Source organism: Ranitomeya imitator, chromosome 1, assembly GCF_032444005.1.
Source record: "Ranitomeya imitator isolate aRanImi1 chromosome 1, aRanImi1.pri, whole genome shotgun sequence".
Taxonomy (NCBI): Eukaryota; Metazoa; Chordata; class Amphibia; order Anura; family Dendrobatidae; genus Ranitomeya; species Ranitomeya imitator.
Window position 1 is genome coordinate 831,119,270 of NC_091282.1, and position 144,179 is coordinate 831,263,448.

Consider the following 144,179-nt stretch of genomic DNA (forward strand, 5'->3'; position numbering starts at 1 on the left):
CAACCATTCCATTTTTGGGCAAGGGTGTCTACGATCCCCATAAATAATTTTTTTTAAAATGTACTCCCCATGGGAATCATTGTCAGCCTATGCACTTAGTGTATGGGCATTACGAGTCTAGGAGACCCGCTCCTTTACAATGGGAATTTTTTTTTATGAGGCCCTCCTCCATGATTCTTCCAAGGGGGGATTGTGTTGCGTGCAAATTTGAGTCAAGGTGGCCCTTGTATTCAATGGATAAGGAAACAGTATGGCAGAACAAACTGAAGAATGTGAGGCTTATTGGGGTGCATTTGACTTGGTAGCAGGGAAGGCCTTGCAGTTAATACATAAGAAACCAGTATGGGATTACAAAATGAATAATGTGAAGTGTATTTTCCTGTGTTCATCCAGTACCTGGGTTCAAAGGCTTATTGGGGTGCATATGACTTGGTAGCAGGGCAGGTATTGCATTCAATGCAACTTTTTGTCAGGAGGCGCTCCTGTACATTTCGTGAAAGGGGTATTGGGGTGTGTTGTAATCCTTGGCAGCCCAGCTACTCACTTCTTAGGCAATAACAGCATAGGAGACCCAATGTTTAATAATGTCCCTTTAAGAATATTACTGCCGCCTTATGCCCCTCAAAAAATAGGCTTTCAGAAATGAAACAAGATGTGTCTCCTTATGTGTCACACACCACATGGCCAGCTAGGGTTGTTAAACGTTACAATGACATTTCCCAGAGAATGCATTTGTATTGGTTGAAAGCAATGTGAACGTTGACAAAAGCATCAAAAACGCTGTGTGTAAACATGCCCCAAGTGGTGGAGGAACATTTCGGTCTGGGGTAAATTATTTTGCCTTATATACAAGTTATTACCCTGAAAAGGATGTACCTTAACATATTTCCCAACAAAATCCATTTTGGTTTGTTTTTCTGGCGCACATGTAAAAATGGCGTGAAACTCTGACATTGCTTACAGCTGTGACCCTGGAGTCAGAAATGCGTCCAGGGGCAATCCCCATGATGTTTCTGTGTTATTTCTGCAGTGTTTCCATCATTTTCAGATGTTTTAAGACCTTAAAAGGACCCCCCCCCCCCACGTAAAGGGTAAAAATACTCAGGTTTCCCATAGACTTACATTGGGCTCGTTGCTCGGGTTGAGTACCCGAGTATTCCAATTTTTTCGACTCGAGCAACCGAGCATTTTAGTGCTCGCTCATCACTAGTGGCTAGCAATAATTTTTTTTTTGCACCTTAACCCCTTTACCCCCAAGGATGGTTTGCACGTTAATGACCGGGCCAATGTTTACAATTCTGACCACTGTCCCTTTATGAGGTTATAACTCTGGAACGCTTCAACGAATCATGATGATTCTGACAGTTTTCTCGTGACATATTGTACTTCATGATAGTGGTAAAATTTCTTCTATAAGACTTGCGTTTATTTGTGAAAAAAATGGGAGTTTGGCGAAAATTTCGCAATTTTCCAACTTTGAATTTTTATGCCCTTAAATTACAGAGATGTCACACAAAATACTTAAGTAACATTTCTTACATGTCTACATTACATCAGCACAATTTTGAAGCCAAATTTTTTTTTGTTAGGGAGTTAAGGGTTAAAAGCTGACCAGCAATTTCTCATTTTTACAACACCATTTTGTTTTTTAGGGACCACATCTCATTTGAAGTCATTTTGAGGGGTTTATATGATAGAAAATAACTAAGTGTGACACAACTCTAAAAACTGCACCCCTCAAGGTGCTCAAAACCACATTCAAGAAGTTTATTAACCCTTCCGGTGTTTCACATGAATTTTTGGAATGTTTAAATAAAAATGAACATTTAACTTGTTTTCACACAAAATTTACTTCAGCTCCAATTTGTTTTATTTTACCAAGGGTAACAGGAGAAAATGGACCCCAAAAGTTGTTGTACAATTTGTTCTGAGTACACCGCTACCCCATATGTGGGGGTAAACCACTGTTTGGGCGCATGGTTGAGTTCGGAAGCAAAGGAGCGCCATTTGACTTTTCAATGCAAAATTGACTGGAATTGAAATGGGACACCATGTTGTGTTTGGAGAGCCCCTGATGTGCCTAAACATTGAAACCCCCCACAAGTGATACCATTTTGGAAAGTAGACCCCCTCAGGAACTTATCTAGATGTGTGGTGAGCACTTTGACCCATTAAATGATTCACATAAGTTTATAATGCAGAGCCGTAAAAATAAAAAATCATTTTTTTCACAAAAATGATCTTTTCGCCCCCAATTTTTTATTTTCCCAAGGATAAAAGAAATTGGACCCCAAAAGTTGTTGTACAATTTGTCCTGAGTAGGTGTCTTACCCTAGTTCAACAGACTACTTTAGGGTCAAAATACAGGCCACATATTGAACAGTCTGGTGTTTGGTATCTCCGTCAGAAGCCTGATCTATCTGTGTCCTACAAATTGTGGCATTTCAGGGCTACATTCCACTGTATTTGCTGTCTGTTACCTTATTTCTATATACTATTTTGGATTAAAAAAAAAAAAACACAGGCCACATTGAACAGTCTGGTATCTCCGTCAGACACCTGATCTATCTGTGGGCTACAAATTGTGGCATTTCAGGCCTACATTGGCCCTTGCTTTGCTGTGTCTTACCCTAGTTCAATAGAATACTTTGGGGTAAAAAGTTTAAAAATACAGTCCACATAATGAACAGTCTGGTATCTCCGTCAAACATCTCCCCTCTATGTGGGCTAAAAATTGTGGCATTTGAGGGCTCCTTTGAACTGGTTTTCCTGTGTCTTGCCCTAGTTATTACCAACATTTAAAAAAAATTTTTTACCTACACTCCAGAGAATTAAAGGGAACCTGTGACCCCCAAAATCGAAGATGAGCTAAGCCCACCAGCATCAGGGGCTTATCTACAGCATTCTAGAATGCTGTAGATAAGCCCGGATGCATCCTGAAAGATGAGAAAAAGAAGTTAGATTATACTCACCCAGAGGCTTAAATACTACAGCGCGCAGGCGCTGGGAAAGGTCAGAGAGGCCTGGCACCAGCGCACTGCAGTACTTTGCTCTGCCCTCAACAGGGTAGACAAAGTACGCCTGCTCAGGAGCCGCGGCGTGAATGCAAGAAGAGGACGTCATCATAAGAAGATGGGAGGCCCTGGACTGGAACCCCGACACCCATCGGACCCGTACCGCAGTGGGACCGACCCTGGTTGAGTATAATCTAACCTCTTTTTCTCATCTTTCAGGATACATCAGGGGCTTATCTACAGCATTCCATAATGCTGTAGATAAGCCCCTGATGCCGGTGGGCTTAGCTCACCTTCGATTTTGGGGGTGACAGGTTCCCTTTAAAACAGTTTTTTATGCACACTGATCACATAAGTTTGCGCCAAATTCAGCCATTTGTAGTGAACGGGAAAAATATTTTAGTAGTCCATTTAAAATGGGCAAGGTGCGTGGCAAGGGATGGGGAAGTGGGCGTGTTGCTGATGGTGCATGCAGAGGCCAAGGCCGTGGGCAAGCTGAAAAAGGGCCACAACAAACACCAACATCTCGCTCGATCTTCCTTTCCCAATTACTAGGGGACCGCAGCACACCACTATTGAACCAAGAGGAGTGTCAAAAGGGAATAGCAGGGAAGACAGTTTCAACGATGCCGAAGTCGTTCCCCTGATCGTTGGTCACTGGAGAGAGCTGTCTGTGTGACAGCTCCCCAGCGACCACACAACGACTTACCAACGATCAAGGTCGTATCGCTGGTCGTGATCGTTGGTAAGTCGTTTAGTGTGACTACAGCTTTACACGTCCCAAGGAAGTACCTATTAACACCTAGGTGCGACTTGCCTTCAGGACAGATGCTACATTATCACTAGTCACACATATAACCCTAGACAGATGTCCCTACACACATATATACACATTTCACCACAATCCTGTATTAGGGCAATACTATCTATAAACAAAATAACTATTTTCCTAGTGCCTATACATTATATTAGCTTTTGTTGCCTTTTTTTCAGCACATATACAACATATGATTGGATGTAGTATAATTATATTGATATATGAACATAAGTATATCTCATGAGCTCCCATTTGATAGCTATGCAATAGCTGCCTGTGGTTTCTCTGATATCATGCCGAATAATACTATTATAATCCATGATTTTGTATTGTACTGTTAACTGTCAATATTTATAAAATTGTTAATTTTATCAAAATTATGATCCTTGCTTTTTTTTTTGCATTTTTGTAATGGCCTCCATAGCTGCCTCACCCGGTGGTGAGGCGCGCGCACGTCCCGACTGGATTACCTAGTCATGCACTGTGATGGCGCCATGTCCTAGGGGCAAGCCACTCGCACGCCCTGACCGGATTACCCAGTCATGCACCGCCAGAATTTGCGTCATAGGGGCGCACCCATGCCGCGCCCACTCCCGGAAATTTCGGGCGCGTGTCCGCCGGTCCCAGCCCCTCGTCAGGTGCTTGTACCCGGCCTGAAGATTCCAGGAGAGGCAGCATGCAGCAATCCTCTTCTCTCCCCACACACCAATACTAGCACAAAAAGAGGATTCGGAGATCCTCCAAAAATTCTGAAAAATAACAAAAAGGCATAGATGCTTACCTGCCTAGGCCTCCAAACAAATGGACTGTCTGGATGCAGTGGACCCATGTGGTTAAGATGGTGGCAACACAGGTGCAGAAATACCGATGAGGCAGCCACTCACAGCCTACCAAACTAATGGAGGGAGTGGTTGCCTGGCATATGACTGCACATAAGAGACTTGTATGTGGTGCTGTTCACACAATGGGAATGCACAGCATCCAGGTTAACAGACTAGTAGTGACACCCTTCTATTAGCTCAGGCGGGCTGCCCAGCACTATTAAAATGCATCCCATGTGAACAGACACCACAGTTTACAAGACAGAATGGGCCCAACTGCACCCCACACACCCTAAAGGCCCACTGACCTCAGCGGTGGCACCTCAGGATACTGCACCAGACGAGGCAGGGAACCCCCGCTGCCTGGCCGGGCATCCCACGACGATCCTCTGGTATGTTCTTTGTACGCCGGCTGTGGGTTCCCCGTCAGGGACGGGAAACCAACTGATGTGGGAGAGAGGTACCGCCCTTTTTACCTGTAGGTTTCCTGTCCGTGATGGGCAGATCCCCTCTCTCTCTCCGTGGTGCCATCATGGGCGAAGGAGAAAAACCCTATGTATATTCCGACCCCTGTCCACTGAAATCTAATTAGCAGAAAGCAAATTTCGACATCAAATGTATCAATGTAATCAGTACTACAGCCCAATTTCAGTTATGCATTTACTGTGCATTACAAAAACAGGTTCTCTGTAAGTTGTGATCTGAATGACCATGAAGTGATACTCAACATTCATATGTATTTTCTTCTGAACTCACAAATCTAGCGTATAGATCAGACCTGGGCAAGATGCGGCCCGCCAACTAGCTGTCACTTCTGACAGCCGCCCCCGGCACCGCTCGGCCAGCCGCTTCTGAGGAGGACCGCTGGCAGCTGGAGTGAAAGCCAGTTTGATTACCTGTTTATCGGTGGCGGCGGCCATCTTCCCGAGGCCGCGCGTGCGCAGATGGAGTACTCTGCTTCACCGGGCTTCAGGAAAATGGCCGTGGGAGGCCGCACGTATGCAGATGGAGATAGCGATGACCTTATGGTCCGGTGCGTCTTATAGTCCGAAAAATACGGTAATTATATTAGTTCGGCCCTCTAAAACCATCCCACTTTCTCATGCAGCCCCATGGCAAAATTAAATGCCCACCCCTGATATAGACTGATTTTCCATTGACCAGATATTGGAGCTCTTACTCAACACTCAAAAGCTGTTACATCCTGGATGTTAGAAAAATGTGCAAAAAAAGAAATTACCAGTAAAGAGACAAATTTAGAACACCAATTCATAACCATTTCCATATTTTATTGTGGATCATCTTGACACAATTACAGCAGCGTTTCTGGTACCTTTTCTCTGCCCTCTTTAAGGGAATGTGAATAGCAAATTTAACACATACAGATTGAAAACTTCAAGAATCACCAAACATGAATCTGGACAGAAGATGTTCTACATGCGGATATATTAGAGGGCAAGGTTGGAGGTCAAAAAAACCAAGAAAGTTATATTTGCCAAAATTTATTTAATGTATATCTGAGACCAGGAAATACGGTGGGGAAGACCCAGAGATACAACACACCATATGCAGTGCAAAGGGGCAGGTGACAAGTACCGGGGAGAATTTCACAAATGTATGTTATGTGGGCACATAGAAAACCTACACACAAACTGTAGGCATCAAACAGCTACTATGTTGTACAACAGATGACTAATAACGTATCTGGTGTATCCACTCTAGGAAGCCGAATTGCTATGCTCTTCCTTATGACCTGGGAAATATTTTACAGACACGTTCAGAGATTGATCCTTGAAGACCTGAGTATACAATGCTAAACATTGGTTAAAAGTATAACGGAGAAAGTGGCTTCCATGTTCCCACCTTATCACGCTTGGTACAGAGGGTAGGTTTAGTGTTTGTAATGGTGAAATGGCAAGTTGGATTCCTCTTCAGATGCAAAGACTTACATCAGGAGGAAATGCACCACTTAGAGGTTACACCATATTTCCAGGTTGCTAAGGCCAAAAAGTCTCACAGGACCAAACTTACATTTCAAGCTGTAAGCACAGCAATAAGGAGAATTTCTTCATTTTCTATTTGTATCATAAATAAACTTTATACATGAATAAGTGGTACAGTATCTTAATAATGTTGCAGTCCTTTCCAGTAGAAGAATCATCTTCTCTGACAGTTATACATATTTTTTACGCATTTGCCTACGTCAGGAAGTTATATTAAGGCACCACCAGTTATTTTCCAAGGTTCTCACGTGATTTGTGAGTAATAACACCTTTTAATCTTTAGGAGTATGTATAATAGAAGTATGATATATAGATTGTTAAGGTAAAAACAGTTATTGAATTTCCATGTAATCAGACGGGCTGTACAGCACACATTTTGGACCCCGTGTCAGGAGAACTACTGTAGAGTCATAACCAAAATGAGTAAGAACACACAATAGGGCAAAAAGGAAACAAAAGGACACACAAGACACACTAGATAAACAAAATATGGAATTTCCAGTTTCTTTTTATAGTTTCTGCTCAGGAATGTCTTGCTGGCCCCTCAAAAAAATTATATATCTAGATAGATATCTATGTTTGAAAACATGATTCTATGTCAGACAGATATTGAGCTAAATCAAGAGACCAAGACTGACTTATTTTGCTATTCTGAACGACAGTTCATGCATATCTGCAAACAAGGCATAAGATTTAGTTTTATTACCCATATGCTAATGCTGGACAGCCATTGTAAGCAACTCAATACTGTTACAATGGCTAGCCCCATAATCTCCTATATAGATACAGTGCAAGCCGAAGCAATAGTTCCAAATAGGTTTCTTCATAATGTAACATTGGTGGAGTCAGAGGTAAAATAAACCAAGTGGCAGAAAAATCCAACTAGATTCATTATCAGCTTACTACCCACCATCTTGGCAGTATAAATTAATTTGTGATGTCAACTGCTGCACTGATATTGCAAAATAATATTTAGAAAAAAAAATGAGGCCAGAATTTACTAATAAAATTAAGCATAATAAAAAATGTACACTTTCAGAGGACAGTAAAATTGGGCCTCCTGCGACCATGACGGACTTGGACATGCGGTTGTGTACCAGTTTTCACTTTCAGTTCTGAGTGCACCTTGAAGGAGGAGCAGAGAGGAGGTGGGGTAAAAAGGAGAGGTAAGGTTTCCCTCTTCTTGTTCAAGATTCTGACAGTGTTGCTTTGATCTCACTGAGAAGGCTGCTGAGAAGAGCTGCTTCATTGCATTTTCCATCAATAGATATAGACTTGTCACCCTTTGTAATGAAAAAACATTTAAACATTTAATATGTCGGAAACAATGAACATCACATCACGCACGATAACTTAGTATGTTGTCTTCTGCATAAAGACAATACAGATTCAGATAAAAGTTACAATTTGCAGTAGTTCCTGCTGAAATACGTTTGAATGGTTTTCTCCTAATTTGTAGGTTTTGGGGAGTATAGTGCTTACCATTTTCACCAGTAGACAAGTGTGGTGTCCCTGGATGGATCGGCTGTACATGGATGCACATGAATCAACTCGCTCAACCACTGGGAAAGAAAGGGATGGGAAGTGAGATTCTGCTCCAACTGGCAAAATTATTTTGTACACTTTACACTACTACGTTTGTGATCACCCACCTGTAAAATGGTGATAAAAGCAAATTTTTGCTAACAGATGATGAAAAGACAGACTTGTATTTTCCACTTTCAAGGAACTCATTTTAAGGTCTCCTGATTCCAACAGTTTAGCGAAAGCATCACTGAAGGATAGAGACAAATATTAGCACATGCAGTCTGATAAAAACACAGCTTCATTTCTTAGGACCCATGCAAACGTCCATGAATCTTGGTCCAATCTCAATTCCCAACAGGAGCATGACAGATTCATTTATTTCTATGAGGCTGCAACTTGGGTCGGGAGATTCGCGGCAACTCAGTGAATTGCGGGCTGTGATCGGACAGAGATCCACAGACGTCTGCATGAGCCCTTACAATAAAATGTACACAATGCTGTGAGCACAATAGACATAAGTGTGATACTGACACAGGCAGTGTGGAGGAAGGGCAGTACAGCAGAGGTGGCAGTGCTATGAGGCTAGGAGAGCTAACAGAAGGGTTTGTAATGTGACAGCTAAATTCAGCTATGCTGCCCTTCCACCCACTTTAGCTGAAAGGTGTTAAGTCATCTGTGCTTTATGCCCAGGATTTCTCTACTCATGCAGGAGATCATGGTTGTATCCTTACATCTCACACACTGAGAAACCTGCTCTTCCTACTGAATGTTGCTGCCTGCTTCTGATTGGCCGGCATCATACACGGAGAAAAAGTTAAAGCCCTCAGTGAAAACTTTCTAATAACACCCACTTGGACATAAAGGCTAACACATTATGTACCAAATACTTTGATTGCTAATAACTCTGCAATGGAGAAGAGAAATAAAGTTTTACTCTGCAGTTACTATTATATTGTTTGTCCATTTCAACATCAAAAATTTGTGAAGGACCCTCAATAAGGGAAGGTATTCAAAAAGTTAAACATTATAAAACATCATACCTGTAGCATGGGGTCATAATTAAATAAGAGGAACAACTGAAATTGATTTTGAAATCTAACTTTTCATGAGACGATCCTTCATCATCCTGAGATAGAAGCAAAAATAAAATAAAAATTTAAATAGTCAAAAGCAATGCTTTAGAGAAAAGTAGTTATAAAAATTAATAAGAAATATATTATACATATATTATCTCCGGAAATGGACCAGGGTGCACTGAAATCTACTTAGTCTGAATTATGGGACTTGAAGTACTGATACAGCTCAATCAAATCACTGCAACACTAAGGCCCTGATTAATCTAGACCGCTATTGTTCACGCTGGTCTTGAGGGGGTACACTGGGAGTCATAGGAATTTGTTTCATTAATACAGTGAGTCTGCACAGCGGCATGCGCCTTGCCTCAAGTCTTACTCAGTACGTGACCAAAGTAAGAGTTGTGGTGTAGGGTATGCCACATTTTGTCCTTCATTAGTCGAGCGGTCATTGCCATGCCCTGTCCCATATCTGCCCAATTAGACAGAGCTGGGACAGGGCGTAAAAACGCTCAAGCTTTTTCTGCAACTAGTAAGTTCATAATTTCTGGCATAAACACTTCGATGAATCGGGCCCTAAATTCTAGCTAGATATACCAAGTGACAGATTCATGAAGGCATTTACATTCGTTTCGCTGGTGTAAAACACCTTCATTAGTTGTAACATTTTTGAGTAATTCTTAAAAGAAATTAAAAAAAAATTGCCAAACAGCTTTGCCAAAATGAACACACAGCATGGGCAGGCAGGGCATCACTAAGGCCACCTGTCCCAAATATTGCCAAGTAAGCTACTCCAGTTACTGACTGAAGTACATTTCTGATGGGAACGTACATCAGTTAAGAAATGTGCCCAGTTCACTAAAGGGAACCCGTCACCAGGTTTTCCCCATATAAAGTACGGCCAGCAACTTTCAGGCATTTTACTGCATTCCAGAATGCTGTATATACGTCCCCATATGTGTTAAGCAACTACTGAACTAAAAGGAAAGGCCAAAACGCTCCCTAATGTCAATAGGAGGACTACTATTACAGCTTACACTCCATTATAACTTCTCAGGCAAATCCTAATGCATTTTTTTTCCCTCCAAGAGTTGTTACCTCAGGCCCAAAATGAGTAGGAAGGTTTGAAGTCTACAAACCTTTTGCTTCAAAAGTTGCTAGGCAAGTCATTAGAAATGAACTCCAGAATGATCAGGGCTGGGCTACAGTGTCCCTTGTGTGCACCAAAATCACAAATGAGGATAGTCAGTGGGGTCACACACAAATCCATTAGGGACAGATCTCCGTCAGGTCACTATCTCTTGCAGTTGGTCTGTGATCCTATTCAGTCATCATGTCACCCAGCAAAAAGTCACCACATAATTAGCTTTTTGAAAACTGAATAACCCTTCAACAAGCAAATGAGTTAAGCAGCAGTTCGTACACAAGAGTGATTGCAGTTATCGACAAAGTGCAGGCAGACACGGAAAATTACCCAACTGCTTAACTTAGTGAAGGAAAATGATAATTTAAAAAAAAAAAAAAAAACTTTTCACCAGTTCTCAGAAACTGATTAGTTATAACAGGCTAGCATGTATGGTATGCAAAGTTGAGACCCATCTCCAATTGTAGGTTGAATGTCATCTATGTGGCGATAAATACTTTTTTTAGGCCATCTAAAAAGTTTCATTGTCAAAACGGTTGTTCAGAGAAATCGTTTCTCCTCAAAATATTTATCTGTGGTGTTGTCTTAAGTCGTAAAACATAGCAAATGTTATTGAAAAATCACGTAGAGCTCACCTTTACTATGAATGCCAGCGTTCCTTTCAGTTTCTGGGGCATTACAATACTTTGGACAGTGAACACAAACTGAGCTTCATTAGAAATGCCTGGATAAAACATGGAAATGGATATTTGTACTGTGTTAGCCTGTAGATAGAAACTTTGCGAAAACTGAGAATCCTCAATGGTATCATCCACTGAGGTCTCTCTTAATTTTGGATAAAGCGCCACCTCTTTAGCAGAGGACCAAGGCCCCTTTTCACCTTTGGGATTGGTGATGGTGGATCCCGACAGACCACAGAAGGGAAACAACTCTAAGACACTCATTGTGAAAAACAACAAGCAGTTGGTGTCTAAAGGATTACAAGACGCAAACTCACCTGGAGGTAACTGGAATGGAATCGGTATTCCATCATGTACAGAAGATCCTTCAGGCCTCTGCATTTTGGTATTTAAGGAGTCTAAAACATTCAGCTCCATATTTTTAAGAAAGCTTTGACTCTGGTTTTCTAAGATGATAGAGACCGTGACCTGACTCTCCTTCTGCAAATCTCCTTGAATGTCATACATCTGTTATAAAGAAAAAGTTAAAAATGTGAAGAAAAAACACCAGTGAACCCTTTGTCCCGAATAATGAGAATGTACAAGTATAACTTTACAGTATTCCATAAATGTAAATATTAGTGACAGCATGTACGGGAATGACAAGTGTTCATTGCTCGGATTTGATGTCTCTGACAATAAATGTAAGTACACTTTCAGTACTAAATATAAGACACTGCTATAATATACATTGGGGCACACTGCTGTGCCATACTAGCTTTGGCTCTTTGTTAATGGCGACAGGTCATACTCGCATAGATACTTTTGTTTGATACATGGAAGGTAACATACAAAAATCATTCAATAAGTTAACTACAAATTCCATGACTATTTACTCACCATCTTGATAAATTTGTTTTCAGCCAAAAGCTGGTAACTGGACATTGGCTATGAAAAAAAGTAAAAATAAAAATTAAAAAATACACTACCAAAAGCGTTGTAACCCCTGCAACATTGTAAAAGCAACAGCTATATTTTAAGGGTCCGTGCACACAAAGTTAACAAGTTTTCTGGTGGAATCTGCTTCAGAAAAGTCATTTGTGGAGTTTTTACAGAATTCGTATGTTTCCAGGCGTGTTCTTTGCAGCCTTCTGATTGATTTCGCTCTGAAATAGGCTCTATCCAATCAGGAGACAACTCAAATAAGTGACATACCTTTTGAAAAACATCTGGTTGAAAAAAGTGTGAAGCGGAAAAAGAAAAAAAAAATGAACATGTAGCAAAGTGGTTTTGTAATAAAAATGAGTTTCAAAAGCAAATTTTCAAGTCGAAAATTCTGTGTGCCCATTCCCTAATAAGTAGAATGCCATTTTAAGTTACTCTATTTGTCCTTATTTTCTTACTGGAAGAGGCTCTTCTTCATCTAATGTCCCATTATGAACAGATTCAGAATGATCGTCCACATGAGATTCATTGTGATGATGATGACGGTGATGTTTCTTCTTCCGAGATTTCTTATCCTCCTTCGGATCATCTTTTTCCTTCTTGTGTTTTTTCTTGTGTCGATGAGATTTCTGCCAAAACAGGAAAACTTGAGTACAGCAATTTGATCGCACCACACTATACTCAACATCAGCAATGGATTTTTACAATATGGGACAGTCTGGGTTTGTTAAATAGGTCAGTGAATAAGGGTGAGTTCACAAGTAGTGGATCTGTAGTGCAGATTTAGGAGTGCAAAATGACAGCACAATGTAGGATGGGGTTTGACATCCACAGCAGCCCATTCTGTTGTCAGATTTTTTGGGTAACTCTCCTGCTTTCCCCAAGTAACATGGAATTGTCAGGACTTTTCCTTTTCCCAGTAACTTAGTAGTTCAATTAAATAACTGCTTTTATTTTATTGAGGTCAGTAAAAGTTGAATTGCATGTGCCCATAAATATAGATCTATCGTTAGGGGGAAAGTTTAGGATACTTCAACCAAACTTACAGGATTTGACATCTAGAGTGTCAATTTACGCTGCAGATATTAAAGCAGGAGTCCTCTTTGGTATTCTGTAACACTTTCTGCAGTATGTAACGTAGTGCAGATGCATTCAAGTACTTAAGAGTTCACAGTCTTCCTCGGCTTCCAGCACTCTCCAGCTCAGTTTCTGAATCTTGCGACTAATTCCAACTCTCCAGATCACACTCAAGTTAGCTTGGGTAGCAGAAGTCGCTTTTACATTGTAATATAATGTCAGACTATGGGGCTTCATTCTAATGCCCCATAGCATTATACTGTAAAAGAATCATCCAGCTCAAAGCCTTGTGTGATTCGGAGAGTCAGAATTGAAGTAACGCGAGTCAGAAGTGGACAATTGTGGCGCTGGAGACTGGAGAACATGGTAATCGGTAAGCATTTTAATGCACCAGCACTATGTTACATATACACTTAGAGGGAATTATGAAATAACAATCTTGCTATGCTTCTTCTAAGTCGCAACAGCAGAAGCCATCGCCAAATGCAGCAAGGTCCAAACAAATAGCGCGGATTTTGCCACCTTGAAAATGCTGCAAAATTCTGCAGCCTATCCAACACGTATGCACATATCAATACAGTGATCTAAATGTTTTTCCTTAACTCACAGGAAATCTTAGTCAAAACAGAGTAATAAAAAACAGAATGTGACAATAATGACCTTCTCTGGTTCTTCCTCAATTCTCTCCTCTGGTCCTTCAGCTTTCCTAAGCTCTTCTGGTTCTTCCACAGGTGTAATTACTTCTGGTAGGCTCTGTGTGGAACGGTTCTGTTAGAATAAAAGGTTGCTCATAAAAAATGGTGCAGGAATAGAAATCAGAAAAAAAAGTACACCAAAAGGAAAATGGTACTCACTGCATGCTTTTATTTCAAAGCCTCTAAAAGGAAGTTCAGGTTTGAATAGTTAAAAGGGTATTCTCCTCTCAGACATGTCTGGCATAGCCATAGGACGAGGCACACATATATAGTAGATGTAGCAGATGCAACTTCCGCCAAGGCCAGCATCTATCTTGCATATGAGGCCCAGATTCTCTCTGCTGTCAGTGCAGCGGTGGTACGGATCCCTTTCATTTGTACAGAAGTTACAACCACTCAACATTACTCGACGCGGACCCACTTCTGCTATACTTATGGTATAATCTGTGGTTATGTCAAATGTACAAGATGGAAAGAAAGACCCCTTTAACGCTAATATATCCAATCTGTCATGTCACATATATAAAAAGAACAGAAAGACTTCCATTCATTAAAGAGCAGCCTGCAATTACCATTCTGCTGCCTCACCACCACCCGAGCTGCCGCACCCCCAACCTTCTGTCTCTTCCCCATTATCCCATAGAATGTAAGTCCGCAAGGACAGGGTCCTCTCTCCTCTGTACCAGTCTGTCGTTGTAAATTTGGTTACTGTAAATGATATCTATAACTCTGTACGTAACCCCTTTCTCATGGAATTAATGGTGCTATATAAATAAATAATAATAATAATAATAATGGGCACTATAGAATTTTTAAGACTCCAAGATGCACTGTTCATCCATTTTATTTATTTTTTTTGATGAAAGACCCTGCATATCTTAATGATGGGCAGAGAACTTAAAAAGTGATCTGCCTGATCATTGACAGGACTGGGTGGTAGTTCATAGCTGCAGTTTTCTCAACCTGTCATGTACTAATAAGTTTGATAAGTCCAGGACAGCGAGAGAGCCTAACATATAAATGCTTACACCAGCGTACAGAAATGGTGAAAACAGCTTCATTTATAATTTCTTCAGATTAAAAGCATACCACAAGCAACTCAGCAAACTAACACGTTTCAGGTCATTGTGGCTCTTCGTCATGGCCATAAAGGCTCATTTGCTTCTAATTGGAATAAAAATTTGTTAACCATATCCTGAACGCTGGCTTCTATAGACCTTTATGTGCAACTACAACAACATTATGCGCCACAGTTAACGATATAAATTTAAAAAAATAAAAAAGTTACTGCCTTCACTGTATACACACCTGTTCCTGTGGTGGCATCTGAGATCCAGCGAGCCAGAAGTCCATGTCCTAAAAATAAAAAAAAATTTAAAAGAAAAGACTAAAAAGAGTAGTGTAACCAGTAAGTGCATGAATGGATAAGATCTATCTAAAGAGGGCAGCAAACAAAATCAAGCAATTACTGATGTGACATCATCTGGCTACAAATGGAGAGACTGATTCACGTCACTCACATCTGCTGGTGTCTTTTCTTGTGACTTTTCCCCTTCATCCTTCACTTCCGCATCATCTTCCCTGACTTCCTTGGTTGTTGACTTCTTGCGTTTTGTCTTCTCTTCTTTGCTTTTCTGTCACAAGAATGAAAAACAACACACACCAAGAGAATGAAAACTGAAACCTCTGCTTCGATCTCCCCCATGGAACAAACCCTGAGTGATGTTGAGGACCACCCTTTCATTAAATACCAAGGTACGGCTCACAGATTAGAATAGCTAAGCACCTTTTTTTCTTTCTTCTTCACTCGCTCAGACTCTGGTTGCTTTTTCTCCTTCTTGCTGGGCTTTTTAACTTTTGGATCCAACGTGGAGGCCTCATTCTCAGGAGATTTTAGATTGTCTGCATTTCGGTGCCTTTGGACGGGAAGTTTCTCTGTGTCGGCCAAAGGTCTGGAAAACAAAGACTGTTTCTGGGACGTGTAATTGTTTTAGTATTGAACTGGTCACAATCTTTAGCAAACTGATTCAACATGCATTTGTTACATTTGTTAGATCCACAGAGTACAAATACGTTTCAGTTTTCAGTTTCTTACTGAAGAATCCAGAAGAAATATTCAAAGCTTACAATGGAAACGCTGTCACCAATATTAGTTCTACTGTCAGTCAATGCACGGATTTTACAAGCAGAAGTTTAGCTGAAGCACCAAATGTTTTCTGGGAAATTTGCTGATGCATTTAAAATAGGGATTTTTGTGTGTACTCACCGTAAAATCCTTTTCTCCGAGCCACTCATTGGGGGACACAGGACACAGGACCATGGGTTATGCTGCTGTCACTAGGAGGCTGACACTAAGCTGAGACAAAAAAGGGTTAGCTCCTCCCCTGCAGTATACACCCTCATGCTGGCATGCAGAGACCCAGTTAAGTGCAAAAGCAGTAGGATAATGAGAACAATATATCAAAAAACATTGGAACATAACATGTCAAACAACAGTCAAAGACTAAAAAAGATAACTAGCCGTAAGGCTACCAGGGTGGGTGCTGTGTCCCCCAATGAGTGGCTCGGAGAAAAGGATTTTACGGTGAGTACACACAAAAATCCCTATTTCTCCTTCGCCTCATTGGGGGACACAGGACCATGGGACGTCCCAAAGCAGTCCCTGGGAGGGAAACAATACAACCACGTAACTTCATGTACCATCTGACTACCAATGCGCAACGGCCGCCTGCAGGATACGCCTGCCAAGGGCCGCGTCCGCAGAGGATTGGATATGCACATTGTAATGCTTTGTGAAGGTATGCAGGCTGGACCACGTTGCGGCCTTGCAAACCTGCTCCGCTGATGCCTGGTGCCGGATGGCCCAGGAAGCACCCATCGACCGAGTGGAGTGAGCTCTAATCCCCGCCGGGATAGGACTGCCCCTGACCCGATAGGATTCCTGGATAGCAGATCGGATCCATCTAGCTATCGTGGATTTAGACGCCGCCAAACCCTTTCTGTGACCCTCCGGGAGCACGAAAAGGGCGTCCGATTTTCTGAAGTGTGCCGTTCTGGAAATGTACCTCCTGAGAGCCCGTACCACGTCCAGAGTATGGAGAGCCTTCTCGACCCTATGTTTAGGCTGCGGACAAAAGGAGGGAAGGATGATGTCCTCGTTAAGGTGGAAAGATGAGACCACCTTTGGAAGAAACGCGGGAGAAGGACGTAGGACTACCTTGTCCTGATGAAAGGCAAGGAAAGGTGCCCGACAGGATAGAGCGGCGAGCTCTGAAACCCTTCTGATGGACGTCACCGCTACCAGGAAGGCAACCTTCCAAGAGAGAACAGAGAGCGGAACGTCTTGAAGGGGTTCGAACGGCGGTTCCTGGAGAGCCCCCAGGACCAAATTGAGATCCCAGGTCTCCAAAGGCATCCTGTAAGGAGGAACAACATGGGAGACTCCCTGAATGAAAGTCTTGACCTGAAGGTTGGTGGCGATCCTACGCTGGAACAGCACGGATAAGGCGGAGATCTGACCTTTAAGAGAGCTCAGGGCCAAACCGGAATCCAGACCGGACTGAAGGAAATTCAGGATACAAGGGATGGAGAAGCTGAGCGGAGGGAGCCCTCGGAGCCTGCACCAAGAAAAGAAGGTCTTCCAGACGCGGTGGTAGATAGAGGCAGAGGACGCCTTGCGAGCACTTAGCATGGTAGGAATGACCTGCTGAGAGAAACCAGCACGAGCTAGAATCCAGGTTTCAACAGCCACGCCGTCAAACGTAGGGCCCCTGAGCTCTGATGGTAGATCGGTCCTTGGCGAAGTAGGTCTGGGCGGTCTGGCAACCGCAAGGGGACGTCGGCTACGAGCTGAACGAGCTCCGCGTACCAAGCGCGACGAGGCCAGTCTGGGGCGACCAGAATGACCGGTCCTCCCTCCGTCCTGATCTTTCGGATGACCTTCGGCAGTAAGGGAAGAGGAGGAAACACGTATGGGAGTTGAAAATGATGCCACGGAGAAATTAGCGCGTCCACTCCAATGGCCTGGGGATCCCGAGATCGAGCGATGAAGTTGTGGACCTTGGCGTTCCATCTGGATGCCATCAGATCCACGTCCGGGGTCCCCCAGCGAAGACAGATCTGGTGAAAAACTTCTGGGTGAAGTTCCCATTCCCCCGAGGCAAGGCCCTGGCGGCTCAGGAAGTCCGCTGCCCAGTTCTCGACTCCCGGAATGTGCACCGCCGAGATGATGGAGTGGTTGGTCTCGGCCCAACGAAGGATGAGAGAGACTTCCCTCATCGCCGCCCTGCTGCGGGTACCCCCCTGGTGGTTGATGTAAGCCACCGCCGTGACGTTGTCCGATTGGACTCTTATTGGGTGACCCGCAAGCAGAGCGTGGAAGTGAATCAGAGCAAGTCTGATAGCACGAATCTCCAGAATGTTGATGGGGAGGCTGGATTCCCGAGCAGTCCAACGACCCTGGGCCGAGTGGTGAAGAAACACCGCCCCCCAGCCAAGAAGACTGGCGTCGGTGGTTACCACTAACCAGCGGAACGGGAGGAAGGACTTCCCCTGGAGAAGAGATGGTCCCAGGGTCCACCAAATGAGAGAATGTCTGACCCGAGGAGACAGGGGACAAGGGAGGTCGAGAGAAAAGAGACTCCTGTCCCAGTTGTCCAGCAGAGCCTGTTGTAAGGGGCGGAGATGGAGTTGAGCGAAGGGAACAGCTTCGATTGCCGCAACCATCTTTCCCAGGATCTTCATGGCGAACCGAATGGTTCGCGGGCGAGGATGGCAGAGTGTACGGACTCCCTGCTGGAGCGCTTGGACCTTGGACCGAGGAAGCAAAACCAGCCCCCTTGAAGTGTCCAGGATCATTCCCAGAAAGGAGATCCGACGGGAAGGAATGGGAGATGACTTGTCTAAGTTGATCAGCCAGCCCAGGCGAGAAAGTGAATCCAGGGTAATGTGGACGCTTGACTCGCAGGCCTGAAACGACGGGCCCTTTATGAGGAGATCGTCTAAGTAAGGTAATACGACGACTCCTCGAGAGTGAAGAATGGCCATGACAGCCGCCATGATCTTGGTGAACACCCTGGGCGCCGTGGCGAGACCGAAGGGCAAGGCTGTGAACTGAAAATGGTCCTCTCGAATGGCAAAGCGAAGGAACCTCTGATGAGGCGGGAAGATCGGGATGTGAAGATAGGCATCCTTGATGTCTATCGAGGCCAAAAATTCCCCTCTTTCCATGGAGGAGATGACTGATCTGAGCGATTCCATCCTGAAGTGCCGGACTCTCACGCACCTGTTCAGAAGCTTCAGATCCAAAATGGGACGAACGGTCCCGTCCTTCTTTGGCACGACGAAGAGGTTTGAGTAGAAGCCTCTGAACCTCTCGTGTTCCGGGACCGGCACGATGACCCCGCTCTGGCGGAGGGAGTGGATGGCGCAAAGAAGGGCGCGAGACTGAGCTCCCGAACTGGGAAGACGAGAGGGGAAGAACCGAGTGGGAGGGGGAGAGGAGAACTCTATCTTGTAGCCAGACGATACCAGATCTCTGACCCATTCGTCGTGAACGACGGAGAGCCAGGCTTGTTGAAAAAGGAGTAGACGACCGCCTACTCTTCTGGGATCGACTGGCGCTGTTCACGAGTCATTGAGAAGGGAATCTGGGAGGTCTGGAACCTCTGGTTCGGGGCTGCCTCGGTTTCCCGCGCCAGGAGGGATTAGGTCTGAAGGATGGACGAGCGTCTCTGTCTGCGCGGGCGGAGCGGTCCGATCTGGGAAGGCCAGAGGGATTGGACCAGGCAGAGTTGGTACGAAAAGGCCGAAAACGAAAGTAAGGCTGGCGCTGGAAAGCCGCCTTGGGCCTCTGTTGGGGAAGAAACTTGCTCTTTCCCCCTGTGGCGTCGGAAATAAGCTGGTCAAGCTTTTCGCCGAAAAGACGCCCGCTTTGAAAAGGGAGAGAAATCAGGGATTTTTTAGAGGAAGAGTCTGCGCGCCAATCTCTGAGCCAAAGGGCCCTTCTAATAGCGATGGCGTTGGAAGCCGCCGAAGCAGCGCAATTTGCCGCGTCGAGAGATGCGAACATAACATAATCGCTGGCCATGGCTAGCTGCTTAGCCAGGTCCGCCATCTCCGAGGGGAGGTCCTGCTCATTAATGGATTTCGCTAGGGCATCCGCCCAGGAAACCATAGCCTTGGACACCCAGGCCGCGGCGAAGGAGGGAGACAGGGACGAGCCAGAGGCTTCGTACACCGAGCGAGCTAGAGAGTCTATCTGGCGTTCGGTGGGACTCTTAATTGAAGCGCCCTCCGGGACTGAGAGAAGAGTCTTAGAAGCCAGGCGCGAGACCGGCGGATCTACCGTGGGGGGATCCGTCCAGTCTTTCACGAGATCAGCTGAGAAGGGATACTTGGAAACCAAGACCTTCTTACCCGTGAAGCGCTTGTCTGGGTGTTCCCTGTGACGCCTGACTATGTCCAGGAAGGCTGGATGAGAGGCAAAAGCTTTGTGAGAACGCTTGGTTCTGGAAAAGGAGACCGCATGTTCCGGAGCGGAATTAGAATCGTCATCCACCTTTAGTGCGTGATTGACTGCTACGATGAGGGAGTCAACCGTGGCTCTGAACTCCGGAGCCTCCGGATCCAAAGAAATTTCAGACTCATGTTCAGAGTCCTGAACGCTTCGAGCCCCCAAAGAGGGTGAGCGAGAGGTGGAGCTGCCAGAGTCTGAGTGACGAGGAGAACGCTCCGGAGAGGTAGTACGGGTCCGTTTTCTGGACGACCGTGCCTCTTTAAGAGGCGAGCGGCCCCTGCTGGCCGACGATTCCCCTGCTATGGAGGGATCCCTTAGCACCTGTAGCGGATTGCCCCGTTCCCCGGGAGGATTTTGAATGGACTTGATGGCGTTAACTAAAAAATCCACGGACTGAGAAAGCGAGGCGACCCACGGGGGGGGGGCTAGGTACTCCAGGGTCGGCGGCGGTGGAGGGCTCCTGGGCACACGGGGCATCGCAGGCAGAGCAGAGGGGAGAGCTTTGAGGCCTGGGAAGAGGGGCCTGGCAGGTGGTACACGCAGAAAAGAAGGTTGTATGCACCTTAGAAGATTTTTTAGACCTTGACTGCGACATGATGCTAATGCAGACAAAATTACAGGGTCTATATAGAGGTGACCAGTGACTGAGAGGGCGCTGCAGAGGGGAGCTAACGATGTCTCCTTACCCCGGTCCTGTGTCCCGCTATCCAGGAGAGACGAACTGCTGGGGTGTTCACTCTGAGAGGAGGAAGCCGGCTGCACGTGGGCCACTGACGCGCCAGAGATGCGACAGGCAGGAGCTGCGGCGCTGAGGAGAGGGACCAAGATGGCCGCCGAGATCAGGAAGAGAAATCTCGGCGGCTGAGAGAAGCGCCAGGAGCGGGGGGCGGCGCCACAGACACTGGCTGGAGTGGGCGGAGCTTAGCGGCGGCGACCAGCGGCTAGGCCGAAGCCGGGGACTAAATTTGCGGCCTCGGCCCGGCGCGCGGTCGCGAGCGCCGGAAAGGGACAGGGACCGCCCAAAAAGCCTGCAGATGGAGCCCAGGGATGAGGAGCCCTCCTGACCGCCGGCGACACCCCCCCCCAGTCCCCCCACCGGGCACTTACCCTGAAGATGGAGGTGAGAGGGAACCATGGTGCCATATATAGGAACGGTGCAGGGGTTGGGAAGCCTTCTATCCACCTACCCCACATGGGGGGTGGAGAGGAACCGTCCACCACCTGAGTCACAAGTCACATTGGTGATGCAGTGTGGTCTGCACGGACGCCACTGGGATAAAGCCACTGTACAGCCGAGGGTAGAACCTGGTGGACAGGGCAGATGTCCGGCAATAAAAAGGCCTGGCTGCAGAGGAGGATACTGGAGGTAGGAACACCAGTGCTCGTCTGTATAAGGGGAGATCGGGGCCCATTAGGGGAGAAACCGTCGCCCAAAAAAAGGACAGCTCAGGCAGTGGCTCCCACGTCGCAGGAGAGGATACGGTGAGGTGAAACTCCCGTGCTCGCCTGTTGTTGGTTCGGGGGAGATCGGACCTTAGAAGAATCCGTCGCCCCCTTCGTCCGGAATAGATGAAAAAAGAGAGAAAAAATCAGTGTGCCTCCTACGGACACTAAGCTTAAACTGGGTCTCTGCATGCCAGCATGAGGGTGTATACTGCAGGGGAGGAGCTAACCCTTTTTTGTCTCAGCTTAGTGTCAGCCTCCTAGTGACAGCAGCATAACCCATGGTCCTGTGTCCTGTGTCCCCCAATGAGGCGAAGGAGAAAGGGATAGTTGAAACCCCACTTATATGCATGTAGATTGTCATCAGGTCTGAAAAGTATTTAACGAAATACTACCTGTGTGAGCGGACCATTAAATCTTCAAAGTAAATGTATGTACATGTACCACAGCCACATAGCCAAAATTTACCGTGCACAATATGTAATATAGCCGACATCTACCGTGCACTATATCTATCTATATAATCGTCTAAGGGGTACTTCCGTCTGTTTGTCTGTCACGGAAATCCCACGTCGCTGGACAATCAGCGACAGGCTTAGTCCGGCCGCGAATTGGCCCCTCCCTACTCTCAAGTCAGTGCCCCCTCCCTACTCCCCTCCAGTCAGCGCCAGTGTGTCGCCCCATCCCGGACCAACATTTTACTATTGATGCTGCCTATATATAGAGATATAATGTTAAAAATAATAAAAAAAAAAAATGAAAAATTGTGCTATTCTCACCTTTCGATGTCCACAGCATCGCGCGCATCGGGAGAGCTTCGTTGGATGCCAGAGGGTGAGTATATAACTTTTTTTAATTTTTTTTTTTTAACAGTGATATGGTGCCTACACTGCTATATACTACGTGGCCAGTGCTCTATACCGCGTGGCCAGTGCTCTATACCGCGTGGCCAGTGCTCTATACCGCGTGGCCAGTGCTCTATACCGCGTGGCCAGTGCTCTATACCGCGTGGCCAGTGCTCTATACCGCGTGGCCAGTGCTCTATACCGCGTGGCCAGTGCTCTATACCGCGTGGCCAGTGCTCTATACCGCGTGGCCAGTGCTCTATACCGCGTGGCCAGTGCTCTATACCGCGTGGCCAGTGCTCTATACCGCGTGGCCAGTGCTCTATACCGCGTGGCCAGTGCTCTATACCGCGTGGCCTGTGCTCTATACCGCGTGGCCTGTGCTCTATACCGCGTGGCTGTGCTAAGCGCGACGTACATACATACATACATACATATTCTAGAATACCCGATGCGTTAGAATCGGGCCACCATCTAGTGTAATATAACCGACATCTAACGTGTACTATACACAATATAGCTGACATCTACCACGTGTGGTGTGAGCTCAGGTACGGAGCCTCCTCTACGCAGGCTGACCCAAGTGCTGACGTACATACAAGTCATTTAATGGAAAAGGCTTAAGGGTCCATTCGCACGTGTAGGCCTTCACACTATTTCCACTGATTAAATCTGTGTCTAAGAACAGTAACTGGATCTGAGCTCCGATCTTTGCCATCAAACATTTATTTGGAGTGGTTGCCAATGCATGTGTGCCAATGTGCCTTTTAGATTCCCCATGGCAAAATCCACGGTACAGATGTGAATCCATGGTTGAGGGAGGCCTGCTGCCATCTTGGTACTCCTTGTGAAGCTCAGCCACAGAATATAAGCCATAGTTTTTCTGATGCCCAGTCTTGGAAGAACATCAAGGACACTGCATACTTTAGCATGGTGATATATAGTATTAATGATCAAACAACTACAGGTTCAAAACAACTGAGGGAACTAAAACAATGCAAAGAAAAAGAAATTGTGGTTTTTGGTCACCAAATCTCCTTAATAAAATCTGGAATAAAAAATAAATAAATGAAAAATAAAATAAAAAATGTACGTGTATATTAATATCACTAGAACCATCAGCTTGCCAAATAAGTTCTCGTACAGCTTTAGTGACAGAAAACTAAAATTTCGGATCTCCGAAAGTGGCGACAATCAAATTTTTTTTTTTAAATAAACTTTTGAATTATTTTTTAAAATGTAAAAAAATAAATAAAAAATAAAAGGTTTCGTATCGCAGTAATCGAACGGACCTGGAGAATTTTGATGCCAGGTTATTTTTACCGCACAATGAGCACAGTAAAAATAAGCTCACAAAAAAATAAATAAATAAAAACAATTACATTTTATTTAAAATAACATAGTCATGGCTCTATTAAGAATAGACAAACAAAAATTGGCTGAAAATACAATGGGTTAATTATAGACTTTCTGAAGTTAATAACGAGTGGAAAAAAACAAAAAATAAACATTGACAAATCTTAAAATCATAATATTTTGTCATATGATTACATACTTATCTAAATCAATATCCAGTGCTCTATATGGATCATTTGGGTCCTTGTCATCATCATCACTAGGAAGAGCATTCTAAACATAAAACAAATTTACAAGCATTGAGTGCATTGTCTTACAAAAGTTGCTACATGATATTTAAAAAAAAAAAAATAACTAGATGTTTTGTAACTTAATGGTATATTGTTGAAGTTTCAATAAAACAAGTGTCTTATAAGAAGATAACTTGAGGACTAGTTTTCTTATGCCATGTACTCCTCCTGCTCTGTGTAACCCTTGCCCCACCATCGATTAGCAGTTTTCTGCCTATGAACAGTGTACACAAGGCTGCCAATCAGTGATGTGGGCAGGGCTATACAGGGCTCAGCATTCAGGGAACTGACAGACTAAACAGTAGAGAAAACAGATCAAAATGACAGCAAGCAGACTCGCAAGTGATACACCACTGGAATTAGGCTTTATGACCCTACAGCATGCTGCTCTCAGATGGGGTAGCAAGAACCTGGTGACCCATTCCCTTTAAATCACAGGTTCAGTCTTGCTGACATATGCTGCATGTTGTTGAAAACTCAGTCATGCTGTTGCTTTTGCAATAGGGATGGGCAACGCAGTCGGAGATCCCCCTCATAAAGATGGGGATTCCTGCTGTAATTTGTTGCTAAGGTGGCAAGGAAAGGTAACCACCAAAGCTGCTCAGGAAACCTCTAAACTTCCGCTCTCCATGTTCTCCAGCATTATTTTCTAACAACTATATCCACATTGTAACATACTATGGTGATCTAACCTGTTTAATATCAGATTGTACAGGATTATAGCGGTGATATGTCACTCGGGTCCTATTGTAAAGGCTAGGACAGGTGCACAATGACTGCAGGCCAGGCAAACATGCCTGGAGGCATCAATCGGCTCCCACTCACCTCTCGAAAAGGAACTAAGTGGAATCGGAAAAACACCTTCATTATAAATACGCTTTACGGCAGTCTCATGGGCCATAAAAGGCAGCAGTCCATAGAGCAAACATTGGCGACAATGGGAGAGCCGCAGAAAAGTCTAAAACTGATGGAATCATTTCTGCTAACACATTCCATTTAAGGGTAGTTTCCTTGTTAATGACACGTATACAGGATCTATTAATATACTATTAAAGACAAAGCTATCCTGATTAATAGCTAAGCCAACCCCCTTCTGTCCATGACAGAAAACATGGCCACACACACACACACGACGTGCCACACAGGAGACTCTTTCCTGTGTCAAGCACACACCGGAAGTATAGCTGACGGAACTCAGGTCAATAGCTGAAGATAAGGACACTGTTTTATCCTAAATTTTTAGCAAGTTCTACATTTTCAAATTATATACAAATCAAAAGATTTTTTTTTTTTTTAACTTGACCCATTATATATATATATATATATATATATATATATATATATATATATATATATATATATATATATATATATATATATATATATATATATATATATATATATACATACACGCATATGCCATGGTCACACGTTCAGTATTTTACCTTAGAAATTGTAAGCAAAAACCAGGAGTGGGATGAGGCAAAGCTAATAGAAACACGTCAACACTTCAGTATTTGTTACCCACTCATGGTTTTGGCTTACACATACTAATGGAAAATACTGGCCAAATACTGAATGTGTGAACGATGCCGAACCTTGATTAAAAAAAAAACCCTCATCTGTGTACAACACCTAAAAGTGTTGTTTTGTGTATGTCCTCTATATCGCATAGGCTCCTAATACTGGCTGTCGGTTAATAAATTAGCCAACCTCTGGCATCTCTTCAGTAACGATGTCCACGTGGTGAGCGGGGGCAATGTCCTCATCACTCTCAGTGTGAACAGACTTGTGTCGCCGGGTCTTGCCACTTTTCTTGTCTTTTTCCTTCTTTCTTTTCTTATCCTTCTCCTGACGCTGTTTGGTTCTTCGCTCCTCCTCCAGCTTCACGTATTGGTCTGAATTGGGTAGACCTAATAAAGTTGTACAAATCTCTACTTTTCAGTACAGACTTAACCTCACAAAACATGGGAAAAGGTATATGGGAAAAAATAAATAAAAATAAGATATTACATTGCTCCAAATAAAAAATTAAAAAGAGGTTGCTCACTACTTTATCACTGATGACCTATCCTTAGGATAGGTCATCAACACTTGATTGGTGAGGGGCCGACACCCGGCACCCTGCCGATCAGCTGTTCAGTGTCGGCAGCACCAATGCTGAATTGAGAAACTGCTGTCTTCTGATAGTGGCCACAACCAGGTCCTGCACATCCGCCTCCTATTCAAATCAATAAAGGGAGGATGTGCAGTAGCCGGCCATGCCACTATCAGAAGATGGAGCAGCTCCTCAATTCAGCAGTTCTGGCCACCACTGACCATGGCTGAACGGCAGGGGTGCCAAGTGTCAAGACTCTGACCGATCAAATATTGATTACCGATCCTAAGAACTTCTTTCTAATTCCATTAGGCCATAAAAGCCCCAACATGTACATTTGTATTACACAGGTAGAAGGACATATTATGTGAAGAAAAAGAAGAGAAGTGGGTGGGTTTCATACCTGGAACTTTCAGAGGAACAGAAAGATCAATCTGCACTACAGGTATATGGTCGACCCCAGGTGAGTCCTGGTACAGCTGTGGAGAGAAACACATGCTCACAAAGGCCGCCCTGAAGCACAAACATGTTCCTCATCATAGAGACAGACCGTCTGTGATTTGGGATGGGACTGCTGGCAGAGTTTTATCTTAATGCTCTAAGCCAGAGAAACCAAGCTAAGACCTGCCTACAGTCCCACCCCAAATCACAAACATATCATTAACTTAAAACACTGATTACAAAAAAAACACCACCGATTTCTTCACCCCAGGTATCACTTTATTCAGTGTAACAGCGCCAGCATGACAATGCCTGTAGTTTACTTAGCAAAATCCTGCTGACATGTTCACTAAATTTTAGTGGCGCTAGCATTTTCATTGATACCATTCTGGGGTACATGCTACACCAGTTACCATACGGATTGAATAATTTTAGAATGGTATAGATTGGACTTTTAAGGACTCGGCAATACCAACTAAGTACATTTTTAAACTTTCTTATTTGTCTTTAATCTTCAATTGGGGAAAAGAGGTAATTCACATTTTTATGTGTTATTATGATTTTAAAGGGAACCTTTTCACCTGATTCATGCTGCCTAAATGCTCTAGCATTTCAGAGAAATGGGGTACTCTGAAGCTCCGGGGGAAGAATGAGACTTGTTCAGTGTCACCACTACTGCAGTATATAGTAAAAAAAAAAGCACTGCCTGTGGCTGGACTTCAAACAAGAACGGAGATGGCAACAATGGGGTATTTTGAAGACCCCTAGATGCCAACTGTAACCTATCCACACCCTGTGATAATGTCACATGAGAGGCCAATAGGCACCGGGTGAACACTTGTGCTGGATCGCAGCTCTTAAATGCTACAGTCCGTGATTGACAGTTGCATTTAATGGGGCTGTCTGGTGAAAACAAGTTACCACCAACTAAAGTATAGATAATAACTTGCTGATCTTTGGGGGTACCAACTAAACAGAAAAAACCCCCTTAAAAATTAACTTAATAGATCTCTCTAAAAAGATAGGTAAGTGAACAGCTCTGTAAGGGCCTAACAGGGTCCGCTAGCTTGTCTACATATATTCTACTCTGATACTACTAATCAAACCTATATCACTCCCCTTTCTAAAGTGCACGTACACTTTTTAGAGATATCAGTTAGAAGTTAATTTTTAAGGGGTTTTCCCTGTTTAGTTTATTTCTTATTATACTTGACCACATTTACTTTATCAATTGATACAGTTTTTTCTTGATCTTTAGGGTTCCAACCACAGATCTTGGATTTTTCCAGCAACCCCAGAGAAAATGAATGGGAAAGCAAATGGACAGGCGCCTGGGGAATAAAAATGCCCTTTCAGGAAAAAAAAAAAAAATACAAAACACAAAAACATCTCATTCTGCTGATCAATGCCAAGTCCTATGTGACGGACGCCCACCAATACTGTGGAAAGGTGATAAACGGCTTTCAATACACGACTCCTTTAAAGAGTTAACAGCAGAGATCATCTTCATCACTGCCTTGGATGGAGTGGGCTTCGCTCCTGAGGCAAATCCACACACACTGACTCACCCCATGAAGGATCTCTCTGTCACGGAGCACTACACGGTCAAAGACTTAATTTACTTTTGCCTTCATTTTCTATATTTGCTTAACTAAAAAGTCGTCCAATCTTTAAGAATGACTAAATGTAATCTGAGAAGAAGTCACATACTTCTGAAACAAGCAGTTAAGGCAAAGACATAGTAGATACCTTCTGTGGTGATGGAGAACTTTTAATGTAGAATGGGTTATTGGCCTGTTCTTCTTTCCGTGCTGCCAGTCTCTGCAGAATAGAAGCAGCCAGGTAAGTAGAGTCTCTACCTAACTATCATCATCATCAATACATGGTGGAGCGTGTCACTGGGCCTCTAGGGCTCAATTACTAACCCTGGCCAGCTCCTCTTCACCTATCTCTGGACGGGACGACTTCCCATGTGTCTGTTTTTCCTCATGAAAGATAGGTTTAGGCTTTTCATCTTCAGACTCACTATCTGATGGCGGCTCATTGATCCAGGAATCCAGGTCTAAGCTGAAAAGAAATATTAGTAACCGCTAAGATGTCAGACACCAGGTTGGGAAAAATCAAACCGTGTTTGTGAAAGGTGGTCACTATGTGTGGATGTCACTGGGAGGATTCAGAGCAAACTATCCAAATGTGATCCATTACAGCACTAGAAAGAGCAGGGAGGCAGCCTTAACATTACTAATATAAAGGCTATTCTGTGCACATTTACACAACATACCCTTCTGGAATAGGGACTTTCTTCTGAGCCTTTGGAGCAACGGGGTTCAGTTCTCCAGCAAATAAGGCCATAACTTCCTCAGCTACGGGGACATCCTTGGCTTGAAGCTTCTGTATATATTTTATAAGTTGCAATATACAAGAAGCCTGCAACAACACAAACAATGGAATATAAAAAAAGGTACAAACTCCCACCAAAATATACTCAAACTCACTGAAAGATTCTTACATAACTATATTATGCGGTCAGTAAAAGAAAGCCTCAATATTGCCCTATAAGAAACAAAAATCTAAACTTAATAAAAACATTCCAAAACTGGATTTTTATTTTGATTTTTAACCAAATATAAAGTAAAGTAATGAAAGTGAAAGATTGTGAACTTGGATGGATGCGGTCTATATGCTTTAAAGGGAATCTGTCAGTAGGATGAACCCTCCTAAGTGGTCAATATGGGCATGTAGGTCATAGGAAGCTGAATACAATACCTCAATATCTGCGACCAGATATCTTATTCCAGAGAAATCCACATTCTTCTTATATGTAAATGAGCTGTTCAGGACTATGGGCCGGGCCGGACACTGATCTGCATGGGAGTCTGTCTCCAGGGATTATTATATATGAAGGGGGAGTTATCCGTGTGAGACATGTAATGACCGACAGTCTGCTCTCCTGATCTCACTGCAAAGCTGTGTGTGATTGTAACTGACATCTGCACGTTCCTCTCAGCTTCCATCTCACAGGCAGACGGGGCTGTAATATATTTACACTACAGCAGAGCTCAAGACAGATGCAGCTGACTTGTTTGTTATCATTTTCTAATTTTCACAACTCAGAAACGCAAGGTAGATGATAAGGCAAGACTAATTAGCCAATATAATTCGCAGTGGCAATTAATGCGTGATATTTCTAAACATTGGCCTATTCTTACTAATGACCCAATCCTGAAACAATACATTCCTGCACACCCAATTATTACCGCTCATCGTGCACGAAACTTGCAAGATCATTTGATACAGAGCCTTCATCCAGTAAACAACCAGTCTACCTTATTTCCTACTCTTGTCCCCAAACCCGTCCAACAATGGGATTGCTCTCCCTGTGGCAAATGTGTTGCCTGTCGAAATGTGAAACAAGCCATCAAAATCAGATAAATTATTCAAAATTACCCAATTACATGTACTATAAAGGCAGTGATATATCATGCCACCTGCCCTTGTTCAAAAATTTATATTGGACTTACAAGACCTTTTAAATTACGGGTCCGTGAGCATGTAAGGGACATTATTGACGCAGAGAAAGAAGAGAATACAGAACATCTTAAGCCTATCCCAAGACCTTTCAAAAGGTTCCATAATTGTGATCCACCTGGCTTAAAACTTACTGGGATTGATCGTATTGTTATAGATTTACGTGGTGGCAATGTAAGCCGGCTCCTTGCTCAAAACAAGAAGCCAGATGGATTTGGGCTTTGCGCACTCTGCAACCTCTGGTGCTCAAAGAAACACTCAATCACGCATCATCGTCTTATGTTTTGTTTTTGTTTGTTTTTTCACTTTCTTGGATTTCTATATGTCATTAATTTTATTTTCATTTTCCTTAGTATCTCAGGACCAATCATGTATTGCCTTTGTCTAAACTTTATGTGACTTGTCTGCTCCTATCATCTGGATGGATTTATTACTCCCCTCTATGGACACACATTATTTGGTCCTTTTTGATTTTTTCACTTTTTTGTCTCATTTTCTTGTTTAATCTTGAGTTTATTATGATGTAATTCTATTTAATTCAGGATTTATGATCCTTTATTCACATTTTTGTAAAGTAATGTTTTGATTCATTTTTGTTAACTTTGCATTTATTTATGATTCTTTCATCACACACCTTTTTTTACTCTTTAAATAATGTTGCTCTTATGATCAAATTGTATTATAGGATTTATGCAATATCGCTCTAATATACACGCTCACATTTTCATTTTTCCTTACTCATGTTCATCATTTTTATTTTTCTTATACATCATTTTAATATTTGCTTCTCTGTCACCATCATTATTATGCCCACACACACCTTTTCTTACATATTCCTCTCACCTTCATCGTTATGCCCATACACACCTTTTTTCATACATTTTATTCTCTCTAGTCACCTCTTCAGTGTTTTTTACATATATTGATCCCTTTTACCAAACACCAGTCTGATATAAACTTTCTATCCGCAATACCTACATTCTATCAATGTTCCATTACGTGTTATGCTCCTGGCTTCCTCCGTTTCCTTGGTAGCCCTCTTGCACTGGTAGTGCACATGCGTGTTTTCCCCCCTCCCTGTTCGCATCTTCATGTTGCCGTCGTGCGCTTTTGTCCGGGTGTCCCACACACGTGATCCATGTGGGCGGGGCTCCACGGTCCTGTGCTCATGGCGTCGTCATGAGGCCATTTGGGGGATGTGATTGGGGAAGCAGGACATACACGCATGCGCCATTCAATTATCAGTGTATATTTCTCTTTCCACCTTAGCAGTTACTCACCCGCTCCTGAACTTCCAAGTCTGCGCTTTGCACAAATTGGGGGAGTCTGTCAATCATAAGCTGAGTAATCTCCTGTGCGGCTTCTTTATCTCCCTCCTGTTCTTTGCGCTGGAGCATACAAGAATATAACTTGACCACATTCTGGACATAAACAGCCTGAATATGCCCAGGCAGAGTAGTGACTTTCGGTCTTAACATGGCCTCCAATGTTTGCTGCGGTTCTGGGAGGTGCCTAAGAGGAAGGAGGAAATAAAGCTATTAAATTAGGGGTAGTTTAAAATAAATTATGGCTACAAACAAAAGTTTGCAAAGACAATTTAGATTAAATCTTAAAATCGTATCAATCAAGCATGTATCAGATTGGAAGTAATGATTTGATTCTACTCTACTATCTTAAAACAAACAAATGCTCTTCAGTTTGATGACAATTAAGTTGTGACTGAATATTTCAATAAAATGACAACTTCAGAATCATCAAAAACTAGCATTAAACTTGTAGTCTGATCTTCTAATGCTATGTAATATACCTAGGATATACCAAAACTTGATGATCAATGAGTATCTCACCTCTAGGTTCCTGAAAACGAGCAATCCTAAGACCAAAGGGAGCAAAGTCCCTTCATCAATACTCCTGGAAGCTGATGCTTTCAGCCACTGGCTGATGCTGGGAACTGCAAAACGGCTGCATGTAAGTGAATGGTGCAGCCTTAAGCACTTGCCTTTGAAATTTCTATTTGTTAATTTTTGACATATAAAGAAATCTGTTGCCATGAATTATTCCCTACTGAAATAATAAAAACACCATGAGGATATTTTCCAATCTAATAAAAATGCTTACTCAGAAAACTCGCCACAAATCCAGGCAGCTGCATAAAGAACTTCACAGATTCCGTTGCGCTGCGTGTTGCTGGCCAGCAGGTGAGCGTTGTCAAGTAGCGTGGCCATCTGGGAAACTGCAAACATTCTAATAGCTTTGACTCTGATCGCTACATCAAGCATTTGTGCGGCTATGAGGTGGCCATGGCGTGTCCCTTCCAGACGAGTAAGTTCTACCAGAATACTGATATACCTACAGGAAGAAAGAATTCATGCTAGATACTGACAGTAATATGAATCAAACATACACTGTACATCATTTTAGAAAGAAATATTCAGCTAAAATAAACTAAAGCTACAACATACTGCTAATCTTGAAGAAAACCTCTTAATTCTTTGTTAAAAAAAAAAAATATATAAATCACCATACAACAATTTAAAGGCTATGACCTACTCACCTACTACTATGATCTCACACATTGCACTTATGAGGTGCAGTAACCCGAACCATTGTTTCTGCAAATTGAGATTCTGGTTTGCCTTTTATGCCAAGTCATGTGGCAAAGGTCTTTAAAGGGTCAATATTGACTTTTAGGACTGCCACTTCTACTACGTGGCACTGGAGTTCTAGTCCTCTTCCTCTCTAAAGAGGCAATTTGTTTGTCTAGTTGGGTTTAATATGCAGTGTTTCGGCATCCACTTGGCAGATGAGGTCCAATGTAGGTAAATGTAATGCTATGCACCATGGCATCATACAGGTCCTTCTCAAAAAATTAGCATATAGTGTTAAATTTCATTATTTACCATAATGTAATGATTACAATTAAACTTTCATATATTATAGATTCATTATCCACCAACTGAAATTTGTCAGGTCTTTTATTGTTTCAATACTGATGATTTTGGCATACAACTCCTGATAACCCAAAAAACCTGTCTCAATAAATTAGCATATCAAGAAAAGGTTCTCTAAACGACCTATTACCCTAATCTTCTGAATCAACTAATTAACTCTAAACACATGCAAAAGATACCTGAGGCTTTTATAAACTCCCTGCCTGGTTCATTACTCAAAACCCCCATCATGGGTAAGACTAGCGACCTGACAGATGTCAAGAAGGCCATCATTGACACCCTCAAGCAAGAGGGTAAGACCCAGAAAGAAATTTCTCAACAAATAGGCTGTTCCCAGAGTGCTGTATCAAGGCACCTCAATGGTAAGTCTGTTGGAAGGAAACAATGTGGCAGAAAACGCTGTACAACGAGAAGAGGAGACCGGACCCTGAGGAAGATTGTGGAGAAGGACCGATTCCAGACCTTGGGGAACCTGAGGAAGCAGTGGACTGAGTCTGGTGTGGAAACATCCAGAGCCACCGTGCACAGACGTGTGCAGGAAATGGGCTACAGGTGCCGCATTCCCCAGGTAAAGCCACTTTTGAACCATAAACAGCGGCAGAGGCGCCTGACCTGGGCTACAGAGAAGCAGCACTGGACTGTTGCTAAGTGGTCCCAAGTACTTTTTTCTGATGAAAGCAAATTTTGCATGTCATTCGGAAATCAAGGTGCCAGAGTCTGGAGGAAGACTGGGGAGAAGGAAATGCCAAAATGCCTGAAGTCCAGTGTCAAGTACCCACAGTCAGCTGCTGGTGTTGGTCCACTGTGTTTCATCAAGGGCAGGGTCAATGCAGCTAGCTATCAGGAGATTTTGGAGCACTTCATGCTTCCATCGGCTGAAATGCTTTATGGAGATGAAGATTTCATTTTTCAGCACGACCTGGCACCTGCTCACAGTGCCAAAACCACTGGTAAATGGTTTACTGACCATGGTATTACTGTGCTCAATTGGCCTGCCAACTCTCCTGACCTGAACCCCATAGAGAATCTGTGGGATATTGTGAAGAGAAAGTTGAGAGACGCAAGACCCAACACTCTGGATGAGCTTAAGGCCGCTATTGAAGCATCCTGGGCCTCCATAACATCTCAGCAGTGTCACAGGCTGATTGCCTCCATGCCACGCCGCATTGAAGCAGTCATTTCTGCCAAAGGATTCCCGACCAAGTATTGAGTGCATAACTGAACATTATTATTTGTTGTTTTTTTTGTTTGTTATTAAAAAACACTTTTATTTGATTGGATGGGTGAAATATGCTAATTTATTGAGACAGGTTTTTTGGGTTATCAGGAGTTGTATGCCAAAATCATCAGTATTGAAACAATAAAAGACCTGACAAATTTCAGTTGGTGGATAATGAATCTATAATATATGAAAGTTTAATTGTAATCATTACATTATGGTAAATAATGAAATTTAACACTATATGCTAATTTTTTGAGAAGGACCTGTATGTTCAAGGGGAATATAACTAGGAGTTACTTAGAGAGCGAAATCTGGGTGTATTTTTAGATCTCTGACTAAATAACTGAATGCAATGTTAATCAACAGCTTCCAAAACCAGCAAGATATTGTCATTTATTAACAGGGACCTAATTCTACCACTTTATATTTAATGTATTAGTGCAGGCTCATCTCGAATATCACAGGCATGAGTAAGACCGATTTAGGTCGAAACGCGTAGCCTTATCTATTACAAACACCTGTTTGGTCCACCACATGTAAGGATTATTTATTTTAACCATTTGGATTATTAAAGATTTCAAGTTTTTATCGGAGCTGGAGTATCTATTTTCTGTTGGATTTGCTCATCTCGAATATGCCATTATGGGCAATAGTTCACAGAAATAAAGCTTTTTAGTTATATAAGGTACAAAGAAAAGCAACAAAAACAGGATTTTTTGGTTGCTTAGGCTACTTTCACACTAGTGTCGTACGACGCACGTCGCAATGCGTCGTTTTGGTGAAAAACGCATCCTGCAAAGTTGTCTGCAGGATGCGTTTTTTCCCCATAGACTAACATTTGCGACGCATTGCCACACGTCGCAATCGTCGTGCGACGGTTGCGTCGTGTTGTGGCGGACCGTCGGAACAAAAAAACGTTCTTTTGTGCGTCGTGTCCGCCATTTCCGACCGTGCATGCGCGGCCGGAACTCCACCCCCTCCTCCCTGCAACTCACAATGGGGCAGCAGATGCGTTGTAATAATGCATCCGCTGCCCCCCGTTGTGCTGCGTTGTCACAGGATGCGTCGGTACGTCGGCCCGACGCATTGCCTTACTGTAAAATCTGTTTCTCAGTGCCTTCATTGGGGGACACAGGAACCATGGGTGTATGCTGCTGCCACTAGGAGGCTGACACTATGCAAATAAAGTTAGCTCCTCCTCTGCAGTGTACACCCCACCGACTGGCATTCTGAACCTCAGTGAGAAAGCAGTAGGAGAAAAAAGCGATAAGGTTGAGAGAACATAACCACAAATATATAAAAACAGTAAGCATGAAAACATTCATAGAAAGCAGAACAACAAGAAACTGAATAATCATGGGAGGGTGCTGTGTCCCCCAATGAAGGCTCAGAGAAACAGATTTTACGGTAAGCAACCAAAAAATCCTGTTTTCTCTATCGCCTCATTGGGGGACACAGGAACCATGGGACGTCCCAAAGCAGTCCCTGGGGAGGGAAAAACATCAGGTCAGATAACTCACCACTGCTGCCTGCAAGATCCTTCTGCCTAGGCTGGCGTCCGCCGAAGCATAGGTATGGACCTTGTAAAATTTGGCGAACGTGTGGATGGAAGACCAGGTTGCCGCTTTGCAAAGCTGTAGGGCGAAAGTCCTGTGGTGCACCGCCCATGAGGCGCCGACTGCCCGGGTAGAGCGAGCCTTAACCCCAGGAGGGGGCACTCTGTTCTTGACCCGGTAAGCCTCCAAAATTGTAGTTCTGATCCAGCAAGCAATAGTCGCCTTGGAAGCTGGCAGGCATCTAAGCGTGCCATCAGGAATGGAAAAAAAACGAATCTGTCTTCCGAAAAGAGGCCGTTCTAGCCAGGCAGACCCTCACCGCCCTGACTAGGTCTAGCTTGTTCAAAGAAAGCTCCAGAGGATGAGTCGGAGCTGGACAAAAGGAAGGTAGAACGATGTCCTCGTTGAGGTGGAAGTTGGAAACCACCTTCGGAAGGAAGGAAGGCGGAAGCCTCAGGACCACCTTGTCCTGGTGGATAACCAAGAAAGGAGGTCGACAAGACAGGTCTGCCAACTCTGAAACACGCCAGATAGAAGTGATGGCCACAAGAAAAACCACTCCCAGGAAAGGAAAGACAGGGAAACCTCCCTGAGAGGCTCAAAGGGGAACCCCTCAGGACATCCAGAACAAGATTGAGATCCCATGAATCCACAGGAGCCCTGTACAGGGGAGAGTGCATGGGCTACTCCCTGAAGGAAGGTCTTTACCTGTGGCCGGGAAGATGACGTCTTCTGGAAAATGATGGAGGAGAGCGCAGAAACCAGGCCCATTATTATTAATTATTATTAGTATTTATATAGCACCATTAATCCCATGGTGCTGTACATGAGAAAGGGGTTACATCTAGAGTTATAGATATCGTTTACAGTAAACAAATTTACAGTGACAGACTGGTACAGAGGGGAGAGGACCCTGTCCTTGCGGACTTACATTCATTTTCTCTTAGGAAACTAAGGGCAAGACCCGCATCCAGTCCTGCCTGAAGGAAGGCCAAAGACATAGGTGGGACATGGTTGGACTCGCACCAACGGAAATAAGCCTTCCTGGTTCGATAGTAGATCCTGGAAGACGAAGGCTTCCTAGCCTGGATCATAGTGTGCATGACCCGATCTGAAAGCCCGGACGCTCTTAGAACTGCAGTCTCAACAGCCACGCCGTCAAACTGAGCGACTGAGAATTCGGGTGGCAGATCAGACCCTGAGACAGCAGATCAGGTATGTCTGGAAGCCGCCAGGGGGCGTCCGCGAGGTTGACGATGCCGCGAACCAAGATCTCCAGGGCCAATCCGGGGCGATCAGACAGACCAGCACCCCTTCCGCCTTAATCTTTTTCAACAGCTTGGGAATCAAGGTATGGGGTGGAAATAGATAGGGGAGCACGAACTGCGACCAAGAAATGGCCAGAGCGTCGACGCCCACTGCGAGAGGGTCGCGGGACCTGGAGACGAACCGAGGGACCTTCCTGTTCAGTCTGGATGCCATGAGGTCCACATCCGGAGTCCCCCCATCGAAGACAAATTTGACGGAAGACCTCCTGATGCAAGGACCATTTACCTGCCGCGAGGCCCTCACAGCTGTGGAAATTGGCGGCCCAATTGTCCACGCCAGGGATATGCACCGTGGATATCACTGGAACCATTGCCTCTGCCCAAAGGAGGATCTTGGATACCTCGGCCAAGGCAAGAGAACTCCGAGTCCCCCCCTGGTGGTTGACATATGCCACTGCTGTGGCACTGTCCGTCTGGATTCAAATTGGCAGACCCCTGAGAATCCTTTCCCAGTGAAGAAGGGACAGAAAGATGGCCCGAATCTTGAGGACATTGATCGGCAGAGACTCCTGCGCCAACCAACGATCCTGAACAGTCAGGTGACAAAACACCGCACCCTAGCTGAGGAGGCTGGTGTCCGTCATCACCACCTGCCAGTGAACTGGAAGGAATGACATGACCTGCCCTGGGAGATGAGAGGTGGCGTCAGCCACCAGTTGAGGGACCGCTTGACCCGGGGCGAAAGCAGAAATCGGGCGATCCAGGGAAAATACAGACGTGTCCCACTGTGAAAGAATAGCCTGCTGAAGAGGTCTTGAGTGAAATTGGGCAAAGGGAATAGCTTCCAATGTTGCCATCATCCTCCCCAGAACCTTCATGGCTGATAGGAAGGAGGGAAGCCGAGGACCTTTGAGCAAGCGAACTTCCCGACAAAGAATGATTCTTTTCAGGAAGGAAAACTCTGGTCTCACGGGTGTCGAAGAACATGCTCAGAAATACGAGGTACTGAGAAGGAATAAGGCAGGACTTCTTCCGGTTGACAAGCCACCCGAAACGGGATAGGGTGTTGAGGACGATGGACAGACTTTCGAGAGCCTGAGAAAAGAACGGAGCCCTGATGAGTATGTCGTCGAGGTACGGGAAGAGCACCAGGCCTCTGATCCTCAAGATGGCTCTCAGTGCTACCATGATCTTTGTGAAAACCCTGGGAGCGGTTGCGAGATCGAACGGCAGGGCGAAAAACTGGAAATGCTCCTGATGTACTGCAAAACGAAGAAATATTTGATGTCCCGGAAATATAGGGACATGGAGGTAGGCGTCCTGGATGTCTATCGAGCACAGAAACTCCAGAGCCTCCATGGAAGCAATTACCGAACGAAGGGATTCCATCCTGAAGTGTCTCAGACAAACCCTCATGTTCAGCAATTTGAGATCCAGAATGGGACGAACCTTTTTTCAGTACCACAAACAGGTTCGAATAGAAACCTCTGAACCATTCTTTTTCTAGAATGGGAACGATTACCCCAGATTTGAGGAGGGATGCGATGGCTGCATAGAAACCCGGAACTAGAGCGGTGTCTCTTGGAGGGCGGGATTCGAAGAAGCGATCCCGGAGCCGAGAAATGAACTCTATTTTGTATCCTGAGGATACAACTTCCCTGACCCATGCGTCCTCCACTGAGGTGATCCAGACGTCCCTGAAGAAGAGGAGACGGCCGCCCAGCTAGGGAGGTACACTGGGGTCTTGTCGCGAGTCATGCCGAGGTGCAGAGCTACTCACGGCAGACAAAGTGGTGTCCAGATGGAAGGCTACACGGCTTGGAAGATGCTCCTCAGAAACAGCAGTCAGGGAAGGCATCTGGGACACCCTCATGTCCGGAGCTTGCTGTAGGCCTGACAGAACAGCAGGGAGAAGATGGCGACCGCAAAGGAGATGAGGACGCCAGGATTCGCGCTCTTGGAATGGGCGGAGTAAGGCGTTCATACAGCCAAAATAAATTCCTGCAGCGGCACAGTGGAGTGGTGGGCGGAGCTAACCTCCTGTCCAGGAGCACCAAGATGGCGCCGGTGGGCGGGGTCGCTGAACTAAGGTTCAGAATGCCAGTCGGTGGGGTGTACACTGCAAAGGAGGAGCTAACTTTTTTATTTGCATGGTGTCAGCCTCCTGGTGGCAGCAGCATACACCCATGGTTCCTGTGTCCCCCAATGAGGCGATAGAGAAACTAATAATACAAGTGAATTGAGCGAGGTTGTGCACGTCTAGTCAGAATGTGGTTGGAAGTATGCATATTGTATACTTGTGGTCACATGACAGCCCAGTTACGCTGCTGCCCCCCAAGGATTCACAAGTCTGCAGTCACATAGTGACTGCAGACTTATGCGAAACCTAACAACTTCATTAAAATATCTATGCAATTGTGGACATCAATAAGGCAGAGTGACCGCGCCATCTAAGCACTATTATTTGTTTACTTCCATTGATGGACCACATCCCAATCACCGGGGTGGAGGATCTAGCACCAGGATGCAGGGTATAAGCAGTCACACACCTACTCACCATGTGGCACTACTATATCAAGTACAGCATCTTGGAGTGAGCCTTAAGGTACCGTCACACATAACGATATTGTTGCTTTTTGTGACATAGCAACAATATCGTTAACGAAATCGTTATGCGCGACAGCGACCAACGATCAGGCCAGTGCTGGGAGATCGTTGGTCGCTGGGGAAAGTCCAGGACTTTTTTTCGTCGCTGGATCACCCGCTGACATCACTGAATTGGCGTGTGTGACGCAGATTCAGCGATGTCTTCACTGGTAACCAGGGTAAACATCGGGTTACTAAGCGCAGGGCCGCGCTTAGTAACCCGATGTTTACCCTGGTTACCATTGTAAAAGTAAAAAAAAAAACACTACATACTTACATTCCTGTCACGTTCCTCAGCGTCAGCTTGCCTGCATCCCCCAGTGTCAGCGCCGGCCGTAAAGCAAAGCACAGCGGTGACGTCACCACTCTGCTTTCGGGCCAGCGCGCTTACACCGTGCAGGGAAGCTGAGGCCAGGGGACGCGACAGGAATGTAAGTATGTAGTGTTTTGTTTTTTTTTTTTACTTTTACAATGGTAACCAGGGTAAACATCGTGTTACTAAGCGCGGCCCTGCGCTTAGTAACCCGATGTTTACCCTTGGTTACCCGGGGACTTCGCATAGTTGGTCGCTGGAGAGCTGTGTGTGACAGCTCTCCAGCGACGCTGCAGCGATCGGGATCGTTGTCTAGATCGCTGCAGCGTCGCTAAATGTGACGGTACCTTTAGCTTATAAGCAATCCTACTTCCTGAAACATTAGATAAGAGCCAATTTCTTTACCTTTCAATTTTATACAATCAACCTTTAGGATGAGCAAGTATGAGAACCACTAATACAACTCTACTTTTAAACTACTGCAGAAGACAAAGATATATTAACATATCTGTAACTGAAACTAGACATTTTAACAGGTATCACTTGGCATTTTGGGTGAAAGTCCTCAAACATTTGTTGGAACAAAAAGTAATGATCCTAGCATAACTCAGTCTTTAATAAATCATCTAATGAAAAAAAGCAGGATGTTAAATCAATTCTACAAGAAGTAGAGAACTGGTCTTCAAGATTGACTCCTCTGTTATCAGAGATATTTAACCTCTCGACAACCAAATCAGGTCAAATAAGATAAAGATAGATAAAGAAAAAATATATAAATGAGTCTGATTGCTAACTTATGTGTTTACTCTAACAATCAACCAATGCTTTAAAAATATATTAGAGTTATGGTCAAAAGTGATGTCCTACGGTCAGGTGCTCTACATTCACTATAAGGCTAGGTTTAAAAGGCAACTTGTGGCCATGTGACATTATGATCACAAATGTCTCACTGCCAGTCACAACTAAAGTGCCTGAATGTAGTCACGTTAGGTTGAATTTCTGCCAACTTTTCTGTTGCAGCGAAATAAAGTTAATTAGAATAAAAAATGAGATGTAATAGTCAGATACTGCACTTACAAGTCACCATTGTGCGCTAGCAGTGAGTGAATCCTTTTGTACATTTAGATCACATCATGCAAACACAACAAATGGAACCATGAGGTTAAGTACTAACCACTCAAAGTTGGTAATATACTGATAGTTGGACTGGCTACATATATCAATAATTTTGGTCAGTAATTCATCTCTGTAGGCCGTTCCTTCAGCTTTGTCAACATGAATCATTAGCTTCTTAACAATCTCCATTAAATTCTTCTTAGACACCTGTATGGATACAAAGGGACAGTGAAAAGCAAACCATTTATTTGTAGAAACTTATTGCCTAGTCTGAAGAACAGACGAAGTTAAGCTTTGCTTCTTACCATGCCATAGAGAAGATCCAGGGCTCGTAATCTAATGGACTCATCTTTGTCATCCAGACACTGGAGGATGAGATCTTTGTGGGACTGTACAGACTTTGGGTGAGTTTTCAAGATTTTGGACATAGCAAGCAAGCCTAGGTACTTCACTGTCAAAAGAAGTTCATTGTCAGCAACAGCATGGGGTGAAACGTGAGGATAGCTCGCCTGAAACATTTCACTTACGATTCTGGTCTGAATCTTCAATAAGAATCCGCAGCTTCTGAACACACAACTACAAAAAAATAATTATTAAGTTAGTACTAAAATAAAAACATGCAACTGTCACGTACAAATTAAACACTCTCACAAAGAACACTACCCTAAGTGCTAAATAATTTACTGGGACATTATTGCAGAATAAAGGTTTGAGTTGCTGCTTTATAGGTTACATCTGGTATCTATAAACCAGGAGGAGGGCCAAAAGGGTCTATACCCTTTTTTCTATGCTACATTGTTTTCTTGATCGTTTGATATTAGTTTTTTTTTGTTGTTTCATTATACTTTTATAGGAGTTTGTCTTTTTTAGGGGTTTGGAGAGAGCACCTCTTTTTACAATGAGTGTTGGAGAACCTCTTTCAGTTTCGTACGCCATTTTTTATTAATTTCATGTAAATTTAAACCTCAAAATATTATAACGGAAATTAGTATATTTTTTCTATTCCCATCCAATAACAGTAAACTCGTCCTATAAAAAGTGAACAATCATATTATATTGATAGATAAAGTTATGTCTCTTGGGTACAAAAAGCTAAATAAAAATTAATTATCCTTAACGAGAAACTCAGCACAAGAGATAAGAAGATCTGGCAAATCTCCAATTCACAAGTTCAAGCGTTTTTTTCCTGGAAAGCCAATCAACGGAGAAGTTACTCTGAGTTAATTTAATGTCCCTTATTATGCTTTCGGGTCTCTCCAAAGCACACAGCATAAAGTACCGTAATATATGTTTAAAAAAAAAAATCCTTATACTCACCCACCTCACCCATCCAGTTATCAGTGTCTTCAGATTGCCATTAAAGAGGGAATCCCCGTCTGGCTGTCACTCACTAGGCTCGGGAGGATACTTAGCAAGCACCCGCAAAGGTTGCAACACATGCCATGACGTCATACCTAGGGAGTGAGGCCCGACGGCAGTCTGAGGACCAGACGGGTGGCGGTGAGAAGCGGAGGCCTTTTACAGTTAAAAAAAAAAAGTGGCAGACGCCAACATGCTGTGGAAGCGAATTACAAAAATATCATTTAATTCACTAATCACAAGTTAGCCCAATTTTGTAACCTACAGCCATGTCTGTGCCATTTTAAAAGCACCATTTATTCTAGTGTTACTGTACATGTACCGAGGCAGCACACTTGTGAGAAATTGGAAAGCATGATGCAATTTATAGTGTTAAACAGTGTAGGCTGGTTCAGCAAGATGAAGGAAAGATGACGGGATCGGTTTCTCCACATCAAGTTTGATAATGTGTGATGATAAGTAAGAGGATATCGTTGATAGACACTCTTGGATTCAGAACATAGAGGTAGATTTGAATATCATCAACACAGATTGTAAAGGAAGCCATGTGACTATGAATTTGTCCAAGGCTAAAAGGTATAGATTGAAAAGAGTAGGGGTCCAGGGCACAGCAAGATGACAAGATGTTAGGGCATGTTAGGTTAGGCTATGGGTTGAACTAGATGGACTTAAAGTCTTCCTTCAACCTTAATAACTATGTTACTAAGATAGAATAGGAATGGGGGACACGCTAAATGTTTGGTTAGTGCAGTATGAGGCGATCCTGGAAAAGGCAAGGTCTTTGATGCCAAGGGAAGAGAGGATCTGTATTAGGAGGGAGTGGTCAACTATGGTTGAAGGCAGAGGATAGGCCTAGTATGAGTTATAAAGATTATTTTCTAATAACTTTGGTGGTTTGTAAGTTGTTAGTATTTTTGGTCAGGGCAGTTTTAGCACAGTGGTGAGGACGGAAGCTGGATTGAAGGTTATCGAAGAGCGAGATGGATGAGAAGTGGGATGGAAAAATCAAAGTGGACGTGTTGTTTGAGGAGTATTGAGACAAACAATAGTGAAATGGGGCGATAGCTGGACGTAGAGGCTGTGTCTAGGGATGGCTTTTGCAGTATAAGCGCTTTTGTTGAGCATTTGAAAACAAAGAAAGATACCAGAGGTTCAACTTAGGTTGAAATGATGGGTTAGGGTACCGTCACACTATACGATTTACCTACGATCACGACCAGCGATACAACCTGGCCGTGATCGTAGGTAAATCGTAGTGTGGTCGCTGGGGAGCTGTCACACAGACAGCTCTCCAGCGACCAACGATGCCGAGGTCCCCGGGTAACCAGGGTAAACATCGGGTTACTAAGCGCAGGACCGCGCTTAGTAACCCGATGTTTACCCTGGTTACCAGCGTAAAAAAACAAACAAACAGCACATACTTACATTCCGGTGTCTGTCCATTGCCGTCTGCTTCCCGCACTGACTGACTGCCGGCCGTAAAGTGAAAGCACAGCACAGCGGTGACGTCACCGCTGTGCTCTGCTTTCACTTTACGGCCGGCAGTCACAGTGCGGGAAGCAGACGGCTAGGGACCTGACGGACACCGGAATGTAAGTATGTGCTGTTTTTTTTTACATTTACGCTGGTAACCAGGGTAAACATTGGGTTACTAAGCGCGGCCCTGCATTTGTGCAAGTTTACACAGAAGGAATTGAAGCTATTTTGAAGGCAGAGAGGGTGGTCATATCATGTACGGATTTCAGTTAGATTTTTATTTTGTTCATTCACGTTTTTGTTGATAGATGAAAATAAACAATTGACACTTCTCTTGAAAGCATTCACACTTTGTAGCATTTTTTCTTAATCTGTCTAAAGCTTTTGCAGAGAGAGAGAGAGAGAGAGAGAGAGAGAGAGAGAGAGAGAGAGAGAGAGAGAGAGAGTGTGTATGTATATATATACGTATATATATATATGTATATATATATATATATATATACACATATATATACATATATATATATATACATATATATATATATACACATATGCATATATATATACATATACATATATATATATATATTATTCATGACTATGAAAATTGTACATTCACACTGAAAGCATCAAGACTATGAATTAACACATGTGGAACTATACGTAACAAAAAAGTGTGAAACAACTGAAATTATATCTTATATTCTAGGTTCTTCAAAGTAGCCACCTTTTGCTTTGATGACTGTTTTGCACACTCTTGGCATTCTCTTGATGAGCTTCAAGAGGTAGTCACTGGGAATGGTCTTCCAATGGTCTTGAAGGAGTTCCCAGAGATGCTTAGCACTTGTTGGCCCTTTTGCCTTCACTCTGCAGTCCAGCTCACCCCAAACCATCTCGATTGGGTTCAGGTCTGGTGACTGTGAAGGCAAGGTCATCTGGCGTAGCAGCCCATCACTCTCCTTCATGGTCAAATAGCCCTTACACAGCCTGGAGGTGTGTTTTGGGTCATTGTCAGGTTGAAAAATAAATGATGGTCCAACTAAACACAAACCGGATGGAATAGCATGCCGCTGCAAGATGCTGTGTGTTATGTTTGCTAATGACAGGTGTTATGAAGGCAATCCAGAAACACAGTGTGCTTAGCGATCAGAGCGCACACAGTGATCTGACAAATACCCAAAAATACAAGAACGAGCTCTGAGACGTGGAAACTCTGTAGACTGCACACCTGATCCTATCCTAAACACAACTAAAAGCGGCTGTGGATTGCGCCTAACAACTACCTAGGCAACTCGGCACAGCCTAAGAAACTAGCTAGCCTGAAGATAGAAAAATAGGCCTGACTTGCCCCAGAGAAATTCCCCAAAGGAAAAGGCAGCCCCCCACATATAATGACTGTGAGTAAGATGAAAAGACAAAACGTAGGGATGAAATAGATTCAGCAAAGTGGGGCCCGATATTCTAGGACAGAGCGAGGACAGTAAAGCGAACTTTGCAGTCTACAAAAAACCCTAAAGCAAAACCACGCAAAGGGGGCAAAAAAAACCCCACCGTGCCGAACTAACGGCACGGCGGTACACCCTTTGCGTCTCAGAGCTTCCAGCAAAACAAAAGACAAGCTGGACAGAAAAAAAGCAACAAAAAAGCAAAAAGCACTTAGCTATACAGAGCAGCAGTTCACAGGAACAATCAGGAGAAGCTCAGATCCAACACTGAAACATTGACAAGGAGCAAGGATAGCAGCATCAGGCGGAGTTAAGTAATGAAGCAGTTAACGAGCTCACCAGAACACCTGAGGGAGGAAGCTCAGAAGCTGCAGTACCACTTGTGACCACAGGAGTGAATTCAGCCACAGAATTCACAACAGTACCCCCCCCTTGAGGAGGGGTCACCGAACCCTCACCAGAGCCCCCAGGCCGACCAGGATGAGCCGCATGAAAGGCACGAACAAGATCGGAAGCATGAACATCAGAGGCAAAAACCCAGGAATTATCTTCCTGAGCATAACCCTTCCATTTAACCAGATACTGGAGTTTCCGTCTAGAAACACGAGAATCCAAAATCTTCTCCACAATATACTCCAATTCCCCCTCCACCAAAACCGGGGCAGGAGGCTCAACAGATGGAACCATAGGTGCCACGTATCTCCGCAACAACGACCTATGGAATACATTATGTATGGAAAAGGAGTCTGGGAGGGTCAAACGAAAAGACACAGGATTGAGAACCTCAGAAATCCTATACGGACCAATAAAACGAGGTTTAAATTTAGGAGAGGAAACCTTCATAGGAATATGACGAGAAGATAACCAAACCAGATCCCCAACACGAAGTCGGGGACCCACACGGCGTCTGCGATTAGCGAAAAGTTGAGCTTTCTCCTGGGACAAGATCAAATTGTCCACTACCTGAGTCCAGATCTGCTGCAACCTATCCACCACAGAATCCACACCAGGACAGTCCGAAGACTCAACCTGTCCTGAAGAGAAACGAGGATGGAACCCAGAATTGCAAAAAAATGGAGAAACCAAGGTAGCCGAGCTGGCCCGATTACTAAGGGCGAACTCAGCCAACGGCAAAAAGGACACCCAATCATCCTGGTCTGCAGAAACAAAACATCTCAGATATGTTTCCAAGGTCTGATTGGTTCGTTCGGTCTGGCCATTAGTCTGAGGATGGAAAGCCGAGGAAAAGGATAGGTCAATGCCCATCCTACCACAAAAGGCTCGCCAAAACCTTGAAACAAACTGGGAACCTCTGTCAGAAACAATATTCTCAGGAATGCCATGCAACCGAACCACATGCTGAAAGAACAAAGGTACCAAATCAGAGGAGGAAGGCAATTTAGCCAAGGGCACCAGATGGACCATTTTAGAAAAGCGATCACAGACCACCCAAATGACTGACATCTTTTGAGAAACGGGAAGGTCAGAAATGAAATCCATCGAAATATGTGTCCAAGGCCTCTTTGGGACCGGCAAGGGCAAAAGCAACCCACTGGCACGAGAACAGCAGGGCTTAGCCCTAGCACAAATCCCACAGGACTGCACAAAAGTACGTACATCACGTGACAGAGATGGCCACCAGAAGGATCTAGCCACTAACTCTCTGGTACCAAAGATTCCAGGATGACCAGCCAACACCGAACAATGAAGTTCAGAGATAAGTTTATTAGTCCACCTATCAGGGACGAACAGTTTCTCTGCTGGACAACGATCAGGTTTATTCGCCTGAAATTTTTGCAGCACCCGCCGCAAATCAGGGGAGATGGCAGACACAATGACTCCTTCCTTGAGGATACCCGCTGGCTCAGATAAACCCGGAGAGTCGGGCACAAAACTCCTAGACAGAGCATCCGCCTTCACATTTTTAGAGCCCGGAAGGTACGAAATCACAAAGTCGAAGCGGGCAAAAAATAACGACCAACGGGCCTGTCTAGGATTCAAGCGCTTGGCAGACTCGAGATAAGTCAAGTTCTTATGATCAGTCAATACCACCACGCGATGCTTAGCTCCTTCAAGCCAATGACGCCACTCCTCGAATGCCCACTTCATGGCCAGCAACTCTCGATTGCCCACATCATAATTACGCACAGCGGGCGAAAACTTCCTGGAAAAGAAAGCACATGGTTTCATCACTGAGCAATCAGAACCTCTCTGTGACAAAACCGCCCCTGCTCCAATCTCAGAAGCATCAACCTCGACCTGGAACGGAAGAGAAACATCTGGCTGACACAACACAGGGGCAGAACAAAAACGACGCTTCAACTCCTGAAAAGCTTCCACAGCAGCAGAAGACCAATTAACCAAATCAGCACCCTTCTTGGTCAAATCGGTCAATGGTTTGGCAATGCTAGAAAAATTACAGATGAAGCGACGATAAAAATTAGCAAAGCCCAGGAACTTTTGCAGACTTTTCAGAGATGTCGGCTGAATCCAATCCTGGATGGCTTGGACCTTAACTGGATCCATCTCGATAGTAGAAGGGGTAAAGATGAACCCCAAAAATGAAACTTTCTGCACACCGAAGAGACACTTTGATCCCTTCACAAACAAAGAATTAGCACGCAGGACCTGAAAAACCATTCTGACCTGCTTCACATGAGACTCCCAATCATCTGAGAAGATCAAAATGTCATCCAAGTAAACAATCAGGAATTTATCCAGATACTCACGGAAGATGTCATGCATAAAAGACTGAAACACAGATGGAGCATTGGCAAGTCTGAACGGCATCACTAGATACTCAAAATGACCCTCGGGCGTATTGAATGCAGTTTTCCATTCATCTCCTTGCCTGATTCTCACCAGATTATACGCACCACGAAGATCTATCTTAGTGAACCAACTAGCCCCCTTAATCCGAGCAAACAAGTCAGATAACAATGGCAAGGGATACTGAAATTTAACAGTGATCTTATTAAGAAGGCGGTAATCAATACACGGTCTCAGCGAACCATCCTTCTTGGCTACAAAGAAGAACCCTGCTCCCAGTGGTGATGACGATGGGCGAATATGTCCCTTCTCCAGGGATTCCTTCACATAACTGCGCATAGCGGCGTGTTCGGGCACGGATAAATTAAATAATCGACCTTTAGGGAATTTACTACCAGGAATCAAATTGATAGCACAATCACAATCCCTATGCGGAGGTAGAGCATCGGACTTGGGCTCTTCAAATACATCCTGATAATCAGACAAGAACTCTGGGACCTCAGAAGGGGTGGATGACGAAATCGACAAAAATGGAACATCACCATGTACCCCCTGACAACCCCAGCTGGATACCGACATGGAATTCCAATCCAATACTGGATTATGGGTTTGTAGCCATGGCAACCCCAACACGACCACATCATGCAGATTATGCAACACCAGAAAGCGAATAACTTCCTGATGTGCAGGAGCCATGCACATGGTCAGCTGGGCCCAGTATTGAGGTTTATTCTTGGCCAAAGGTGTAGCATCAATTCCTCTCAATGGAATAGGACACCGCAAAGTTTCCAAGAAAAACCCACAACGTTTAGCATAATCCAAATCCATCAGATTCAGGGCAGCGCCCGAATCCACAAACGCCATGACAGAAAACGACGACAAAGAGCATATCAAGGTAATGGACAGAAGGAATTTGGACTGTACAGTACCAATGACGGCAGACCTAGCGGACCGCTTAGTGCGCTTAGGACAATCAGAAATAGCATGAGTGGAATCACCACAGTAGAAACACAGACCATTCAGACGTCTGTATTCCTGCCGTTCAACTCTAGTCATAGTCCTATCGCACTGCATAGGCTCAGGTTTAACCTCAGGCAGTACCGCCAAATGGTGCACAGATTTACGCTCGCGCAAGCGTCGACCGATCTGAATGGCCAAAGACAAAGACTCATTCAAACCAGCAGGCATAGGAAATCCCACCATGACATCCTTAAGAGCCTCAGAGAGACCCTTTCTGAACAAAGCTGCCAGCGCAGATTCATTCCACTGAGTGAGTACTGACCATTTCCTAAATTTCTGACAATATACTTCTATATCATCCTGACCCTGGCACAAAGCCAGCAAATTTTTCTCAGCCTGATCCACTGAATTAGGCTCATCGTACAGCAATCCGAGCGCCAGGAAAAACGCATCGACACTACTCAATGCAGAGTCTCCTGGCGCAAGAGAAAATGCCCAGTCTTGAGGGTCGCCGCGCAAAAAAGAAATAATAATCAAAACCTGTTGAATAGGATTACCAGAAGAATGAGGTTTCAAGGCCAGAAATAGCTTACAATTATTTTTGAAACTTAGTTCTATCTCCAAAAAACAAATCAGGAATAGGAATTCTTGGTTCTAACATAGATTTCTGATCAATAGTATCTTGAATTTTTTGTACATTTATAACGAGATTATCCATTGAAGAGCACAGACCCTGAATATCCATGTCCACACCTGTGTCCAGAATCACCCAAATGTCTAGGGGGAAAAAAAAAAAAAGTGAACACAGAGCAGAAAAAAAAAAAAAAAAAAAATGATGTCAGAACTTTTTCGTTCCCTCTATTGAGAATAATTAGTTAGGCTCCTTGTACTGTTATGTTTGCTAATGACAGGTGTTATGAAGGCAATCCAGAAACACAGTGTGCTTAGCGATCAGAGCGCACACAGTGATCTGACAAATACCCAAAAATACAAGAACGAGCTCTGAGACGTGGAAACTCTGTAGACTGCACACCTGATCCTATCCTAAACACAACTAAAAGCGGCTGTGGATTGCGCCTAACAACTACCTAGGCAACTCGGCACAGCCTAAGAAACTAGCTAGCCTGAAGATAGAAAAATAGGCCTGACTTGCCCCAGAGAAATTCCCCAAAGGAAAAGGCAGCCCCCCACATATAATGACTGTGAGTAAGATGAAAAGACAAAACGTAGGGATGAAATAGATTCAGCAAAGTGGGGCCCGATATTCTAGGACAGAGCGAGGACAGTAAAGCGAACCTTGCAGTCTACAAAAAACCCTAAAGCAAAACCACGCAAAGGGGGCCAAAAAAAAACCCACCGTGCCGAACTAACGGCACGGCGGTACACCCTTTGCGTCTCAGAGCTTCCAGCAAAACAAAAGACAAGCTGGACAGAAAAAAAGCAACAAAAAAGCAAAAAGCACTTAGCTATACAGAGCAGCAGGTCACAGGAACAATCAGGAGAAGCTCAGATCAAACACTGAAACATTGACAAGGAGCAAGGATAGCAGCATCAGGCGGAGTTAAGTAATGAAGCAGTTAACGAGCTCACCAGAACACCTGAGGGAGGAAGCTCAGAAGCTGCAGTACCACTTGTGACCACAGGAGTGAATTCAGCCACAGAATTCACAACAGCTGTGGTAGCCATGCTGGTTCAGTATGCCTTCAATTTTGAATAAATCCCTAACAGTGTCACCAGCAAAGCACCCCCACACCATCACACCTCCTCCTCCATGCTTCACGGTGGGAAACTGGCATGTAGAGTCCATCCGTTCACCTTTTCTGCGTTGCACAAAGACACGGTGGTTAAAACCAAAGATATCAAATTTGGACTCATAAGGCCAAAGCACAGATTTCCACTGGTGTAATGTCCATTCCTTGTGTTCTTTAGCCCAAACAAGTCTTTTCTGCTTGTTGTCTGCCCTTACCAGTGGTTTCCAAGCAGCTATTTTACCATGAAGGCCTGCTGCACAAAGTCTCCTCTTAACAGTTGTTGTAGGGATGTGTCTCCAACTAGAACTCTGTGTGGCATTGACCTGTCTCTAATCTGAGCTGCTGTTAACCTACGATTTCTGAGGCTGGTGACTCGGATAAACTTATCCTCAGAAGCAGAGGTGACTCTTGGTCTTCCTTTCCTGGGGCGGTCCTCATGTGAGCCAGTTTCTTTGTAGTGCTTGATGGTTTTTGCCACTGCACTTGGGGACACTTTCAAAGTTTTCCCAATTTTTCGGACTGACTGACCTTCATTTCTTAAAGTAATGATGGCCACTCGTTTTTCTTTACTTAGAATTTGTATTATGGCAAGAAAAAAGCAGCTAACAGTCTATTCAAGGGACTATCAGCTGTGTATCCACAAGACTTATGCACAAGACAACTGATAGTTCCAACCCCATTTATAAGTCAAGAAATCCCACTTATTAAACCTGACAGGGCACACCTGTGAAGTGCAAACCATTCCCGATGACTCCCTCTTTAAGCTCATCAAGAGAATGCCAAGAGTGAGCAAAGCAGTCATCAAAGCAAAAGGTGGCTACTTTGAAGAACCTAGAATATAAGACATAATTTCACTTGTTTCACACTTTTTTGTTAAGTATATAATTCCACATGTGTTAATTCACAGTTTTGATGCCTTCAGTGTGAATGTACAATTTTCATAGTCATGAAAATACAGAAAAATCTTTAAATGAGAAGGTGTGTCCAAACTTTTGGTCTGTACTGTATATATTTGTAATGTATATGTAAAACTAAATTGTAATTTTTTAATAAACACAAAAATGTCTCTAATATGCAAGCTATATGTAGCCTAGCGCTAAATTAAATTACCTACTCCAAACCGGGATCCAAGAAGTATCGTTTCTCCTTGTGGAGAGTGACATGTTAAGCATGCCGAGATGAGGAGACAAAGCCGCAATGCTCCTCTTGGAAATATGCAAATTGTCTCTTCAGAGCGGAAGAGGACTAGAACTCTGAATTTTTTTTCACTTAAGCTAATAATCAAAAACTATATTGATAGCTAAGTTTTAGAGTTAGCAGTTGGCATAAATTGAGTTAGTAATAGCGGGTGTTTAGTTTTGGTTTGGAGTAGGCAAATTGTCTCTTCAGAGAGGAAGAGGACTAAAACTCTAGTGCCACCTATTGGAAGTAGCAATCCTAACAGTCAATGTCGACCCTTTAACGAGCCTTGTCACATGACTTAGGATAATAGCCAAACCAGAATCCAATTTGCAGACACTGTTTCAGGGTACTGCCCCTCAGTAGAGCTCCACTTTGCACTGACGAGGGGTAGAACCCCGAAACAAAGTGTCTGCAAATTGAGATTCTGGTTTGGCTATTATCCTAAGTCATGTGACAAGGCTCGTTAAAGGGTCGACATTGACTGTTAGGATTGCTACTTCCAATAGGTGGCACTAGAGTTTTAGTCCTCTTCCTCTCTGAAGAGACAATTTGCCTACTCCAAACCAAAACTAAACACCCGCTATTACTAACTCAATTTATGCCAACTGCTAACTCTAAAACTTAGCTATCAATATAGTTTTTGATTATTAGCTTAAGTGAAAAAAAATTCAGGAAAGAAAAAAGCAAACCGGCAGGATAAAAGGAGTTTAGGGCACTTGGAGGATCATATGGGCTCTGATGAGGTGCTTGAGGGGCTAAATTACGTTTCGTAACAGACATGGAGATGAAGCATAACACTGACAGGAGTGAGGAGATCAAAGGCAGGGATGGCCATTTCTCCTGTCATTATGAGGCTTGTGACTGGCGAGTGGGACAGCAGACATGGGTCCTGCAGCTTAGCTAGGTGCCGATAAGCTGGCTGGGACGACAGGTGCCGGTGATATCCTGTCACTAATTTGTCATAACTGAAATGCACATAATGTTGCGGAAACCAGCACTCTACCATGACGCACATTTACATCATAGGTTGGTAGGGAGTTAATAAGACAGAGGCCTCTGAGCATATGCAGTACAAAGCTTTGCACTCTTTTCTTCATGTGCAGAAAGCTGTGCTCCCCATGGATATTCTACTCTATACCTGGAGATGCCAGGAGTGCTGAACCTCAGAAAAGGTGGCTTACTCCCCTTCTTTTCGGATGCTGTGATCTGGAGATAGAATGGCAGCACTAGATGAAGGTCAGCTCCGGGAACTTAGGAGTAGAGAGTTTCGAACTGAACATTATAAGACCCAATGCGTCAAAAAAAGCAACAGGTGAACGAACCTGACAGGATGTGACAAGCTGGTGGTCATTTTATTGTACTGTAGAGATTGGCTCCTTAGAAAAGACTGGTTTAAATCTTTAATTAAAGCTATTTAGGAAATTTATTGTTTCATTTCGCTGTATTTCCAAACAACACCTGAAGGTGTGTGTACAGTTTAAGCAAATTTATATATAGAAAAGAAAAAAAAAAAAAAAAGATTCTTAACCTACCTGAATGCTTGCACTGTGGTTGGGCATCCCAGATGACAGCGATATCAAAACTGTGAAACAAAAATTACACTTTATCATGTGGTGTCATGAAATAAAATAAAGTTCCTAATACATTTCACCCTAAAGCAATATTTTTGAGACCTACAAGGGTAAAACACAACAGAATTCATACTTAAAAGAATTACATCAACTTTGAAAACCTTTTGTAACAAGTATGAAAGATCATTTTTGCGGACTTGAAAATAGGGATTTTTGTGTGTACTCACCGTAAAATCCTTTTCTCCGAGCCACTCATTGGGGGACACAGGACCATGGGTTATGCTGCTGTCACTAGGAGGCTGACACTAAGCTGAGACAAAAAAAGGTTAGCTCCTCCCCTGCAGTATACACCCTCGTACTGGCTTCCAGACACCCAGTTTAGTGCAAAAGCAGTAGGATAGTAACAATATAACAAGTAACATTAGAATATAACATGTCAAACAAACAGTCAAGATCAAAAAAAAAAAAACAAGATCACGAGCCGAAAGGCTACCAGGGTGGGTGCTGTGTCCCCCAATGAGTGGCTCGGAGAAAAGGATTTTACGGTGAGTACACACAAAAATCCCTATTTCTCCTTCGCCTCATTGGGGGACACAGGACCATGGGACGTCCCAAAGCAGTCCCTGGGAGGGAAACAATACAACCAAAATAACTCCGTGTACCATCTGACTACAAATGCGCAACGTCCGCCTGCAGGATACGCCTGCCAAGGGCCGCGTCCGCAGAGGATTGGATGTGAACATTGTAATGCTTTGTGAACGTATGTAGGCTGGACCACGTCGCGGCCTTGCAAACCTGCTCCGCTGATGCCTGGTGCCGGATGGCCCAGGAAGCACCCATCGACCGAGTGGAGTGAGCTCTAATCCCCGCCGGGATAGGACTGCCCCTGACCCGATAGGATTCCTGGATAGCAGATCGGATCCATCTGGCCATCGTGGATTTAGACGCAGCCAAACCCTTTCTGTGACCCTCCGGGAGCACGAAAAGGGCGTCCGATTTTCTGAAGTGCGCCGTTCTGGAGATGTACCTCCTGAGGGCCCATACCACGTCCAGAGTATGGAGAGCTTTCTCGACCCTATGTTTGGGCTGCGGACAAAAGGAGGGAAGAATGATGTCCTCGTTAAGGTGGAAAGCTGAGACCACCTTCGGAAGAAACGCGGGAGAAGGACGTAGGACTACCTTGTCCTGATGAAAGGCAAGGAAAGGTGCCCGGCAGGATAGAGCGGCGAGCTCTGAAACCCTTCTGATGGACGTCACCGCTACCAGGAAGGCAACCTTCCAAGAGAGAACAGAGAGCGGAACGTCTTGAAGGGGTTCGAACGGCGGTTCCTGGAGAACCCCCAAGACCAAGTTGAGATCCCAGGTCTCCAACGGCATCCTGTAGGGAGGAACAACATGGGAGACTCCCTGAATGAAAGTCTTGACCTGAAGGTTGGTGGCGATCCTACGCTGGAACAGCACGGATAAGGCAGAGATCTGACCTTTAAGAGAGCTCAGGGCCAAACCGGAATCCAGACCGGACTGAAGGAAATTCAGGATACAAGGGATGGAGAACCTGAGCGGAGGGTGCCCTCGGAGCCTGCACCAGGAGAAGAAGGTCTTCCAGACGCGGTGGTAGATAGAGGCAGAAGACGCCTTGCGAGCACTTAGCATGGTGGGGATGACCTGCTGAGAGAAACCAGCACGAGCTAGAATCCAGGTTTCAACAGCCACGCCGTTAAACGTAGGGCCCCTGAGCTCTGATGGTAGATCGGTCCTTGGCGAAGTAGGTCTGGGCGGTCTGGCAACCGCAAGGGGACGTCGGCTACGAGCTGGACGAGTTCCGCGTACCACGCGCGACGAGGCCAGTCTGGGGCGACCAGAATGACCGGAACTCCCTCCGTCCTGATCTTTCGGATGACCTTCGGCAGTAAGGGAAGAGGAGGAAACACATATGGGAGCTGAAAATGATGCCACGGAGAAATCAGCGCGTCCACTCCTATGGCCTGGGGATCCCGAGATCGAGCAATGAAGTTGTGGACTTTGGCGTTCCATCTGGACGCCATCAGATCCACGTCCGGGGTCCCCCAGCGAAGACAGATCTGGTGAAAAACTTCTGGGTGAAGTTCCCACTCCCCCGAGGCAAGGCCCTGGCGGCTCAGGAAGTCCGCCGCCCAGTTCTCGACTCCCGGAATGTGCACCGCCGAGATGATGGAGTGGTTGGTCTCAGCCCAACGAAGGATGAGGGAGACTTCACTCATTGCCGCCATGCTGCGGGTATCCCCCTGGTGGTTGATGTAAGCCACCGCCGTGACGTTGTCCGATTGGACTCGTACTGGGTGACCCGCGAGCAGAGCGTGGAAGTGAATCAGAGCAAGTCTGATAGCACGAATCTCCAGAATGTTGATGGGGAGACTGGATTCCCGAACAGTCCAACGGCCCTGGGCCGAGTGGTGAAGAAACACCGCCCCCCAGCCCAGAAGACTGGCGTCGGTGGTTACCACTAACCAGCGGATCGGGAGGAAGGACTTCCCCTGGCGAAGAGACGGTCCCAGGGTCCACCAAATGAGAGAATGTCTGACCTGTGGGGACAGAGGACAAGGGAGGTCGAGAGAAAAGAGACTCCTGTCCCAGTTGTCCAGCAGAGCCTGTTGCAAAGGGCGGAGATGGAGTTGAGCGAAGGGAACAGCTTCGATTGCCGCAACCATCTTTCCCAGGATCTTCATGGCGAACCGAATGGTTCGCGGGCGAGAATGGCAGAGTGTACGGACTCCCTGTTGGAGCGCTTGGACCTTGGACCGAGGAAGCAAAACCAGCCCCCTTGAAGTGTCCAGGATCATTCCCAGAAAGGAGATCCGACGGGAAGGAACGGGAGATGACTTGTCTAAGTTGATCAGCCAGCCCAGGCGCGAAAGCGAATCCAGGGTAATGTGGACGCTTGACTCGCAGGCCTGAAAAGACGGGCCTTTTATGAGGAGATCGTCTAAGTAAGGTAATACGACGACTCCTCGAGAGTGAAGAATGGCCATGACAGCCGCCATGACCTTGGTGAACACCCTGGGCGCCGTGGCGAGACCGAAGGGTAAGGCCGTGAACTGGAAGTGGTCTTCTCGAATGGCAAAGCGGAGGAACCTCTGATGAGGCGGGAAAATCGGGATGTGAAGATAGGCATCCTTGATGTCTATCGAGGCTAAAAATTCCCCTCTTTCCATGGAGGAGATGACCGATCTGAGCGATTCCATCCTGAAGTGCCGGACTCTCACGCACCTGTTCAGGAGCTTCAGATCCAAAATGGGACGAACTGTCCCGTCCTTCTTTGGCACGACGAAGAGGTTTGAGTAGAAGCCTCTGAACCTCTCGTGTTCCGGGACCGGCACGATGACCCCGCTCTGGCGGAGGGAGTGGATGGCGCAAAGAAGGGCGCGAGACTGAGCTCCCGAACTGGGAAGACGAGAGGGGAAGAACCGAGTTGGAGGGGGAGAGGAGAACTCTATCTTGTAGCCAGATGATACCAGATCTCTGACCCATTCGTCGTGAACGACGGAGAGCCAGGCTTGCTGAAAAAGGAGTAGACGACCGCCTACTCTTCTGGTATCGACTGGCGCCGTTCCCGAGTCATTGAGAAGGGAATCTGGGGGGTCTCGAACCTCTGGTTCGGGGCTGCCTCGGTTTCCCGCGCCAGGAGGGATTAGGTCTGAAGGATGGACGAGCGTCTCTGTCTGCGCGGGCGGAGCGGTCCGATCTGGGAAGGCCAGAGGGATTGGACCAGGCAGAGTTGGTACGAAAAGGCCGAAAACGAAAATAAGGCTGGAGCTGGAAAGCCGCTTTGGGCCTCTGTTGGGGAAGAAACTTGCTCTTTCCCCCTGTGGCGTCGGAAATAAGCTGGTCAAGCTTTTCGCCGAAAAGACGCCCGCTTTGAAAAGGGAGAGAAATCAGGGATTTTTTAGAGGAAGAATCTGCACGCCAATCTCTGAGCCAAAGGGCCCGTCTAATAGCGATGGCGTTGGAAGCCGCCGAAGCAGCGCAATTTGCCGCGTCGAGAGATGCGAACATAACATAATCACTGGCCATGGCTAGCTGCTTAGCCAGGTCCGCCATCTCAGAGGGGAGATCCTGCTCATTAATGGATTTCGCTAGGGCATCCGCCCAGGAAACCATAGCCTTGGACACCCAAGCCGCGGCGAAGGAGGGAGACAGGGACGAGCCAGAGGCTTCGTACACAGAGCGAGCTAGAGAGTCTATCTGGCGTTCGGTGGGGCTCTTAATTGAAGCGCCCTCCGGGACTGAGAGAAGAGTCTTAGAAGCCAGGCGCGAGACCGGCGGATCTACCGTAGGGGGATCCGTCCAGTCTTTCACGAGATCAGCTGAGAAGGGATACTTGGAAACCAAGTCCTTCTTTCCCGTGAAGCGCTTGTCTGGGCGCTCCCTGTGACGCCTGACAATATCCAGGAAGGCTGGATGAGAGGCAAAAGATTTGTGAGAACGCTTGGTTCTGGAAAAGGAGACCGCGTGTTCCGGAGCGGAATTAGAATCGTCATCCACCTTTAGTGCGTGATTGACTGCTACGATGAGGGAGTCAACCGTGGCTCTGAACTCCGGAGCCTCCGGATCCAAAGAAATTTCAGACTCATGTTCAGAGTCCTGAACGCTGCGAGCCCCCAAAGAGGGTGAGCGAGAGGTGGAGCTGCCAGAGTCTGAGTGGCGAGGAGAACGCTCCGGAGAGGTAGTACGGGTCCGTTTTCTGGACGACCGTGCCTCTTTAAGAGGAGAGCGGCCCCTGCTGGCCGACGATTCCCCTGCTATGGAGGGATCTCTTAGCACCTGTAGCGGATTGCCTCGTTCCCCGGGAGGATTTTGAATGGATTTGATGGCGTTAGCTAAAAAATCCACGGACTGAGAAAGCGAGGCGACCCACGGGGGGGGGCTAGGTACGCCAGGGTCGGCGGCGGTGGAGGGCTCCTGGGCACATGGGGCATCGCAGGCAGAGCAGAGGGGAAAGCTTTGAGGCCTGGGAAGTGGGGCCTGGCAGGTGGTACACGCAGAAAAAAAGGTTGTATGTACCTTAGAGGATTTTTTAGACCTTGACTGCGACATGATGCTAATGCAGAAAAAATTTACGGGGTCTATATAGGGTAACCAGTGTCTGAGAGGGCGCTGCAGAGGGGAGCTAACGATGTCTCCTTACCCCGGTCCTGTGTCCCGCTATCCAGGAGAGACGAACTGCTGAGATATTCAGTCTGAGAAGAGGAAGCCGGCTGCACGTGGGCCACTGACGCACCAGAGATGCGACAGGCAGGAGCTGCGGCGCTGAGGAGAGGGGCCAAGATGGCCGCCGAGATCAGGAAGAGAAATCTCGGCGGCTGTGAGAAGCGCCAGGAGCGGGGGGCGGCGCCGCTGACACTGACTGGAGTGGGCGGGGCTTAACGGCGGCGACCAGCGGCTAGGCCGAAGCCGGGGGCTAAATTTGCGGCCTCGGCCCGGCGCGCGGTCGCGAGCGCCGGAAAAAGAAAGGGACACCGCCCAAAAAGCCTGCAGATGGAGCCCAGGGATGAGGAGCCCTCCTGACCGCTGGCGACCCCCCCCCAAATCCCCCCACCGGGCACTTACCCTGAAATGGAGGTGAGAGGGTGCCATATGGAGGTGCCATGCATAGGAACGGTGCAGGGGTTGGGAAGCCTTCTATCCACCGACCCCACATGGGGGGTGGAGAGGAACCGTCCACCACCTGAGTCACAAGTCACATTGGTGATGCAGTGTGGTCTGCACGGACGCCACTGGGATAAAGCCACTGTACAGCCGAGGGTAGGACCTGGTGGACAGGGCAGATGTCCGGCAATAAAAAGGCCTGGCTGCAGAGGAGGATACTGGAGGTAGGAACACCAGTGCTCGTCTGTATAACAAAAAGGGGAGATCGGGGCCCATTAGGGGAGAAACCGTCGCCCAAAAAAGGACAGCTCAGGCAGTGGCTCCCACGACGCAGGAGAGGATACGGAGAGGTGAAACTCCCGTGCTCGCCTGTTGTTGGTTCGGGGGAGATCGGACCTTAGAAGAATCCGTCGCCCCCTTCGTCCGGAAAAAGGAAAAAGAAAAAGAGAAAAAAACCCCAAAAGGGTTAAAAATCAGTGTGCCTCCTACGGACACTAAGCTTAAACTGGGTCTCTGGATGCCAGCATGAGGGTGTATACTGCAGGGGAGGAGCTAACCCTTTTTTGTCTCAGCTTAGTGTCAGCCTCCTAGTGACAGCAGCATAACCCATGGTCCTGTGTCCCCCAATGAGGCGAAGGAGAAAAGGATCCTATAGATAGGTGATAATGGTCACTGGGAAAACATTTTTAAGAAAGGTCACTGTGGTCGGAAATACTATTTACACATTTTATTTGGAAGGGGATTTAAAACAAATTGCTATAGATTACGATTTCCAAGAAGGGTCTGAAGTTTTAGGGCTCTTTGGATTAGTTTGTTTTTTAAAGAGCCATTTCATTGAATTTCCTCCGATATTTACAATGACAAATTATCCAACTACAGACAAGACTTGCATGGTTTGACTACTCTATACTATTCTTAAGGTCTTCCGTATATGGGAGGCTTTGAGTAATTCATTACCAGCAGCAGCTTATTAAACAGCGGCAAGTTAGTAATTATCAACATCATTTGTTAACGTTCTAGTACTGAAAGCCAAAGTACTATAGAAAATAAATGGAGGCGCTATCGTGAGAGAGAGACAGCACATCGTCATTTTTTTTCGGCTAAAAGAGAAACTTAGTTACTAAAAAAAATATAGTTCACACAAATAAGCTACAATGTAAAATATCTTGGATAAATCTGCTTCTTTCTCCTCCTGGATTGACGTTTCTCTCGCATTATAAAAGGATAAAAGCTGTCAGCAGTGAAGACCGGTTCTCACATTACTGATAGGAGAGGACATTTAGACCTTTTAACATTCTATGGAGAGGAGAGAGATGCTCGCGAGGCCGACACCGGTATTCTGCTGCAATTTTCATAGTTCTTTATAAGCACCAGCATCTTTTTCTCAAAGTAGTGGGAAAATATGTATTCATTGAAAGCGGATTTTACCCATGAACTGAGAATTTTGAAGAATGATTGATTAGTCTGGGAGGAACAAGATGTGAATTTCTCTGATACAATATATTATAAAAGTGTCTTATTTTCATAACGATTTATGGGAAAAAAAATTAAACCGATTACTCTTTTTATTATTATTATTAGTTATGCAAACATTTTAAGATATTTTAAATTCTGCAAATTTGCTAAGGTTTCCAATTATTTTACTTACCCGCTATTACAGTATTCACACATTCATACAGGAGAGACATTGCAGATGTACTGTACAGAAGGAAAAGAACCAGTTACAAAAAAGTGCGATAACACGTAAGGTGCAAGAAACTGGCGGAAAGGGGAGAATAAATCAGAAGCACAGCACAGAAGTGACTGGAAGATGGACACCTTTCTCGGATACCAGTCGGGTGGAGGACAGAACTACAGACAACGGAGCACAGAGTTATCTTACCTGTGAATAAGGTTGGTCAGAGGCTCAATCAGTTTTTTTCCCAGCCTTGGTTCCAATGGAGTAAGGGCCCCAAACTACGGTTAATGTGGAAAAACAAAGCAGACATGTCAATCTATATGAGAACAACCCATATGAATACGAGGGATTTACAGACTTGTAAAGGGGTCATAGTTCATTTAATATAGAAAAGGATTGTATGTATCCACAGCCAAGGCATCATACACATTGTTGCAGAAGTAACAGGCAAACTTGGTCTTTAAAAAGGATGTCCACTTTACTTTAAGCATTGCAGAGGTGACTTTGCGCCACTCACCAATATAAATGTATAGGTTCTGCTCTTGTACTGGTTTGTGGACCTTTCTCAGTGCACCGCTCTCCTGTTCTCATAATGGCTGCTGATGGAGGAGCTTGTGACCAGAACTGTCCATCTCCCTCCTCCAATGGAGAACAGATTTGCCACATGCAGATTGTTTGGCTTTTTTTTCCAGCTGAACAGGTCTGACCACATACACCCTCCTCAGCAGCAATTATGTTAACAGAAGAGTGGTGCAGTAGGCCGCACTAACAAGTACAGCAGGAGAACCTGTAATAAGTCTATTATTAAATGCCACATAATCAAGTGCCAAACATTTGTCATTAAAAAAAAAGTGGACAATCCCTTAGAGGGGTTTCTGAGGCAGAAATGGCGGTGATGTATGCGATATGAAGCAGTCTAGTGGGTGCGGTCTCGCTCCATACAACTGTACTGAGCAAGGCCCACCAGACGAATTCTGCCCGGGGAGCATGTATAATGCATAACGGCTCAGATATTGGCGAATCCTAGCAGTGCAGAGTGCGTGAGCTGGTGAGATTCATAAGTCTCCAGTCATACAAAGTGACTGCAGACTTACCGTATATACTCGAGTATAAGCTGAGATTTTTTTCAGCCCATTTTTTTTTTTTTTTTTTTTAGACTGAAAGTGCCCCTCTCGGGGAGGGGGAGCAGCGGCTGTGACATACTCGCCTGCTCCTGGCGAGGTCCCTGCATCACCGATGGTCTCCGGGCGCTGACAGCTTCTTCCAGCATTGAGCGGTCACATGGTACCGCTCATTACAGTAATGAATATGGACACGACTCCACTCCCATAGGGGTGGAGCAGGATATTCATTACTGTAATAAGCGGTATCGGTGACTGCTCAACGCTGGAAGAAGCCATCAGCGCCCTGAGAAGACCATTAGGGAAGCTGCCAGGGACCGCGCCAGGAGCAGGCGAGTATAATGGGGAGGGTGAGCAGCATTGCACAATATTCTCTTGTCCCCGTTCCACCACCGGGCTCCGTATTCCGGGTCCTCTGCTGTGACGCTCAGGTCAGAGGGCGCGATTACGTGGTTAGTGTGCGCCCTCTGCCTGAACATCAGTGCAGAGGACGGGGAAGACACAGCGGCGCCCGGCGGTGCAACGAGGATAGGTGAATATTGCAAGTGCCAGGGGCCTGAGCGACGAGAGGAGAGTATGAAATTTTTTTTTTATTATTGAAGCAACAGCATATGGGGCAAATATCTCTATGGAGCATCTTATGGGGCCATAATTAGCATTTGTGCAGCATTATGTGGGGCAAATATCTCTATGGAGAATCTTATGGGGCCATAATCAACATTTGTGCAGCATTATATGGGGCCATAATCAACATTTGTGCAGCATTATATGGGGCCATAATCAACATTTGTGCAGCATTATATGGGGCCATAATCAACATTTGTGCAGCATTATATGGGGCCATAATCAACATTTGTGCAGCATTATATGGGGCAAATATCTCTATTGAGCGTCTTATGGGGTCACAATCAGCATTTGTGAAGCATTTTAGGAAATATCTCTATGGAGCATCTTACGGGGCCAAAATCAACATTTGTGCAGCATTATATGGAGCAAATATCTCTATGGAGCATCTTATGGGGCCATAATCAACATTTGTGCAGCATTATATGGGGCAAATGTCTGTATGGAGCATCTTAGGGGGCCATTATTAACCTTTGTGCAGCATTATATGGGGCATATTTTAATATGGAGCATCTTATGGGGCCCATCAAATTTTATGGAGCATTATATGGGGTGTATTTTGTATGGATCATCTTATGGGGCCCATCATGAACTGTATGGAGCATTGTATGGGGCTCCTGATTCAATATGGATATCCAAAAACACTTAACCTACAGATGTCTCAATTTTACTTTTATTGGTATCTATTTTTATTTTTGATATTTACTGGTAGCTGCTGCATTTTCCACCCTAGGATTATACTCGAGTCATTAAGTTTTCAGTTTTTTGTGGCAAAGTTAGGGGTCTCGGCTCATACTCGGGTTGGCTTATACTCGAGTATATACGGTATTTTAGACCTGATTACCCTTTTATATCTGTTCTGTGGTACAAGGCATTGGTCATCAATGAGACCCTTTATATTACTAGTGATGAGCGAACGTGCTCAGATAAGGTGCTATCTGAGCACACTCATGCATTAAGAGTATACCCTGTGTTCTCGAATACAATGTTCGAGTCCCCACGCCTGCATGTCTCACGGCTGTTCGACAGCAGCAACATATACAGCAATTGCTAAATAAACAGGCAGTCCCTGCATGTGCTGCTGTAGTTGAACAGCCGTGAGACATGCAGGCCCGGGGACTCGAACATAGTATTTGAGAACGCAGAATATACTCTTAAGGCACAAGCGTGCTCGGATAACACCTTATCTGAGAATGCTCTCTCATCACTAATTACCTTATATCATTGCGATAAGGAATGTGCAAAGGGACCAAACAGGATCACGACAGATACAGTGGACAGGGTAGACTTGGGGATGTGTAAGGGACCTGGACATGACGACTGTTTGAGAATCATTGTCACATTCTTGGCAATTCTGTGTTAACCATTTACAACTAGATTTAAAAAAAAAAAAAAATGTATTAAAAAGGCTTGTAGCCATTTCGGTGAAAATGAAACGTCCAGTTTGTCTAACAATCTTCCCTGTGTTTTGTCATTCAGCACGCCTGCAAACAATTTCCTCTGTTTGTCAGAAAAAAAAAAGTCTAGTCACAACGAGGAGTTAAGACTGTTAAATATAATTGAATCTCACACATGAAAATGGCAGGCCGATTCCTTTCATGTCTTGACAAGAGGTGTGAGTTTTAATGCTGTTTAAAGAAGATGTTAATTACATGGGAAGAGAACAGGACACGTTATGTTCTTACCAATTTAATAATTTTAATCAGGACCCAGTTGTTAGTAGAAGAAGTCATGAGCTTGAAGAAGAGCGGAGCCAACGACAGGTAATTTTTGGGGTTTCTACGAGCTAGTTCACAAATAACATTCACCGCTGCGGACTGAACCCCTGGGAGTGGAAAAAATGGCACATATAACCAAATGTGTCAATCTGTGTGGATGACGGCAATCGGAGCAGTGGGCACACACTTACCTGGATCAGGGTCCTCCAGCTTTTCTTTCAGCCTGGGAAACGCTGGGCGCAGAGACTCCGGATACTTCAGAAACACTTTATACATGATCAGAACGGCCTTTTTCCTAATGTATGGCTTTGTGTGAGACATCTACAAAAGGTAAAAAAGGAATTCTGCAAAGTTTGGTAGTAAATACTTTTGTGACCAAAAGTTTATTTATCTTGGGCATAAGTATTCACATAGATTTTTCTGGCCAACACGATGCCACAATATACCGGTAATATTTTTTTTATTGGACATCGTGCTCGTTTGGAAAGAATGCGTTGGACTTAGGCTCTGTTCACATTAGAATCAGGAGAAACAGAGAAATTAGAGCTTTTATAAAATGGATCTTAATGGATCCTGAATTATCTCGTTAAGGAAGCCTAAAAATTATTTTTTGGAATCGGGTAACTGAAGGCCAATGCGTAAGTTTGGTTGATTTCTTCTAATAGGGTTCATCAGAGATCTTTTTTGCTATAGATTGCAGATTACTCTACTATTGCCTTAAAAAGATGGGAGCTTAATGCAGACACCAGCACCAATGTGATCAATGGCCGCACTTTCCGTCATTAAACCACGGTGTGATCAGTTGGAGGCATGCTCTATAAATCTAATGTAATACTGTAAGGAAAACCATTAACACCAGCTTGTTTCTGTGGTGTATCAAAAGAACGTAACTCTCTAAAGGTGCACTATGTATGACGAGGTCACTAACCACACAGCAAAAGACGGACATGGTTTACCACTAACTGCTGCAAAGGTGAAGCACATGTGGTTCTGCATGGTTTCATACTGAATTCCAGGGGCATGGAGACAAATGTAATAGTGAACTCCAGCACCGCTGCCAGGAACTTCACCGAAGCAGCCCATCATAATGCCTGGCTAGATCGCAAACTGCCCTGCAGATTCAGCATTCTTGGAACTTGTTTTTTTAAGTTAAACACACATTCTTAAAAGGAATCTGCCAGCAGATTTTTGCTATGTAATCCAAGTACAGCATGATGTAGGGGTTAAAACACTGAATTCAGCTTTGTGTCACATCACACTGTGTGCCACTTACTTATAATGAAGGTTTTATCAGCAGGACCCTATTACTGCTGGGATTACAGCTCCCGAGACCTGGTGCGACTACGCCCCCCTTCCTGTGATAAGCAGCTCACTGTCTATAGACTATGTACGTAGAAAGTCTGATGAGGGCGGGGTTTGCTTTCTCAGCTCTGCTACAAGCTACATCTAAGAACGCCAATCGTGTCAGAACGGCTGCAACCAGGAAACTAAGTATTGATACATCCTTGGAATCAGGGTCTCTTTACCTACATTATGCTGCTCTCAGATGAGGAAGCAAAAACCTTTATACAAAAACTGCCGGATTTCACCCCCTTAAACTATTTATAAGTGCATGTAGTTCATTCAAAATGAATTCCAGCATTATCTTTACATGCATTTCTACACCTATTAGGCTAGGGTCACATTGCGTTAGTGCAATCCGTTTAGCGCTAGCGGATTGCGCTAACGCAATGTTTTATATGGGGCCGCGTTCGGGGTCGCGGTAACGTCCCCGCTCTCGCAGATCCCCGATCTGCGAGAGCGGGGAACGGACCGCGGGCGCGCCTCGGACGCTGCAAGCAGCGTCCGCGGCACGCCAGGAATCTCCGGCGCGTCGCTAGCGCATGCCGAACATGGCACGCGCTAGTGTAGTGCGTTCCCATTAGCGTGAATGGGCGCGTTAACGGCCGCGTTGCACGGCGTTAATTTCGCTGTGCAACGCTGTCCGTTTAACGCGGTCCCATAACGCAATGGGAACCCAGCCTTACCGATGACAATTATGGGGATGCTGCCGCGCTGGTGCCCCCTTTTTGAAAGGGATGGTGCCACACTGGTGCCCCCTTTTTAAAAGGGATGGAATCGCACTGATACAACTTGTTTGTTTGTTTTTTTGTTTGTTTGTTTTTTTTGAGTGGAAGGCACTTTCAAGGCAGCCTTCCACACAAATGGGGCAGTCGCACAGGGTATGTCTCCATGCGGCAATCCCTTTAAAGTATAGCATATGTTGTCAAAGAGGTCTTCCAAGCACTTCACTTACCAGTGTCATGATGTCATTTGCTAAATCTCTGGCCAGGTCGGGAGTGACAAAACAAGACAGCCCGGTCAGGGCCACGCCAGTGTCATATTGATTAGGACTGCTCAGATCCTGAAAAGAAAACATTACATTTGTTACAATAAGATCTAATGAAGAGGTGTCATTTTTCTTAAATGAAAGACAGCAATAAATCGACAGCGGTTCTGTCTAACAATATATCTACAGTATAATAATAGAGAAAATAATCCAAACTCCTAAGCCATACCTTCCTGATTTGATTGGTGGTCAGCATAATGACATCTGTGCCCTCATGGAAGCATTGTGAAGCGGCCAAGTATCCAATCCTCTGGACAACACAGAAGTAAACCGATGAAAACATAAGACACTTATATATAGAAGTGAAAAGTCAAGGCGGTTTTAAATCTTACCTTAAAAGTAAACTTTGAGGCGCTCATCACCTCGATAATATTAAAGGCAGCCCAGCTGATGTCATATCCCAGCATTTGCAACTGTAGACAGAAGGGAAAAGCAAGGTCAATGAGAAAAATGGCATCAGTGATATGCATGTACTGGAAGATGCCTTAAAGCATGGTTCTGTGGGATTTTGGCCACGCTAAAGGGAAATCTGTATTATTGCGGTACACAGCTCTCTGTCTGTGCCCTGTTAGGCTCTATGGACATCACAGAGAGGTGGCCTGCCGCTCAGAACAGTCTACGGGTCACAGCAGCCAAGTAACACTGGCCTTACACATGTGACAGCCATCTCTACCTCAAACATTAGGCTCGGACAGTAATTCAGGAGTGCCTTGTGGAGAAAGCCAATAGGACATGGTTGTGGTTAGCCTTCCAGAGGGTAGGGAGGCCCCATACACAATCTCGGAAGACCAGGTCTGCCACACATTAATTGTTAATTTATTAAAGAGAACATGTCATGTTAAAAAAAAAAAAAAAAAGCTATTAACCAGCAGAATAGGGATTTTGTGTACTCATCGTAAAATCCTTTTCTCCGAGCCAATCATTGGGGGACACAGGACCATGGGTATTATGCTGCTGCCACTAGGAGAACCCCAAGTTAACACACAAAGAATAACTCCTCCCCTGCAGTATACACCCTCCTGCAGGCTTTAAGTGAGCCAGTTCGGTAACAAAGCAGTAGGAGCTTAACAAGAATGAACTATGTCAAAACCAAGTCAACACAGAAAAAAACTAAAGCCAATAGGCTAACAGGGTGGGTGCTGTCCCCCCCCCACCCCCCAATGATTGGCTCGGAGAAAAGGATTTTACGGTGATTACACAAAAATCCCTATTTCTCCTAGGCCTCTTTGGGGGACACAGGACCATGGGACGTCCTAAAGCAGTCCCTGGGTGGGAAACAATCCACTGCAATGGCTGCTTGTACCCACAAGTTACAGATGCAGCACTGCCGCCTGCAAAATTCATCTGCCGAGTCCTGAGAATGGACATGGTAATGTTTCGTAAATGTATGCAGGCTGGACCAAGTTGCAGCTCTGATGACTTGTGCTGCCGATGCTTGTTGCCGGATGGCCCAAGACGCACCCACTGACCGAGTAGAATAAGCCTTAATCCCTGCTGGGACGGAGTGACCTCTGACTCGGTAGGACTCCTGGATAGCTGAACGAATCCACTTGGCTATCGTAGCTTTGGAAGTGGCTAGACCTTTCCTTGGCCCTTCCGGGAGCACAAACAGGGCAACTGACCTGCAGAAAGACGCCATCCTCGAGATGTACCTCCTAAGAGCTCTCACCAAGTCAAGTGTGTAAAGAGCCTTCTCGGTGCGATGTAATGGTGACGGGCAAAAATGAAGGCAAGACCATTTCCTCATTGAGGTGGAAAGATGAGACAACTTTCGGTAGAAAAGACGGGGATGTCCTCAAAACCACCTTATCCTGATGAAAAAAATGAGGAAAGGAACTTGACAAGACAAAGCCGCCAGCTCTGAGACTCGTCGGATGGACGTGACCGCAACCAGGAAGGCAACTTTCCATGACAGAAAGGACAGGGAAACGTCCTGCAGAGGTTCAAAAGGAGCCTCCTGCAAGACTCCAAGGACCAAATTAAGGTCCCATGGTTCCAACGGCATCCTATAGGGCGGCACCACATGGGAGACCCCTCGGATGAACGTCTTCACCTGTAATCTGTTGGCAATTTTACGTTGGAACAGGACTGACAAGGCTGAAATCTGCCCTTTGAGAGAAATAAGGGCGAGACCCAAGTCCAAACCCGACTGAAGGAATTCGAGGATGGAAGGAATGGAAAATTCAAGGGGAGAGCGTCCTCGGTCCTTGCACCATGAGAAGGTCTTCCAAATGCGATGATATATACGCATAGACGTAGGCTTTCTAGCACTGATCATGGTAGAAATGGCTTTCTGAGAGAAGCCTGCCTGTGTTAGCACCCAGGCCATGCCGTCAAACACAGGGCCTCGGAGTTCTGGTGGTAAATGGGGCCCTGGGACAACAGGTCTGTGCGATTCGGTAATCGCTAGGGGACATCGGCGACTAGTTGAACTAGTTCGACGTACCAGGCCCTGCGCGGCCAATCTGGCGCAATCAGAATTATGGATATCCCCTCCGCTCTGATCTTCTTGATGACTCTCGGCAGAAAGGGAAGAGGGGGAATTATGCACGGAAGCTGGAACTGATGCCACGAGTGAACGAGTGCATCCGCCCCGACGGCCGCCGGATCGTGGGACCGAGCTATGAAGTTGGGAACCTTGGAATTTAGCCATGAGGCCATCAGATCTGGTGGAAGATCTCCGGATGGAGAGACCACTCTCCGGAGTCGAGACCTTGACGGCTGAGGAAATCTGCCTCTCAATTTTCCACTCCCGGGATGTGAACCGCTGATATCATTGAGCGGTTTTCCTCGGCCCAACGAAGAATATGGCCTACCTCGGCCATGGCTGCCTTGCTGCGTGCTCCCCCCTGCCGGTTGATGTATGCCACTGCCGTGGCATTGTCGGACGGAATCCTGAAGGGACGACCCATCAGGAAGGGGTGGAAATGAAGAAGAGCCAACCTGATTGCCCGTATCTCCAGGATGTTGATGGGCAGGCGAGCTTCCTGAAGAGACCAGCGGCCCTAAGCAGTGTGATGGTGGAACACTGCTCCCCATTCCAGAAGACTGGCATCTGTTGTCACAACTAGCCAATGTACTGGGAGAAAGGACTTCCCTTGATTCAGGGAGGACTTCAAAGTCCACCACCTGAGAGACTGTCTGACTCGCTGGGGAAGGAGGAAACGACGATCCAGAGAGAGGGTTCCTGTCCCACACAGCCAGGAGAGCATGTTGTAAGGGGCAGAGGTGTAGTTGAGCGAATGGGACCGCCTCCATAGCCGCTACCATCCTGCCGAGGACTCTCATACTGAAACGAAGAGAGTGAGAATGAGGTTGGGAGAGCTTCTGAGCTTCCCGCTGTAAGACCGAGATCTTTTCCGGGGGAAGTACCAACCCCTGAGACGAGTCCAGTATCGTTCATAGAAATGAAATTCGCTGAGCCGGTACTGGGGAAGATTTTTTTAAAGTTTATCTTCCAACCCAGGTGAGAAAGTTTATCTATTTTGATGTTCACGGCCTCCTTGCAGGTGCGGAAAGAGGGGCCTTTGATGAGGATATCGTCTAGATATGGTAACACCACCACACCTCGGGTATGAAGGATGGCCACGGCAGCCACCATGACCTTGGTGAACACCCTGGGAGCAGTGGCAAGGCCGAAGGGCAGAGCAGCAAATTGAAAGTGATCTTCCTGAACTGCAAAGCGAAGAAACCTTTGGTGAGAAGGTAAAATGGGAATGTGGAGGTACGCGTCCTGGATGTCTATGGACGCCAGGAACTCGCCTTTTTCCAGAAGAACTCGGCAGAAGTGACATCATTGATGGAGGCCATTTGCAAAGAATAATCAGCCTGTCTTAGCAGGTGCCAAAATCTAATAATTGAACAAAATCGGGGGGAAATGATGTTAAGGTTTGTTAAAAATGATCTTCCTTGGCAGCACATTGTCCTATCTAAACAGGTTATGGACTCCCAAGGACAAGGTTACTCTATGCACACAGAATGATCACAATCCCCAAACCATCACTTATATACACACACAAGACCTAAGTGGAACACTAGAAAGGGGTCTCTAGGTATTGGGGGACTCCAGGTTCCAGGACACTTGATAATAAGATTCAGATAAAGTGGATACTCATGCTGACATATTACAAGAAGTAGCTGCAAGTACTTGCTGTAAAACAGATCACAAGACTAGAGGAAATTTGAATTATCAGGAATCTCGTGGTAAAATATCTTCCGGTACAGTCTTTTTTCTGCACATAGATGGGCTTCTGAGGTTGTTAAAGGGAATCTGTTTCATAAAACTCTTTATAAAAGCTACGAGTGCATATTAAGACAAATCCAGCAATATCTTGACATGGCCAGTCTGTTCCCGTTACTGATAAATTAGTGTTTGTATTGTTATGTAAATGACTATGGTAGATCTGACGCCCTGTCACTCCAGCTCTATTCCCACCCAGTGCCACCTCCTCCTACATAACCTACTGCCTCAACGCTATGTGACTTCAGGCAAAAGAGCCATCAGTCAAGGAGGAGGTGCCAGCACTGGGTCAGGGTGGGGAATAGAGCTGGAGTGACAGAGGCGTCAGATCTACCAAACCCATTTACATATCAATACAAACATTAATTTCTCAGTAATGTAGGAGCAGACTGACCATGTAAACGTATTGCTGGACTTGTCCTTGTAAGAGCTGTATGCCGATTTAGATAGTTTCAGGGGTGGAAACCTGCGGACAGCTTCCCTTTAAGCCTTTATATTAAAAGGAAAAATAACAATCATAACTTAAATTTGGCAAATAGTTTAAATTAACCAGTGACAAGTTCCTCTGGTTACAGCTTCACAGTCAACTTTAGTATGGAAATAGAATAGTTTAGTGATGCTGCAGTCAGTAGCTCCTATTTGTTTGGGGAGATTCTGATCACTTATACATGACTGAGTTCTCACGCGCTACATGAAACACTGGAGTTGCCGGCAGATCACTTTTTGCCAGAGACTGATGGAGATGCTAGAAAAGGATGGCGGCAGGTGAGTATGACACAGGGGGCAGGGGAATTACATTTAAAGCACCACTCCAGCAGTGCAATGAAGAAGAAGAAACAACTGGAGTGGTGCTTTAAGACTTCTATGCAAATCGGTCTAAGCATGGAACGCAATGTACAGACTGGTTGTGGCTCCATAGACATATGAAGCTGCCACGCTCAGGTCTGGAGACCTGCGGTCAGTCCGTGCATCTGGGTCCATGATCATACCAATTTGCACGGATGTCTGAAGCAGTCTTTAGGCCAAGTTCACACGGTCAGTATATTACATCAGTATTTATAAGCCAAAACCAGGAGAGGAACAATCGGAGGAAAAGTATAATAGAAACATATGCACCACTTCTGTATTTATCACCCACTCCTGGTTTTGGCTTACACATACTGAGCATGTGAATGCAGAGCATGTCTGAACTTAACTGCATTGTGTGAATATAGGGTCACCCAACATCAAAAACTATCTACCAAAACCCCACTGGCCAACAGCATAGAAACTGCAGTATAGCCTAATTTTCATTGCAGATTTCATTCATTGCTATGCAAAGAGCACGTGCATACAGGTCGGGTGAGGTCTATGTGCTACTTTACACCAGTGACTTTCCACCTGAACGTCAGGGTCTGTGAGGAAGGAGGTGTAGGGTTCAGGGGATAGAATGCACGATTGTGTGCAAGTAATAGCACGCAGCGTCTGCAATACAGACAGGCAGACTGACATCGGCCATGCAGACCGGCCTTGGAAGGTGCCATTCTGGGACGGGCAGTGCACATACAAAAAGAAAACACACGTGAATTAATTTTTAATTAAAGTCCGGAGGATGACGATGGCAAACAAATTTGTGCAACAATTTTTTAATCTGTACTTTAAAAATTCAGACATCATAAAGACAATTACTCACATAGGTTAGCTTGCAAACGGCATTAGCTTTCACAGCAATGTTGTCTTGCTTAAGTTCTTGTTTGATCTCATCGATACAGTGGGAGATATATTTTGCCTAGAAGGGGAAAAAGAACAGTAATGTAAATGGTATCAGAAAGGATCTGCGGCAGCATAGTCTATAATATACCACACAGAGTCCGCACATGGAGGCAAGGCTAGTTTCAAAATCCCTTTAAAATGATCCCCATGAATTACAAAGCTAGACAATCCTGCCGTGACCGGCTGGCTTATTTGTGCCTACCCGTATGTGTGACAGGATATGTAGGGACACTGAGCACATTAAAGTGACGCTCCACCACAGATGTCTAGGTGAACATCAAGTAATGGAATTATGAGCACTCAATGCTAAAATCAAAATTGGCCAAACATTGATGTTATCCTGCCAGAGTGTGCACAATTGCACTGCTAAACCACAGCATAACGCAGGTGGATGGCGCCACGGTTCATTAGGATTTATTTTGCAAACTGCAGTCACATCTGTAAGGCTACTTTAACAATTGCGTTTTTAGCAATCCGACGCAATCCGTCGCTTTGGGAACCAAAACGGATCCTGCAAATGTGCACGCAGGGTGCGTTTTTTACCCATAGACTTGTATTAGCGACAGATCGTGACGGATGTCCACACGTCGCATCCGTCATGTTTTGGCAGACCGTCAGCATTCAAGTGAACTTTTTTTTGCCTGTCGCGTCTGTCATTTTCTACAGCGCATGCGCGGCCGGAACTCCGCCCCCTCATCCCCGAACTTTAAACTGGGCAGTGGATGCGTTGAAAAACTGCATCCGCTGCCCACGTCGTGCATAAATTTCACAACGAGTGTCGGTACGTCAGCCCGACGCATAGTGACGGACCCGTACCGACGCAAGTGTGAAAGTAGCCTAACCTAGATTACACTGCAGTACTGGCACAGTGCTAGCACATTGGCAGGAAGACGGGTGCTGCAGAAAAGTAACCATGAAGCCCCTGCCTAAATGTCAATAAAACACAATTTTGACAGAATTTAAAATTCTGACCAGTGTCACTTTATAGAACACTAAGGGTTCCCACTGTTTCGGAGATTGTTTTCTCGTGACATATTGTACTTCATGATAGCGGTGAAATGTAAATCGCCATAACTAGCGTTTATTTGTGAAAAAAAATAGAAAAGTTGGAAAATTTCATGATTTTAAAATTAAAATTTTTATGCCCTTAAACCAGAGATATGTCACATAAAATAGCTAATAAATAACATTTTCCACATGTCTACAGTACATCAGCACAATTTTTGAAACATGATTAAAAAAAATTTAAGAAGTTAGAAGGGTTAAAAGTTGACTAGCAATTTATCATTTTTCCAACTAAATTTACAAAACCATTTTTTTTTTAGGGACCACCTCACATTGTGACTTTGAGGGGCCTTTATGACAGAAAATACCCAAATACCGTTCCAAAAACTGCACCCCACAAGGTGCGCAAAACCACATTCAAGAAGTTTATTAACTCTTCTGGTGCTTCACAGGAACTGAAGCAATGTGGAAGGAAAAAAAAATGAACTTTTACGCTCGTAACTTGTTTCACAAAAATGTTACTTAAGACTCAAGTTTTTTATTTTCACAAGGGTAACAGGACAAAATGACCCCCAAAATTTGTTGTACAAATTCTACTGAGTACGCAGATACCCCATATATGGGGGAAAACTACTGTTTGGGTGCATGACAGAGCTCGGAAAGTAAGGAGTGACAAATTGGAACACAAACTTTGATGGAATGGTATGTGGGCGTCATGTTCAATTTGTAGAGCCCCTGATGTGCCTAAACAGTAGAAACCCCCCACAAGTGACCCTATAATTGAATAGCCAATCACAGGGATAGCAGTTGCGGGGAGGGCGACAAAACCACCCCGTGACGACATGCCCTGCTGTTAAAAACTGAATTTCCCAATCATGATGTCCAAGGTAATGAAGTAGTTAAAGAGAAACCAACATTTTAATTTTTATTTCAAAAATCACTAGTACGCAAGAAAATAATAAATTTTGCAATATGTCTTATCAAAGAAATGTGTCTCTTTCACCTCTGGGACGGAATCTTCAAAATTCTCAATTCCTGGGTAAAATCTGTATTCTGTGAATACAGAATATTACACTACTGATAAGGAGATGGCAGTTACTTCTGAATAGATTCCATGTATGTGGGAGAGGGAAGGGGCTCTGCATCCACCTCTTCCTTTCTCTTTCCTTACCATCTACGTTAGCACCTGCCATCTTCTATCTCATAATTGTTACAATCTGTCTTCACTGAATACAGATTTATCCAGGAATATTTGATTGGCTGTGGTTCTCACTGGCCCAGTTAGCCGTTTGTTACGGATGCTTTAGTAGTGGAGTAGTCACATTTTGAAAGGTCTTCAGCTCAGGGACACTACTGTCCATTTGCCAAATAGGACGTCAAAGAGGAAGGTCCCATCAGAAGTCACTGGAGAGGCCCAAGTGATGCTTTGTGTGAGCAGTAGGAAATTAGACCTGCCAGCGCAATATAGAATAACATTTGTTCTCTAAAGAATAGCAGGCAGTCATGAAATATTTAATCTAAACTTGTGTTTACTTAACTAAGCGCAAGGAGAAAGCAGCAAGCCAAAGCTGACAATATGCTGATAAAGGCTTGGAAAGAAGAAGTTTTAAAACTGTGGATTTATGGCATTAAATCTATGGAAATCCAGGATTATCATCAAAGTCAAGTAAAAAAAAAAAAAAAAAAAATCACGAAAGGGGGAAAAAAAAAAAAACAACTGAAGCCTCGTTGGATCCTATGAAATATATGAAGGGGCAGATAAATGAAGACTAGCCAACATGCTACTTCTATTCCAGTCAGGGGCTCTAGTACATGACTAATCATTTACGCCACTTTTGTGGTGTAAATTATGATGCATTTGTTAAGCTGCTCTCACCCAGGCCACTGCACGCTAAGCTCCGACTTTTTTGCAATGAAATGCAACATTCAAGTTGCGCAAATACAATTCGGACATTTTAAACAGATGAAATAACTTATCTATTTTTTCTGGATGGAAATCGGACAATTTTTTTCATATGCTCATGTGAAATTAGCATTACTCAGAATCCAGCCGGTTTCCAACACTGTGACATGGTGGAATCATAAATGGGGGATGTTTTCTAGAGAAAAATGGTCGATCTCTCCAAGCAAGTTCAATTCGCTCATAGCCCGTGACGGTACTGTATCAGACAAGAAACTCACAGACATTACATTCACACGGACAAAAGAACTGTTGGTAACCTTATGGTAAAGCAAGAGAAACCCACAATCCTCACTCAAAGGACTTGTACATTTACAATTTAAGTTTACTGAATATCAACTAGTGAAAATCAGACATTGCTTTCTAATTGTGAAAAACGCCAATATACAGTTACGTCGATATATAGTTGGACAGAGACAACATTTTTCTAATTTTGGTTATAGACATTACCACAATGAATTTTAAACAAAACAATTCAGATGCCGTTGAAGTTCAGACTTTCAGCTTTCATTTGAGGGTATCCACATTAGAATTGGATGAAGGGTTTAGGAGCTACGTAGTATGTAACACAGCGTACGTAGTATATGGCAGAGCCACGTAGTGTATTGCGCAGCCACGTAGTGTATTGCGCAGCCACGTAGTGTATTGCGCAGCCACGTAGTGTATTGCGCAGCCACGTAGTGTATTGCGCAGCCACGTAGTGTATTGCGCAGCCACGTAGTGTATTGCGCAGCCACGTAGTGTATTGCGCAGCCACGTAGTGTATTGCGCAGCCACGTAGTGTATTGCAGTCGACGTAGTATATAACAGAACCAACACGTCCACGTTGTATATTGCACAGTCCACGTTGTATATTGCACAGTCCACGTTGTATATTGCACAGTCCACGTTGTATATTGCACAGTCCACGTTGTATATTGCACAGTCCACGTTGTATATTGCACAGTCCACGTTGTATATTACACAGTCCACGTTGTATATTACACAGTCCACGTTGTATATTGCACAGTCCACGTTGTATATTGCACAGTCCACGTTGTATATTGCACAGTCCACGTTGTATATTGCACAGAGTAGTATATAACAGAGCCCACGCAGTATGTAACACAGCCCACGTAGTATATAGCAATGTGGGCACCTATATGCGTGGTTAAAAAAAGACTTAAAATAAAAAATAAACATATACTCACCTTACGAAGGCCCCTTGAAGGCCTGGCGCCTGTGTGCGGTGCCAGCTTCCGGTCCCAGGGTTGGTATGAGCACAGGACCTGTGATGACGTCGCGGTCACATGAACGTGACGTCATGGCAGGTCCTTCTCGCATAGCATCCTTGGCACCGGAACCTGCCACTTGCACTGCCGAGGACAGCAGGCGACGTCGGAGGGTGAGAATAACTTTTTTTTTATTATTATTATTTGTAACATTAGATCTTTTTAATGCAGACGTAGATGGATTGGTCTGCAGGCGTCACATTGCATTTGCAGAGCTCCTGATGCACCTAAACAGTATAAACCCCCCACAAGTGACACCATTTTGGAAACTAGACCCCCCAAGGAACTTATCTAGATGTGTTTTAACAGCTTTGAACCTCCAAGTGATTCACTATAGTTTATAACGCAGAGTCGTGAAAATAAAAATTAATTTTTTCCCACAAAAATGTTTTTTTTTTTTAGCCCCCCAAATTTTTATTTTCCCAAGGGTAACAAGAGAAATTGGACCCCAATAGTTGTTATCCAATTTGTCCTGAGTATGCCGATACCCCATATGTTGGGGTAAACCCCTGTTTGGTCGCACCGGAGAGCTCGGAAGGGAAGGAGCACTGTTTTACTTTTTCAACGCAGAATTGACTGAAATTGAGATCGGACGCCATGTCGCGTTTGGACAGCCCTGATGTGCCTAAACAGTGGAAACCCCCAATTCTAACAAACCCTAATCCAAACACACCCCTAACCCTAATCCCAACCATAACCCAACCATACCACTAACCATGACACACCCCTAACCCCAACCGTAAATGTAATCCAAACCCTAACCCTAACTTTAGCCGCAACCCTAACTGTAGCCCTAACCTTAACTTTAGCCCCAGCCCTAACCCTAACTGTAGCCCTAACCCCAAGCCTAACCCTAGCCCCAACCCTAGCCCCAACGCCAAACCTAGCCCCAACCCTAGCCTCAACGCCAACCCTAGCCCCAACCCCAACCCTAGCCCCAACCCAAGCCCCAACTCCAACCCTAGCCCCAACCCCAGCCCTAGCCCCAACCCGAAAATGGAAATAAATACATTTTTTTAATTTTTTTAGGTTTCCCTTACTAAGGGGGTGATGAAGGGGGGGTTGATTTACTTTTATAGCGGGTTTTTTAGCGGATTTTTATGATTGGCAGCTGTCACTCACTAAAAAACGCTTTTTATTGCAAAAAATATTTTTTGCGTTAGGCCAAGTTCACACTTGCATTGTGCAGTCCGTTCAACACATCCGTTAAACGGACTTCACTAATGCAAGTGCCGACTTTGGCACTGCGCTAGCGCAGATGGAGAATCTGCTAGCTCCATCTGCGCTAGCAGTGCGCTGGCAGTGACGGACCCGGAAACGCTGCAGCCCGCGTCTCGGGTCCGTCACTCACTGACGTCCGCCATTGAAAGTAATGGTGGCATTAACGGACTGCGCTACACCATGTTATGCCGCGGTGTAACGTAGTCCGTTAAACGGGTCACACTAGCACAGTGTGAACCCAGCCTTACCACATTTTGAGATCTATAATTTTTCCATATTTTGGTCCACAGAGTCATGTGAGGTCTTGTTTTTTGCTGACGAGTTGATGTTTTTATTGGTGACAACTTTGGGCACGTGACATTTTTTGATTGCTTTTTATTCCGATTTTTGTGAGGCAGAATGACCAAAAACGAGCTATTTATGAATTTCTTTGGGGGGGTGGGGGAGGGGGCGTATGCAGCATCAATAGTAAAAATATCTAATGTTACAAATAAGAATTTAAAAAAAAAAAAATTTATTCTCACCCTCCGACAACCTCCTCTCCTCGGCAGTGCAAGTGGAAGGTTCTGGTGCCAAAGATGCTATGCGAGAAGGACCTGCCATGACGTCAAGGTCATGTGACCGCAACGTCATCTCAGATCCTGCGCTCATACCAACCCTGGGGCCGGAAGCTGCCGCGTGCACCGCACACAAGCGCCAGGGCCCCTAGGAAGGTCAGTATGTGTTTATTTTTTAACCTGTATTTTTGTTCTTTTTTAACCTGTTACATACGTGACTGGGCAATATACTACGTGGACATGCATATTCTAGAATACCCGATGCGTTCGAATCGGGCCACCATCGTGTGTGCGTGCGTGCGTGCGTGCGTATATATATATATATATATATATATATATATATATATATATATATATATATATATATCTCCTGTGCCCGCTGCTATAGAAGTAAATATTCACTGCACTGGCAATGAATATTCATTTCTCTTATAGTGAGCGCACAGTTACAGCAGCTGTTGTCGCGCTCTAACGGGTGCCTGCTTATTAACCCCTTTCTGTCCTGGGACGGAATAGTACGTCCGAGGACAGGACCCTCGCTTTGATGTGGGTTCCGGCATAGAGCCCGCATCAAAGCCGGGACATGTCAGCGGCATTTAACAAGCGCTTCCCGTCATCCGGCCGGAAATGCGCTCACCGATGACCGTCACGTGATCGGGGTCATTGGCGTGTCGGCATAAATCACCCCCCTTTCGCCCCATTCAAAATGAATCAAACTAAAAATAATCAAACCTACACATATTTCTTATTGCCGCATTCAGAATCGCCCAATCAATAAAAAAAAAGGATTAACCCGATCGCTAAACGGTGTAGCGATAAAAAAAAGGCAAAACACCAGAATTACTTTTTTTGGGTCGCTACGACATGGCATTAAAATGCAATAACGGGCGATCAAAAGATTGTATCCATCACTTAAGATAAAAAAGAACCTAGACATGTTTGGTGTCTATGAACTCGTAATGACCTGGAGAATCACAATGGCAGGTCAGTTTTAACATTTAGTGAACCTAGCAAAAAAAACAAAAAATTTTCCCCGTTTTCGAGTACATGACATGTTAAAACCAATGATGTCGTTCAAAAGTACAATTCTTCCCACAAAAAATAAGCCCTCACATGGCTATATTGACGGGGAAATAAAAAAAAGTTATGGCTCTGGGAAGAAGGGAAGCGAAAAATGAAAAAAGCTGGGGTCATTAAGGGGTTAAGGTAATGAATATTCACCTCTCTCCACTCCCACAGGCTGGAGAGAGGTGAATAAAAATGAGCAGTGACATGTGATTGCCCAGCAGGAAGAGCTGCAGGAGGCAGGAACGGGATGCTGCGAGGAATCGCAGGGAAGGTAAGTAGGAATTTTTTTTTTCAAATGCTTTTCTCATTAGCGGCCATACATACAAGGATGGGAATAAGGAGCCACGCAGACAAGGATGGGAATAAGGAGCCCCGCAGACAAGGATGGGAATAAGGAGCCCTGCAGACAAGGATGGGAATAAGGAGCCACGCAGACAAGGATGGGAATAAGGAGCCCCGCAGACAAGGATGGGAATAAGGAGCCATGCAGACAAGGATGGGAATAAGGAGCCCCGCAGACAAGGATGGGAATAAGAAGCCCCGCAGACAAGGATGGGAATAAGGAGCAATGCATACAAGGATGGGAATAAGGAGCCACGCATAAAAGGATTAGGGGAGAATGCATACCCGGCTTATATTCGAGTCAAGTTACCCCAGGTTTTTGAGGCAAAATTAGGTGCCGCGGCTTATACTTGGTTCGAGTTAGGCATGAGTATATACGGTATATTTATTATAAACATAAATATATATTATACACGTACACACAGAAACTGCTCAGTGTATACAGGAATTATCCAACACACCTTTATTGACTTTTCATCACGTTAAACATACAGGAACTGTGCCATAATGAAAGTGAATGGTGAGGAAAAACAACTGCAGAGATCTTTTCACATTCATGCTCGCACGCACCAGTTGCAGCCTTACAACCCTCTTGCCTACATGTACTGTTCACGTAGCAGGATAGCTTTTGAAGGAGTTACTTTTATGAAACTCCGGCAAGTGTCCAAGAAAAGCATAAACAATTTTATAACGTACAGCATTATATGAAATTGTAGTAATTTTCAATTTCTTAAGGCCTTAATTTTTATCGGGTGAATTGCAATTTTTAAGGGGGCTCCTGCTTAACTTGTTGAGCTGCAGGATATTTGGGGCCTTAGGAACACAGTTTACACATTTATTACACATCACCTTAGGCTATGTGCACACATTGCGGATTAGGCTTAGGAATTTCTGGTGCGGATTCTGCCTCTCCTACAGAAAACGCACATGCAGATTTGTCGCGTTTTTTGTGCGTTTTTGCTGGGGTTTTCTTGCGGATTTGCTGCGTTTTTTACCCCTGCGGTTTTCTATAATGGAATGGGTACAAAAACGCTGCAGATTCACAAAAAAGAAGTACATGCTATTTCTTTTAATCCGCAGCGGATTTTCCGCAGTGTGCACAGCATTTTTTTTTCTCATTGATTTACATTGTACTGTAAATCAATTGCGGATCTGCAGCATTTTTGCACCTCAAAAAACGCTGCGGATCCGCAACGTGTGCACATACCCTTCAGCTATGTGCACACGTCAGGATTTCTTGCAGAAATTTCCTGAACAAAACCGGACCTTTTCTGCTAGAAATCTGCATGCATTTTTTTCAGGTTTTTTTCCGGAGCTTCCCAATACATTAAATAGCGGCAAAAACGCAAAAATTCCGCAAAATTAATGAACATGCTGCGTTTTTTACCGCAATGCATTTTTTCGGGAAAAAAACGCATCATGTGCACAAAAATTGCAGAATGCATTAAAAATGATGGGATGCTTATGTATGCATTTTTTAAGCATTTTTACTGCGGAAAACAACCGAAAAAAACCCTGAAAAATCCTGAACGTGTGCACATAACCTTAGGCTGGATTGGACACGTGTTGGCATGGGCTTCCTAACCTGAAAACATAGGCATTGGTCAGGTGACTGTACCTGACCTGCCAAACACTGGTTTTGGAAACACTGCCTTAAGCGTAATCCCTTCAGGACAGGGCACTTTTAGTGCTTTTGCTTTTCTCCTCTTCCAAAAACCATAATTTACACAGCCGTATTAGGGGTTGCAATTTGCAGGACACCTTTCTTTTTACTGCGGAGTTGTGTGATGGTTATTTTTTTTTTTTTTTGAGTGGCAAACTGACATTTTCATTAATACAATTTTGTAGAACATAACATGGCCTAATCATTTTTAATGCCTTTTTACTTTTTTTTTTATAGGGAGGAGTGATGACCACAAAAAAAACCCGCAATTTTGGGGTTTGATATTTTTTCTCGCTATGGTGCTTTCCAATCAGGTTATCAAATATGTTTTTCTTTTTCATCTGTTTAATAGGAGTTCTTTACTGCACGAGCAGTCAGACTATGGAACTCTCTGCTCCATGATGTCCTGTTGGTTGATTCATTACTAAAGTGCAAGCAGGGCCTGGATGCCTTTCATAAATGACATAAAATTACATGCACTAGATTAATCCGACTGCCTTGTGAGATCGGGAAGGAGTTGAACATGTTAGGCTATAGGTTGAACTTGAAGGACTTAAGTCTACCTTCAACCTTAAAACCTATGAAACTATGATATAAAGAGGGGCTATTCAAATTTTTAATATGCTAAGAGGCATCGAGGGGAATCATATATGAGGGTTGTTAAGTGTACTCCCAGGAAGCACAGAGGCACACTGAACCCGCTGGAGAGCATTGCAATAACAATCACGGCTGTGGTTACAATGCAAAATAAATGAGTGGATTAGGTCAAGCTATGTGACCAAGTCAGATTTAAGAAAACCTGACATGGGCTTTTATTTTTGGAAAGATCTGTAGGACTGGTAGTGTGACGGATCTCTCCCTCCACTATGGGTCTTGGGAGTGGCTCATGCCCACAATTCCCATTTAAACTTATAGTTAAAGGGAACCTGTCACCCACAAAATCGAAGGTGAGCTAAGCCCACCGGCATCAGGGGCTTATCTACAGCATTCTGTAATGGTGTAGATAAGCCCCCGATGTATCCTGAAAGATGAGAAAAAGAGGTTAGATTATACTCACCCAGGGGCGGTCGCGCTGCGGTGCCGCTGTAAAGCCCCTGATGCTGGTGGACTTGGCTCATCTTCGATTTTGGGGGTAACAGGTTCCCTTTGAGGTTTGGGGTGTCAGTTTTTGGTTTGTAACCACCGAGCAGGAGCTCCGTGTACGATAGGTCTGGGTAGGTTTGAACACAGGCCAGAGCTGGTGAAGCAAAGCCACGGCCGCACCCACGAGTGATACAGTAGTGCAGTCAGCCACGGCAATGGTTATGGACGATCCAACTGCGGTCCGGAGGATAACGTTTCATGTATGTGGCAAGTTGCCAAAATAAAGACTTACATTGGAATATCTTGGATCACTGCCTCATTGCCGAACTATCGTGAAATCCGCTGCCATACATAATGTATATTTTTTTTTATTTTAACTTTTTACTTGGTTAGTCCCTTAGGGAACTTGCACCTGTGATTATCTGACTGCTTATACTGTATACTACAATACAATACATACAATACTGATAGGGCGCTATCAGAGACTGTTCGTTTAAAGAGATTTTGTCAGTAGGATGAACCCTCCTAAGGCTTCTTTCACACTTCAGTTATTTGGCGTCAGTCTGCTCCGACATCGTGACGGATCGACGGATCCGTCAAAATTGTTGAGAAAACGGTTCTAACGGTTCAGTTCTTTTGACACATCTGTGTATCTGGGAAAAGTATCTACTTTTTGGAGCATGCTCAATTGAAAAAGCGGATTGGGGCGACGGATCCGCCAAATGACGGTCGTGACGGATCAGTCGCCCATAGGCGGCCATTCTAGGAAATGGTGGACACGACAGATCCGTCGTGAAACGCCATTTCGGCCAGACAAAAAACGTTGCAATGTCTGTCAATGTGTAGACGACGTCTGCCAAATTTCGACGGATCCGTCACATGGCGGATGGAACGGACGACCATCCGCCACAATCCGTCGATAATGCAAGTCTATGGGAAAATAGTGGATCCGCTATTTGACGAAAATGGCGGTTTCAAACTGACGCCAAAAGACTGAAGTGTGAAAGAGGCCTAAGCAGTCTATATGGGAACATGGGTCATAGGAAGCTGAATAACAGGATACCCCGATATCTGCCCTCTGATGGGGTTGAAGACACAGCCCCCATTTGTAAAGTTTCATGACTATTCATGTCGGACAAAATTATTTTAAAAAAAAAGAAAAAATGAAAGTTTAGTTACACAAGTGATGAAAAAAAAAATAAATTGTTTATGCTACTATTTTCCGAGACCATTTTCAGTTGGTGGAGCGGTGTGAGGGCTTTATTTTTTGTTATTTTATTGGTCTGATTCAGGGGTAGACATTTTGATCTCTTCTTGCAGAGTTGTTGCAACAAAAAAAAAAAAAAAAAAGGCAATTCTGTCTTGATTGATTTTTTTCTCTCTTTATAGCATTTACTGACAGGGTAAATTCATTTTATACTTTGATACACACACACATACATGTATATATATTTTTTTATTTATTTTAAAACACACTTTAGGCTATGTGCCCACGTTGTGGATTTGTGTGTGGGTTTTTCCGCACTCTTTGAAAAAATCTGCAGGTTTTACCTGCAGATTAACTGCGGATTTAGTGTGAATTTCACCTGCAGATTTAACACCTGCAGATTCCTATTGAGGAGCAGGTATAAAACGCTGCGGAATCAGCACAAAGAATTGACATGCTGCGAAAAATACAACACAGCGTTTCCGCACAGCATTTTCCGCACCATGGACACAGCGGATTTGGTTTTCCATAGGTTAACATGGTACTGTACACCGCATGGAATACTGCTACGAATCCGCAATGTGTGCACATAGCCTTAAGGCCCCTTCACATTAAGCGACGCTGCAGCGATACCGACAACGATCCGGATCGCTGCAGCGTCGCTGTTTGGTCGCTGGAGAGCTGTCACACAGACCGCTCTCCAGCGACCAACAATGCCGGTAACCAGGGTAAACATCGGGTTACTAAGCGCGGCCCTGCGCTTAAGGTACTGTCACACTAGACGATATCGCTAGCGATCCGTGACGTTGCAGCGTCCTCGCTAGCGATATCGTCCAGTGTGACAGGCAGCAGCGATCAGGCCCCTGCTGTGCTGTCGCTGGTCGGGGAAGAAAGTCCAGAACTTTATTTCGTCGCTGGACTCCCCGTAGACATCGCTGAATCGGCGTGTGTGACACCGATTCAGCAATGTCTTCACTGGTAACCAGGGTAAACATCGGGTAACTAAGCGCAGGGCCGCGCTTAGTAACCCGATGTTTACCCTGGTTACCATCCTAAAAGTAAAAAAAACAAACACTACATACTTACCTACAGCCGTCTGTCCTCCAGCGCTGTGCTCTGCACTCCTCCTGCTCTGGCTGTGAGCGTCGGTCAGCCGGAAAGCAGAGCGGTGACGTCACCGCTCTGTTTTCTGGCTGCCCGGCGCTCACAGCCAGACCAGAGAAGCAGAGCGCCGAGGACAGACGGCTGTAGGTAAGTATGTAGCGTTTGTTTTTTTACTTTTTAGGATGGTAACCAGGGTAAACATCGGGTTACTAAGCGCGGCCCTGCGCTTAGTTACCCGATGTTTACCCTGGTTACCGGGGACCTCGGGATCGTTGGTCGCTGGAGAGCTGTCTGTGTGACAGCTCTCCAGCGACCAAACAGCGACGCTGCAGCGATCCGGATCGTTGTCGGTATCGCTGCAGCGTCGCTATGTGTGACGGTACCTTTAGTAACCCGATGTTTACCCTGGTTACCAGTGAAGACATCGCTGGGTCGGTGTCACACACGCCGTTCCAGCGATGTCCACGGGAGATCCAGCGACGAAATAAAGTTCTGGACTTTGTTCAGCGACCAATGATCTCCCAGCAGGGGCCTGATCGTTGGTCGCTGTCACACATAACGATTTCATTAACGATATCGTTGCTACGTCACAAAAAGCAACGATATCGTTAACAATATCGTTATGTGTGAAGGTACCTTTAGAGGACTTAAATGCGCTTGGCTCATCACTATTACAATATGTAGACAAAACGACGTTCTCCTATAAAGCACACCCAAAGATTGGGCTTCAAAAAAAAAAAAAAAAAGAGCAGACTATGGGAGCCTACAGCAAGCTCCGACTGCCACGAGAACACAAGGGATCCTGCATATGCAGTGTACATTCCTGGGTAGGAAGCAGGAACAGCTGTCCTCAGCTTGATCAGTACATGGGGACCAGACATTTCATGTACTAATATGTCATTGTCAGGAAGTGATTAAACTGACAAATATAAGCACTAGGATGATGCACAAACGTCTCTCTAAAAACGCAAGCATAAAACATGTACATGACAAATGACTGTAGGATTGAGGCCCAAGTCAAATTGGAAAAAAAACCAACAGATTAAATCTAAAATAGGAGAGACATGAATCTTAATATATCTTTGCTCCTAATACTTCATAAAGAACCCTTGTAGCAGGGCTGACAGTGCCAATCATTGTGACTTCCTCTCGCGGAGAAGGAAACAAGAAGTGAAAGGCAGGAGAAACATACCGTAGATATCTGCTAGGAAGCTTACAGGAAACGCAAGTATGAATGGTATTGACGGTTGGCGAAGATGTTATAGGGCATCTGTCTGTAGGACCAACCCTCCTAAGCCGTCTATATGTCTTGGGCGAACTGAAGACCGCGCTCACGAGGTAGATTTTAGGTTTTTTATTGAAGCCTACGCGTTTCAAGAGCTTTCTTACTCTCTTCTTCAGGGCATTTGATATGCCCTGAAGAAGAGAGTAAGAAAGCTCTTGAAACGCGTAGGCTTCAATAAAAAACCTAAAATCTACCTCGTGAGCGCGGTCTTCAGTTCGCCCAAGACTACTACCCTCAATATCCTTTTGGATTTTTGTGGAGACCTGCTGCTACGGTTATGCCTTCATGGGAGTTGTGACCTTTGGTTCACAACTGAAATAGGTGAGCACATTTCCCGCAAAGGATTGTATTCTTTCAAATATAGTGAGACACATTGGGGGCGCCTTGTGTTTTTTTTCTTTTTTTTTTCTTTTTTTTCTTTATTTAAGCAGTCTATATGGGCACATAGGTCATAGGAAGATGAATTATGTACATTCATTGACACATCTCTCCCCATCCATGTACCTGTCAAAAAGGAGGAGTAGGGGGATAATCTTTATTGCCACGCCTGGTGTTCATGTGCTTTGTGCATTACTTCTGTGTCCAATACAGAAGGTCGTGGGGAGGATGTAACGCTGGGGGAGGAGTTGGAGGTGTTTAACCCCTTCATGACCCAGCCTATTTTGACCTTAAAGACCTTGCCGTTTTTTGCAATTCTGACCAGTGTCCCTTTATGAGGTAATAACTCAGGAACGCTTCAACGGATCCTAGCGGTTCTGAGATTGTTTTTTCGTGACATATTGGGCTTCATATTATTGGTAAATTTAGGTCAATAAATTCTGCGTTTATTTGTGATAAAAACGGAAATTTGGCGAAAATTTTGAAAATTTCGCAATTTTCACATTTTGAATTTTTATTCTGTTAAACCAGAGAGATATGTGACACAAAATAGTTAATAAATAACATTTCCCACATGTTTACTTTACATCAGCACAATTTTGGAAACAACATTTTTTTTTTGCTAGGAAGTTATAAGGGTTAAAATTTGACCAGCGATTTCTCATTTTTACAACGAAATTTACAAAACAATTTTTTTAAGGGACCACCTCACATTTGAAGTCAGTTTGAGGGGTCTATATGGCTGAAAATACCCAAAAGTGACACCATTCTAAAAAATGCACCCCTCAAGGTGCACAAAACAACATTCCAGAAGTTTATTAACCCTTCAGGTACTTCACAGCAGAAGCAACATGGAAGGAAAAAATGAACATTTAACTTTTTAGTCACAAAAATGATCTTTTAGCAACAATTTTTTTTATTTTCCTAATGGTAAAAGAAGAAACTGAACCACGAAAGTTGTTGTCCAATTTGTCCTGAGTACGCTGATACCTCATATGTGGGGGTAAACCACTGTTTGGGCGCACGGCAGGGCTTGGAAGGGAAGGAGCGCCATTTGACTTTTTGAAAGAAAAATTGGCTCCACTCTTTAGAGGACACCATGTCACGTTTGGAGAGCAGCCGCGTGCCTAAAAATTGGAGCTCCCCCACAAGTGACCCCATTTTGGAAACTAGACGCCCCAAGGAACTTATCTAGATGCATAGTGAGCACTTTGAACCCCCAGGTGCTTCACAAATTGGTCCGTAAAAATGAAAAAGTACTTTTTTTTTCACAAAAAAATTCTTTTAGCCTCAATTTTTTCATTTTCACATGGGCAACAGGATAAAATGGATCCTAAAATTTGTTGGGCAATTTCTCCTGAGTACACCAATACCTCACATGTGGGGGTAAGCCACTGTTTGGGCACATGGTAAAGCTCGACAGGGAAGGAGCGCCATTTGACTTTTTGAATGAAAAATTATCTCCATCGTTAGCGGACACCATGTCGCGTTTGGAGAGCCCCTGTGTGCCTATGCATTGGAGCTCCCCCACAAGTGACCCCATTTTGGAAACTAGACCCCCCAAGGAACTTATCTAGATGCATAGTGAGCACTTTAAACCCCCAGGTGCTTCACAGAAGTTTATAACGCAGAGCCATGAAAATAAAAAATAATTTTTCTTTCCTCAAAAATGATTTTTTAGCCTGGAATTTCCTATTTTGCCAAGGGTAATAGGAGAAATTGGACCCCAAATGTTGTTGTCCAGTTTGTCCTGAGTACGCTGATACCCCATATGTGGGGGTAAACCACTGTTTGGGCGCACGGCAGGGCTCGGAAGGGATGGCACGCCATTTGGCTTTTTAAATGGAAAATTAGCTCCAATCATTAGCGGACACCATGTCACGTTTGGAGAGCCCCTGTGTGCCTAAACATTGGAGATCCCCCACAAATGACCCCATTTTGGAAACTAGACCCCCAAAGGAACTAATCTAGATGTGTGGTGAGGACTTTGAACCCCCAAGTGCTTCACAGAAGTTTATAACGCAGAGCCATGAAAATAAAAAAAAAAAAATTATTTTCTCAAAAATGATCTTTTAGCCTGCAATTTTTTATTTTCCCAAGGGTAACAGGAGAAATTTGACACCAAAAGTTGTTGTCCAGTTTCTCCTGAGTACGCTGATACCCCATATGTGGGGGTAAACCACTGTTTGGGCACATGCCGGGGCTCGGAAGTGAAGTAGTGACGTTTTGAAATGCAGACTTTGATGGAATGCTCTGCGGGCGTCACGTTGCGTTTGCAGAGCCCCTGGTGTGCCTAAACAGTAGAAACCCCCCACAAGTGACCCCATTTTGGAAACTAGACCCCGAAAGGAACTTATCTAGATGTGTGGTGAGCACTTTGAACCCCCAAGTGCTTCATAGAAGTTTATAATGCAGAGCCGTGAAAATAATAAATACGTTTTTGTGATGAGGGAACAGCCGCCATCTTGGAACAGGCATGCTATCAGATTGGCGTGACTCCATTTTGTCTCCTGGACACAGGAGTGCTCCTGGCCCCCACCTTTGCTAATGAATAGAGTTCCTATTAGTATGCTAACGGGCTGAGCTCAGTGTAAACTGTAGATGGTAGTTCAAAGCCCCATGAGGAAACCACGCCACCAGGGGGCTTGGAAATGCTTGGGGGCTTAATTAAAACACGCATGCCAAGTGGCCACTGGATACACATCTATTATGGCAGCCCAGCCAAACCGTCTCCAACATGGAATTGTGAAGTATGGACGCATCGTCCGAGGTACAGGCTCATAAAAAATATTCTCCTTACCCTAAAGAAATTGTGCATCCAACAGTGTGACTCCCGTGACGGTGGAAGGTCTGAAACCCGAGATATAGGGATCAGCCTCCCACAGGGACCGAATGGGTCCAGGTTTGATCCCAGTACGACCGGCAGAACAAACCACAGGCGCTGGTACTGCCCGTGTGCTGATCCGATCATCCTGAGAGAAGTTATCCCATTTATTAGATATTGGAATAAATCTTGCAGGGAGACAGAGGGGGTGGAGATTGCTAAGCCCACCCAGCTGCAGGCAGGGGGGCTCAGCCAGGTACAAGAAGAAGCTGAGGTCACTGGGAGGGACTCACTCCACAGAAGAAGATGATGATGATGACATCTTAAGGAACAGGGTATGCCAGCCAGAGGGGAGCAAGCACATGCTTTCTGGGGGCTGCCCGGCAACTAAGTTTTTGGACCTGCGGAATGCTATGCCCCCCGGCTTCCCCAAGCGACCTTCGACCTGGTAAATTGACCTCCAGCTGTATACCTTTAAGCCTTGTATTATTGTTGTTATATTGTACTCTGACTGTAACTCTTGATATATTGTGATTGTATATTTCTTGTAATTATCTAGTGCGCCCTTAAGGCAATTAAATCATAAATTAACTTTGGGCTGATCCTTTTACTCTGATTGCGAATCTTAGAATACCCAGTGTGGGTAACAGGGCAGTCTCCCCAGCGGCCATTTGCTCTAGGTGCAGTCCCTTTACTGGCCTGAGAGACAAAGGGGGCGCCGGAGAGCTGTGCCTGTGTAGTGACGTCACGGATTGGTGACGTGGTAGGAAGGGGTAATCCTTCACAGTTTTCTTTCCTCAAAAATAATTATTTAGCCCAGAATTTTTTATTTCCCCAAGGGTTACAGGAGAAATTGGACCCCAAAAGTTGTTGTCCAGTTTCTCCTGAGTACGCTGATACCCCATGTGTGGGGGTAAACCACTGTTTGGGCACACGTCGAGGCTCAGAAGGGAAGTAGTGACTTTTGAAATGCAGACTTTGATGGAATGGTCTGCGGGCGTCACGTTGCGTTTGCAGAGCCCCTGGTGTGCCTAAACAGTAGAAACCCCCCCAAAAGTGACCCCATTTTAGAAACTAGACCCCCCAAGGAACTTATCTAGATATGTGGTGAGCACTTTGAACCCCCAAGTGCTTCACAGACGTTTACAACGCAGAGCCGTGAAAATAAAAAATCATTTTTCTTTCCTCAAAAATGATGTTTTAGCAAGCATTTTTTTATTTTCACAAGGGTAACAGGAGAATTTGGACCCCAGTAATTGTTGCGCAGTTTATCCTGAGTATGCTGGTACCCCATATGTGGGGGTAAACCACTGTTTGGGCACACGTCGGGGCTCGGAATTGAGGGAGCACCATTTGACTTTTTGAATACAAGATTGGCTGGAATCAATGGTGGCGCCATGTTGCGTTTGGAGACCCCTGATGTGCCTAAACAGTGGTATCCCCTCAATTCTACCTCCAACACTAACCCCCCCACACCCCTAACCCTAATCCCAACTGTAGCCACAACACTAATTCCAACCCTAACCCTAAGGCTATGTGCCCACGTTGCGGATTCGTGTGAGATTTTTCAGCATCATTTTTGAAAAATCCGCGGGTAAAAGGCACTGCGTTTTACCTGCGGATTTTCCGCGGATTTCCAGTGTTTTTTGTGCAGATTTCACCTGCGGATTCCTATTGAGGAACAGGTGTAAAACGCTGCGGAATCCGCACAAAGAATTGACATGCTGCGGAAAATACAACACTTACCGCGCGGTATTTTCCGCACCATGGGCACAGCGGATTTGGTTTTCCATAGGTTTACATGGAACTGTAAACCTGATGGAACACTGCTGCGAATCCGCAGCCAAATCCGCACCATGTGCACATGGCCTAATTCTAAAGGTATGTGCACACACTGCGGAAAACGCTGCGGATCCGCAGCAGTTTCCCATGAGTTTACAGTTCAATGTAAACCTATGGGAAACAAAAATCGCTGTACATATGCTGCAGAAAAACTGCACGGAAACGCAGCGGTTTACATTCCGCAGCATGTCACTTCTTTCTGCGGATTCCGCAGCGGTTTTACAACTGCTCCAATAGAAAATCGCAGTTGTAAAACCGCAGTGAAATGCGCGGAAAAAACGCGGTAAATCCGCCATAAATCCACAGCGGTTTAGCACTGCGGATTTATCAAATCCGCAGTGGAAAAATCCGCAGAGGACCAGAATACGTGTGCACATACCGAAACCCTAACCCTAGCCCTAGCCCTAACCCTACCCCTACCCCTATTCTAACATTAGTGGAAAAAAAAAAAAATTTATTGTCCCTACCTATGGGGGTGACAAAGGGGGGGGGTCAGTTATTATTTTTTTTATTTTGATCACTGTGATAGATTATATCTCAGTGATCAAAATGCACTTTGGAACGAATCTGCCGGCCGGCAGATTTGGCGGGCGCACTGCGCATGCGCCCGCCATTTTGGAAGATGGCGGCGCCCAGGGAGAAGACGGACGGACCCCGGCAGGATCGGCAAGTATGATGGGGTGGGGGGGAGCACGGGGGGGGGTGGAACGGAGCACGGGGGGGTGGAACGGAGCACGGGGGGGGTGGAACGGAGCACGGGGGGGGTGGAACGGAGCACGGGGGGTGGATCGGAGTGCAGGGGGGGTGATTGGAGCACGGGGGGAGCGGACAAGAGCACGGGGGGAGCGGAGCACAGGACGGAGGGGAGCCGGAGCAGTGTACCGGACAGATCGGAGGGCTGGGGGGGCGATCGGTGGGGTGGGGTGGGGGCACATTAATGTTTCCAGCCATGGCCGATGATATTGCAGCATCGGCCATGGCTGGATTGTAATATTTCACCAGTTTTAATAGGTGAAATATTACAAATCGCTCTGATTGGCAGTTTCACTTTCAACAGCCAATCAGAGCAATCGTAGCCACAGGGGGGTGAAGCCACCCCCCCTGGGCTAAACTACCACTCCCCCTGTCCCTGCAGATCGGGTGAAATGGGAGTTAACCCTTTCACCCGATCTGCAGGGATGCAATCTTTCCATGACGCCACATAGGCGTCATGGGTCGGATTGGCACCGACTTTCATGACGCCTACGTGGCGTCAAAGGTCGGGAAGGTGTTAAAAAAGGAGAAGGTGCAGCAATTCTTATTTTTATATTAATAATTATTGATTATATAAGCAATTATTTTTCAAACAAAATTACCACGTTAAGGCTGTGTGCACACGTTCAGGATTTTTCATGTTTTTTCGCTTTAAAAATGCGATAAAACCGCGAAAAAAAAAAAACGCATACATTAAGCATCCTATTAGAATGCAATCTGCATTTTTTGTGCACATGTTGCGTTTTTTTTCCACGATGGAATGCATTCCGGAAAACGCAGCATGTTCATCCCCACGATTCCGCACAAAGAGGAATGCATAGATCCACTTACTTTCCGCATGTGGCTATGCCCACCATGCGGGAAGTAAGCGGATCATGTGCGGTTGGTACCCAGGGTGGAGGAGAGGAGACTCTCCTCCAGGCCCTGGGAACCATATACCTGTAAAAAAGAAAGAATTAAAAATCGTGATATTCTCACCTTCCGGCATCCCCGGCAGCCTTCCTGCTCCTCACGATGCTCCCGTTCCCAGTGATGCTTTGCGGCAATGACCTGTGATGACATAGCGGTCTCGAGAGACCGCTATATCATCACAGGTCATTGCCGCAAGGTATTATTGGGAGACGGGAGCTGCGGGGGACGCCAGAAGGTAAGAATATCACGATTTTTTATTATTTTTAACATTAGATCTTTTTACTATTGATGTTTGACAAGTGTGACCAACCTGTCAATCAGTTTTCTAAGCGATGCTACAGATCTCTTGAAAAAGATAACATTCTGCAAGCTAATTACACTTATAAAACGCTAGTGTTTAGCGGGAAAAAGCATGCCAATCCCGCATGTGTTTTACCCGCGGCACATTTGCGGAATTGCAACGGAAATTTCTGCGGCAATTTCGGACGTGCACATAGCCTTATAGTTTATTAACTTTTACTTCAGCCACCGGGGGTTGAATGCAGTCGTTGTGACGTGAGCCAGGTGCCCAATCAGCGCAGGCGTCACTGTCCACACCTTACATAGTAACATAGTAACATAGTTAGTAAGGCCGAAAAAAAGACATTTGTCCATCCAGTTCAGCCTATATTCCATCATAATAAATCCCCAGATCTACGTCCTTCTACAGAACCTAATTGTATGATACAATATTGTTCTGCTCCAGGAAGACATCCAGGCCTCTCTTGAACCCCTCGACTGAGTTCGCCATCACCACCTCCTCAGGCAAGCAATTCCAGATTCTCACTGCCCTAACAGTAAAGAATCCTCTTCTATGTTGGTGGAAAAACCTTCTCTCCTCCAGACGCAAAGAATGCCCCCTTGTGCCCGTCACCTTCCTTGGTATAAACAGATCCTCAGCGAGATATTTGTATTGTCCCCTTATATACGTATACATGGTTATTAGATCGCCCCTCAGTCGTCTTTTTTCTAGACTAAATAATCCTAATTTCGCTAATCTATCTGGGTATTGTAGTTCTCCCATCCCCTTTATTAATTTTGTTGCCCTCCTTTGTACTCTCTCTAGTTCCATTATATCCTTCCTGAGCACCGGTGCCCAAAACTGGACACAGTACTCCATGTGCGGTCTAACTAGGGATTTGTACAGAGGCAGTATAATGCGCTCATCATGTGTATCCAGACCTCTTTTAATGCACCCCATGATCCTGTTTGCCTTGGCAGCTGCTGCCTGGCACTGGCTGCTCCAGGTAAGTTTATCATTAACTAGGATCCCCAAGTCCTTCTCCCTGTCAGATTTACCCAGTGGTTTCCCATTCAGTGTGTAATGGTGACATTGATTCCTTCTTCCCATGTGTATAACCTTACATTTATCATTGTTAAACCTCATCTGCCACCTTTCAGCCCAAGTTTCCAACTTATCCAGATCCATCTGTAGCAGAATACTATCTTCTCTTGTATTAACTGCTTTACATAGTTTTGTATCATCTGCAAATATCGATATTTTACTGTGTAAACCTTCTACCAGATCATTAATGAATATGTTGAAGAGAACAGGTCCCAATACTGACCCCTGCGGTACCCCACTGGTCACAGCGACCCAGTTAGAGACTATACCATTTATAACCACCCTCTGCTTTCTATCACTAAGCCAGTTACTAACCCATTTACACACATTTTCCCCCAGACCAAGCATTCTCATTTTGTGTACCAACCTCTTGTGCGGCACGGTATCAAACACTTTGGAAAAATCGAGATATACCACGTCCAATGACTCACCGTGGTCCAGCCTATAGCTTACCTCTTCATAAAAACTGATTAGATTGGTTTGACAGGAGCGATTTCTCATAAACCCATGCTGATATGGAGTTAAACAGTTATTCTCATTGAGATAATCCAGAATAACATCCCTCAGAAACCCTTCAAATATTTTACCAACAATAGAGGTTAGACTTACTGGCCTATAATTTCCAGGTTCACTTTTAGAGCCCTTTTTGAATATTGGCACCACATTTGCTATGCGCCAATCCTGCGGAACAGACCCTGTCGCTATAGAGTCCCTAAAAATAAGAAATAATGGTTTATCTATTACATTACTTAGTTCTCTTAGTACTCGTGGGTGTATGCCATCCGGACCCGGAGATTTATCTATTTTAATCTTATTTAGCCGGTTTCGCACCTCTTCTTGGGTTAGATTGGTGACCCTTAATATAGGGTTTTCATTGTTTCTTGGGATTTCACCTAGCATTTCATTTTCCACCGTGAATACCGTGGAGAAGAAGGTGTTTAATATGTTAGCTTTTTCCTCGTCATCTACAACCATTCTTTCCTCACCTTCTGTCGAATTAAACATGAAGAGGAAGTATAAGCATCAAAACATTAAAAAAAAAAAAAAAAAAAAACTATTTATATGGTATCGCTTTAATCATACTAACCTTTAAGGTACCGTCACACTAAGCGACGCTGCAGCGATACCGACAACAATGTCGATCGCTGCAGCGTCGCTGTTTGGTCGCTGGAGAGCTGACACACAGACAGCTCTCCAGCGACCAACGATGCCGAAGTCCCCGGGTAACCAGGGTAAACATCGGGTTACTAAGCGCAGGGCCGCGCTTAGTAACCCGATGTTTACCCTGGTTATCGTTGTAAATATAAGAAAAAAAAAACACTACATACTTACATTCCCGGTGTCTGGTCATGTCCCTCGCCTTCAGCTTCCCGCACTGACTGAGCGCCGACCGTAAAGTACAGCGGTGACGTCACCGCTGCACAGCGTGCTTTACGGCCGGCCGGCGCTCACCAGTCAGTGCGGGAAGCTGACGGCGGGGGACATGACCAGACACCGGGAATGTAAGTATGTACTGTTTTTTTTTTACATTTACATCGGTAACAAGGGTAAACATCGGGTTACTACGCGCGGCCCTCCGCTTAGTAACCCGATATTTACCCTGGTTACCAGTGAAGATATCGCGATGTCAGCGGGAGATCCAGCGACAAAATAAAGTGCTGGACTTTCCCCAGCGACCAACGATCTCCCAGCAGGGGCCTGATCGTTGGTCGCTGCCACACAACGATTTTGTTAACGATATTGTTGCTACGTCACAAAAAGCAACGATATCGTTCAGTGTGACGGTACCTTTAGAATAAAGCGGTCTTATCAATTTCACCACATGCGGAACGACATAAAAAAAAAAAGACAATTCCTGAATTGCTGGTTTCTGTTCATTCTGCGTCCCAAAAATTGGAATAGAAAGCGGTCAAAAAATGCCATGTGCTCGAAAATGCTACTGATAAGTCAACTCATCATGCAAAAAAACAAGCCCTCATATGACAGTCAGCCAAAATATGTAAAAATTATAGATATCAAAATATGGCAATGTTTTTGCAATAAAGTGTTTAAGTGTGTGATAGCAGCTAAATATAAAAAACCTGACATACATCTGTTATCGCTGTAATCACACAGACCCGATGAATACAGTCGTATAATCACTTTTACAGCATGAGGAACGGCGTGAAAAAATAAATAGAACCAATTCTTCACCTGCTGTTGATTTGTTCATTCTGCTTCCCAAAGATCGCAGTAAAGCTCGGATCATTTATCCTGTGCTCAACGCCAAACGCCTACACCGTGGTTTTCATGTAATTCTCTGAAATACACGATTCAGACGGAACCCCAGGTGAAAGATTCCCAATAATGAGGCAGATGGAGGCACTGTGGATGCCATAGGACCTGTGATCCAGCGGTCTGCCTTTTTAGGCATGCATAAAAGCGCGGTCCGCCACAGTTTTGGGCACCTCTGAAAAGAACAGCACTGAACAGAGGCCAGACTGATCCAGAATGACTCTGCTGCAGCACTATTATAGTGAATGGGTCCATCAGGGATCTCACCAGTATCACATCACTAACAGATTTAGGTGTAAATCCCGATATACATGCTCAGCGTAGAGCGCTGGATCAATATGATCTCAAATGATATAATGTTCCCAACAAAAGCTTCAACTCAAATCGATAAAAAAAGCAAGTACTCACTCAGGTCCATAATCTGTCAATGGAAATATAGGGGACTTCCAAGTTAGTGGCAGTACAAAGGCTCTGGAAAAGCGCTATGACTCCTCACCCTTAAAATAAATTCAGTAAAATCTGCACTGCCAAATCCAAATCCCCCCCTTCCCCCTTCTGACCCCCAGTGTGCCTAAATCACATTTAACGTCCACATGATTGGCTTTTCTGTAGCGATGAGAGCCAGTCTAATTTACAGGTAAATGTCTCCAGAAACATGAGCAGGGAACCGCAACATACTGGTCACTACAATAGTAGTTTGCAATTTTTCACTCAGCAACATCCACTGCTGCTTGTTTCTGGAAAACACCCATGGAGTCAAAATCGTTACTACATCTGTAGATAAATTCCCATAGTTATAATTTTCTAAAATGGGGTTCACTTTAGGTGGGATTTTGCTCTTCTAGCACTCATGGACTCTGTATATGGGGTCTGCAATTTATTCTAGCAATACCTGCGCTCCAGGAGGCAAATAGCGCTTGGTCCCTCCCGAGTCTCGCCGTATGGCTAAGTACTGTACAGTCACATTTGGGGTATTTCTACACATTCAGCTGAAAATGTGGGACAAATTTTTGTGCCATTTTTACCCATTTCCCAGTCTGAAAATGTAAAATCTGGGGCAAACAAAAATTTGGGTGGTAAAAATGTAAATTATTTTTTCTTCTCTGCCCAATGGTATAAAATGTTGTGACCCACCTGTGGTGTCAATATGATCACTGCACCCGTAGATGAATTCAAAGTCACTTCAAATGTGAACCTTAAAACTTCCTAACAAAAATTTCAAAAATTGTGCTGATGTAAAGTTGACATGTGGGAAATGTTATTTATTAACTATTTTGTGCTACATATCTCTCTGGTTTAAGTGCATAAAAATGATTTGGAAATTGCTACATTTTCACCAATTACCCATATTTTCACAAATAAATGCAAGTCATATCACACAAATTTTACCACTCTCATGAAGTTCAATATGTCCCGACAAAAAAATTCTCAGGATCTGTGGAAGCAGTTTAAAGTTATGCCCTCCTAATGTGACAGTGGTCAGAATTGTAAAATGTAGCCCGGTCATAAAGCAGTGAAAGGAGTTAAAGCTCCAACTTGGAAAGTTAACAGCATACCCTTGGATAGTTGGTAACTTGCTGATTACATTTAAGCCATGGCTAGAAATGCGCTTATGGGCTTGGTTAACCATGGTGTTTACAACCACTTAAAAAAAAAAAATTAAAATCCAGGCCGAGTGTAGTAACTGATTCAGAAGTTTAGAGAAGCATGGATACGCTAACTGACCCTACACACAGGTTCCTACATAGACGCAACATTTTAAGCCAGAAAATTAAAATGAGCCTTAGAAATGTTACTTGGGTAGTATAGTTACTTGAACCCCTTAACTATTATGAGTGGCCATTAGATTACTCAATGATTAGTGAAGAAGAACAACTCTTGTTCAAAGTCATCTTTTAAGTTTACTCATATTCCTGCATGAGCGGAGAGTTTACATAATTACAGGTCTCCACATAACTATTAGCAATGCCTACAGGTATAAAGGCAGCATTGTTTAAAGTATGGGTCCTAACAAGCATGCTTTGTATGGACTTAGGCTTCAGACATTGCTACATAAGAACGCAATAGGCCCATACAGAGGGCTGACTGGTTATCGATGCCAGTTCCCAATACCAGCCGATGGGAATATCCTGCCGATCACATGATAGAGGTGATATGGTTTATGGCAATATCGTTGCCGGCAGCACATCACCCAGTGTAAATAGGATGCACCACAAACAAGGTCATTGAACCACAGTTATTCTCCGTCCGTCTGAATGAGCCAGTGAGCGAGGGCTGTTCAACTTGTATACAGTCAATTGGTTTCTATTAACCAACATCAGCCTAAGCCTACTTTCACATTAGCGTCGATACGGGGCCGTCGTGCTGCGTCGGCTCGACGCATACTGTGCAAGCGCCGCACAACGGGGGCAGCGGATGCATTTTTCCAGCAATCCGCTGCCCCATTGTGAGTAGCGGGAAGGTGGGGGCGGAGTTCCGGCCGCGCATGCGCGGTCGGAAACGGCGGACAACGCAGCAAAAAACATTACATGTAACTTTTTTGCTGCCGACGGTCCGCCACATAACGGTGCAACCGTCGCACGACGGTTGCGACGTGTGGCAAAGCGTCACTAATGTTAGTCAATGGAAAAAAAAACGCATCCTGCAACCAATTTTGCAGGATGCGTTTTTTCTCCTGTTTAACGGATCTGTTAAATGGATTCACCAACGTTGATGCCCAAATTCACTTTTTTTCTACAATCGTGCTAACGCATGTGGTAAGCGTGGTAGCATTGCGTTAGGTCTATGCACAGTGAACGCGTCCGTTCATTGTGCGTTAGACCTAACGTACCAGAAATGTGGTAGACTGCGTTTGTGGGTGCATCACAAAGTAACACATCATCGCTAATGCATGCCGAATTTGACATGCGTTAGGATGTGCTACGATAATGGATGGCAATGGGTGCGTTAACGAATCCGTTACATTGCATTAGTGCCGCTTAGTAACGGATCTGTCAAACGGATGGCACCAACGCAATGTGAACCTAGCCTTAGATTTCATTCTCAAATGTCCCATTAAGTTGTAGCTCATACAACATGTATGCAATGATAACAGAGGTTACCAAAGCATTATAAGTAGTTTATACATTTGCATTTTACCGTTTTCCTGTGCAATAAACTGAATCCTATATAGAATATGATTTACAGTGTAACTAAAGAAACTTTTTTTTAGATCACTGCCTGTATCCCCCTAACCATGTGCCAGCATTGCTTAGCCTATGCATGAGCGCACAGCAATGTACTGGCTCAAAAGAAATTGGATGGGAAGTACAAGTCTATGCACACACGTAAAAATAGAGCACTGCTGCACCATGGTGCGAGCAACTGATGGGGGGGGGGGTCTCAGGACCCAGAGCTCCCACCAATTAATGCTTCTAAAGGGTTAACCCAGGCTTAGAAAGTTATTACCTATCCACAAGATAGGTGATAACCTGCCGATTGCTGGGGGTCCAACAACAGGGTCTCTTACCAATCCTGATAATAAGACTCTAAAGTGCCCAGAATGAATGGCAACACATGCACCCTACTGCTCAATAACAGTCTAGGATACCTCAAAGTCATCTCTTGCAGCTCCAATAAATAAGAAGCACCTCAAGCTCTGTCCTCAGGATCAGTGGAGGTTCTAATAGATGAGCACCTAGGGATTAGATTCTTACCTTCTCCATTAGGTCGATGACATCACATGATTAAAGAAATTGTCAAACTGCCTGCCTGTCAAACTGAACGATATCACTAGCCAGGACGCTGCAACGTCAGGGATCGCTAGCGATATCGTTCAGTGTGAAGGTACCTTTATTGTGCTCTAATACTACAAGTTCAATGATGCTTTGCACTGCCACTAAGCCCAAACCTAGCACACCCACTCCAAAACACACCCAAACCCCTCCCTCCTCTCTCTTCAAAAAGATTTGTGTTGTCATTTCTGTCCAACCTCCTCTTTTACATTTGTCCAACCCACACTCCATGATAGATAGATAGATAGATAGATAGATATGGGATAGATGGATAGATATGGGATGGATAGATATGGGATGGATAGATATGGGATGGATAGATATGGGATGGATAGATATGGGATGGATAGATATGGGATGGATAGATATGGGATGGATAGATATGGGATGGATAGATATGAGATAGATAGATAGATAGATAGATAGATAGATATGGGATAGATAGATAGATAGATGATAGATAGATAGATAGATAGATAGATAGATAGATAGATAGATAGATAGATAGATAGATAGATAGATAGATAGATATGGGATAGATAGATAGATAGATAGATATGGGATAGATAGATAGATAGATATGGGCTTATTCCTGAAACTGCTGGAGAGTGGAATAGGAGGAAAGACCTACGATGTCATCAAAAGCTCCTACACCGAGAACTACTGCAGCGTGAGTGTGAACGGCAAAAGAACGGCTTATTTCCAGCAGAGCCGCGGAGTCAGACAAGGCTGCAGCCTAAAGGTACCTTCACACTAAACAACTTCACAACGATATCGCTAGCGATCCGTGACGTTGCAGCGTCCTGGCTAGCGATATCATTGTGTTTGACACGCAGCAGCGATCGGGATCCTGCTGTGATGTCGTTGGTCGCTGCAGAAAGTCCAGAACTTTATTTCGTCGCTGGACTCCCTGCAGACATCGCTGAATCGGCGTGTGCGACGCCGATTCAGCAATGTCTTCACTGGTAACCAGGGTAAACATCGGGTTACTAAGCGCAGGGCCGCGCTTAGTAACCCGATGTTTACCCTGGTTACCATCGTAAAAGTAAAAAAAAACAAACACTACATACTTACCTTCTGCTGTCTGTCCCCGGCGCTCTGCTACTCTGCATTCCTCCTGCATCCTGTGTCAGCGTCGGCCAGCCGGAAAGCAGAGCGGTGACGTCACCGCTGTGCTTTCCGGCTGCTGTGCTCACAGTCAGTGCAGGGAAGCAGAGCGCCGGGGACAGAAAGCAGAAGGTAAGTATGTAGTGTTTGTTTTTTTTTACTTTTACGATGGTAACCATGGTAAACATCGGGTTACTAAGCGCAGCCCTGCGCTTAGTAACCCGATGTTTACCCTGGTTACCGGCATCGTTGGTCGCTGGAGAGCTGTCTGTGTGACAGCTCTCCAGCGACCAAACAGCGACGCTGCAGCGATCGACATCGTTGTCGGTATCGCTGCAGCGTCGCTTAGTGTGAAGGTACCTTAAGTCCAACGCTCTTCAACATCAACGAGCTGGCTACCACCCTGGAATCCTCCTCAGCACCAGGACTCACCCTCCACGACGCTCAGGTGAAATTCCTGCTGTATGCAGATGACCTGCTGCTGCTGTCACCAACCGAGAAAGGCCTCCAGGACAACCTGAAAATCCTAGAGAAATTCAGCTCCACCTGGGCTCTACCGGTCAACCTAAAGAAAACCAACACCATGGTGTTCCAGAGGAGAAAGAGAAGAGCAGACCAACACCCATCATTCGTCCTCAACAACTGCGACCTCACAGGAACAGACAAATATACCTACCTGGGCCTAGAGATTCACCGGTCAGGGAGCTTCAAACAAGCCATAGAGACCCTGAAAGACCAGGCCTGCAAAACCTTCCATGCCATCCGAAGGAAACTCTACCATCTGAAGCCACCAGTGAGGGTCTGGCTAAAAATCTTCGACTCCATTATCGCCCCAATCCTCCTGTATGGCAGCGAAGTCTGGGGTCCTCACACCTACCCAGACTGGTCAAAGTGGGATTCCAGTCCAACAGAAATATTCCACCTGGAATTCTGCAAGCACCTTCTCCAGGTCCATCGGAGCACCTCCAACAGTGCTTGTCGGGCCGAGCTGGGCAGATTCCCTCTACACCTAACAGTTCTAAAGAGGGCGCTGTCATTCCGGGCTCACCTGCATAGGAGCAATCCAAGCTCCCATCACCATAAAGCCCTGATACATGTAGGTGAAACATTAAAACCAGAACCCTCGGAACAGCCCAGCCAAACCCAACTGGAGCAGAACACCAATCACAACAACCTGACAAAAGCCGGAATTAGGAAGATGGCAGACGAAGGCCAGGAGAGGTATGTCAGTGACTGGAAGAATTATATCATCAGCTCACAGAAACTGTTCATGTACCGGAGCCTACAGAGAGACTACAGACTGGCCCCATATCTGGAAAAACTCCCGGACCCCAGAGACCGCCAGATCCTGAGCCGATATAGACTCAGTGCCCACAGTCTGGCCATCGAATGTGGCTGACACAGGCAGAGCTACAAGCCCAGGGAGGAAAGACTGTGCCAACACTCTGATCAGGAGGCCATAGAGGACGAAACCCACTTCCTGCTACACTGCTCCAAATACTCAGCAGTGAGGGACACTCACTTCAGGAGACTTTCACATCTCTTCCCAGACTTCATCACCATGAAGGAGGAAGAGAAAACATATATCCTGCTGGGAGAAGAAGAGAGAGCAGTGGAGATAGCAGCGCAGTATGTGAGCGAATGTCATAGACTGCGAGAAAGAGAACTATGATGCCATGGACTATAGCCCCCACCCTGGATCTGCAACATCCACCTCCCCTATGCTATGGACTATAGCCCCTACCCTGGATCTGCCCCCATCCACCTCCCCTATGCCATGGACTATAGCCCCCACCCTGGATCTGCCCCCATCCACCTCCCCTATGCCATGGACTATAGCCCCCACAATGGATCTGCCCCATCCACCTCCCCTATGCCATGGACTATAGCCCCCACCCTGGATCTGCCCCATCCACCTCCCCTATGCCATGGACTATAGCCCCCACCCTGGATCTGCCCCCATCCACCTTCCCTACAGCTACTACCCAACATCCCCACAGTCCCTATCCCTATTGTCTTTATACACTTGCTTTGGCAAAACTGATGCGTATTTGGTCCTGCCAATAAAGCTTCTTTGAATCTTGGATAGATAGATAGATATGGGATAGATAGATAGATAGATAGATAGATAGATAGATAGATAGATAGATAGATAGATAGATAGATGATAGATAGATATGGGATAGATAGATAGATATGGGATAGATAGATAGATAGATAGATAGATATGGGATAGATAGATAGATATGGGATAGATAGATAGATAGATATGGGATAGACAGATAGATAGATATGGGATAGACAGATATATATGGGATAGATAGATATGGGATAGATAGATATGGGATAGATAGATATGGGATAGATAGATATGGGATAGATAGATATGGGATAGATAGATATGGGATAGATAGATAGATATGGGATAGATAGATATGGGATAGATAGATATGGGATAGATAGATATGGGATAGATAGATATGGGATAGATAGATATGGGATAGATAGATATGGGATAGATAGATATGGGATAGATAGATATGAGATCGATAGATAGATCGATAGATAGATCGATAGATAGATCGATAGATAGATCGATAGATAGATAGATAGATAGATATCGTATATACTCGAGTATAAGCCGACCCGAGTATAAGCCGACCCCCTAATTTTGCCACAAAAAAACTGGGAAAACTTATTGACTCGAGTATAAGCCTAGGGTGGAAATGCAGCATTTACCGGTGAATTTCAAAAATAAAAATAGATAATTATTTCCCCATAGCTGTGCCATATAGTGCTCTGCACCGTTCATTATTTCCCCATAGCTGTGCCATATAGTGTTCTGCGCCGTTCATTATTTCCCCATATCTGTGCCATATAGTGCTCTGCACCGTTCATATCTCCCCATATCTGTGCCCCATATATGCTCTGCACCGTTCATATTACACCATATCTTTGCCATATAGTGCTCTGCACCGTTCATATTGCCCCATATCTGTGCCCCATATATGCTCTGCACCGTTCATATTACACCATATCTGTGCCCCATATAGTGCTCTGCACCGTTCATATCTCCCCATATCTGTGCCCCATATATGCTCTGCACCGTTCATATTACACCATATCTGTGCCATATAGTGCTCTGCACCGTTCATATCTCCCCATATCTATGCCCCATATATGCTCTGCACCGTTCATATTCCCCCATATCTGTGCCCCATATAGTGCTCTGCACCATTCATTTTTGTCCCATAGCTGTGCCCCATACAGTGCTCTGCACCGTTCATATTTCCCCATAGATGCTCCACATAAATCTGTGCCGCTGCTGCTGCAATAAAAAAAAAAGCCATACTCACCTTTCTTGATTGCAGCTCCCGGCGTCTCGTTCCGGCGTCCGGTCCCAGCGTCTCTCCGCACTGACTGATCAGGCAGAGGGCGGCGCGCACACTATATGCGTCATCGCGCCCTCTGACCTGAACAGTCAGAGCGGAGATAGACGCCGGGAAGATGGAGCGGCGCCCGGCGGCTGGAACGGTGACAGGTGAATATGACATACTTACCTAGTCCCAGCGATCCTGGCGCTCCCCGCCTGTCCCACGGTCTTCTGTGCTGCAGCTCTTCCTCTATCAGCGGTCACCGGCACCGCTGATTAGAGAAATGAATAGGCGGCTCCACCCCTATGGGAGGTGGAGCCGCCTATTCATTTCTCTAATGAGCGGTCCCTCGTGACCGCTGAAGAGGGGAAGAACTGCAGCACCGAAGACCGTGTGACAGGTGGGGAGCGCTAGGATCGCTGGGACTAGGTAAGTATACCTCAGCGCCCTCTCCCCCTCACCCGCCGACCCCACCGCTACCGTGACTCGAGTATAAGCCGAGAGGGGCACTTTCAGCCCAAAAATTTGGGCTGAAAATCTCAGCTTATACTCGAGTATATACGGTAGATAGATATAGATATGGGATAGATAGATAGATATGAGATAGATAGATATGGGATAGATAGATATATCTATGTATGCATCTATATATCTATCTATTTCCATAGAAGAAAAAAACAAATCAGCACTTCCAATGTGAACACGTGCAAGCTGCAAACTGCAACACAGAGATAAAAAAGACCACAGCAGCACATGTACATGAATCGGCCATGTGAAAACACAGACAAATATACATTTCACAAAAATATTTTTTCAAAAATTTTTTTTTCATAAAACTTACAGTTAAAATGGAGATTCTTAGCGCATAAATTGGCCAATTCATGTATGCCCATCAACCACGGCAAGGTGTGAGTGGCATGTACAGTACAGCAGGACCCATCAGGGGGAGATCACCTTGCCGTGGTTGATGGGCATACATGAATTGGCCAATTTATGCGCTAAGAATCTCTATTTTAACTGTAAGTTTTATGAAAAAAATTTTTTTGAAAAAATTTTTATGAAAAAATATTTTTGTGAAATGTATATTTGTCTGTGTTTTCACATGGCCGATTCATGTACATGTGCTGCTGTGGTCTTTTTTATCTATTTCCATAGATATTTCCACATCCATGTTTCTAAACCCCTTCACCCCTGGAGCTTTTTTCGTTTATCGCTCCCCTTCTTTCCAGAGCCATAATTTTTCCATCAATATGTCCATGTGGGGGCTTTTCTTTTGCGGGACAAGTTCTACTTTTGAACGACATCATTGGTTTTACCATGTCGTGTAACTGAAAATGTGAAAAAAAATTCAAAGTGCGATGAAATAGCTAAAAAGTACAATCCCACACTTGTTTTTTGCTTGGCTTTTTTGCTAGGTTCACTAAATGCTAAGGCTGTGTGCACACGTTGCGGATTTGATTGCAGATCCCCAGTGTTTTTTGCCGCACATAATTGCATCAAATCCGCAGTGTAGTGCACAACCAATGTAAGTCTATGGGAGCCGCAGACTTGTTGTGCACATGCTGCGGAAAAAGCCGGACCGAAACGCAGCTTTTTTTTTCCCAAAGCATGTCACTTCTTTTGTGCGGAACTACAGTATTTCCACACACAGACTTGCATTGAGTCGGGCACGACTTGCGCGATTTTGATGCGTTTTTTTGTGCGCTTTTTATGGGTTTTTGAAAGCTAAATAAAGATGTTTTATTGAACAAAAAAAAAAAAAAAGACTTGTGATGTCATGTCTTGTCCAACCTCCTCTTTTACATTTGTCCAACCCACACTCCATTACACAGATAGATAGATGATAGAAAGATGGATGGAATGAGATAGATGTAGATAGATATATGGATAGTTAGGCTACTTTCACACAAAAGGTTTTTGCCGTCAGGCAAAATCTGGCAAGTTTTGAAAAAAACGGATCTGTTTTTTTCGCCGGATCCGTTTTTTTTCTCAGAGTTGTATTAGCGCCAGATTGCGCCTGATGGCCTCATGTTTCATCCGTTTTTTGCCGGATCCGTCAAAAGAAACTGTTTCCGGCGGATGGAGAAAACGTACAGAGGAAATTATTTTCTCTCTGGCGAAAAAACGCGCAGCGACGGATCCGGCGAAAAACGTATGAAACGGAGATGTGAAATGATGAATCCAACCTCCGAATTCAGTTTTTCATGCATTTTTTCCATCGAAATCATGCACATTTTCCGTTCTCTCTTTAAAAAAATAAACGGATCCGTTTTTTCAAAAATTCGCCCGATCTTGCCTGAAGGAAACAAACTGATGTGTGAAAGTAGCCTAACTATCCATATATCTATCTACATCTATCCATCAGGCAGGATCCACCGAATTTTTTAAAAAACAGATCCGTTGCAAATAGTGAAAAACTGATGCAACTGATCCGTTTGTTTTTTTAAAGAGAGAGAACGGAAAATGTGCATGATTTCAATGGAAAAAAATGCATGAAAAACCAGATTCGGAGGCCGGATTTATAATTTCACATCTCAGTTTCAAACGTTTTTCGCCGGACATAAAAAACGTTTTTCTGTACGTCTTCTCCGTCCGCTGGAAACAGTTGTTCTGACGGATGCGGCAAAAACCGGATGAAACGTGTGGTCATCAGGCGCAATCCGGCGCTAATACAACTCTATGAGAAAAAAACGGATCCGGCGGAAAAAACCCACGGATGTTTTTTTTTTTTTTTCAAAACTTGCTGGATTGTGCCTGACGGCAAAAACCTGATGTGTGAAAGTAGCCAGATAGACATATGGATAGATATATCTATGTATCTATAAATATACCTATAGATCGATATAGCCATAGTTATATCTATAGATATATCCATAGATCCATACATATATCCATAGATCCATACATATATCCATAGATCCATACATAGATCCATAGATCCATACATAGATCCATAGATCCATACATAGATCCATAGATCCATACATAGATCCATACATAGATCCATACATAGATCCATACATAGATCCATACATAGATCCATACATAGATCCATACATAGATCCATACATAGATCCATACATAGATCCATACATAGATCCATACATAGATCCATACATAGATCCATACATAGATCCATACATAGATCCATACATAGATCCATACATAGATCCATACATAGATCCATACATAGATCCATACATAGATCCATACATAGATCCATACATACAGGTCCTTCTCAAAAAATTAGCATATAGTGTTAAATTTCATTATTTACCATAATGTAATGATTACAATTAAACTTTCATATATTATAGATTCATTATCCACCAACTGAAATTTGTCAGGTCTTTTATTGTTTTAATACTGATGATTTTGGCATACAACTCCTGATAACCCAAAAAACCTGTCTCAATAAATTAGCATATTTCACCCATCCAATCAAATAAAAGTGTTTTTTAATAACAAACAAAAAAACCATCAAATAATAATGTTCAGTTATGCACTCAATACTTGGTCGGGAATCCTTTGGCAGAAATGACTGCTTCAATGCGGCGTGGCATGGAGGCAATCAGCCTGTGACACTGCTGAGATGTTATGGAGGCCCAGGATGCTTCAATAGCGGCCTTAAGCTCATCCAGAGTGTTGGGTCTTGCGTCTCTCAACTTTCTCTTCACAATATCCCACAGATTCTCTATGGGGTTCAGGTCAGGAGAGTTGGCAGGCCAATTGAGCACAGTAATACCATGGTCAGTAAACCATTTACCAGTGGTTTTGGCACTGTGAGCAGGTGCCAGGTCGTGCTGAAAAATGAAATCTTCATCTCCATAAAGCATTTCAGCCGATGGAAGCATGAAGTGCTCCAAAATCTCCTGATAGCTAGCTGCATTGACCCTGCCCTTGATGAAACACAGTGGACCAACACCAGCAGCTGACATGGCACCCCACACCATCACTGACTGTGGGTACTTGACACTGGACTTCAGGCATTTTGGCATTTCCTTCTCCCCAGTCTTCCTCCAGACTCTGGCACCTTGATTTCCGAATGACATGCAAAATTTGCTTTCATCAGAAAAAAGTACTTGGGACCACTTCGCAACAGTCCAGTGCTGCTTCTCTGTAGCCCAGGTCAGGCGCCTCTGCCGCTGTTTATGGTTCAAAAGTGGCTTTACCTGGGGAATGCGGCACCTGTAGCCCATTTCCTGCACACGCCTGTGCACGGTGGCTCTGGATGTTTCCACACCAGACTCAGTCCACTGCTTCCTCAGGTTCCCCAAGGTCTGGAATCGGTCCTTCTCCACAATCTTCCTCAGGGTCCGGTCTCCTTCTCGTTGTACAGCGTTTTCGGCCACATTGTTTCCTTCCAACAGACTTACCATTGAGGTGCCTAGATACAGCACTCTGGGAACAGCCTATTTGTTGAGAAATTTCTTTCTGGGTCTTACCCTCTTGCTTGAGGGTGTCAATGATGGCCTTCTTGACATCTGTCAGGTCGCTAGTCTTACCCATGATGGGGGTTTTGAGTAATGAACCAGGCAGGGAGTTTATAAAAGCCTCAGGTATCTTTTGCATGTGTTTAGAGTTAATTAGTTGATTCAGAAGATTAGGGTAATAGGTCGTTTAGAGAACCTTTTCTTGATATGCTAATTTATTGAGACAGGTTTTTTGGGTTATCAGGAGTTGTATGCCAAAATCATCAGTATTAAAACAATAAAAGACCTGACAAATTTCCGTTGGTGGATAATGAATCTATAATATATGAAAGTTTAATTGTAATCATTACATTATGGTAAATAATGAAATTTAACACTATATGCTAATTTTTTGAGAAGGACCTGTAGATCCATGCATAGATCCATACATAGATCCATACATAGAGCCATAGATCCATACATAGATCCATACATAGATCCATACATAGATCCATACATAGATCCATACATAGATCCATACATAGATCCATACATAGATCCATACATAGATCCATACATAGATCCATACATAGATCCATACATAGATCCATACATAGATCCATACATAGATCCATACATAGATCCATACATAGATCCATACATAGATCCATACATAGATCCATACATAGATCCATAGATCCATACATAGATCCATAGATCCATACATAGATCCATAGATCCATACATAGATCCATAGATCCATACATAGATCCATAGATCCATACATAGATCCATAGATCCATACATAGATCCATACATAGATCCATAGATCCATACATAGATCCATACATAGATCCATACATAGATCCATAGATCCATACATAGATCCATAGATCCATACATAGATCCATAGATCCATACATAGATCCATAGATCCATACATAGATCCATAGATCCATACATAGATCCATAGATCCATACATAGATCCATAGATCCATACATAGATCCATAGATCCATACATAGATCCATAGATCCATACATATATCCATAGATCCATACATATATCCATAGATCCATACATATATCCATAGATCCATACATATATCCATAGATCCATACATATATCCATAGATCCATACATATATCCATAGATCCATACATATATCCATAGATCCATACATATATCCATAGATCCATACATATATCCATAGATCCATACATATATCCATAGATCCATACATATATCCATAGATCCATACATATATCCATAGATCCATACATATATCCATAGATCCATACATATATCCATAGATCCATACATATATCCATAGATCCATACATATATCCATAGATCCATACATATATCCATAGATCCATACATATATCCATAGATCCATCCATATATCCATAGATCCATCCATATATCCATAGATCCATACATATATCCATAGATCCATCCATATATCCATAGATCCATCCATATATCCATAGATCCATCCATATATCCATAGATCCATCCATATATCCATAGATCCATCCATATATCCATAGATCCATCCATATATCCATAGATCCATCCATATATCCATAGATCCATCCATATATCCATAGATCCATCCATATATCCATAGATCTATCCATATATCCATAGATCTATACATATATCCATAGATCTATCCATATATCCATGGATCTATCCATAGATCTATACATATATCCATAGATCTATACATATATCCATAGATGAACAATAGCAAGGCCTATGTTTCTTACTGAATGTTTAATTAAAAAAAAAAAAAAGGAAAAAAATGGCGTGGGCTCCAGCGCAAATTTCTGCGCCAAAGGGGGAAAGCCAATGGCCAGGAGCCAATATTTGTAGCCTGGGAAGGGGGTAATACCCATGGCCCCCTCCCAGGCTATGAATATCAGACATCGGGTGAAGTCACTGCTCTATAAGCCTTCAGTGACACACTGACAGGAGACAATGGCTCCTGCAGTGCATCACTGAGGTTACCTGAGTTCAGGGTCTCACTTTATGGCATTGCTGCGTGGGAACTTTGTTACACAGCAGTGCCACAAGTGAGACTAGGGACTATTTTTTACAGTGGCAGAGGGATACAGTGCGGAAGGACACCTTCCGCCGTAGTATTCCTGGAGACCCTGGAGAGCGGTCGCATCAGCTGATGCTCTCCATGGGAGATTGTCGTGGGACACTCGTTTTAATTGGATATCTGTGGATCAGGGAGCATAGTGTATTATTTTAATTTTTTTTTTTTTTTTTTTTTTTTACAGGCGACACTGGCTTCGGGGGATCAAAGTGACAAGTGTTGCACGCCGCGCGTGTGTTGCACGCTGTAGTATGCATGTTATATGTGTGTTGTATGTAATATGTTGTATGTATGTTGTATGTTTGTGTTTTTTTTTATGGCTAATGTGTCACTCACTGTAGCAGGCATAGCCCGATGGGACTTGTAGTCCTGCCTGCACACAGGGACACACACACACACCAATGACCCCACCGCACAGCCCTGCACATTCCAGCACTGCCAAGAGATCCTAGCGCTGGCCGTAGACTCACCACGCAATTTTCCCTGTATGACTCATGTGTCACTGCAAAAGTCCCCGCCAGGGGACAAGAGAGTTCCTGTTTCTACACAGAGCACAGAAAAGGGAAGAATTATCTGGGTAGAAAGGCAAAATGAGCAATTGTAAGTGCACAGTGCTAGATACTATGGTGACTGCAATATTAAGAGGATATAACTTTGATGGGAGTGCTTCTTTAACCAATACCTCTTTTGGTGTGTAATTGGGCATTTTTTCTATATAATATATGGTTATGTTTATCTCATATGGGCCCATCCGCTTTTTTACATTAGGCATCTTTTTTGGGGGTTTATCTTACAGATGAAAAGCTGACTGTGACAGCAGTTTAAAGGTATCCCGTCAGGACAGAATGTTGAAACAAAGTACAGGTGCTTGGTGCTTCACAGTGGGGTCAATAATTTATATAAACCTTCAAACTATCTCATCCTTTATCTGGTCCTATGATGCCACACCTGTCAAAGAAGAAGGGGTTGGAGATAAAGAGAAAACAAGCATGTGGGAAGGTGCATTTATAAATGATTGACACTCACCATAAAGCACAAAGCTGCGGGACTTCGTCTGAACAGTCATCCTGTGCTAACAGAGTCCCTTTAAGAGAGTACATTATGGACGGAAGTGGCAGCACTTTGGACGCGGTGCATGTTCGCTGCATCCAAAGAGCTGCCGTCCATTGTATGGGTGAAATCTCTCTTGTGGAGACGCAAGAGAAATAGACAAGCTGCAGTCTGGAGAGATGTCACACATGTCCGTCTCTGCGGATGAGCCGTGGGCATCGGTACACGCATAGTGAGCATGGGCTTTCTAGAAACCCCATCCACTATGCTGCAACATCTGGCCGCTGCACAAGTACACAGGATCTCACCCGCAGCGATTACTGATCGTGTGCACATAGCCTTAATGTTTAGGTACATACTGCATACTGAAGCCGGGGTTTGGGACAAGGGTGCTCCTAAAGTCGCATCTTGAGACAACGCCATTACAATCTAATGGCTGCTGTGTCACACTTTTCAGTTTTAACAATTAGCAGGACTACCTTCATATTACTCCATATCAAAATGTAAAATGAGCAGCCATCAATATGAAGCCTGTGACCATCACATGCCTGGAATTCCTGCCTGCTGACTACGGGTATTACAACAGGAAAGCTGTAACGTGAGTCAGCCATTGCCACTACACCACACACTAATAACTAATGGGGAAGGACAGAACATACTTCGAAGCATGGCCCTCGGGATTCATTGCTTGCACGTCTGGCATGAGATTAATCCTGCAAGGCCTAAGCACACGTTACTTGGTGGAGACATTTCTTCACCATTTCTGCATCTCTTGGCAGGAAACACTCAGTAACCAAGTGTGGTTTCATTGAAAATATTTTCCCCATTCATTACCATCGACATAATGTAGACTTCAATCTGTAAGTCAGAAATAAGTGCCGTGTGCACTAGATGTCAAGATTCTCATTCACTTTGCTGGAATAAGGAAACTAAGCAATCTGCACAGAAAAAAAGTGACAAATTTGCAACGTGTATGCAAAAAAGGGCATTAAAGAACACTTACTTACCAGCTTAAAAGCGACCAGTTTTACATTAATTTCATTAATTTGCAGGGATTTGCATGCAGCAGAGTGATGGAAAGGCATAAGTGACTTAATTCTGGGCATCCCCTCACTGCAGCAAAAATTGGTACAAATATTCCCAGCAGGAGCACCCATTGTATTATGGGTTCAGAATATGTCCCATAAGGGTACAAATGCCAGCATAAGTCCAACAACGGCTCCCATCTACAGGCAAGAAAACGCATAGAAACAGGCCCCCTCTTACCCGCTGGCTGGGTCTGGTATTGCAGCCCAGCTGAAATGAATGGGGAGTAAGCTGTGATTCCAGACACAAGTAAGGACTGCAGTGGCATCTTTTCTGACACTACGCTGCCATCCGTTTTCCTTTACTTCATGCAACCCATTTAACTTGATTCCCAAATATTCACATTGGCACAAGTGGCACCAACCGGTCTTTGTGTAAAAGTACGGTAGATGTCAACAGAATAGTTCCTTAGAAAGGTTGTTGAACATTGATATACGGTAATTTGTTTTTTTTTTTGTTTTTTTAAAGGCACGGAGAATCACATAGAAAGGAGATATAGTTACACCCAAATAGAAAAAGGTATGGTAAAAGAAATAGATCTTTATTGGAATATTTTAAAAATAACTGGAAATGGGGCACACAGTTCGGTCCGCTGGCATCCACTTCTAGCACGGATAGCAATGTTTCTACTCATTTACTATTTCCGTCCTCATCCTTACTATGCAGCTATATGAAACGTTACTTGCTTGAGTCATTATCATGACCGCCCACGGATAAGTTACAGTTACATTGCTTCCCTGGGCCATTGGAGTATTTATTTAGTACTATTTTGCATACTAGGGGTTAGAGGTGTCTTTTATGCATACCCTTTGTTGGAGTGTGATGCATCCAGCTTTTTAGCTAGACTGTAGGTCCCATTTGTAAAATATTTCAATAAAGATTTCTTTTACAATACTTTTGTCTATTTGGTCGTATCTGCATCTCCTTTCTATATGATTTTTAATGAATTTGGAGCATCTACCATCATTATTAGTCTCACTTTTCAAATATTAATGGGTTAAACATTGAGCTTATTTAATACAACGACTCTATGTACCTATACAAATTGCTTGTATTGATCCTACTGAAATATACGGAGGCATACTTGCCTTCCAGTGCTGTCACAGACCCAGGTCATGGGAAGCGATGTCTGCCCCGCTCGGAAGTAATTGGTCGCGACATCTGAATACCTCCAGAGCCGCTGCAGACCCCCAAAGCAGTTACTTATTAATCAGCAGGGGCACTGGAAGGCAAGTATGTCTCCTATGGTTTTAAACAATCACTGCCTAAAAATAAAACACTCTCTTTCTGTGTTAAGGTACCGTTACACTAAATGACTTACCAACGATCATGACCAGCGATACGACCTGGCCGTGATCGTTGATAAGTCGTTGTGTGGTCGCTGGGGAGCTGTCACACAGACCGCTCTCTCCAGCGACCAACGATCAGGGGAAAGACTTCGGCATCGTTGAAACTGTCTTCAACGATGCCGAGGTCCCCGGGTAACCAGGGTAAACATCGGGTTACTAAGTGCAGGGCCGCGCTTAGTAACCCGATATTTACCCTGGTTACCATTGTAAAAGTAAAAAAAAAAAAACACTACATACTCACATTCCGATGTCTGTCCCGCGCCGTCTGCTTCCCGCACTTACTGTGTCAGCGCCGGCCGTAAAGCAGAGCACAGCAGTGACATCACCGCTGTGCTCTGCTTTACGGCCGGCGCTGACAGTCAGTGCAAGGAAGCTGACGGCGGGGGACGTGACAGACATCGGAATGTAAGTATGTAGTGTTTTTTTTTTTACTTTTACAATGGTAACCAGGGTAAATATCGGGTTACTAAGCGCGGCCCTGCGCTTAGTAACCCGATATTTACCCTGGTTACAAGTGAACACATCGCTGGATCGGCGTCACACACGCCGATTCAGCGATGACAGCGGGTGATCAATGACCAAAAAATGGTCCGGATCATTCCCCAGCAACCAACGATCTCCCAGCAGGGGCCTGATCGTTGGTCGCTGTCACACATCACGAGATTGTTAGCGGGATCGTTGCTACGTCACAAAAAGCGTGACGCTGCAACGATATCGTTAACGAAATCGTTATGTGTGAAGGTACCTTTAGACTACGTGTTTATCATAAAAAGCTTAAAGGGGTTGATCACTTTGTTAGTGCAGACTGCACAGCTATCCTGTCCATACAATGGCTGCCTCTGCCTCAGACTTGACCCATCAGCCTCCAATAGAAAAGCAGCTTTCCCATGTGATCTTTATTCCAATTGGAGGAGGCTGATGGTCAGACGCGGCCCCTCCATCCGCAGCCATAGTATGGAGAGAAGTGCTGGTCAGCATGTGAGGAAACCCACAGTAACAGGTTTTGCAGTTTTCTAATGCACATTGTATGATGTAAATGTAACATTAATACATCAATGCCTTAAAAAAAACAACTTTAATTTAAAAAAAAAAAGAAGAAATAAACCAGAGGCATAGACACCTATCCCCTTTGCAGAGCCGTCGGTGTTGTCTCTGGGAGCCATGTCTCCATTGTTTGGGTGTGAACAGTAGTGCAGAAGCCTAGGATTCCCTGCACATGACTAGAACATTCAATGATGTATTCTTCTAGACTTCAGCTGTCCCCAATGCCACATCCGGACAGCACAGGAATTCTGGATACGGAACAGACCACCGGAGTGGCCGGTTGTGGATCCACAGGGGAGATAGTGTGACAGATATAAATATGGGGGGAAGGCACAAAAAATATGCAGTGGCAAACTCGAGCCAAACCTTGGGGTTCAGCTGCAAACTTGATAACAGATTTATAGCAGATCACATGAAATTAATCGCCTTCCCCCAGCCATCAGGAGCGGCCCGCCAGATCTGCGGCCATTAGGAGCAGCCCATCAGACCTGCGGCCATTAGGAGCGGCCCGCCAGACCTGCGGCCATTAGGAGCGGCCCGCCAGACCTGCGGCCATTAGGAGCGGCCCGCCAGACCTGCGGCCATTAGGAGCAGCCCGCCAGACCTGCGGCCATTAGGAGCGGCCCGCCAGACCTGCGGCCATTAGGAGCGGCCCGCCAGACCTGCGGCCATTAGGAGCGGCCCGCCAGACCTGCGGCCATTAGGAGCGGCCCGCCAGACCTGCGGCCATTAGGAGCAGCCCGCCAGACCTGCGGCCATTAGGAGCAGCCCGCCAGACCTGCGGCCATTAGGAGCGGCCCATCAGACCTGCGACCATTAGGAGCGGCCCGCCAGACCTGCGGCCATTAGGAGCGGCCCACGAGAGACAGCTCACCATTTTAACTTTCTATACAGGGGCCCATCTGTTGATTTGGCCTGAAGAAGGGTATAGCTATGCAGTGACTTTGATCGAGCGCCCAAACATTGGAGTGGCCGGTTGTGGATCCACAGGGGAGATAGTGTGACAGATATAAATATGGGGGGAAGGCACAAAAAATATGCAGTGGCAAACTCGAGCCAAACCTTGGGGTTCAGCTGCAAACTTGATAACAGATTTATAGCAGATCACATGAAATTAATCGCCTTCCCCCAGCCATCAGGAGCGGCCCGCCAGATCTGCGGCCATTAGGAGCAGCCCATCAGACCTGCGGCCATTAGGAGCGGCCCGCCAGACCTGCGGCCATTAGGAGCGGCCCGCCAGACCTGCGGCCATTAGGAGCGGCCCGCCAGACCTGCGGCCATTAGGAGCGGCCCGCCAGACCTGCGGCCATTAGGAGCGGCCCGCCAGACCTGCGGCCATTAGGAGCGGCCCGCCAGACCTGCGGCCATTAGGAGCGGCCCGCCAGACCTGCGGCCATTAGGAGCGGCCCGCCAGACCTGCGGCCATTAGGAGCGGCCCGCCAGACCTGCGGCCATTAGGAGCGGCCCGCCAGACCTGCGGCCATTAGGAGCAGCCCGCCAGACCTGCGGCCATTAGGAGCAGCCCGCCAGACCTGCGGCCATTAGGAGCGGCCCATCAGACCTGCGACCATTAGGAGCGGCCCGCCAGACCTGCGGCCATTAGGAGCGGCCCACGAGAGACAGCTCACCATTTTAACTTTCTATACAGGGGCCCATCTGTTGATTGGCCTGAAGAAGGGTATAGCTATGCAGTGACTTTGATCGAGCGCCCAAACATTGTTAGCGATCACTGATACATCACAGCGCAATAGGAGTGAACGGGGTCATATTCGCAGAGTACTGCAACAAGCAAGCAAGACCCAAACATATCGGACCTGGTAGACATCTTTTCTACTACCTTGTTGCAGTCAGAGGACCCAAGTCCCGTGTATTACACTGCAGCGGAGCGCGCACCAGCAATAACTGTCCGTACAGACAAAACACCAGGAAGGAGCCCTCAGACCTCTGCGGATTTTACTGGTGTAAAACTGACATGAAATGCAGGGAATTGTGCAGCACATCACGCAGAATATGGAGCGCGGACACGAAGGCACCGCAGGGGCGGACTGCGGACCCTCCGGCATCTGCCCACACGGTACAGTACAGCCTCCTCACATTGGGCTGTGTTCACACTTAGCATCCACTGCAGATTCCACACAAATCGCCAGGAAGCCGTAGTTTGTGAGGCCGGGCACCAGCACATGCCAGCCAGGGTGCCCGCTGCACACAGGGTGCCACATCAGCCTCTCCACAGCACCAGATGTGCTCTGTGCTGCGCCCACTGCTCACACCCCAGTCCCGGAGCCCCCACAGGACCCTCACCTCATCCTCCTTGTGATTGCGGATGCCCCTGACCAGATCCTGCAGGTTCTTGTCGAACATGCGGTCAATGCTTCCCTTCACCATACGGAGCGCCATGTCCGTGCACGGGATCGGGCCGCACCGGACTCTCCTGTCACCGGACACAGAAACACAAAATGGCCGCGACTCAGCTGACTCTATTCCCCGCCCATAGCAACCACGTGATTGGAAGTGAAGGGGGGAGTTGCTGGGCTAAACGGCAGTAATCCCGCCCATGGCTCGGTGCTCCCGGAGACTGACGCACGTCACATTGTGGCTCCGCCTGTCAGAGAGGTGGCGCTGACGACTACTACCGAGCGTGCCTTCCACTGTAATGGTGCTGCCATCTAGTGGTGATGGAGGAGGGTGCAGAATATTAGTGCTACTGGCTATGGTCATAGGTGAGGGAGGAGGATATAGAGTAGTAGGGATGTAGGTGAGGGAGGAGGATCTATAGTAGTAGTGCTGATGGCTGTAGGTGAGGGAGGAGGATATAGAGTAGTAGTGCTGATGGCTGTAGGTGAGGGAGGAGGATACAGAGTAGTAGTGCTGATGGCTGTAGGTGAGGGAGGAGGATATAGAGTAGTAGGGATGTAGGTGAGGGAGGAGGGTGCAGAGGAGTAGTGCTGATGGCTGTAGGTGAGGGAGGAGGGTGCAGAGGAGTAGTGCTGATGGCTGTAGGTGAGGGAGGAGGGTGCAGAGGAGTAGTGCTGATGGCTGTAGGTGAGGGAGGAGGATATAGAGTAGTAGGGCTGATGGCTGTAGGTGAGGGAGGAGGATATAGAGTAGTAGTGCTGATGGCTGCAGGTGAGGGAGGAGGATATAGAGTAGTTGTGCTGATGGCTGTAGGTGAGGGAGGAGGATATAGAGTAGTAGGGATGTAGGTGAGGGAGGAGGATATAGAGTAGTAGTGCTGATGGCTGCAGGTGAGGGAGGAGGATATAGAGTAGTAGTGCTGATGGCTGCAGGTGAGGGAGGAGGATATAGAGTAGTTGTGCTGATGGCTGTAGGTGAGGGAGGAGGATATAGAGTAGTAGGGATGTAGGTGAGGGAGAAGGGTGCAGAGTAGTAGTGCTGATGGCTGTAGGTGAGGGAGGAGGATATAGAGTAGTAGGGATGTAGGTGAAGGAGGAGGGTGCAGAGTAGTAGGGATGTAGGTGAGGGAGGAGGATATAGAGTAATAGTGCTGATGGCTGTAGGTGATGGAGGAGGATATAGAGTAGTAGTGCTGATGGCTGCAGGTGAGGGAGGAGGTTATAGAGTAGTTGTGCTGATGGCTGTAGGTGAGGGAGGAGGATATAGAGTAGTAGGGATGTAGGTGAAGGAGGAGGGTGCAGAGTAGTAGTGATGTAGGTGAGGGAGGAGGATATAGAGTAGTAGTGCTGATGGCTGTAGGTGAGGGAGGAGGATATAGAGTAGTAGGGATGTAGGTGAGGGAGAAGGGTGCAGAGTAGTAGTGCTGATGGCTGTAGGTGAGGGAGGAGGATATAGAGTAGTAGGGATGTAGGTGAAGGAGGAGGGTGCAGAGTAGTAGGGATGTAGGTGAGGGAGGAGGATATAGAGTAATAGTGCTGATGGCTGTAGGTGATGGAGGAGGATATAGAGTAGTAGTGCTGATGGCTGTAGGTGAGGGAGGATATAGAGTAGTAGGGATGTAGGTGAGGGAGGAGGGTGCAGAGTAGTAGGGATGTAGGTGAGGGAGGAGGGTGCAGAGTAGTAGTGCTGATGGCTGTAGGTGAGGGAGGAGCATGCAGAGTAGTAGTGCTGATGGCTGTAGGTGAGGGAGGAGGATATAGAGTAGTAGGGATGTAGGTGAGGGAGGAGGGTGCAGAGGAGTAGTGCTGATGGCTGTAGGTGAGGGAGGAGGATATAGAGTAGTAGTGCTGATGGCTGTAGGTGAGGGAGAAGGATATAGAGTAGTAGGGATGTAGGTGAAGGAGGAGGGTGCAGAGTAGTAGGGATGTAGGTGAGGGAGGAGGATATAGAGTAATAGTGCTGATGGCTGTAGGTGATGGAGGAGGATATAGAGTAGTAGTGCTGATGGCTGTAGGTGAGGGAGGATATAGAGTAGTAGGGATGTAGGTGAGGGAGGAGGGTGCAGAGTAGTAGGGATGTAGGTGAGGGAGGAGGGTGCAGAGTAGTAGTGCTGATGGCTGTAGGTGAGGGAGGAGCATGCAGAGTAGTAGTGCTGATGGCTGTAGGTGAGGGAGGAGGATATAGAGTAGTAGGGATGTAGGTGAGGGAGGAGGGTGCAGAGGAGTAGTGCTGATGGCTGTAGGTGAGGGAGGAGGATATAGAGTAGTAGTGCTGATGGCTGTAGGTGAGGGAGGAGGATACAGAGTAGTAGTGCTGATGGCTGTAGGTGAGGGATGAGGATATAGAGTAGTAGTGCTGATGGCTGTAGGTGAAGGAGGAGGTTATAGAGTAGTAGTGCTGATGGCTGTAGGTGAGGGAGGAGGATATAGAGTAGTAGGGATGTAGGTGAAGGAGGAGGGTGCAGAGTAGTAGTGATGTAGGTGAGGGAGGAGGATATAGAGTAGTAGTGCTGATGGCTGTAGGTGAGGGAGGAGGATATAGAGTAGTAGGGATGTAGGTGAGGGAGAAGGGTGCAGAGTAGTAGTGCTGATGGCTGTAGGTGAGGGAGGAGGATATAGAGTAGTAGGGATGTAGGTGAAGGAGGAGGGTGCAGAGTAGTAGGGATGTAGGTGAGGGAGGAGGATATAGAGTAATAGTGCTGATGGCTGTAGGTGATGGAGGAGGATATAGAGTAGTAGTGCTGATGGCTGTAGGTGAGGGAGGATATAGAGTAGTAGGGATGTAGGTGAGGGAGGAGGGTGCAGAGTAGTAGGGATGTAGGTGAGGGAGGAGGGTGCAGAGTAGTAGTGCTGATGGCTGTAGGTGAGGGAGGAGCATGCAGAGTAGTAGTGCTGATGGCTGTAGGTGAGGGAGGAGGATATAGAGTAGTAGGGATGTAGGTGAGGGAGGAGGGTGCAGAGGAGTAGTGCTGATGGCTGTAGGTGAGGGAGGAGGATATAGAGTAGTAGTGCTGATGGCTGTAGGTGAGGGAGAAGGATATAGAGTAGTAGGGATGTAGGTGAAGGAGGAGGGTGCAGAGTAGTAGGGATGTAGGTGAGGGAGGAGGATATAGAGTAATAGTGCTGATGGCTGTAGGTGATGGAGGAGGATATAGAGTAGTAGTGCTGATGGCTGTAGGTGAGGGAGGATATAGAGTAGTAGGGATGTAGGTGAGGGAGGAGGGTGCAGAGTAGTAGGGATGTAGGTGAGGGAGGAGGGTGCAGAGTAGTAGTGCTGATGGCTGTAGGTGAGGGAGGAGCATGCAGAGTAGTAGTGCTGATGGCTGTAGGTGAGGGAGGAGGATATAGAGTAGTAGGGATGTAGGTGAGGGAGGAGGGTGCAGAGGAGTAGTGCTGATGGCTGTAGGTGAGGGAGGAGGATATAGAGTAGTAGTGCTGATGGCTGTAGGTGAGGGAGGAGGATACAGAGTAGTAGTGCTGATGGCTGTAGGTGAGGGAGGAGGATATAGAGTAGTAGTGCTGATGGCTGTAGGTGAGGGAGGAGGATACAGAGTAGTAGTGCTGATGGCTGTAGGTGAGGGAGGAGGATATAGAGTAGTAGTGCTGATGGCTGTAACATAGTAACATAGTTAGTAAGGCCGAAAAAAGACATTTGTCCATCCAGTTCAGCCTATATTCCATCATAATAAATCCCCAGATCTACGTCCTTCTACAGAACCTAATAATTGTATGATACAATATTGTTCTGCTCCAGGAAGACATCCAGGCCTCTCTTGAACCCCTCGACTGAGTTCGCCATCACCACCTCCTCAGGCAAGCAATTCCAGATTCTCACTGCCCTAACAGTAAAGAATCCTCTTCTATGTTGGTGGAAAAACCTTCTCTCCTCCAGACGCAAAGAATGCCCCCTTGTGCCCGTCACCTTCCTTGGTATAAACAGATCCTCAGCGAGATATTTGTATTGTCCCCTTATATACTTATACATGGTTATTAGATCGCCCCTCAGTCGTCTTTTTTCTAGACTAAATAATCCTAATTTCGCTAATATATCTGGGTATTGTAGTTCTCCCATCCCCTTTATTAATTTTGTTGCCCTCCTTTGTACTCTCTCTAGTTCCATTATATCCTTCCTGAGCACCGGTGCCCAAAACTGGACACAGTACTCCATTTGCGGTCTAACTAGGGATTTGTACAGAGGCAGTATAATGCTCTCATCATGTGTATCCAGACCTCTTTTAATGCACCCCATGATCCTGTTTGCCTTGGCAGCTGCTGCCTGGCACTGGCTGCTCCAGGTAAGTTTATCATTAACTAGGATCCCCAAGTCCTTCTCCCTGTCAGATTTACCCAGTGGTTTCCCATTCAGTGTGTAATGGTGATATTGATTCCTTCTTCCCATGTGTATAACCGTACATTTATCATTGTTAAACCTCATCTGCCACCTTTCAGCCCAAGTTTCCAACTTATCCAGATCCATCTGTAGCAGAATACTATCTTCTCTTGTATTAACTGCTTTACATAGTTTTGTATCATCTGCAAATATCGATATTTTACTGTGTAAACCTTCTACCAGATCATTAATGAATATGTTGAAGAGAACAGGTCCCAATACTGACCCCTGCGGTACCCCACTGGTCACAGCGACCCAGTTAGAGACTATACCATTTATAACCACCCTCTGCTTTCTATCACTAAGCCAGTTACTAACCCATTTACACACAATTTCCCCCAGACCAAGCATTCTCATTTTGTGTACCAACCTCTTGTGCGGCACGGTATCAAACGCTTTGGAAAAATCGAGATATACCACGTCCAATGACTCACCGTGGTCCAGCCTATAGCTTACCTCTTCATAAAAACTGATTAGATTGGTTTGACAGGAGCGATTTCTCATAAACCCATGCTGATATGGAGTTAAACAGTTATTCTCATTGAGATAATCCAGAATAACATCCCTCAGAAACCCTTCAAATATTTTACCAACAATAGAGGTAAGACTTACTGGCCTATAATTTCCAGGTTCACTTTTAGAGCCCTTTTTGAATATTGGCACCACATTTGCTATGCGCCAGTCCTGCGGAACAGACCCTGTCGCTATAGAGTCCCTAAAAATAAGAAATAATGGTTTATCTATTACATTACTTAGTTCTCTTAGTACTCGTGGGTGTATGCCATCCGGACCCGGAGATTTATCTATTTTAATCTTATTTAGCCGGTTTCGCACCTCTTCTTGGGTTAGATTGGTGACCCTTAATATAGGGTTTTCATTGTTTCTTGGGATTTCACCTAGCATTTCATTTTCCACCGTGAATACCGTGGAGAAGAAAGTGTTTAATATGTTAGCTTTTTCCTCGTCATCTACAACCATTCTTTCCTCACTATTTTTTAAGGGGCCTACATTTTCAGTTTTTATTCTTTTACTATTGATATAGTTGAAGAACAGTTTGGGATTAGTTTTACTCTCCTTAGCAATATGCTTCTCTGTTTCCTTTTTGACAGCTTTAATTAGTTTTTTAGATAAAGTATTTTTCTCCCTATAGTTTTTTAGAGCTTCAATGGTGCCATCCTGCTTTAGTAGTGCAAATGCTTTCTTTTTACTGTTAATTGCCTGTCTTACTTCTTTGTTTAGCCACATTGGGTTTTTCCTATTTCTAGTCCTTTTATTCCCACAAGGTATAAACCGCTTACAGTGCCTATTTAGGATGTTCTTAAACATTTCCCATTTATTATCTGTATTCTTATTTCTGAGGATATTGTCCCAGTCTACCAGATTAAGGGCATCTATAAGCTGGTCAAACTTTGCCTTCCTAAAGTTCAGTGTTTTTGTGACTCCCTGACAAGTCCCCCTAGTGAAAGACAGGTGAAACTGTACAATATTGTGGTCGCTATTTCCTAGATGCCCAACCACCTGCAGATTTGTTATTCTGTCAGGTCTATTAGATAGTATTAGGTCTAAAAGTGCTGCTCCTCTGGTTGGATTCTGCACCAATTGTGAAAGATAATTTTTCTTGGTTATTAGCAGAAACCTGTTGCCTTTATGGGTTTCACAGGTTTCTGTTTCCCAGTTAATATCCGGGTAGTTAAAGTCCCCCATAACCAGGACCTCATTATGGGTTGCAGCTTCATCTATCTGCTTTAGAAGTAGACTTTCCATGGTTTCTGTTATATTTGGGGGTTTGTAACAGACCCCAATGAGAGTTTTGTTACCATTTTTCCCTCCATGAATTTCGACCCACATGGACTCAACATCCTCATTTCCTTCGCTAATATCCTCCCTTAAAGTGGACTTTAGACAAGACTTTACATAGAGACAAACCCCTCCTCCTCTCTGATTTTTACGATCCTTTCTAAACAGACTGTAACCCTGTAAGTTAACTGCCCAGTCATAGCTTTCATCTAACCATGTCTCGGTTATTCCCACTATGTCAAAGTTACCTGTAGATATTTCTGCTTCTAGTTCTTCCATCTTGTTTGTCAGGCTTCTGGCGTTTGCGAGCATGCAGTTTAGAGGATTTTGTTTTGTTCCAATCTCCTCGCTGTGGATTGTTTTAGAAATGTTCTTACCTCCCTTTAGGTGAGGGAGGAGCGTGCAGAGTAGTAGTGCTGATGGCTGTAGGTGAGGGAGGAGGATATAGAGTAGTAGTGCTGATGGCTGTAGGTGAGGGAGGAGGATACAGAGTAGTAGTGCTGATGGCTGTAGGTGAGGGAGGAGGATATAGAGTAGTAGGGATGTAGGTGAGGGAGGAGGGTGCAGAGTAGTAGTGCTGAAGGCTATAGGCAGGCTCGGACTGGCCTATAGGGGAGCAGGGGAATCCCCCAGTGGGCCCCTGTGCAGATAGAGGCCCCCAACCCCACTATATGGGTAGTACATGGCATAATTCACATGATTTACTCTGTACAGAAAAAGCAGCATCTCATCATTCATTAACCAAACTACCCGGTTTATTATTATACAGAGATATAGGTAAATTTGTGAACTAGGTTAGTATAATATTTTCATGCAGGTGAAAAGTGAGCCCCCAAAGTCATTGTTACTGGTGGGCCTCTGGCACCCCAGTCCGACACTTGGGGTTTCCCTGTAAATCTCTGAAATACGTGATTCAGATGGAACCTTTGCCTGAAGATTCCCTACAATAAGGCCGGGGTCACACTAGCGTATGGCATGTGATGCGAGAGCATGGGATGCCATATGCTAATGAACCTCGGCTCCTGCACTGCTGTGAGCGGGAGCCGAGGGTCATACGTCTGTGCTCTGAGCCTCTCGCACAGGGAGGATCGGAGCAGAGCTGCGGAGGAGGCGGAGAAATGAATTTCTCCATCTCCTCCATTGCCGGGGTTGGCATATAACGCACATCACTCGGATTATATCCAAGTGATGTCCGCTGTGTCACTCGCACCCATAGGGTTATATGGGTGCGAGTGAGCCGAGACTCGGCCGAGTGTCGGTGGCAATAGCAACATGCTGCGATTTCACTCCCACGTTAAAAACGGCCTAGGAAAAAAAAAGGATGATGAGAGCTGCCCCATAGAGGAATACTGGTCCGAGTGCTATGCAATTTTTTATCTCATAGCACTCGACCGTATTATACAGTAGTGTGACTTCCTCCTAAGGCAGATGGAGGCACTGTGGACACCATAGGACCTGTGATCCAACGGTGTTCCTCTTTTTAGGATTGCATAAAAGTGTCGCCGGCCACAGTTTTGTGCAGTTTTGAAAAGAAGGACACCACTGAACAGAGGCCAGACGCAGTCCAGAGTAACTCTGCTGCCTCATTATAGTGAATGGATCCCTCGGAATTTCATCTGAATCACGTCACTCAGAAATTTAGATGGAAACCACAATGAATTGACATGGTGCAGTCTGGAAAGACTCGCCGCATGTCCGTTTATGCAAGGAAGCCGGAGGCGTCCCTGCAAGCATAGTGGAGATGGGATTTCTTGAAATCCCATCCACTATTTTATTATTATTATACATTTTTAATAGCGCCATTTATTCCATGGCGCTTTACATGTGACAAGGGGGCAACTATAGACAAATACAATAAACATGAGCAAAAAAAAGGCAAAGGTACAGAAGGAGGGAGGATTCTGCTGGCGAGGGCTCACAGTCTGCAGGGGATGGGTGAGGATACACTAGGAGAGGGTAGATCTGGTTATGCGGCGGTTCAGTAGGTTGAGGATCATTGCAGGCTGTAGGCTTGTTGGAAGAGGTGGGTCTTCAGGTTCTTTTTGAAGGTTTCTATGGTAGGCGAGAGTCTGAAGTGTTGGGGTAGAGAGTTCCAGAGTATGGAGGAAGTACGGGAGCAGTCTTGGATGCGGTTGTGGGAAGAAGAGATAAGAGGGGAGTAGAGAAGGAGATTTTGTGAGGATCGAAAGTTGCGCGTAGGTAAGTACCGGGAGACCATGTCAAAGATGTATGGAGGAGACAGGTTGTCGATGGCTATGTATGTCATAGTAAGGGTTTTGAACTGGAGTCTCTGGACGATAGGAAGCCAGTGAAGGGCTTGGCATAGGGGAGAGGCTGGGGAATAGCAAGGAGACAGGTAGATTAGTCGGGCAGCAGAGTGTAGAGTGGATTGGAGTGGTGTTAGAGTGCTAGTGGGGAGGCCAGAGAGTAGGAGGGTGCAGTAGTCAAGGTGGGAGATGATAAGGGTGTGCACTAGTGTTTTTGTGGCTTTGTGTTATGAAAGGCAATTCAGTACTACAATGGACATAGCGGTCAGAGCACATACAGTGATCTGACAATAACCCAAAATCATAGAACGAGCTCTGAGACGTGGGAACTCTGCAGACCGCAATCCCTAATCCTCTCCAAACAACACTAGAGGCAGCCGTGGATTGCGCCTAACTCTGCCTATGCAACTCGGCACAGCCTGAGAAACTAACTAGCCTGAAGATAGAAAATAAGCCTACCTAGCCTCAGAGAAATACCCCAAAGGAAAAGGCAGCCCCCCACATATAATGACTGTGAGTTAAGATGAAAAGACAAACGTAGAGATGAAATAGATTCAGCAAAGTGAGGCCCGACTTTCTTAACAGATCGAGGATAGAAAAGGTAACTTTGCGGTCTACACAAAACCCTAAAGAAAACCACGCAAAGGGGGCAAAAAGACCCTCCGTACCGAACTAACGGCACGGAGGTACACCCTTTGCGTCCCAGAGCTTCCAGCAACAAAATAGACAAGCTGGACAGAAAAAATAGCAAACAAATAGCAAAGAAGAACTTAGCTATGCAGAGCAGCAGGCCACAGGAATGATCCAGGGAAAAGCAAGTCCAACACTGGAACATTGACAGGAAGCCAGGATCAAAGCATTAGGTGGAGTTAAGTAGAGAAGCACCTAACGACCTCACCAGATCACCTGAGGGAGGAAACTCAGAAGCCGCAGTACCACTTCCCTCCACCAACAGAAGCTCACAGAGAGAATCAGCCGAAGTACCACTTGTGACCACAGGAGGGAGCTCTGCCACAGAATTCACAACAGTACCCCCCCCCCTTGAGTAGGGGTCACCGAACCCTCACCAGAGCCCCCAGGCCGACCAGGATGAGCCACATGAAAGGCACGAACAAGATCGGGAGCATGGACATCAGAGGCAAAAACCCAGGAATTATCTTACTGAGCATAACCCTTCCATTTAACCAGATACTGGAGTTTCCGTCTAGAAACACGAGAATCCAAAATCTTCTCCACAATATACTCCAATTCCCCCTCCACCAAAACCGGGGCAGGAGGATCAACAGATGGAACCATAGGTGCCACGTATCTCCGCAACAATGACCTATGGAATACGTTATGTATGGAAAAAGAATCTGGAAGGGTCAGACGAAAAGACACAGGATTAAGAACCTCAGAAATCCTATACGGACCAATGAAACGAGGTTTAAACTTAGGAGAGGAAACCTTCATAGGAATATGATGAGAAGATAACCAAACCAGATCCCCAACACGAAGTCGGGGACCCACACGGCGTCTGCGATTAGCGAAACGTTGAGCCTTCTCCTGGGACAAGGTCAAATTGTCTACTACATGAGTCCAAATCTGCTGCAACCTGTCCACCACAGTATCCACACCAGGACAGTCCGAAGACTCAACCTGCCCTGAAGAGAAACGAGGATGGAACCCAGAATTGCAGAAAAATGGCGAAACCAAGGTAGCCGAGCTGGCCCGATTATTAAGGGCGAACTCAGCCAAAGGCAAAAAGGACACCCAGTCATCCTGATCGGCAGAAACAAAGCATCTCAGATATGTTTCCAAGGTCTGATTGGTTCGTTCGGTCTGGCCATTAGTCTGAGTGTAATGACCAGAGGTCCGAATAAGATCCAGTGAGTCACAAACCAAGACCAAGGCAGAAATCTCCAACGGTATTTACTCAAAGGCAAATTAATCAAGGTAATATGGAGAATATTAAGGCAGATGCACCCCAAAGATACACCAATTCAGCAGCAGCTGAAATCACTGTGCCACTCAAAGGTCTCCTGAGAACTGTGTACTACAACAGACTAGTAAGAAATTTACCTAAAAGGCAACTAAAAACAGGAACAAGTGTAAATTGAATGTAGTGTTATTAAGGGAGCCCCTGGAATGGCACATTGAGTATAACTTACACAACTCTAATATAAGATACACCTCTAAAGTAACAATTTAACACTCTGAGCAGAGATACCCGGGTATCTATAACTATGGTACCGTATCCTGAGATGGATTTCCTCTCAGGCAGGAATCCGCAGAGGCTGTAGCCAGTTCATATCTTCAGCGCCAATAAGTTACAGCAAGCTCCTCTTGTCTTGTCGGCCGATGCCGAGCCAAACGCCGGGGACTTAGTTAGTGGTCTCACGATGTTGTCTCTGCTTCTGTAGCTCCTAGGAATGGCTCCACGACAATCCGTCCGTCTCTGTATCAGCAGTCTGTCCAGACTTGTTCCTCCACTCAATGCACAGGGAATCCACAGACTTCCAAATTCGTACTGGGTTCTTAGCAAAGTCTCCGTCTTTTCTTAGATAAAGGGTTAGCTCCTCTCCAGGAAACGTTAGCAACACAAGTCTCTCACAGAGTTAAACAAAAGGTTAGCTCTTCTCCAGGGGAACGTTAGCAACAAAAAGTCTCTCAAAAGCTTCTTTTCCTCCAAAAACACTTGCAGTAAATCCACACAGTCTCTTTTTAAGATCTCACAGCAGCTTCTCCTTTTCTTCCCGCCTTTTCTCTCTCAGCTCTCACTTCCTACTTTCACTTTACACTCGAGATACTAGACCCCACCCCGCAGCACACATTGTCTCTGGGAGGTCTGTCCTCTGCTGCAACAGGCAAAAACCACAGGGTCCTAGTGCCCTCTCAGTGGGACTACAGTTCACCCTCTTACATGCCACCCCACTAGAGGTTGGCGTCCTCGACATACCTTCCCACTCAAATTCATCTTGAGCATATCGCTGAGGCGGTATTCCTGCCGTAGATCGTGTAGTTCTCCTGAGTCCTACATCAACAGGTGCGACCTTAGAGGGAGCTAGAGTCTCTTCCGTGGTCGTGTTAGTGGGCGTAAGTGGAGTTGTCTCCTCCTGCGGCTCGATGTCCTGTGATACAGCGTCAGGACCAAGCAGTTGACCTGATGCACTCTCCTCAACAACATCCTCCATATCCCCAACATTCTCATCACCCGAGGCCAGATCGGTCACAGGGGGCAAATAAGCAGGCGCAGGAGTAAGCACACCATCAAACTCAAGATCATTCAGAGCTTCCGCCCCTTGGAACATGGCCTCTGGCTCTAGGGGGGTAGGCGCCGAATCTTCAAACCAGCACCGTTGTAACATGTTACGATGCAAATTACGGGTTAGCCCCCCTGCCCCACCGGTTCGACCTCGTACACTGGAATCTCAGGGTTCACCTGTTTTTTTATCAGATACGGTATCGCCTCCCATCGGTCACTCAGCTTTCCTGACCGTCGTTTTGTCCTCACCAACACTCTGTCCCCCGGAGAGAACAGCTCTGTTTGTACAGGTCGCGTGTCCTTATGGACCACCTGTCGAAGGCGGTCGCCCACCACCTGATGCACCACCCTCAACCGCCGCCGATGCTCTCGTACCCACTCGGATGCAGTCCGAAGGGGGGCGGAGGAGGGATCTGGCATGTTCAAATCCTCAATGTCTCGGCCAGGTCTACCAAACATCAACATGTGTGGTGAGTAACCAGTAGTACTGTGCACCCTGTTATTGTAAGCCCACATCAATTCGGGGAGATACTCAGGCCAGCATGTCTGTTGCTGACTCTCTAAGGACCTCAACATTTGCAACAGGGTCCGATTAAAACGCTCACACGCCCCGTTACCCTGAGGGTGGTAAGGCGTTGTTCTCGACTGCTCGATACCATAGAGCTGGTGCAACTCTTTCATCAGCGTCCCCTGAAAGCAGGCCCCTTGATCTGAATGTATTCTCTGCGGACACCCGAACACTTGGAAGAAATGTCGGCACACTGCCTCAGCCGCCGACTTGGCCGTCTGATCTCTTGTCGGCACCGCTACAGCATACTTGGTAAAGTGATCTGTCATCACCAGGCAATAGGAGTACCCTGACGTAGAGTACCCTATCAACACGTAGTCAATCATGAGTAGCTCCAGTGGAGCTGAAGTCTTAATTGACTGTGTGGGAGCCCGCTGCTCAGGGCTTTTGTTGAGCCCACAAATTCGGCACTGCCGACACGCGTCGGCCACCATCCCTCCCAACTCAGGGCAGTAGAGGACTCGCTGCAACCACTGAAGTGTCTTTTCACTTCCAAAATGGGCCCCCTTCTCATGCGCCTCACGAGCGACCACTGGCCCCATCCCCACAGGAATTATCAGTTGGTACCGATGCTGCAGCTCCGTTGGCATGTACACCTTACGATACAAAAGACCTTGCTCCACACACAATTTATCCCATTGTCGAAGGAGTTTCATTCCTTCCATGGACAACTGAGCCTTGTCCTCTGCACTGGGCCAGGCCTTGTTTTGTACCCAACGGCGCACAAGTGCAATGTCCGGACACTCATCCTGGACTCTTGTCCAATCTGAGGGTGTTTTACCCAGGACACAGGGCATCCCGGTGGCCACCCCACTTGAGTGTACCACACTTTGGAAGATAGGTATCTGCCCCAAAGCTGGAGTTTCAGTATCCTCAAGTTGTTCGTCAACATCTTCCCCGGATGACCCAAGGGGCACCCTTGACAATGCATCTGCATTGCTGTTCTCTCGACCAGAGCGAAATTTAATGCGGTAATTGAACTTGGCCAGTCTGGCGACCCACCGCTGCTCCAACGCCCCCAGTTTTGCATTCTCTAAGTGAGCTAGCGGGTTGTTATCTGTCATGACTAGCACCTCAGCCCCTGTTAGATACTCGGCGAAGCGTTCTGTCATTGCCCACACCAGGGCCAGCAATTCCAGCCGGAATGAGCTGTAGTTAGCCGGATTTCGCTCGGAGTCTCTTAAAGATCTGCTGCCATAAAAAATCACTCGTTCTCGGCCGTCCTGCACCTGTGCTAGTACTGCCCCCAACCCATGAAGACTACCATCGGTATACAACAAAAAAGGGGTGTCAAACCGGGCGTAGGCCAGCAATGGGGCACTCGTTAGGGCGGTTTTCACTCCATCAAATGCCTTTTTCTGTAGGGGCCCCCATGGAATGGGGCGATTTCGAGGACCCAGCGCTGTCCCTCTCAAAAGTTCATTCAAGGGACTCACCACTTGTGAGAATTTAGGCACAAACCGCCGATAGTATCCTGCTAGGCCCAGGAAGGCCCGCACTTCTCGCAGGTCACAAGGAGGTGGACACTCTTGTACTGCCTTAATCTTACTGGCTAAAGGTAGTACCCCGTCCGGGGTCACCAGATGCCCCAAATATTCAATCTGGTTTCGTAACAGTTGACATTTTTTTGGCTTTATTTTCAGGCCGTAGCTCTTGAGCCGCCGGAGAACTTGACGCAGCTTCTCCAGATGATCTTCAAATGAGGTTCCGAACACCACAATGTCGTCTAGATATATCAGGACTGATTCAAAATTTAGATCGCCCAAGCAATGTTCCATCAGGCGTTGGAAGGTTCCTGGGGCGGTAGCGAGGCCAAAGGGCATCCGGTTGAACTCAAAGAGCCCCATTGGCAAGACAAACGCCGTCTTGGCCCGATCTTTTTCAGCCATTGGGACCTGCCAGTACCCGCTTGCCAAATCCAACGTTGAGAAATACTTGGCCCGACCCAGGGCCGACAGGGATTCTTCAATACGGGGTAAAGGATATGCGTCCCGTACGGTGTGGGCATTCAATTTCCGATAGTCCACACAAAATCGGAGTGTCCCATCCTTCTTGCGGACCAAGACTACAGGGGCCGCCCAGGGACTCCGGCTCTCTCGGATCACTTGGTTGTCCAGCATACTGGCCACCATGCTCTTCACCTCTTGATAGAGCGCCGGAGGAATTTGACGATATCTTTCTCTAATGGGTGGAGTATCCCCCGTTGGAATCTCATGCTCAATCGTCTGGGTACACTCGAAGTCCTCTCCATGTTGGCGAAAATGTCTCTTGATGTTCCCACAAAACTCTCTCCAACTGCTCCAACTGCACGGGGGTCAGCTTCTCCCGATCCACTCCCATCTGCTCCATGATCACATGAACATTCCATTCCTCCGTAGGAGGTTCAGTCCGGCCTACCTCGACCGCGAATGTCCAGGATGACTGTTGGTCTGGTCGCAATTCGAACCCTGCATTTTCCGGCACCTTCTCTGCCGGCACGAACAGTTCAGCCAGTATGGTCCCAGCGGGAATTGCAACAGCTTCATCTAAAACATTGATGCATCGGACCGGCACTCGTCCATTCTTCACAATCGCCAAAGACCGGGCCACATGTACCTTGGCAAATGAGGAACCCTCTCGGGCGGGCTCAAGTAGCACTTCAAGCCCATTCAATCTCTGTGCAGCTCCCACAGGCAGCATTAAGAGTTCCTCTTGTCTGGGTCCCAGCAGGATCGGGGCCCTCGAAGTCACTCGGACCCGGCCCACCCGGCCACCTGGGACCGCACTTTTCAGCAAGTCGCAACTCAGCACTAGACGGTGTAGAATTCTCTGTGTGGGTCGGTGTCTTGTCGCACGGGCCCAGTATCGGGGTCCTTCACTGGCATACATCTGGTGATTCAAATCTCGCAGCACGTTCATTCCGAGCGTCACTTCCATCCCTCTTCTAGGGGGGTGATCCACCAGTACTACCCCTTTCTGCCCCAGCTCTTGACCAAACATTTTTAGTTGCATCCACACGATCCCTTTGACTGACAATTGACCATTATTTGCGGCGGTCAGTCGTATCACTCGGCCATCCTCTGGAATCACTAGTCGACTGAAGTATCTCTCATATACTTCTAGAGGCATTATAGTACATTCGGATCCCGTGTCAACCAAGCACCTCATCTTCCGCCCTTCAAACTCTGCTTCTATCACTGGACTACATGCAAACAAATCTTGTTCATTCCGTCGAGGGCTTTGTGTGGGTGGGGCCGCTGCTGCTTGCCCTCTCATGGCAGCGGCCGGAAGTTTAAAGCCGGCGACGGGGTTTCTGGGGCTGTAAGCGCCCGGCAGTAACGCGAGATGTGTCCCTGGCGGCCACACTTCCAGCAGGTGATTGTTCCACGTGGGCGAGGGCTTGACTCATTCTGATAGGACGACCTGGCCATTTGCGGGGTCACCGTTCCAGGGGGTGGGGCAGGAGGTTCCCGTGAGGTGGTAGAGGCGGGATCAACTGTCAGTTGAGACAATTTCAGCTTCAACTCCTTCACCTCAGCACGCAAAGCTTGTACCACGCTTACAAGCCCCTCTCCCCCCGACCCTGATGACACACCTTCCTCCAGCTGGGCACTGTTCACTGACCCCTCGGGAACATAGGCTGATTTCTCTTCCCTTTCCACTGCAGCTCGGTAAATCTGCCAGAAAGATAACTCTGGTGCAACCCGGGCCATTTCCAACAGCTTGTCCCGGAGAAGTCTATGGCCTAAACCGGTGATGAATTGGTCCCGGAGCAAGCGGTCTACCTCCCGGAACGCCCCCATGGCCCCGGGTCTAGTCGCTGCATCTCATTCAACATCTCTTGTAAAATATTAGAGTACTGCATCAGGGACTCACACTCTCTCTGGGGACGATTAAAGAATAGGGACCGAAGCTGGGCCACACGCGCTCGGCCCCCCAAACTCCCCTCTAACAGTTCCAAAATCTTTTCTAATGTATCCCTCTCTGATTCTGGGCGCACCATCACCATACGCCTAATATCACCCTCCAGTGCATTTAATGCCAGCTCAGCGCGTAACGCGGGGGTCAAATTACACATGCGCAGAATACTCCGGATTCTCTCAGCCCAATCTTGCAACGCCATATTGCGCCCATCGTATTTCGGCATGTGCTGAAGTAAAGCTCCTACAGGCACATACCCTCCCGGAGTCGCAGCGGCTGCCAGGGGAACCCTAACCCCCGAGGAGGATGCGGATACAGCGGGGTCATTTCCACCCTCGCCCTCGTCCATGACAAACACTATATCCTGCCGACTACGCCAAAAATGTAATGATCAGAGGTCCGAATAAGATCCAGTGAGTCACAAACCAAGACCAAGGCAGAAATCTCCAACGGTATTTACTCAAAGGCAAATTAATCAAGGTAATATGGAGAATATTAAGGCAGATGCACCCCAAATATACACCAATTCAGCAGCAGCTGAAATCACTGTGCCACTCAAAGGTCTCCTGAGAACTGTGTACTACAACAGACTAGTAAGAAATTTACCTAAAAGGCAACTAAAAACAGGAACAAGTGTAAATTGAATGTAGTGTTATTAAGGGAGCCCCTGGAATGGCACATTGAGTATAACTTACACAACTCTAATATAAGATACACCTCTAAAGTAACAATTTAACACTCTGAGCAGAGATACCCGGGTATCTATAACTATGGTACCGTATCCTGAGATGGATTTCCTCTCAGGCAGGAATCCGCAGAGGCTGTAGCCAGTTCATATCTTCAGCGCCAATAAGTTACAGCAAGCTCCTCTTGTCTTGTCGGCCGATGCCGAGCCAAACGCCGGGGACTTAGTTAGTGGTCTCACGATGTTGTCTCTGCTTCTGTAGCTCCTAGGAATGGTTCCACGACAATCCGTCCGTCTCTGTATCAGCAGTCTGTCCAGACTTGTTCCTCCACTCAATGCACAGGGAATCCACAGACTTCCAAATTCGTACTGGGTTCTTAGCAAAGTCTCCGTCTTTTCTTAGATAAAGGGTTAGCTCCTCTCCAGGAAACGTTAGCAACACAAGTCTCTCACAGAGTTAAACAAAAGGTTAGCTCTTCTCCAGGGGAACGTTAGCAACAAAAAGTCTCTCAAAAGCTTCTTTTCCTCCAAAAACACTTGCAGTAAATCCACACAGTCTCTTTTTAAGATCTCACAGCAGCTTCTCCTTTTCTTCCCGCCTTTTCTCTCTCAGCTCTCACTTCCTACTTTCACTTTACACTCGAGACACTAGACCCCACCCCGCAGCACACATTGTCTCTGGGAGGTCTGTCCTCTGCTGCAACAGGCAAAAACCACAGGGTCCTAGTGCCCTCTCAGTGGGACTACAGTTCACCCTCTTACATGAGGATGGAAAGCCGAGGAAAAAGACAAGTCAATGCCCATCCTACCACAAAAGGCTCGCCAAAACCTTGAAACAAACTGGGAACCTCTGTCAGAAACGATATTCTCTGGAATGCCATGTAAACGAACCACATGCTGGAAGAACAATGGCACCAAATCAGAGGAGGAAGGCAATTTAGACAAGGGTACCAGATGGACCATCTTAGAAAAGCGATCACAGACCACCCAAATGACTGACATCTTTTGAGAAACGGGAAGATCAGAAATAAAATCCATAGAGATATGTGTCCAAGGCCTCTTCGGGACCGGCAAGGGCAAAAGCAACCCACTGGCACGAGAACAGCAGGGCTTAGCCCGAGCACAAATCCCACAGGACTGCACAAAAACACGCACATCCCGCGACAGAGACGGCCACCAAAAGGATCTAGCCACCAACTCTCTGGTACCAAAGATTCCAGGATGACCAGCCAACACCGAACAATGAACCTCAGAGATAACTTTATTGGTCCACCTATCAGGAACAAACAGTCTCTCCACTGGACAACGATCAGGTTTATTAGCCTGAAATTTTTGCAGCACCCGCCGCAAATCAGGGGAGATGGCAGACACAATTACTCCTTCCTTGAGGATACCTGCCGGCTCAGACAAACCCGGAGAGTCGGGCACAAAACTCCTAGACAGAGCATCCGCCTTCACATTTTTAGAGCCTGGAAGGTACGAAATCACAAAGTCAAAACGGGCAAAAAACAGCGACCAACGAGCCTGTCTAGGATTCAACCGCTTAGCAGACTCAAGATAAGTCAAGTTCTTATGATCATTCAATACCACCACGCGATGCTTAGCTCCTTCAAGCCAATGACGCCACTCCTCGAATGCCCACTTCATGGCCAGCAACTCTCGGTTGCCCACATCATAATTTCGCTCAGCAGGCGAAAACTTCCTGGAAAAAAAAGCGCATGGTTTCATCACTGAGCAATCAGAACCTCTCTGCGACAAAACAGCCCCTGCTCCAATCTCAGAAGCATCAACCTCGACCTGGAACGGAAGAGAAACATCTGGTTGACACAACACAGGGGCAGAAGAAAAACGACGCTTCAAGTCTTGAAAAGCTTCCACAGCAGCAGAAGACCAATTGACCAAATCAGCACCCTTCTTGGTCAAATCAGTCAATGGTTTGGCAATACTAGAAAAATTGCAGATGAAGCGACGATAAAAATTAGTAAAGCCCAGGAACTTTTGCAGACTTTTCAGAGATGTCGGCTGAGTCCAATCATGGATGGCTTGGACCTTAACAGGATCCATCTCGATAGTAGAAGGGGAAAAGATGAACCCCAAAAATGAAACCTTCTGCACACCAAAGAGACACTTTGATCCCTTCACAAACAAAGAATTAGCACGCAGGACCTGAAAAACTGTTCTGACCTGCTTCACATGAGACTCCCAATCATCCGAGAAGATCAAAATGTCATCCAAGTACACAATCAGGAATTTATCCAGGTACTCTCGGAAGATGTCATGCATAAAGGACTGAAACACTGATGGAGCATTGGCAAGTCCGAATGGCATCACTAGATACTCAAAATGACCCTCGGGCGTATTAAATGCAGTTTTCCATTCATCTCCTCGCCTGATTCGCACCAGATTATACGCACCACGAAGATCTATCTTGGTGAACCAACTAGCCCCCTTAATCCGAGCAAACAAATCAGATAACAATGGCAAGGGGTACTGAAATTTAACCGTGATCTTATTTAGAAGGCGGTAATCTATACAAGGTCTCAGCGAACCATCCTTCTTGGCTACAAAAAAGAACCCTGCTCCTAATGGTGACGATGACGGGCGAATATGCCCCTTCTCCAGGGATTCCTTCACATAACTGCGCATAGCGGCGTGCTCAGGCACGGATAAATTAAACAGTCGACCTTTTGGGAATTTACTACCAGGAATCAAATTGATAGCACAATCACAATCCCTATGCGGAGGTAGGGCATCGGACTTGGGCTCATCAAATACATCCCGGTAATCAGACAAGAACTCTGGAACCTCAGAAGGGGTGGATGACGAAATTGACAGAAATGGAACATCACCATGTACCCCCTGACAACCCCAGCTGGACACCGACATGGATTTCCAATCTAATACTGGATTATGGGCTTGTAGCCATGGCAACCCCAACACGACCACATCATGCAGATTATGCAACACCAGAAAGCGAATAACCTCCTGATGTGCAAGAGCCATGCACATGGTCAGCTGGGTCCAGTATTGAGGCTTATTCTTGGCCAAAGGCGTGGCATCAATTCCTCTCAATGGAATAGGACACTGCAAGGGCTCTAAGAGAAACCCACAACGCCTAGCATACTCCAAGTCCATCAAATTCAGGGCAGCGCCCGAATCCACAAATGCCATGACAGAACACGATGACAAAGAGCAGATCAAGGTAACGGACAGAAGAAATTTTGACTGTACCGTACCAATGGTGGCAGACCTAGCGAACCGCTTAGTGCGCTTAGGACAATCAGAGATAGCATGAGTGGAATCACCACAGTAGAAACACAGCCCATTCAGACGTCTGTGTTCTTGCTGTTTAACTCTGGTCAAAGTCCTATCGCACTGCATAGGCTCAGGTTTAAGCTCAGGTAATACCGCCAAATGGTGCACAGATTTACGCTCACGCAAGCGTCGACCGATCTGAATGGCCAAAGACATAGACTCATTCAAACCAGCAGGCATAGGAAATCCCACCATGACATCCTTAAGGACTTCAGAGAGACCCTTTCTGAACATAGCTGCCAGCGCAGATTCATTCCATTGAGTGAGCACGGACCACTTTCTAAATTTCTGACAATATACCTCTATCTCATCCTGACCCTGACAAAGAGCCAGCAAATTTTTCTCTGCCTGATCCACTGAATTAGGTTCATCGTACAGCAATCCGAGCGCCAGGAAAAACGCATCGATATTACTCAATGCAGGATCTCCTGGCGCAAGAGAAAATGCCCAGTCCTGAGGGTCGCTGCGCAAAAAAGAAATAACAATCAAAACCTGTTGAACTGGATCACCAGAGGAGCGAGGTTTCAAGGCCAGAAATAATTTACAATTATTTTTGAAACTCAGAAACTTAGTTCTATCTCCAAAAAACAAATCAGGAATAGGAATTCTTGGTTCCAACATAGCTTTCTGATCAATAGTGTCTTGAATCTTTTGTACTCTTGCCGAGAGCTGATCCACAAATGAAGACAGACTTCTAATGTCCATCGCTACACCTGTGTACTGAACCACCCAAATGTCTAGGGGAAAAAAAAGGCAAAACACAGTGCAAAGAAAAAAAAATGGTCTCAGAACTTCTTTTTTCCCTCTATTGAGAATCATTAGTACTTTTGGCTTCCTGTACTGTTATGAAAGGCAATTCAGTACTACAATGGACATAGCGGTCAGAGCACATACAGTCATCTGACAATAACCCAAAATCATAGAACGAGCTCTGAGACGTGGGAACTCTGCAGACCGCAATCCCTAATCCTCTCCAAACAACACTAGAGGCAGCCGTGGATTGCGCCTAACTCTGCCTATGCAACTCGGCACAGCCTGAGAAACTAACTAGCCTGAAGATAGAAAATAAGCCTACCTAGCCTCAGAGAAATACCCCAAAGGAAAAGGCAGCCCCCCACATATAATGACTGTGAGTTAAGATGAAAAGACAAACGTAGAGATGAAATAGATTCAGCAAAGTGAGGCCCGACTTTCTTAACAGATCGAGGATAGAAAAGGTAACTTTGCGGTCTACACAAAACCCTAAAGAAAACCACGCAAAGGGGGCAAAAAGACCCTCCGTACCGAACTAACGGCACAGAGGTACACCCTTTGCGTCCCAGAGCTTCCAGCAACAAAATAGACAAGCTGGACAGAAAAAATAGCAAACAAATAGCAAAGAAGAACTTAGCTATGCAGAGCAGCAGGCCACAGGAATGATCCAGGGAAAAGCAAGTCCGACACTGGAACATTGACAGGAAGTCAGGATCAAAGCATTAGGTGGAGTTAAGTAGAGAAGCACCTAACGACCTCACCAGATCACCTGAGGGAGGAAACTCAGAAGCCGCAGTACCACTTCCCTCCACCAACAGAAGCTCACAGAGAGAATCAGCCAAAGTACCACTTGTGACCACAGGAGGGAGCTCTGCCACAGAATTCACAACAGCTTTGTGGTCAAGGAAAGCACGGATCCGGGAAATATTTTGAGTTTGAGACGGCAGGAGGCAAGGGCTTGGACATGTGGCTTGAAAGAGAGGGCAGAGTCGAGGGATCACCCCAAGGCACCAAGCATGTAGGACTGGGGAAAGTGAGCAGCCATTGACATTGATAGATAGATCTGTTGGAGGAGTAGAGTGAGATGGGGGAAAGATGATGAATTCTGTTTTGTTCATGTTCACTTTTAGAAAGCGAGCAGAAAAGAACGCCGAGATAGCAGACAGTGTGGGATTTTGGTGAGTAAGGAGGTGAGGTCAGGTCCGGATAGGTAGATCTGCGTGTCATCGGCGTAGAAATGATACTGCATACCATGGGATTCTATGAGCTGTCCCAGACCGAATTTGTAGATGGAGAAGAGTAGGGGTCCTAGAACTGAGCCTTGAGGAACACCGACAGACAAGGGGCGAGGTGAGGAGGTGGTGTGGGAGAGGGAGACACTGAATTTTCGGGCTGTTAGATATGATGAGATCCAGGATAAGGCCAAGTCTGTGATGCCAAGAGATGAGAGAATCTGTAGCAGGAGGGAGTGGTCCCCAATGTAAAAGGCAGAAGATAGGTCTACGAGAAGGAGGACAGAGTAGTGTCGCTTGCTCTTGGTGGTTAGTAGGTCATTGGTGACTTTAGTTAGGGCAGTTTCAGTTGAGTGATGGGGTCGGAAGACAGATTGTAACCGGTCAAAGAGGGAGCAGGAGGAGAGGTGGGAGGGCAGTTCAAGATGGACATGCTGTTTCAGTAGTTTTGAGGCATAAGGGAGAAGAGATATCAGGCGATAGCTAGGCACAGATGATGGGTTGAGGGAGGGCTGTTTAAGGATGGGTGTGATCTTGTCATGTTTGAAGGATGAGGGGAAGACACCAGTTGTGAGTGAGAGGTTGAACAGGTGTGTTAGGGTTGGGATGAAGACTGTGGCAAGGTTAGGGATGAGGTGGGACGGGAGCCGGTCAAGCGTGCAAGTGGTGAGGTGTGATCTTGACAGGAGGGTGGAGAGCTGATCTTCTGTCATGGTGGAGAAGCTGGTTTTGCAGGAACAAGGTTGAGCAGCTAAGAGGGGCATTGGGCACTGTGGGTCAAAGCTTTCTCTGATCCAGGGCCGGACTGGGACTAAAATTCAGCCCTGGCATTTGAAGTTACACAGGCCCACTTATCATATGGTGACTGTATAATATCTTTATACACTTGTAGGCAGGGCTGGTTTTAGGCAAAGTGGGGCCCTACGCCTAGGCAAAGTTTAAAATGGGGCCCCAAATGCTAACATATTGCACATCAGACAAAAGCATTTCGGTTGTATTTACAAGCGCTGATCTCAGGCCGCTAAATGAGTTTGATCGACAATACTGAAGTTGTTCAACGCTTGTTTCCTGGCCTCTTTCCACCATCTGACGAATAATGATGGGACAGAACGATCACTAACAGATCACCATACAGTATCGTGTTATCAGCAGCAAATCTGCAGTTTACACCGGCGACGTGCTGCTGAGAACAATGATTTTTGTTCCAGCCAAAACAATCTGAATATGCAGCATTTTACTTGTTTAGTAAAATACACCCCATAGTCCTCCATATATTATAATGTGCACCACAGTCCTCCACATAGTATAACACACTCCCTATAGTCCTCCATATATTAAAATACACTGCTCAGTCCTCCATATAGCATAATACACTCCTCATAGTGCTCTATATAGTATAATGCACCGCCATAGTCATCCATGTAGTACAATTCACTTCCCATAGTATAATGCACCCCATAGTCCTCGATACAGTATAATGCAGCCCACATACAGAATAATGCAGCCACAACCCTACAGAATATAATGCAGACACCCCAAAGTATAATGCAGCCACCCCATAGAATATAATACAGCCCACCTCCCCATAATATATAATGTAGCCCCCAAAGAATATAATGCAGCCCCCCATAGTATATAACACGGCCTCCCCATAGAATATAATTTACCCCCACAATAGTATATAACAGCCACATAGTATATAACATGGCCTCCCCCATATTGAATATAATATACTGCCCATAGTATATAGCACAACCCGCATAGCAGAAAACACAGCCCACTTCGCAGTATACAGCACAGCCCACTTCGCAGTATACAGCACAGTCCACTTCGCAGTATACAGCACAGCCCACTTAGCAGTATACAGCACAGCCCACACAGTATACAGCACTGCCCACACAGTAGTATACTGCACAGCCCACATAGTATACAGCACAGCCCACACAGTAGTATACAGCACTGCCCACATAGTAGTATACAGCACTGCACACATAGTAGTATACAGCACAGCCCACATAGTATACAGCACAGCTCACTGTTGTGAATTCTGTTGTCGAGCTCCCTCCTGTGGTCGTGAATGGTACTTCGGCGAGTTCTGTCTATGGGCTCCCTCTGGTGGCTATGAGTGAAGCTGCTGCTTCTGAGGTTCCTTACACAGGTGACGTGGCTTATCCTTTGGTTGGCTGTTCTATTTAACTCCTCTCAGATCGTTACTCCATGCCAGCTGTCAATGTTTTTGCATTCGTTCAGTTCGCTCCTGGATCTCTCTGGTGACCTGCCTTCTCCTGCAGAAGCTAAGTTCCTTATTGTCTTATTTTGTTCTCTGTTTTCTTGTCCAGATGGTTTTCATGATTTTGTCTTGCTAGCTGGAAGCTCTGGGATGCAGAGAGGCCCCTCCGCACCGTGAGTCGGTGCGGAGGTCTTTTTTGCACACTCTGCGTGGTCTTTTGTAGGTTTTTGTGCTGATTGCAAAGTTACCTTTCCTATCCTCTGTCTATTTAGTAAGTCTGGCCTCCCTTTGCTGAAACCTGTTTCATTTCTGCGTTTGTGACTTTCATCTTTACTCACAGTCAATATATGTGGGGGGCTTCCTTACCTTTGGGGAATTTCTCTGAGGCAAGGTAGGCTTTATTTTCTTTCTCTAGGGCTAGATAGTTCTTAGGCTGTGACGAGGCGCCTAGGTCTGGTCAGGAGCGCTCCTGTTGTGAATTCTGTGGCAGAGCTCCCTCCTGTGGTCACAAGTGGTACTTCGGCTGGTTCTCTCTGTGAGCTTCCGTTGGTGGAGGAAAGTGGTACTGCGGCTTCTGAGTTTCCTTCCTCAGGTGATGTGGTGAAGTCGTTAGGTGCTGCTCTATTTAACTCCACCTAGTGCTTTGATCCTGGCCTCCAGTCAATGTTCTAGTATTGGACCTGTTTCCTCCTGGATCGTTCCTGTGGCCTGCTGCTCTGCATAGCTAAGTTCCTCTTTGCTATTTGTTTGCTGTTTTTTTCTGTCCAGCTTGTCAATTTGTTTTTTTCTGCTTGCTGGAAGCTCTGGGACGCAGAGGGTGTACCTCCGTGCCGTTAGTTCGGTACGGAGGGTCTTTTTGCCCCCTTTGCGTGGTTTTTGTAGGGTTTTGTGTTGACCGCAAAGTTACCTTTCCTATCCTCGCTCTGTTCAGAAAGTTGGGCCTCACTTTGCTAAATCTATTTCATCTCTACGTTTGTCTTT

General features: G+C 45.4%; 1 protein-coding gene across 3 annotated transcripts; it reads right to left on the reverse strand.

The window, feature by feature from the left end:
• Positions 1 to 5,920: 5,920 nt before the first annotated feature.
• Positions 5,921 to 119,040, reverse strand: AP3D1 (adaptor related protein complex 3 subunit delta 1). 3 transcript variants are annotated; one of them, XM_069740603.1, is made up of 33 exons: positions 118,765 to 119,040; positions 72,946 to 73,041; positions 67,366 to 67,446; positions 67,203 to 67,283; positions 66,941 to 67,048; positions 64,836 to 64,965; positions 64,612 to 64,751; positions 61,386 to 61,459; positions 61,152 to 61,201; positions 53,840 to 53,889; positions 41,893 to 41,941; positions 41,671 to 41,816; positions 41,424 to 41,572; positions 32,412 to 32,642; positions 31,574 to 31,805; positions 29,047 to 29,192; positions 28,691 to 28,832; positions 28,515 to 28,586; positions 26,728 to 26,803; positions 25,940 to 26,124; positions 24,136 to 24,209; positions 15,562 to 15,727; positions 15,296 to 15,409; positions 15,084 to 15,131; positions 13,741 to 13,848; positions 12,462 to 12,632; positions 11,959 to 12,006; positions 11,397 to 11,586; positions 11,035 to 11,123; positions 9,223 to 9,308; positions 8,308 to 8,429; positions 8,138 to 8,217; positions 5,921 to 7,938 (listed from the first exon to the last, which is right to left on the reverse strand). In XM_069740603.1, the coding sequence occupies exons 1-33, from the start codon at positions 118,858 to 118,860 to the stop codon at positions 7,843 to 7,845; spliced, it is 3,726 nt and encodes a 1,241-aa protein (XP_069596704.1). In that variant the 5' UTR covers positions 118,861 to 119,040; the 3' UTR covers positions 5,921 to 7,842. The 3 variants fall into 3 exon arrangements, with proteins under 3 accessions (XP_069596704.1, XP_069596703.1, XP_069596705.1); XM_069740602.1 differs by having other exon boundaries at positions 25,940 to 26,139; positions 118,765 to 118,964; XM_069740604.1 differs by having other exon boundaries at positions 13,741 to 13,831; positions 15,082 to 15,131; positions 25,940 to 26,139; positions 118,765 to 118,964.
• Positions 119,041 to 144,179: the final 25,139 nt, after the last annotated feature.

Excerpts from the sequence above, each read along its gene's own strand:
- AP3D1 (XM_069740602.1), bottom strand. The coding sequence starts at position 118,860 with ATGGCGCTCCGTATGGTGAAGGGAAGCATTGACCGCATGTTCGACAAG. Across the intron at positions 32,643-41,423 it reads TATATTACCAACTTTGAGTG|GTATATCAGTATTCTGGTAG; the intron begins GTTAGTACTTAA and ends TTCTTCCTGTAG. Across the intron at positions 11,587-11,958 it reads AAAACAAATTTATCAAGATG|ATGTATGACATTCAAGGAGA; the intron begins GTGAGTAAATAG and ends TCTTTATAACAG.